Genomic DNA, 144179 nt, shown 5'->3' on the forward strand with positions numbered 1-144179 from the left:
ATCTCGCGAGAGGAACCCGGCGGAGCTGCTGGCAATAGCTCCGCCGGTCCTCTCCTGCCTCCCTCCCTGCCTGTGAGCCGGTGAGGGGAGGCTGAGAGCAGAGCCTGCCGATCTCCCCTGCCGGTCTCAATGCATAGGCGTGCCGCGGGGATTAGGGTGTGCCCAGGCACACCCGGCACACCCCGTGCGCACGCCTATGGTCTGGGTGAATTTAGTGGTTCTGAAACACAGAGACTGCCCCTGCAGCCTCAGCAATGCAAGAGCTGCCTTTTCTAAGAAAGGGCCGTGTTTGTCCTGCTGTCTAATGCCACCTCTAGTGGTTGTCACTGACAGCAGCTCCGGGGGTTCACTGGGTTCACTTCTACAGACTGCAGAACTGACGTTCACCATCTGCACGCTCTGCGTGGAAATGACAATCGCTACCCATAGAGGTGCTTTGACTCAATGCATTTTTACGAGGAGATGCTGATTGGCGCAGCGTGGCTGTTTGGCGTGCAATACGCACTAGCCTCCATGGAGGCAAGGCGATCGCAATGAAACCGGCGTGACAGAGGAATAAAAGCGGGTAAATCTTGTAGTCTTAATGTTGTAGTATTTATTGAAAGTCATTGCGTGTTACATCCAAATAATAAAGTATAGGACATTACAAAGCAATCATTTTAAAACAAATCGTCAGCACCAGCAAGCAAGTGTGTTGCAAGGGTTGTCCAGCACATACTACTCAACACGGTAAAAAATAAAAACCTATAGGATTTAATAAGATCCCATCTAACTATAGGGAGGTACACCGAGGAGGCTCTTCACGTTACTTAAAGGAAAATAGCATTGAAAACCTTATTTTAGTAGATGCATCCTACCCCCTCCCCCCCCCCCCCGCCCCTTCCCCCAAAGAACACATTCATGTATGTTTTCTGCATTTTTTTCTTTATGAGTATATGGAAATATAGTTTGAAAAAGATGCAGACCTTCAACAACTAGGGAGCTATTACTGCTCAGTCACTAAAATGTGTAAATGACTGGGGGAGAACTTGGCATTGATCCTGTAACGGACCGTTTCAGCATGAAAGGGGAAAAATCAGTTTAGGCGATAATCCCCTTTTCTGGATACAGGCACAGCTACTGCAGAACACCACACTCCCGATCTGGATACAAAATAACTCTCTGAACTGGAACAGCTGAACAAGAAAAGCATACAATCGGCTTACACTCTTGGCAGTCAGCTTACAATCCAATCCCCCCCAAGAACGAGACGACACTTCATTTTGAGGGTTAAGCAGGAACTCTAGACTGGGACACCCAGTCTGGCTTTTATTTCCAACTCACACATACAGGCCACACCCAGGGGGAGGCATAAAAGAACCAATGACATAGATGTTACCTCCCACACATCCCCTCCCCTTAGTGTGACACATAATCCCATTATGCATACAGAGTAAAATATACTTTTACACAACTTTCATAACTGTAAAACCATACATCACATTCACATAAAAATACATATCCACAATCAATCCATTCAGAGGAACAACATATTAAAAAATGGCATGAATCCGACCAGGGGTTTAAAAGTTACTAAAAGTATCTTTTGGGCCCTGGCTTGCAGCATGGCACAATCTGGCCCAAACAGAAGTAAAACATCCCCCACAATGCATCCCGGCTTCCTCCCTTCTGCCCTGGAGATAATTGGAGAAGTAATCCAATTATCTAGGACTAGAGTCAGACTCCATTAACCACATGGTTGCAAAAAGACAGTAAAAGACATAAAATTACATACTGATACATTTAACACATAAGACACACATTTCTACATATCCCCAGTTTAACTGAACACATAAATACCTACATAATATTTAAGACAGTATTACTGTGATATGTTACAAAGTCTTAAAGGGACATTAGTCCCAAAAGTCCCAATATGTCCATCGCTGATTTTAAAGGGCCAGTAGCAGCAATATAAATTATTACATGCCCAAATATAGTGTTTATAGAGCAATATGTCCATGGGCCGTAGTCGCAGGGCAGGAGGCTAGCAGCCAGGCCTCTCCAGTTCACAGTGGTGAAGCTGGTTTCGCCACATTTCTCCCCTTTGCCAATTAGACTAACAGGGTACCTGACTTTCTGCCGGTCAGTGCCCTGGTTAGTCCAGCAACCCACCCACGAAACAGAAATAACAGAGCAGCCCACCCACACTAACCGGTTACTATATCTGGGTGAGGAAGGATTTTGTCCAAGTTCTGGTGTTTCACCACTGCTGGGTGGGAGACGGGTAGGCTGCCTTGGTGGGTTGCTGAGGGGGCAGAGATCAGCGGTACTCTGTCCTGTTGCCAGCACTACCACGGGAGTAGTCTGGTGGGCGCCTGGTTGCTGGAGACTGGCTGTCTCCCCTTTAGGTGCACAGCTCGACTGCCGGAGGGGGAGACCGACTGTCTCCCCTTTGGATCCATCACACTGAGGCTGGGGAACAGGACCGACCGTCCCTATCCCTTGTGCTGTAAGTGCAGAGACTACGGTCCCATCTGCACAGTTGTGGGGCTTAACATCTCCCCTTGGTGGGTTAGGTTGCCGTGGGAGAGAGGGTGTAACAAGTTCCTCTCTCTGGATGGCAAACTGCCGCTGGGGAGAAAGGATGGCACCTTCTGCTCCCTGGGGTACACACTGCCGCTGGGGAGGAAGGACGACACCATCAGCTCCCTGAGGTACACACTGCCGCTGGGGAGGGAGGACGCTGCTCTCCTCTCCCTTCACCTCACACTGCCTTCCTGGCACATCACTTTGTTGCTGGGGGGCAGGAACAACAACCTCTGCCCCCTGTAACTCAGCCTGCCGCTGGGGAGGATGGACGACACCATCAGCTCCCGGAGACACACACTGCCGCTGGGGAGGAAGGACTGCACCTTCTGCTCCCTGGGGCACACACTGCCGCTGGGGAGGGAGGACGCTGCTCTCCTCTCCCTTCACTTCACACTGCCTTCTTGGCATATCACTTTGCTGCTGGGGGGCAGGAACAACAACCTCTGCCCCCTGTAACACAGCCTGCCGCTGGGGAGGAAGGACTGCACCTTCAGCTCCCTGGGTTACACACTGCCGCTGGGGAGGAAGGACGACACCTTCATCTCCCTGGGGTTGCTCACAGGACCAGTCTAGGAACTCTGCTACCTCGGGTACTGCTGGTTGCTGTTGGGCGGGAGGACCGGTTGTCTCTTCCCAGGCCTCATTGATGAGTCGCAGGTAATCCCCCTCCAGGTTCCATTCCTGGGTAACTAAATATCGTAGGTCTGCCTCGAGGTCAATAGCGCCAAAGAGACCCAGCATGTTCTCTCGGATGCCGTACAGGTCCCAAAAACGATAGTCGGTATCTTCCCCAAAGTCCTCGTCACCACTATTATCCCAAAATAGACCGGGGCCAGTGTAATCTCCGCCTTCTGGGAACTCATACTCTGCCATCCTGGGGACACACTGAGCCGCGTACCACTGTAGCGCCTGGTACGCGTCGTCGAGCGTCAGTTCTGCGTATACTAGAATCTCGAGTCTAGTCACCCACTTTTCTGTGGTCTGTTTTCTCAGGAGGAACATCCGCTCTGCCATTCTCGCCAGGATTCGCTGCCTTCTGTTGCGGCGCTGATCCCCTCGTGAATACTGTACTTCTATTATGGCTATGTCCCACAATTCGGCTCTGGCCCTCTGTCTGTACATCAACAGGTGTTCCTCTGGGACTACTGCAGACCCCAGGCGTACGTAACTGTACACTTTATCCTGAAGCTTCTCCTCCATTTTCTGAGTTCCTTTGTAGATAGGGTCGCTGTACGGATACTAGCGTTGCCCTCAATTTGTAATCCAGAAATAGTGTTGTCTGTAGCTGTCCCTCTGGTTGTAGGAACGATCCCGCCGCTTGCCACCAATTGTAACGGACCGTTTCACTTACAAGAGGATAAAACCCAGTTTAGGCGATAATCCCCTTTCCAGATGCACAGGCAGCTTACAATCCAATCCCCCCCAAGAACGAGACGACACTTCATTTTGAGGGTTAAGCAGGAACTCTAGACTGGGACACCCAGTCTGGCTTTTATTTCCAACTCACACATACAGGCCACACCCAGGGGGAGGCATAAAAGAACCAATGACATAGATGTTACCTCCCACACATCCCCTCCCCTTAGTGTGACACATAATCCCATTATGCATACAGAGTAAAATATACTTTTACACAACTTTCATAACTGTAAAACCATACATCACATTCACATAAAAATACATATCCACAATCAATCCATTCAGAGGAACAACATATTAAAAAATGGCATGAATCCGACCAGGGGTTTAAAAGTTACTAAAAGTATCTTTTGGGCCCTGGCTTGCAGCATGGCACAATCTGGCCCAAACAGAAGTAAAACATCCCCCACAATGCATCCCGGCTTCCTCCCTTCTGCCCTGGAGATAATTGGAGAAGTAATCCAATTATCTAGGACTAGAGTCAGACTCCATTAACCACATGGTTGCAAAAAGACAGTAAAAGACATAAAATTACATACTGATACATTTAACACATAAGACACACATTTCTACATATCCCCAGTTTAACTGAACACATAAATACCTACATAATATTTAAGACAGTATTACTGTGATATGTTACAAAGTCTTAAAGGGACATTAGTCCCAAAAGTCCCAATATGTCCATCGCTGATTTTAAAGGGCCAGTAGCAGCAATATAAATTATTACATGCCCAAATATAGTGTTTATAGAGCAATATGTCCATGGGCCGTAGTCGCAGGGCAGGAGGCTAGCAGCCAGGCCTCTCCAGTTCACAGTGGCGAAGCTGGTTTCGCCACAGATCCCTCCAGGTGGGGGTTACATTTTAACAATGAGATGTGAATATGTCACTATCTATCACTCTGCTGCATTTTGGTTTTTTACCTTGCAGATGTATTGCGAAGATGGTGAGGGAAGGGGTCTAAAACTGTGTTGGGATGGGATCCAAATGGTTTCCCATGGTATATATGTGGGTACACAGTGCTTGGGACAACTACCTCATATTTATCACACTCTGGGCATCTGCACTTCCTGAGAGCAATAGAAGACCATCGGACATTAGGAAGTCTAATGCAGTTATTTTGCAGAATACATTTTGTAATAAATTACAATACATTATATGAAGTATTGGGTACAGAGCTTATTTTTAAATTGGAAATAAAAAAAATTTAAAAAAGGATCTCTAGGCTAATGCCAAGTACATAGTTTTGGCCACTGTCAAGGATGATTAAGAACATCTGTATTTAAAGGGTCACTATAGTCACCTAAATTACTTTAGCTAAATAAAGCAGTTTTAGTGTATAGATCATTCCCCTGCAATTTCACTGCTCAATTCACTGCCATTTAGGAGTTAAATCACTTTGTTTCTGTTTATGCAGCCCTAGCCACACCTCCCCTGGCTATGATTGACAGAGTCTGCATGAAAAAAAAAAACTGGTTTCACTTTCAAACAGATGTAATTTACCTTAAATAATTGTATCTCAATCTCTAAATTGAACTTTAATCACATACAGGAGGCTCTCACAGGGTCTAGCAAGCTATTAAGATAGCAGGGGATAAGAAAATCTTAATTAAACAGAACTTGCAATAAAGAAAGCCTAAATGGGACTCTCTTTACAGGAAGTGTTTATGGAAGGCTGTGCAAGTCACATGCAGGGAGGTGTGACTAGGGTTCATAAACAAAGGGATTTAATTCCTAAATGGCAGAGGATTGAGCAGTGAGGCTGCAGGGGCATGATCTACACACCAAAACTGCTTCATTAAGCTAAAGTTGTTCAGGTGACTATAGTGTCCCTTTAACCTTACATTTGGTTACACAACATATAGATACATTTATTAGTAGATTCAGAGGTTAGCTTGACACATGGCGGAGTCTCCCCTAATTAGCATTTGATATAATTTTTGCTCCTCGACTGAATCTCTGTGGGCTGCAAGCTCGAGAGTAAATGAGCTTGTAGCAAATGTAGTAAGTAATGTGATAACATGACTACTCTGAGAAATGGATCGCTATGTAATATATAAATATATATAAATATACACTGCTAATGATTGCCAAGCATGACAACGCCAGTGGGTCTTTCCACATTAAAACTCGATCTGGAAAATCAACAACCCTTCTTGCGAGAAGCAAGCTGTCCTGACGTGTTCATATTAATTGATAGCAAGCGCCTCTGGCAGAGCAGAGGTTAAACTGGTTTGAAAAAATAAAAGTCTGATCCTGCATACACATACATTAATCATTCTCAGGATATCCCCAATGAGTCTCTTTAGAAAGAGAGATTTGCATTAAAAAGACATGTTTGGCCCCCACAATTTTCCCTTGGGATGTGAGGGTGGTATCTGCGAGTGTGGAGCCAATCCTGCAGCAAAAATATCATGAGGCTCTGCCATCTGCCTCCCACACACCAGCTCTTTCAGCAGGTTAAGTGCATCTGTGATATTGTGAGATTTAGGGCTATCCCTGGCAAACACAAATCCTCCTCCTCTCCTACCAATAATATCGGTTAAAAAACAATGCTCCAACCTACAGAAAAATGTGATTTCCTCATCATACTTGTCAAACACTGTTAATATATCAGTAGATCTATTTATGACTGTCCCTATCTCCCCATGCATTATTGATGTGTTTATAAGGTTTTCTCGATCCTGTGTCTAATACCTAGTTTTAGGGATCCATTTAAGTTTTTTATTGTTATTTATAAGGCTTCAGCATATACCTCGGTGTTGTACAAGCAATCGGTTTCATATGCAGGATTAAAAAGGTGACGAGAGCCTTATGAGACAGGCATTCAGAATCAGCTGCTGTGTGCTTGAAAGAGGTTTTCTAAATCAGAATATATTTACAACCGAGGGGAAAATAGTTTACATGATTTTTGCAAATCCTATATATACTATGTATGTAAGTAAACTGTATCACTTAGCAGGCTTTAAATAAAATGTGCTGAAAAAAATATTAATTTTGAAAAGGTAAAAAATTGTAAAGGGATGCAATATGCATGTTTAGCTCAAAGAAACAGTTTTGGTGTGTAGATCACGACCCTGTGGTGGCACTGCTCAATTATCTGCCATTTAGGAGTTAAATTACTGTTTGCATAGCCCTTATCACACCTACATGCATGTAAGTTGCTCAGCCTTCCTAAACACTTCCTGTAAAGACTCATCTAATGTTTAAACTTCTTTTTTTGTTTAATTCAGAATGTCTTATCTTCCGCTTTGCTAATAGTCTTATGGACCCTACAGGATTCTCCAGTGTGTGACTGAAGTTCAATTTACAGAACAGGAGATAATAACTTCTAAAGCAAGTTAACATCTGATTGAGTCACAGTCAGTCACCGTTTTTATTCGTGTAGGGTCAACTTTTCGGATCTGCTCTTCGATCATTTCTCAAGGATCGATAAGCAGATCCGAAACGTTGACACGACACGAATAAAAGCTGTGAATTATTTCAATTATCCAAGACCTACAAGTGCCCACTTTCTTCAGTTAACATTTGAATATATATCTGTTCCGGTGTGGTGCACCAAGGCATTAAAAATCCATTTGGATAGACTTCTTTTTATACAAAGAAACAGGATAAAAGTGAGTGCCCTCATTTTTTTTAATTTATATCTATATATATATGTGACTTCCACTAGAGTTGTTACTAGCAGTGTTAATTTTGTCGACTTACAATTTTAGTCAACTAAACTCTACTGGAGATTTAGTCGACTAAAACTATTCAGATGACTAAAATACGACTAAAACTAAAATGGATTTTTAGTCAAAAGACTACGACTAAAACTACAAAAAATGTGCCGCCAAAATTATCTCTGGTTACTAGGAAACAATGTAAACACTGCCTTTTCTCCGAAAAGGCAGTGATTACATTGAAAACCCTGCAGGGACATTCGATGTAGACTATAGTGTCCCTTTAGTTTAAACATTTAACTTTTTGTTGTTGAAAATCAAACTTTGTTAGTTTAAAAACACCCGAGCTTCTTTTTTAGCTGGCTCCTAGATTCAAATCAAATGTATCAAGCCATATGCTATACATTGTAGCAGTGTCTGTATGTATGAACCACTCTTGTACAGTACTGTGGTAATATTGGAGGTAACAGTGTGGGACAGATACAGCAACGTTTCGATCCCTTCCTACCAGCTTGATAAAGATCCCTGAAGGGGTCGAAACGTTGCTGTATTTGTCCTGTTTTCCCAATAAATCTGCTGATACATAAAGACCTTAACCCCTTCAGGACCGGCCTGTTTTTGCGATGTTTGTACGTTAAGGACCAGAGCAGTTTTAACACTTTTGTGGTGTTTGTGTTTAGCTGTAATTTTCCGCTCTCTCATTTACGGTTCCCATACAAGTTTTTTTCACGACAAGAAGGGCTTTCTTTACATACCAGTATTTATATTATGTCATATATTGTATTTAAAAAAAATAATAAAATATGGTGAAAAATAAAAAAAAAAACATGTTTTTGGACTTTTACTTGAAAAATCTTTTACTTATCTACAAAAGCTAATGAAAAAAAACTGCTAAATAGATTCAAAATTTTGTCCCGAGTTTAAAAACACCCAGTGTTTACGTGCTTTATTGCTTTTTTTTTTGCAAGTTATAGGCCTATAAATACAAGTAGGAAATTGCTGTTTCAATATATATATATATTTTAAATGTATCAATAGCGACATTGTTACACCGTTATCTGTCATAAATCCCCGAAACACACCTAACATGTACATATTTTTTAAAGTAGACAACCCAGGGTATTCAAAATGGGGTATGTCCAGTCTTTTTTAGTAGCCACCTAGTCACAAACACTGGCCAAAGTTAGCATTTATATTTGTTTGTGTGTTAAAAATGCAAAAAACGCTAACTTTGGCCGGTGTTTGTGACTAAGTGGCTACTAAAAAAGGCTGACCATACCCCATTTGCAATACCTTGGGTTGTCTTCTTTTGCAAATGGTATGCCATCATGGGGCTAATTCTCATTCCTTGGCTACCATACGCTCTCAAAGGCAACCTAACCAATCTGACAAATTTCAATAAAAAAAAAAAAAAAGTAAAATCAAGCCTTATATTTGACCCTGTAACTTTCACAAACACTATAAAACCTCTACATGTGGGGTACTGTTATACTCAGGAGACTTCGCTGAACACAAATATTAGTGTATCAGAACAGTAAAATATATCACAGCAATAATATCCTCAGTGAAAGAGCTGTTTGTGTGTGAAAAATGCAAAAAACTTCACTTTCACTGACAATATCATCGCTGTGATATGTTTTACTGTTTTGAAACACTAATATTTGTGTTCAGCGAAGTCTCCCGAGTAAAACAGTACCCCCATGTACAGGATTTAGGGTGTCATAGAAAGTTACAGGGTTAAACACAGTGCTAGCAAATTAAATTATCTGGACTTTTGGCCTGGGTTGGCAGGCAGGTCCCTCAAATTGCAATCATTAAAATTACTTAATTAGGTAAAAATATTACATAAATATGCACGTAGAATTTTAATATATATACATATTTATATATTTGACGTCTACGTGTATATTTATGAAATTATTTATGTAATTATGTATGTGGACATATGTATATTTCGTATTATTTTTATTTATTTATTTATACATAGATATATATATATATATCATTACATTCTAAGTGTATTTTGATATAAATATATATATATCAATATCAAAATACTGTTAGAATAAAATTGAATATATATATATAATTTTTTTTAATTATTAAAAATTATTTTTATTTTTTGTTATTTATTTTTATTAACATATTATTTGTATTTTATAATAATATATATATACCATATATATAGTTATTATATATATTGTATATATTCGTGTGTAATTTAAATATAAGTGTATTTTTATATTAATATACGTATATATAAATATAAAAATACACTTAGTGTGACATTATATATATGATATATATACATATATTATATATAGGTATATATAGATATAATACATGTATATATAGCATATATATATATATATACACATATTTTTTTTTTACACTGATTTTTTTTTTTTACACTTTATTTTATGATTTTACAGATGCAGGGAGACTGCCTGTCAGCACAGACAGTCCCCCTGCAGGCAGATACACAGACCCCTATTGCGGTCATGTGATCGAGTGATCACATGGCCGTGGGGTCCTGATCTGCCGAGGGGGGACTGCCCGGGCAGACAGGCAGTCCCCCTGGACCGGGAGGAGAGCTGATCGCCGCCGTGGGACCGACGGCGATCAGGTAAGTTGCCCAAAACCGTCAGCGGTCCAATCGCACGTTTTACCGCTGACGGTCCTGAACCGTCAGCGGTCCTTAAGGGGTTAAAAGAACACTTGAGTCACCTAAATTACTTTAGCTAAATAAAGCAGTTTTACTGTATAGATCATTCCCCTGCAATTTCACTGCTCAATTCACTGTCATTTAGGAGTTAAATCACTTTGTTTCTGTTTATGCAGCCCTAGCCACACCTCCCCTGGCTATGATTGACAGAGCCTGCATGGAAAAAAAAAACTGGTTTCACTTTCAAACAGATGTAATTTACCTTAAATAATTGTATCTCAATCTCTAAATTGAACTTTAATCACATACAGGAGGCTCTTGCAGGGTCTAGCAAGCTATTAACATAGCAGGGGATAAGAAAATCTTAATTAAACAAAACTTGCAATAAAGAAAGCCTAAATAGGGCTCTCTTTACAGGAAGTGTTTATGGAAGGCTGTGCAAGTCACATGCAGGGAGATGTGACTAGGGTTCATAAACAAAGGGATTTAACTCCTAAATGGCAGAGGATTGAGCAGTGAGGCTGCAGGGGCATGTTCTAAACACCAAAACTGCTTCATTAAGCTAAAGTTGTTCAGGTGACTATAGTGTCCCTTTAAGTGCCTGAATAACTTTGCAGTTATTAAATGAAAACTAGTCACAATACAAATATAATAACACAGCATAAAAGTGGAGAGAGTAGCTATATTACTCCAGTGATGATGGTGTAAAGATACATAATTGTATGTTGTAACACTTGTATTGTTTAAAGGTACACTATAGTGTAAGGAATACAAACTTGATGATCTCAGCCAATCCAATGCTTTGGGAGGCTATCACGCATGCGCAGCAAATCGCCGTGCTGAAGCACCAATCAACATCTCATCAACGCATCTCTATGAGGAAAGTTCAGAGCTTCCCTGCATACCGCTGCGCATCGTTTGAACATTATGCAGCACTGACCCAGGAAGCACTTCTAGTGGCCGTCTAAGTGACTGCCACTACAGGTGTCTCTAGGCAGCAATGTGAACATTGCCTTTTCCTAAAATGCCTGCAGGGTTGTTCTGGTGACTATAGTGTCTCGTTAACCAGACTAACAACATTTAGAATGATAAGCTTTGAGTAGATCCATCCTTTATAGAATTATGAGAATCAGAGAAAGAGATAAACTCGGGTGGGGGACAAAGAGAGAGTCTTTTCTAGAATAAAATTGCCTCTAATTCTAACTCTTCTTCTCTACCATTAGTAATGATCTCCCAGCCAATCCAGTGCCTCTTGGAGAAACATTGGGGCACTACGGCACATGCGTAGCAAACTCTGAACCAATAGAATGCCCCATAAAGAAACATTGGATCTGTGTTTCTAGATGAGAAGCGATCACATCCAGTGTGAGCAAGTGAAGAAGTGTCCTAATTAGTGATGTACCGAACTGCTCGCAGGCGAATAGTTCCTGGCGAAGATAGCATGTTCGCGTTCGCCACAGCGGGCGAACACATGCACGGTTCGATCCACCCCCTATTCGTCATCATTGAGTAAACTTTGACCCTGAGCCTCACGGTCAGCATACACATTCCAGCAAATTAGCAGCAGACCCTCCCTTCCAGACCCTCCCACCTCCTGTACAGCATCCATTTTAGATTCATTCTGAAGCTGCATTCTTAGATAGAGGAGGGAAAGTGTAGCTGCTGCTCATTTGATAGGGAAATGGATAGCTAGGCTAGGGTATTCAGTGTCCACTACTGTCCTGAAGGACTCATCTGATTTCTGCTGTAAGGACAGTACCCCAAAAAGCCCTTTTTCTGTGTAATGTAATTGCAGTTGCCTGCCTGCCTGCCAGCTTCTGTGTCAGGCTCACAGTGGATACTGTGCCCACTTGCCCAGTGCCACCACTCATATCTGGTGTCACAATAGCTTGCATTTAAAAACAAATTGTTTTTTTACTGTAATAGATTGTCTGCAAGCGTTAGTTGTCTGCAAGCGTCTGGGTGTCAGGCCTTCAGCGTGTACTCTGCCAACTTCTGCCAGTCCACTTTGCCACTCATATCTGGTGTCACAATAGCGTGCCTTTAAAAAGAAAAAAAGTTTTTCACTGTAAGCTTATTGCAGTCAGTGTCCTTCAAGCGGGTTTTAGGCCTTCAGCGTGTACTCTGCCAGTGTACTTTGCCACTCATATCTGGTTCTGGTGTCACAATAGCATGCCTTTAAAAAGAAAAACAGTTTTTCACTGTAAGCTAATAGCAGTCAGTGTCCTTCAAGCGGGTGTGTCAGGCCTTCAGCGTGTACTCTGCCAAACTCTGCAAGTGCACATTGCCACTCATATCTGGTGTCACAATAGCGTGCATTTAAAACCAAAAAACTTTTTTCACTGTTATAGATTGAATAGCAGTTAGTTGTCTTCAAGCGGGTGTGTCAGGCCTTCAGCGTGTACTCTGCCAACCTCTGCCAGTGTACTTTGCCACTCATATCTGGTGTCACAATAGCGTGCCTTTAAAAAGAAAAAAAGTTTTTCACTGTAAGCTAATAGCAGTCAGTGTCCTTCAAGCGGGTGTGTCAGGCCTTCAGCGTGTACTCTGCCAACCTCTGCAAGTCTACATTGCCACTCATATCTGTTGTCACAATAACGTGCATTTAAAACCAAAAAACTTTTTTCACTGTTATAGATTGAATAGCAGTTAGTTGTCTTCAAGCGGGTGTCAGGCCTACAGCGTGTACTCTGCCAACCTCTGCCAGTGCACATTGCCACTCATACCTGGTCTCACAGTAGCTTGCACGCATAGTACCACTAATCCAAAAATAAATGACAGGCAGAGGCCGTCGTGGTCGTGGTGCTGTGATTCCCTTTTGCCCTAGAATAATGCCCAATTTTCAGAGGCCACGTACCCTGAACTTGAAAAGTTCTGAGGACATAGTTGACTGGCTAACACAGGACACCCAATCTTCTACAGCTTCCGCTCGGAACCTTGTCCACCACCAGAATGCCATCATTGCAGAGCTCAGCAATGTGGCATTTTTTTGTGTGTCTGCCTCTGACAACAGCGATGCCATTTGCAACCTGTGCCAAAAGAAACTGAGTCGTGGGAAGTCCAACACCCACCTAGGTACAACTGCTTTGCGTAGGCACATGATCGCACATCACAAACGCCTATGGGATCAACACATGAGTACAAGCAGCATACAAACTCAAAGCCGTCATCCTCCTCCTGGTCCAGCATCTTCAGCCACGTCAACCACTGCTGTCCTCCTTGCCCCCTCTCAACCATCCGCCACTCAATCTCTCTCCTTGAGCAGTTCCCGCTCATCTGCCCACAGTCAGGTGTCTGTCAAGGACATGTTTGAGCATAAGAAGCCAATGTCAGAAAGTCACCCCCTTGCCCAGCGTCTGACAGCTGGCTTGTCTGAACTATTAGCCCGCCAGCATTTACCATACAAGCTGGTGGAGTCTGAGGCGTTCAAAAAATTTGTGGCTATTGGGATACCGCAGTGGAAGGTACCCGGACGAAATTGCACAAAAGGCAATCCCCAACCTGTACTCGATTGTGCAAAAGGAAGTAATGGCATGTCTGGCACACAGTGTTGGGGCAAGGGTCCATCTGACCACTGATACCTGGTCTGCAAAGCATGGTCAGGGCAGGTATATCACCTACACTGCGCATTGGGTAAACCTGCTGACGGCTGCCAAGCATGGAATGCGTGGCTCTGCAGAGGAGTTGGTGACACCGCCACGACTTGCAGGCAGGCCTGCTGCCACCTCCTCTACTCCTCCTACTCCATCCTCTTCCATAACATCCTCGACTGAGTCCTCTTCTGCTGCTGCGTCTTGCTCCACATCAACGGCACCCCCCCAGCTCCCAGGTACTATTCCACATCCCGGATACGGCAGTGTCACGCCGTCTTGGGTTTGACTTGCTTGAAAGCAAAGAGTCACACCGGACAAGCACTCATGTCCGCCCTGAACGCACAGGTGGAAAAGTGGCTGACTCCGCAGCAACTGGATATCGGCAAAGTGGTTTGTGACAACGGAACAAATTTGTTGGCGGCATTGAAGCTGGGCAAGTTGACACATGTGCCGTGCATGGCACATGTGTGTAATCTGATCGTACAACGCTTTGTGCATAAGTACACAGGCTTACAGGACGTCCTAAAGCAGGCCAGGAAGGTGTGTGGCCATTTCAGGCGTTCCTACACTGCCATGGCGCACTTTGCAGATATCCAGCTGCGAAACAACATGCCAGTGAGGCGCTTGATTTGCGACAGCCCGACACGTTGGAATTCAACACTCCTAATGTTCGACCGCCTGCTCCAACAAGAAAAAGCCGTTAATTAATATTTGTATGACCGGGGTGCTAGAACAGCCTCTGGGGAGCTGGGAATTTTTTTGCCACATTACTGGACGCTCATGCGCAATGCCTGTAGGCTCATGCGTCCTTTTGAGGAGGTGACAAACCTAGTCAGTCGCACCGAAGGCACCATCAGTGACATCATACCATTTGTTTTATTCCTGGAGCGTGCCCTGCGAAGAGTGCTGGATCAGGCCGTAGATGAGCGTGAAGAGGAAGAGGAAGAGTTGTGGTCACCATCACCACCAGAAACAGCCTTATCAGCATCGCTTGCTGGACCTGCGGCAACGCTGGAAGAGGATTGTGAGGAAGAGGAGTCAGAGGAGGAATGTGGCTTTGAGGAGGAGGAGGAAGACCAACCACAACAGGCATCCCAGGTTGCTCATTGTCACCTATCTGGTACCCGTGGTGTTGTACGTGGCTGGGGGGAAGAACATACCTTCATTGAGATCACTGAGGAGGAGGAACGGGAAATGAGTAGCTCGGCATCCAAACTTGTGCAAATTGGGTCTTTCATGCTGTCATGCCTGTTGAGGGACCCTCGTATAAAAAGGCTGAAGGAGAACGACCTGTACTGGGTGTCCACGCTACTAGACCCCCGGTATAAGCAAAAAGTGGCTGAAATGTTACCAAATTACAACAAGTCGGAAAGGATGCAGCATTTGCAAAATAAATTAAAAAGTATGCTTTACACAGCGTATAAGGGTGATGTCACAGCACAACGGGAATCTAACAGGGGAAGAGGTGAAAGTCATCCTCCTCCTCCCACGACCACGCTGGCAAGGACAGGACGCTTTAAAGACGTGTTGTTGATGGAGGACATGCAGAGCTTTTTAAGTCCTACGCATCGCCACAGCCCTTCGGGATCCACCCTCAGAGAACGACTCGACCGACAGGTAGCAGTCTACCTCGCCTTAACTGCAGATATCAACACTCTGAGGAGCGATGAACCCCTTGACTACTGGGTGTGCAGGCTTGACCTGTGGCCTGAGCTATCCCAATTTGCGATAGAACTTCTGGCCTGCCCCGCTTCAAGTGTCCTGTCAGAAAGGACCTTCAGTGCAGCAGGAGGTATTGTCACTGAGAAGAGAAGTCGCCTAGGTCAAAAAAGTCTAGATTACCTCACCTTTATTAAGATGAATGAGGGATGGATCCCGAAGGGACTGACACTGGGCGATACATTCGACTAAAAAAGGCCTGATGAGATGAGCTGCCTTGGGCTAAAAAGGTCCACACGCTGCTGTACTTTAGCTCTGAATGCCGGTTGACTTGCGTGACTTATCCGCCACCAACTAGGGTTCAAGCCGCAATGTTTTAGCGCACTTTCTGCCTGGGAAACAAACATCAATTTTTATGGCCGCTGCGGCTGCAACAATACCTAATTTTTCAGGCATGTGTACATGCCTAATTTTTCGGCCCTCTGGTGCTGCACTGTGGCTTCAAAAACCAAACCAAAAAAAAGGCACATAACAGGGATTAAACTGATAGGAATAGTACTACTTAACACACCACTCCTATGTGGTGGCACATTAGATTGCACGCGCAGTGCCCCAAATTTGAAGAAGGAGGACCGACCAAGCATCTTTTTCCATCTCCCGGTTCCTAAAATCGATGCCATATACACGTCCCCTGATAGGGCGCCAGCTCGTTATTCTCTTTTTCACTTCACTAGGGACACTTTACTGCACTATGGGCACTTAGACCCACTCTTTGTCTTGCACAGTGTTATTCCTAGCCAGCATCTGTGATGGGAAATCAGGCAGTCATCTAAACGTTTAGATTGAGCTTTAGCTTAGAACACCCTTGAAGGTGTTTAAGGAGATTAGTGCTAGTTTAGAGGATTCTTCTAAGACCTCTCTGAGTCTTTATAGCCCTTCTACCTATCCAGCATTTCTGGAAACTAGCTAAGAGAAAGGGTGACTGTGTGTCTGTGATACATTTAACTTTATATCACCTTATTGACACTTTATCACTCCGATCTCCATACTCTCTGCCTATACCCATCTATTTAGAGGGAATTTCCTTGCCCCTGCAAATATTATATAATAGGTAATAGTATTACCATTATTACACAATTAGCCACTATAGGGGAATGAGTATAGTATCCCTTTGTTATTTATAAATGATACAATAAAGACTTTTGTCCATTACTCAATTTACTTTAACAAAGGGTACTAACCACGGTATTAGGAAGCATTACTCTGCTTTCCCTTTCTCCCTCTATTATACACCTAAGCTCACTAGGATTTGTAGGTATCACTTTATTATAGTTGTCTAACCTTTTCCTATGCCAGTTTTAGATCTCCTTCTTGGGAGATTTTTTCTTTTTTCAGTTTATTAGCATACTTTCAGGGACCCTTGGTGTTGTACGTGGCTTGGTGGAGGAAGAGACCTTCAATGACATCAGTGAGGACAAGGAACGGACATGGCTAGCTTGGTATCCAACCTTGTGCAAATGGGGAGTTTGCGGTTGTGCAAATGGACTGTTTGCGGTGCTATAAACGGGGAGTTTGGTCTGTCACTGTGAAGCGGGCGTAACCCTTACACTACCTGATCGATACAAAATCATACAGTAGGTCCCCCCCTCATTATTTTTATGGCCCCCACCCACCGCTCACGGGTGGGGGCGGGCGGGAGGACAGTAGCCCCCCCCCCCATTGTGATTTATGGCCTCCACCCATCGCGCAGGGGTGGGGCCCGGGGGGGGGGGGGGGAGGACACTAGTTTCCCCCCCTTATCCTTATTTACTGAATATTCCCCTGTATAACAATGTTTGGCATTTAGTGAATACTCCCTATTCTGCTCTGTCAGTGTGTATCAGGGTCTCTGAGGACAGGTGTCAATCCATATCTGCCAAGTGACCCTGTGTAGGGGGAACAGTCCCTATTCTGCTCTGTGTCAGTGTGTATCAGGGATCCTTAGGACAGGTGTCAATCCATATCTGCCAAGGAACCCTATGTAGGGGGAACAGTCCCTATTCTGCTCTGTGTCAGTGTGTATCAGGGTCCCTGATATGGATTAAAACCAGACTGCATCAACTGTGTAATTTTCCATGGGAGTTTTGCCATGGATCCCCCTCCGGCATGCCACAGTCCAGGTGTTAGTCCCCTTGAAACAACTTTTCCATCACTATTGTGGCCAGAAAGAGTCCCTGTGGGTTTTAAAATCCGCCTGCCCATTGAAGTCTATGGCGGTTCGCGAACGTTTGCGGAAGTTGGAGCCCGGTAGCCCAGCTCTGTGCAGTGGGAGCCCGGTAGCCCAGCTCTGTGCAGTGGGAGCCCGGTAGCCCAGCTCTGTGCAGTGGGAGCCCGGTAGCCCAGCTCTGTGCAGTGGGAGCCCGGTAGCCCAGCTCTGTGCAGTGGGAGCCCGGTAGCCCAGCTCTGTGCAGTGGGAGCCCGGTAGCCCAGCTCTGTGCAGTGGGAGCCCGGTAGCCCAGCTCTGTGCAGTGGGTGCCCGGTAGCCCAGCTCTGTGCAGTGGGAGCCCGGTAGCCCAGCTCTGTGCAGTGGGAGCCCGGTAGCCCAGCTCTGTGCAGTGGGAGCCCGGCATGCACAGTGGGTGCCCGGTAGCCCAGCTCTGTGCAGTGGGAGCCCGGTAGCCCAGCTCTGTGCAGTGGGAGCCCGGTAGCCCAGCTCTGTGCAGTGGGAGCCCGGTAGCCCAGCTCTGTGCAGTGGGAGCCCGGTAGCCCAGCTCTGTGCAGTGGGAGCCCGGTAGCCCAGCTCTGTGCAGTGGGAGCCCGGTAGCCCAGCTCTGTGCAGTGGGAGCCCGGTAGCCCAGCTCTGTGCAGTGGGAGCCCGGTAGCCCAGCTCTGTGCAGTGGGAGCCCGGTAGCCCAGCTCTGTGCAGTGGGAGCCAGGTAGCCCAGCTCTGTGCAGTGGGAGCCAGGTAGCCCAGCTCTGTGCAGTGGGAGCCAGGTAGCCCAGCTCTGTGCAGTGGGAGCCAGGTAGCCCAGCTCTGTGCAGTGGGAGCCCGGTAGCCCAGCTCTGTGCAGTGGGAGCCCGGTAGCCCAGCTCTGTGCAGTGGGAGCCCGGTAGCCCAGCTCTGTGCAGTGGGAGCCCGGCAGCCCAGCTCTGTGCAGTGGGAGCCCGGCAGCCCAGCTCTGTGCAGTGGGAGCCCGGCAGCCCAGCTCTGTGCAGTGGGAGCCCGGCAGCCCAGCTCTGTGCAGTGGGAGCCCGGCAGCCCAGCTCTGTGCAGTGGGAGCCCGGCAGCCCAGCTCTGTGCAGTGGGAGCCAGGCAGCCCAGCTCTGTGCAGTGGGAACCCAGTAGCCCAGCTCTGTGCAGTGGGAACCCGGTAGCCCAGCTCTGTGCAGTGGGAACCCGGTAGCCCAGCTCTGTGCAGTGGGAACCCGGTAGCCCCGCTCTGTGCAGTGGGAACCCGGTAGCCCCGCTCTGTGCAGTGGGAACCCGGTAGCCCCGCTCTGTGCAGTGGGAGCCCGGTAGCCCAGCTCTGTGCAGTGGGAGCCCGGTAGCCCAGCTCTGTGCAGTGGGAGCCCGGTAGCCCAGCTCTGTGCAGTGGGAGCCAGGTAGCCCAGCTCTGTGCAGTGGGAGCCCGGTAGCCCAGCTCTGTGCAGTGGGAGCCCGGTAGCCCAGCTCTGTGCAGTGGGAGCCAGGTAGCCCAGCTCTGTGCAGTGGGAGCCAGGTAGCCCAGCTCTGTGCAGTGGGAGCCAGGTAGCCCAGCTCTTTGCAGTGGGAGCCAGGTAGCCCAGCTCTTTGCAGTGGGAGCCAGGTAGCCCATCTCTGTGCAGTGGGAGCCAGGTAGCCCAGCTCTGTGCAGTGGGAGCCAGGTAGCCCAGCTCTGTGCAGTGGGAGCCAGGTAGCCCAGCTCTGTGCAGTGGGAGCCAGGTAGCCCAGCTCTGTGCAGTGGGAGCCAGGTAGCCCAGCTCTGTGCAGTGGGAGCCAGGTAGCCCAGCTCTGTGCAGTGGGAGCCAGGTAGCCCAGCTCTGTGCAGTGGGAGCCCGGCATGCACAGTGGGTGCCCGGTAGCCCAGCGTTATGTAGTGGGAGCCTCCTTTAGATTTGAATTTCCCGCCCTCCCCTTCCTGTGCAGCTGGACCATGTGACCGGCCCCGTCACGTGACTGCGGTGGGCTCCCAGGCCTTTAGCCGTTACCAGCGTTCTAACAGGAGGAAACGGGACTGGCAGCGGGCGGGACCCCGGTAACGGGACTGGCAGCGGGCGACCCAGGTAACAGGACTGGCAGCGGGCGGGACACAGTGTAACACAATCCCAGGGGATACAATGTAACAGACAGCATCCCCGGGGTTCGGCAATACAGGAGGCAAGTTTTGCCAAAGCTGCCCCCCCCCCCCCGTGCTGGTCAGCTGGAGTGGGGGGGGGGGTGTGCTGGTCAGCTGGACTGTGTGGGGGGGGGTGTGCTGGTCAGCTGGAGTGTGGGGGGGGTGTGCTGGTCAGCTGGAGTGTGGGGGGGGTGTGCTGGTCAGCTGGAGTGTGGGGGGGGGTGTGCTGGTCAGCTGGAGTGTGGGGGGGGTGTGCTGGTCAGCTGGAGTGTGGGGGGGTGTGCTGGTCAGCTGGAGTGTGGGGGGGGGGTGTGCTGGTCAGCTGGAGTGTGGGGGGGGGGTGTGCTGGTCAGCTGGAGTGTGTGGGGGGGTGTGCTGGTCAGCTGGAGTGTGTGGGGGGGTGTGCTGGTCAGCTGGAGTGTGTGGGGGGGTGTGCTGGTCAGCTGGAGTGTGGGGGGGGGGGTGTGCTGGTCAGCTGGACTGTGTGGGGGGGTGTGCTGGTCAGCTGGACTGTGTGGGGGGGTGTGCTGGTCAGCTGGAGTGTGGGGGGGGTGTGCTGGTCAGCTGGAGTGTGGGGGGGGTGTGCTGGTCAGCTGGAGTGTGGGGGGGGGTGTGCTGGTCAGCTGGAGTGTGGGGGGGTGTGCTGGTCAGCTGGAGTGTGGGGGGGTGTGCTGGTCAGCTGGAGTGTGTGGGGGGGTGTGCTGGTCAGCTGGAGTGTGTGGGGGGGTGTGCTGGTCAGCTGGAGTGTGGGGGGGGGGGTGTGCTGGTCAGCTGGACTGTGTGGGGGGGTGTGCTGGTCAGCTGGAGTGTGGGGGGGGTGTGCTGGTCAGCTGGAGTGTGGGGGGGGGGTGCTGGTCAGCTGGAGTGTGGGGGGGTGTGCTGGTCAGCTGGAGTGTGGGGGGGGTGTGCTGGTCAGCTGGAGTGTGTGGGGGGGTGTGCTGGTCAGCTGGAGTGTGTGGGGGGGTGTGCTGGTCAGCTGGAGTGTGGGGGGGGGGGGGGTGTGCTGGTCAGCTGGACTGTGTGGGGGGGTGTGCTGGTCAGCTGGAGTGTGGGGGGGGTGTGCTGGTCAGCTGGAGTGTGGGGGGGGGGTGCTGGTCAGCTGGAGTGTGGGGGGGTGTGCTGGTCAGCTGGAGTGTGGGGGGGGTGTGCTGGTCAGCTGGAGTGTGGGGGGTGTGCTGGTCAGCTGGAGTGTGGGGGGTGTGCTGGTCAGCTGGAGTGTGGGGGGGGTGTGTGCTGGTCAGCTGGAGTGTGGGGGGGTGTGTGCTGGTCAGCTGGAGTGTGGGGGGGGGGTGTGTGCTGGTCAGCTGGAGTGTGGGGGGGGTGTGTGCTGGTCAGCTGGAGTGTGGGGGGGTGTGTGCTGGTCAGCTGGAGTGTGGGGGGGGGTGTGTGCTGGTCAGCTGGAGTGTGGGGGGGGGTGTGTGCTGGTCAGCTGGAGTGTGGGGGGGGTGTGTGCTGGTCAGCTGGAGTGTGGGGGGGTGTGTGTGCTGGTTAGCTGGAGTGTGGGGGGGTGTGTGTGCTGGTCAGCTGGAGTGTGGGGGGGTGTGTGCTGGTCAGCTGGAGTGTGGGGGGGTGTGTGTGCTGGTCAGCTGGAGTGTGGGGGGGTGTGTGCTGGTCAGCTGGAGTGTGGGGGGGGTGTGTGCTGGTCAGCTGGAGTGTGGGGGGGGTGTGTGCTGGTCAGCTGGAGTGTGGGGGGGGGGTGTGTGCTGGTCAGCTGGAGTGTGGGGGGGGGGGTGTGTGCTGGTCAGCTGGAGTGTGGGGGGTGTGTGCTGGTCAGCTGGAGTGTGGGGGTGTGTGTGCTGGTCAGCTGGAGTGTGGGGTTGTGTGTGCTGGTCAGCTGGAGTGTGGGGTTGTGTGTGCTGGTCAGCTGGAGTGTGTGGGGGGGTGTGTGCTGGTCAGCTGGAGTGTGGGGGTGTGTGTGCTGGTCAGCTGGAGTGTGGGGGGTGTGTGTGCTGGTCAGCTGGAGTGTGTGTGGGGGGGGTGTGCTGGTCAGCTGGAGTGTGTGTGGGGGGGGTGTGTGCTGGTCAGCTGGAGTGTGTGTGTGGGGGTGTGCTGGTCAGCTGGAGTATGTGTGTGGGGGTGTGCTGGTCAGCTGGAGTATGTGTGTGGGGGTGTGCTGGTCAGCTGGAGTATGTGTGTGGGGGTGTGCTGGTCAGCTGGAGTATGTGTGTGGGGGTGTGCTGGTCAGCTGGAGTATGTGTGTGGGGGTGTGCTGGTCAGCTGGAGTATGTGTGTGGGGGTGTGCTGGTCAGCTGGAGTATGTGTGTGGGGGTGTGCTGGTCAGCTGGAGTATGTGTGTGGGGGTGTGCTGGTCAGCTGGAGTATGTGTGTGGGGGTGTGCTGGTCAGCTGGAGTATGTGTGGAGGGGGTGTGCTGGCCAGCTGGAGTGTGGGGGTGGGGGGGTGCTGGCCAGCTGGAGTGTGGGGGTGGGGGGGTGCTGGCCAGCTGGAGTTGTGGGGGTGCGTGATCTTTGTTTAAGCTCCGCCCACTGCCAGAATTGAACAAAGTTCCATTTCAGTTGCTAAGCTAATTTACCCACAATCCATCAGGTGAAAAAAATCCCACCGTAGGGCAAACTGTAGACATCGTAAACGGAGGGGAACATAATGGCGGCGCCCAGGTATAAAGATCCAGCGCAAGGAAGACAAACTTTATAAATATAAACACAGGAAAATGGCAAAGAGGGTAGAGCAATCATTATGTACAACTGAAAGTAAAGGCTATGACAGAGCTCATTTAAAGGACCACTATAGGCACCCAGACCACTTCAGCTCAATGAAGTGGTCTGGGTGCCAGGTCCATCTAGGATTAACCCTGCAGCTGTAAACATAGCAGTTTCAGAGAAACTGCTATGTTTACATTAGGTTTAATCCAGCCTCTAGTGGCTGTCTCATTGACAGCCGCTAGAGGCGCTTCTCACTTTTCAGTGTGAAGACGCCAGCGTCCATAGGAAAGCATTGAGAATGCTTTCCTATGGACTGACTGTGCGCCCGGCTCATGCCGTGCAAGCGCATTCAGCCGATGACGGGGAAAGGAGGAGGAGAGTCCCCAGCGCTGAGGGAGCCCGGCGCTGAAAAAAAGGTAAGGGATTAACCCCTTCCTCACCCTAGAGCCCCCAGCGCTGAGGGAGCCTGGCGCTGAAAAAAAGGTAAGGGATTAACCCCTTCCTCACCCTAGAGCCCCCAGCGCTGAGGGAGCCCGGCGCTGAAAAAAAAGGTAAGGGATTAACCCCTTCCTCACCCTAGAGCCCCCAGCGCTGAGGGAGCCTGGCGCTGAAAAAAAAGGTAAGGGATTAACCCCTTCCTCACCCTAGAGCCCCCAGCGCTGAGGGAGCCCGGCGCTGAAAAAAAAGGTAAGGGATTAACCCCTTCCTCACCCTAGAGTCCCCAGCGCTGAGGGAGCCCAGCGCTGAAAAAAAGGTAAGGGATTAACCCCTTCCTCACCCTAGAGCCCGGCGGGAGGGGGACCTAGAGGGTGAGGGGACCCAAGGACCCTATAGTGCCAGGAAAACAAGTGTTTTCCTGGCACTATAGTGGTCCTTTAATGCATAAATTGTTTTTATTCTAAATTGATTCTTGTTTTGTTTTTTTTAGATTCAAGATGACCAGTGAATTAAATGTATGCAGTCACGTGAAGGTGGTGGTTCGAGTCCGTCCTGAAAATGAGAGAGAAAAACAAGGGAATTTCAACACCGTTGTCCAAGTGGTGGATAATCACATGTTGGTGTTTGACCCCAAAGTAGACGAGGTGAACTTTTTCCAAGGCCGACGTATTGCAAACAGAGATATCACCAAAAAGAAAAACAAGGATGTTAAATTTGTGTTTGATCGGGTTTTTGGTGAATACTCCACTCAGGATGAAGTATTTGAACATACGACCAAATTTGTTCTTGATGGTGTACTAAATGGATATAACTGCACAGGTAATGTATTGATGATTTATGAATCCTCCTTTCCTCTGACCCCTTCACTAAGTTTTCCCCTCGCTTGGTTTAAAAAAACAAACCAAATAAAAAAAAAAACATTCAACCAGTAAAATGATTGTTTTTTTGTGGGATAGGGGAGGAATTATAGAGCGACTGAAATATACGGTAATATGTTTGAGTGATGGACATCAAATGGATAAAGTACCAATATGACGTATTGCAACACTGTTTGTTTTCATGTAGCCGCAGTTAAGCCGTTTAGATTGTAAGTTCATTTTGATCAGGGTTCTCATTGTTTGTTGTTCTGTTTGCTATTTTGTGCGGTTGCTGTACTGATGTTCTTGAATCAATGTAAGTTGGGATTACTTGATTTTACATTTATATTTTGCCCTTTTATCTTATCAAAAACTCTTGAATTTTTAGAAGTGTTAGCTAGTAGTTATTTGTCTTGTTTAATGGAAATATCTAAAATAAGGAATATTAAAAAGCATCAATTGTGCATATGTGCCGACTGAAAGGGAATCTTTTGTTTGTTTGTTTGTTTTTATGAACTTTTGCATAATGCATCTACAGTTCAAAAGAACATTTGCTGGAGACTGGTTTATTATAGGGATCGACCGATATTGATTTTTTAGAGCCGATACTGATATTCTGTGAACTTTCAGGCCGATAGCCGATATAATTTGCCGATATTCTGTGCATTTACCATTTTGGAAAATAAAAACTATTTCTAAAGGTAAATGCACAAAATATACATGCCACGTGTAGTGGATGCAGTGTGTTTAGACAGGGGAGCTGTGTGTGTTTGTGTAGTGTGTGTAGTGGATGCAGTGTGTATTAGTGTAGTGTGTGTAGTGGATGCAGTGTGTATTAGTGTAGTGTGTGTGTGTGTGTGTGTGTGTAGTGGATGCAGTGTGGATTAGTGTAGTGTGTACATAATGAAAGCAGAGTGTTTGTGTAGCGTGTGGGTAGTGTGCTTAAAGTGAATGCTGTATATACTAAATGTGTAGTGTGTGTGTGTGTATAATGAATGCAGAGTGTGTGTATAGTGAATGTAGTGTGTTTATATAATGCAGAGTGTGTGTATAGTCAATGTAGTGTGTTTATATAATGCAGAGTGTGTGTATAGTCAATGTAGTGTGTTTATATAATGCAGAGTGTGTGTATAGTAAATGTAGTGTGTTTATATAATACAGAGTGTGTGTATAGTGAATGTAGTGTTTATATAATACAGAGTGTGTATATAATGCAGTGTGTTTGTGTAGTGTGCATTATATAAACACACTACACAAACACACTGCATTATATAAACACACTACACAAACACACACTGCATTATACAAACACACACTGCATTATATACACAGTGTGTTTGTATAGTGTGTGTATATCATGCAGTGTGTTTGTAGTGTGTGTGTGTGTGTGTATATAATGTAGTGTGTGTGTATATAATGCAGTGTGTTTGTATAGTGTGCATTATATAAACACACTGCATTATATATACACACACACACACTACATTATATACACAGTGTGTGTAGTGTATGTGTATATAATGGTGTGTGTGTGTGTGTGTGTGTGTGTGAGAGGGGGCATTTTTTATAAAATTTTTTTTTTTTTAATATTTAATTATCATTTATTTTTGTTGTCTCCCCCCCCCCCCCCCCCTGCTTGTAGCCTGGCCAGGGAGGGGGGATATAGCAGTCCCTGGTGGTCCAGTGATATGGGCTGAGCTGTGGGGGGGGGGGGCGGGCAGCAAGCGCTTACTCACCTCCCAGCAGCTCCTCCAGCTACCTGTGTAAATCTCGCGGCCAGCGTGCCGCGCGGAGCGTTGCCATGGTAACACATGGCAACGCTCTGACGGCCGCGGGTCTCGCAAGATTTACACAGGTAGCTGGAGGAGCTGCTGGGAGGTGAGTAAGCGATTGTTGCCCGCCCCCCCTCTCATGACCGCCGGGCTTGTAATGAGCCTGGCGGTCCTAGGAGGTATTAGCGGCAATATTGGTATCTGAATTGGCCGATACCGATATTGCCGAATATCGGCCGATTAGATCGGTAAAACCGATAATCGGTCGATCCCTAGTTTATTATACAAGTAATACCTTCTCTGCCTCACCAAAAAAACTTTAAAATAAAATGTCATATGTAATTTTGCTAGCAATACAATTAATCATTATTGACTACAATACTATTATCCAAATATTGCCATATCCTATCATCGACAATTGTGTTTTGTATAGCAAGGTCCCCATGGTGTAAGTTATAACATTCAATTGCAATATAATATGCACTAACGAGATACTATAGGCACCATAACCACTACAGCTGTAAAGCCTCAGCAGTGCAACCGCTGCCTTTTCTGAGAAAAGACTGTAAGACTGTGTTTACAGAGAGGGAAAAAAGTATTTGATCCCCTGCTGATTTTGAACGTTTGCTCACTGACAAAGAAATGATCAGTCTATAATTTTAATGGTAGGTGTATTTTAACAGTTAGAGACAGAATTAAAAAAAGTAATAATCCAGAAAAACGCATATCAAAAAACGTATGAATTGATTTGCATGTCAATGAGTGAAATAAGTAATTGGCTGCTTTGACTTAGTACTTGGTGGCAAAACCCTTGTTGGCAATCACAGAGGTCAGACGTTTCTTGTAGTTGGCCACCAGGTTTGCAAACATCTCAGGAGGGATTTTGTCCCACTCCTCTTTGCAGATCCTCTCCAAGTCATTAAGGTTTCGAGGCTGGCCTTTTGGCAACTCGAACCTTCAGCTCCCTCCACAGATTTTCTTTTTTTCCCTCACTGTATGTGACTGCCTTAATCCACCTCTAGTGGCTGTCATTCAGACGTCCACTATAGGGACTTCCTAAGTTCGGTCCTGCAAAGATTGCAGAACTGTAATTCAGGGTCTCCACACTTTGCATGGAGACACCTGAATGCTCCCCATTGACTCAGTGCATCTCTATAAGGAAATGATTAGCACAGCATGGTAGTAATCTAGCTTCCCAATGCGTCTCTATATTAGTAAGTTGTTTTTAGATGTATTCCCAGTGTTAAAAATGAACAATTAAGGGCATGCATGTTTTATTTGTTGGTATATCTACTAAATAGTGATTTAGTATTGCAGTATGTGTGTGTATATCTTTTTCTATAGGGTACTCTTATTTGTAAGGTTGGGGTTAAACTCTAGGTCATATACATGGGCATCAGTTTACTATATGACTAAAATGTTGCCTGTTTGTTCTGGTTAAATCTTGAGCCTCAATTAAAGCAACAGGACTTTGTAATTGCCATCACACCAATCAGCGATTAACCACACTTAAACAACACTCAAGATTTCAAGCTCCAATGTCTGGATTTGGTTGGTGATCATCTGGAAGTCCTGATGTGTTTGCTGGTGTTCTCTCAGAGCTCTTGTTCCCCGAGGACTTACTTTTGGCCAGCCTACACCAACTTGATGTTTCCAGTGAGGCTTGCAAAGCATCTGTTTATCAGAGATATTGTATTGTTAGTGGCTGGTGCAAATGAAAGATAAAGTGTCATGTCATCCTAATCCACACAGCAATGATGGCTTTTGACACGCCGTCTGATGCCTCCAGCGGCCGTGTGTTTTAAAAATATAGCATAGTCATTAAAATAGATCCTTCTGGTATTCTGTAATTTCAGAAGAAGAGTTGTCCCTTCCAAGTTTACTTTCTATTTAATTATTCTAGGTTTATTTACCTACCCCCCCACACACATTTTTTTTTTATATAAATCCATTATATGTATAAATGGTTACATAAAAAAACTGGAAATCTGCTCGTATGATCACAATGCTGCTTCCACTGATAAGAAGCGAGTTTGCACGGAGGTCCATATAGCAACGTACAATTCATGTGACTGCTGGGTTTGCCATGGAACACACTGGGGTATCTATTTGTTATAAATGCTCTGGCATTCAAAAAGTTGCATCAAATGGGGGGTCACTGATTACTAGGCCGATTCTCTTGTGTAACTTTATGATTATGAAAGCAGTACATGTGTGACTAATACATTTGTGCTCAAAAGTTTGCATACCCTTGGAGAACTGCTAATATATGTACCATTTTTAAAGAAAATTCGAGTGAGCAGGCAGTACACATTTCTTTTTATTTCTTCTGGGATTCATATTCATCTGTAGATCAAAACAGAATGGCACAATCATAAAACAAAATATGGCAACAAAGGAAAAAAATTAAATGACCCCTATTCAAACGTAATAGCTGTTTGAGGCCCCTAATTCTTGCAGGTGGTATAAGCTGCCCATTCGTAAAAATGCCTCTAGGTCATGCAGTATCTTTGGTTGTCTTACATGAACCGCACGTTTTGAGATCAACCCAGAGTGGCTCGATGATATTAAGGTCAGGAGACTGTGATGGCCACTCCAGAACCTTCACCTTTTTCTACTGTAACTACTGGAGGGTCAACTTGTCCTTGTACTTAGGGTCATTGTCAGGCTGGAAAGTCAAAGAGCGTCCCATGCGCACCCTTCATGCAGAAGAATGGAAATTGTCTGCCAGTATTTTCTGATAACATGCTGCATTCATCTTGCCATCAATTTTCACAAGATGCCCCGTGCCTTTAGAGCTCACACACCTCCAAAACATCAGTGAGCCACCACCATGCTTCACAGTGGGGATGGTAGTCTTTTCACTATAGGCCTTGTTGACCCCTCTCCAAACATAGCGCCTATCGTTGTGACCATACATCTCTATTTTTGTCTCGTCACTCCAAATTACAGTGTGCCAGAAGCTGTGAGGCTTGTCAAGGTGTTGTCAGGCATATTGTAGCCTGGCTTTTTGTGGCATTGGTGCAGTAAAGGCTTCTTTCTGGCAACTCGACCATGCAGCTCATTTTTGTTCAAGTATCATCACATTGTGCTCCTTGAAATAACCAAAATAGCATTTTTCCAGAAGAGCCTGTATTTCACCTGAGGTTACCTGTGGGATTTTTCTTTGTATCCCAAACAATCCTTCTGGCAGTTGTGACTGAAATCTTTCTTGGTCTACCTGTCCTTGGCTGACTCTTGGTATCAAGAGATCCTCAACTTTGCCACTTCTTAAGTGATTGAACAGTACTGACTAGCATTTTCAAGGCTTTGTATATCTTTTTATATCCTTTTCCATCTATATAAAGTTCCATCACGTTGTTATGGAGGCCTTTTGACAGTTATTTTCTGCTCAATGCATTCACGTGAGAGCTAACAAACTCATTGACTATGTTACACCGACAATAATTGCAATTTAAAAACGCCACAGGTGTGGAAAACTAACCTTTAATTGCCATTTTAATCTGTGCGTGTCTGTAACAAGGGCATACATTCAAGGTTATGTAAACTTTTGATCAGGTTGTTTAGGTGATTTCTGTTATCATTATGATTTAAAAAGGAGCCAAACTATGTGATGATAAATGGCTTAATATGATCACAAAAAAAGTGTGTGTGTGTGTGTGTGTGTGTGTGTGTATATATATATATATATATATATGTATTTTTTTTTTTTTTTTGCATGATCAGTCATATTTTCAAAATCCATGCTAAAATTTCACATTTTCTGCTAGGGTATGCAAACGGTATATCCATGCAAGGGCAAAAAGTTTTGTGTTTTCTGGATGCTGCCCATTTAATGGCCTAAATTTGTTTTATGCATCTAATTTGTCAGCTCTGGTTACCTGATACCATCTGGGTAACAGCATTGATCCTGTGTGAGATCAGCATGTACTTTTCATTTAAATAGTACATTCTACTCGCTTGCAGTTGCGAATCCCCTTCAAGTGATGTAATTACTTGCATGTATTGTGCATTAGTAATGTGGCTGACCATGATTTATTATCTTCAGCGGAACATGCCATGGGTAGTGTGTTTTCTGTTGTATAATAAATCAGAATGCCATTTATTTTTCAGTTCTTTAAAGGTATTATTGAAAGACATGGTTTGCAATTGGATTTGTTCCAAAATAATTCGTCTGTACAGTCCAGTACTACATGGCGTTTTGTGTGAAATGCCACATAGCTCTCTAAAAACCATTGGCACGACTCAGAATTGTTTTAGTCCTCGCATCTTCTCAAAGAAAATTGTGCTTTACTGTTCCTCTAAAATCTGTGAGCCAGTTTAGGCTCCTCACTGCTGGAGCTGTGTGGAAGTAACTGGGTGAAATCCAGAGGTTTAAATGTCCAATACTACAATTTAGATTTGGGACACAGTTACTTAAAGGAACACTATAGGGTCAGAACACACACGTATTCCTGACCCTACAGTGTTAAAAATACAATCTAGTCCCCCTAATATAGTAAAACTTTTCCTTTATTCCAGTGTTCTGTTGCTGGCTCTGCCCCTGACCTGCCTGCTTGGCTGACATCACCAGAAGTGATTCTCTCAGCCAATCACAATGCTTTCCCATAGGATTGGCTGAAACTGTCAAGGAGGCATATCAGGAGCTGAGCCAGCACAAGTCAAACACAGCCCTGGCCAATCAGCATCTGCTCATAGAGCTGATTTGAATCAATGCATTTCTATGATGAAAGTTCAGAGTCTCCATGCAGAGGGTGGTGACAGTGAATGTCAGTCACACTGTGCAGCACTGACCCAGGAAGTACCACCAGTAGCCATTTGAGGAGTGGTCAGTGGAGGTATCCCTGGGCTGTAATGTAAACACTGCATTTTCTCGGAAAAATAACTGTTTACTGCAAAAAGCTTTAAGGAAATGATTCTACTCACCAGAACAATTACAATAAGCTGTAGTTGTTCTGGGGACTATAGTGTCCCTTTAAATCTTTCATTTAGAAAGACTTTAGTAGCAAGGCTATAGACTTCTCTCTTTCAAATATAATTTGGATTGCTTTTACATCACAATACTGGACATGTATAAATAAACCAAAAACGAACATACTTGGGTACGTGGATATAAGTGTGAAATGAGTTGGAAAGATTGTGAAAGATACATTTTTCTATGTGTGTTAAGATATTCTGAAGTCACGATGTAGAATTAACCAAAAGACTTCCATTTCTCAGGATAGAGACACGAGTGCACATAATACTCCAAACAAAACCTGTATAGCACATTTGTAAATACATAATCCCTCCAGCCTCCTCAGAGAAGACCAAGCTCTGGAGATTAGCATTTGTAATTCTGGATAAGTTGTTTTAGCGTGTATGTACGTTTGGCTAAGCATGAGCTGCCTTCAGAGATCTGGATCAGTGATGGCTAGCATTGGCAGTGTGTTTAGAAAAATTACATTTTCCTTGAATGAGTATCATGAGAAATACCTTAATTATTATTTTTGGTCAGATTACTGCTTTTAGACTAATGCTTTTTTGCAACTCTACTTCTTTTTATTTTTTAAAATTCATCTTTCTTTTTTTTTTTTTTTTTTTTAAACATGATAAAAAGTAGGGACTATTTTTCTCATGCGGACTGTGATCTTTGGCCAATTTTGGTAATGGGCAAAGATTAAACAAATTTAAATTTCAGTTGCTAAGCTAAGTTACCCACAATCCATCAGTCAAAACACACAGAAGGGCAAATTGCAGTCCTCATGGACAGAGGAGAACGAATTGGAGGTGTCCAAGTATTAAAGGACAACTGTCACCTCAAACTCATTTTTAATTCATCTGAAAGTTTCTTTAGATGTCAGCAGAAACTAGAATAAAAAATAGCAAAAATGTTTAAACTTAATTTCATTGTTTAGTAAATAACCCCAATTATTTGTTATTTACGTGTGTGTGTGTGTATGTATATATTTATTTCCTTAAATGTATGGTGTTAGTTTTTCTGCAAAATGTTTGGCTCCATGGAATATTTATATTTTTATTAAAGGGACACTGTAGGCGCTTCAGCAAGTTGAAGTAGTCTGGGTGCTGTGACCCTTTTGCAGTTAGTGCTGCCATGTAAAACATTGCAGTTCCAGAGAACAGACAGCCACTAGAGGGCCTCCGGAATCCAAACTGACTTTTGGTCCATTATCTGACACTGGACGTCCTCACAGACCTTCAGCGTCCGATTTTCCCCCATAGTATAGTATTATATAATATAATGCTTTTCCATTGGGGAGGTCTAATGCGCGTAACTGATGTCGGCGGGGGAGGAGCATGGGCGGAGCCTGACCCAGCGCCAAGGAACATTGCCAAGGGGACATATAAATCCTATAGTGCCAGGAAAATGACTTTGTTTTCCTCACACTATAGGATCCCTTTAATTCAATGTTTATGTGCCAAAAATAAGTTCAACCCGTCATGCTGTAGATCTTATGGCGATGTTATGGAGCATTAGCTTAAAGGAACACTACAGGGTCAGGAAAACAAACATGCCCCTCCGTCCCCCCACTTTAAAAGATAATAAAACCTACCTTATTGCCTGTGGTGCATGGGCCCGTCGGCGTCCACCTCTGATCTTTCTCATTGCTGACATCATCAGAATGTATAAATTCAGCCAATCTAGTGCTTTTCCATAGGGAAAACATTGGATTTGCTGAAATCGGCAGGAAGGTGGGTAGGGGCGGGGCCAAACGCAGATGTGGCCAATCAGCACCTCCTCATAGAGATGCATTGAATCAATGCAGCTCTATGAGGAAAGTCCAGTGTCTCCATGCAGAGGGTCAGTTACACTGTGCAGCACTGCCTCAGGAAGCACCTCCAGTAGCCATCGGAGGAGTGGCCACTGGAGGTGTCCTTCGGAGGCAATGTTTACATTAAAATGCCTGCAGGGAATGATTATACTCACCAGAACAACTACATTAAGCTGTAACTATAATTCCCTTTAATGTCAATAATATAGATATCTTTATGTTATTACATTGGTGAATTTTATTTATGTAAACAATCTTAAAGGAACATGGTGTCAGGAATACAAACATTTAGGATACCGGCCCCACTCTGATTGCATGGGAAAGCTGTTTTTACTCACATGCTGTGGCTGGCCCCACCTCCATGGCTGAGATCAATCTTGATGATCTCAGCCAATCCGATGCTTTCCCATAGAAAATCATTGGGAGGCTACTGTGCATAGGCAACAAAATGCAGCGCTGTACCAATCAACTTTTAATAGAGATTCATTGAACCAATGCATCTCTCTGGGGACGTTCAGTGATTCCATGCAGAGGGGGGAGATTCTGAATGCTAGTTGACTAAGATGTACCTTTAGTGGCAGTCTGAGTGACTAGCACGAGAGGTGTTTCTAGACAGTTTTTGGGTTGTTTTTTTCCGAACAAGCTACTTTTACAGTCCTTAGCCTGCAGGAACAGGTTATAGACACCAGAACCACTACATTAAAGGGACATGATAGACACCCAGAGCGCTTCAGCTAATTGAAGTGGTCTGGGTGCAGTGTCCCATTACCCTTAACACGGAGCATGTAATATGCTAGGGTTAACTCCTCCTCTAGTGGCTTTCTCCCAAACAGCCTCTAAAGGGGCTTTCGGGTCTTAAGCCGACTTTTGGTGCCTAAATAACACGTTATGCATGAGGACTTTCAGCGTCACTGAAATCCACATAGGAAAGCACTGAACCGCTGGACCTAGGTAAGTGACAGAAGGGGTTTTTAACCCCTTCTGCAACACAAGTTTGTTTTCCTGGCACTGTAGTTTCCTTTGAAGCTGTAGTGGTTCTGGTGACAATAGTGTCCCTTGAAAAACACAACTTTCCACTTGCTGTGAAATCATATTTTATTTATTATTACAACATGGTTGTTGTTTGAACAATTAAGTAAATTAAAATGAAATTTCTATTAGAGGATTTATTGAGATTAACATTCATATATCCATTTATTTGTGAAACAAGTAAAGCTATTAATTCATATGATTTAAAATAATTGTAAGTGCATTTTTCGTGCACAATGCTTAATTTTATAAACAAATTTCTCTTTAAACAGTGTAAGCAAAATAATTACCGTTTTTTTAAATGTCAAGTACTAAAAATGACTGCTAAAATGTGGGCCGGAAATCTAAAGAATGGTAGAACGGTCCTAATCTGCATGTTTTTAGAGGTGCTTTTTTTCCTCTGCCATACATGTAGTTATGATATATTTGTTCAGATGAAAATTGATGAAATCTGTAAAGAGAATCGTCACTTTTTTTTTTTTCCTTTGCACATCTTTATTAATGTATAAAACTGCATTACCTTTGAAGTGGGCCATTCATTATTGTCTTGTTTGTAGTTCTGGCCTACGGAGCCACAGGAGCTGGGAAGACGCACACGATGCTTGGCACTGCTGGTCAGCCTGGAGTCATGTACCTTACAATGATGGATTTGTACAATCGGATTGAAATTGTGAAAGAAGAAAAGCTGTGTGATGTTGCTCTTTCCTACCTAGAGGTTTGTTACTCACAAAATCTCACGGTCTGTCTCTGAATCTGGTTTTGTTGAGTGTATGCATCTCTGTAGCTATATAACATATACCATTTTATAGGACGTACTGCCATTTCTTATAAGTGTGGGAGCACAAACCTTTTTACTTTTGTAACCCCTTTATTTGTACTTTAGTTATGACTTGGGCTATATCACAAATTGTGCCTGTCCCCTTTTGTGTGGGTCTGTATGTCGACCACATTTGACTGTTCAAGTTATGTCTTTGATGTCCAAAAAATGAGCCAGACAGAAATCTTCCCTTTATAATCGGGTCTTTTCTCCGTTCCTGTAAGAACAGCATGGATCCTCTTTATAGACATAATCCACAATAAAGCTTCCATTGGTATTTTACATCAAAATCTCTTCTTTACTATTCAATACATTTTCACTTGCGTTAGTTGAGTTTACATTTTTTTATTAGCACAAATGGCACTTTGTTACAGTGCTAAAGAAGAATGCAATACTTATCTAAAATCCTTCACAAGCTATTTTTCATTTTAAACTTTATTTTAATCTTTACTGATTAATTTTCAAAGATGTGTGTAATACGTCTGCTTCCATAAAGAATTACTGTGAACTCGTTACCGGATTTCTGAATCAATTTCCTCTGAAAGTGTACACTTTGTACATATGACGACTCTTCCATATCACTTTGTGTATGCTGGTATCAACTAATATACCAATGTATGTGGTGTCATTTAGATCACTTGTCTACCTTAATCTAATGCTGGGCTGAACACTGTCTTCTCCTTGTGTTCCAATATTCATATTTTCAGAGCAATAAGTATGTTCTGAAAATACTAAAGCAGGACTTCTAAACCTTGATTGTCACATTATTTTTCTCCCTAATAGGTGTACAATGAACAAATTCGTGATCTTCTGGCAAATTCTGGACCCTTAGCTGTACGAGAAGATGCTCAGAAAGGGGTTGTTGTGCAAGGATTAACACTGCATCAGGTAGGTTTACAAATCTTCTGGGTAATCCTCTAATTTTACAACCATCTAAAGCAGCAGCATAATTTGTCTACAAAACATCCCTGTTTCCATCAGTGTTCTATCCCATTTCCTAAAGTTCCACTCGCCTACTAGCCATTGGTAAATGTACCTACAGCTCTGGCAAGTTCACAATGTACCTCCACTGCCTGTGGATTTTTTTTTTTGTACTGTTTCAAATTAGCAGCTTATTACTAGATTTGCAGGTGATATGCCAGAAAAGACAGAGGATTGTAGAGTTCCATGCTTTCATTATAATATAAGTAGCTCTGGATTCTTAAACCCAGCTCCTCCTGTCCGTCCTCCCCGTCCCCCCAGTCACAGTGACCATGCGTGATGGCAAATGAGGTAGGCGTGCAGGAATACTAAAAACAATACAAATTTTAGTGATGTTGGGGGAATACTATAGCGTTAGAAAAATAAAACATGTATTCCTAATGCTATAGTGTAGTACTAACTGTTTGGGTTACCCCTATACACAAACCTGTTGGTTTGCCATGCTGATCTCCATCCTGCTAGCATGTCTCCCTTGCTGAGATCTTCAATCTTGATGATCTCAGCCAATCCACTGGGAATCATCGAGAGGTTACTGTGCATGCATGGCAAATAGCTGTGCTGCGCCAATCAGCATCTCCTCATAGACATGCACTGAATGAATGAGTCACTATGGGGGCATTCTGCGTCTCCATGCAGTGCGAGCGATTGCAGGACCTCATCCAGGAAGTCATTCTTGTCTGTCCAAACGACAGCTAGGAATTATTTTGAGAGGTTTTTAACTGTGTGATGTTTTGTGTAGTGACTGATTTTTAGACCAAGCTAATATCACCGTTTGTCATTTCCCAGCACCGGGACTGTTATTGTCTTTTGTATTGCAATTAGGATATATATGAAAATATCCTAAACTAGGTTTATCAAGGTGACAGATGTACTTGAATTGTCCTTTTACTTTTTCCCTCCTTGTGGAGATGAGATGTCCACATGTTATATATGAAATAAAATTCTACTGTTCCTATTTTATAGCTGATTTTGTCACAATATCACCATTTATAAATCTTCTATGTGAATTTTTAAAATTTGTTTTGCAGCCAAAGTCAGCGGAGGAAATCCTTCAGTTGCTGGATTATGGGAACAAAAATAGGAGTCAGCATCCAACAGATGTTAATGCATCCTCGTCACGATCACATGCTGTCTTACAGGTAAAAAAATTAAATAATTAAATATTGCTAATAATGTTACTGTTATGCCCTTAAAAGTAACTAGCTGTATTTGTAGACGAAGGCTACACCAATAAGATATCTTTTAAACATTTTTTGAATATCTTACTGATTAATTAGTTATGTGCAACACACTGCTTTTTTTGTCTAAAGCAGGGGTTCTCAACCCAGTCCTCAGGACCCCCTACCAGTCCAAGATTTGGGGATTACCTGGGTGTGTCTGAGGTGTTTAGAAAAAGGGGAAAAAAACACCTTAGACTCTAAGGTGTTTTTTTTGTTTTTTTTTTCTTTTTCTAAACACCTTAGACACACCCAGGTAATCCCTAAACCCTGGACTGGTAGGGGGTCCTTGAGGACAAGGTTGAGAACCCCTGGTCTAAAGTTTCACCTTCAGGGCTTTGCACCTGTTTAATGCTGCATTGAAGCTCCTAGTAATTAACTCTTATACTTTCAATATTCCGATAATTTAAAGGGACACTATAGTCACCAGATCAACTACAGCTTTATGTGGTTGTTCTGGTGTCTATGGCCTGTCCCTGCTGTCTTTTCAATGTAAACATTGCCTTTTCATTAAAAAAAGGCAGCGTTTACATTACTGCCTAGTAACACCTTTAGTGGCAGTCACCATAGAAACATGTTTTTACAGTAGTGCATCAATCTGGGTTTACTAACTACTCTATATGCTCACTTACATGTATTTAATTTCTTCAAGTGAAACCTTTTGTGTCTGGACCTAGTGTTCATGAGCGGGTCCTTAATGGAGCTTTCAGTAGGAATTTATGAAAGATGTACATATCTTACATGCCCCTGGACCACATTTAACACCATCATCCTTTGCAAGGAGTTTGTACCATGGCTCCTGCATGGAGTCTCCCTTTAATATTTTGATTTACTCTGCATATGTTTGAGGATGTTGTAAATGTCGGTAAAATGTATTAAATGTTGCCATATATTCTGTCCGTCTACCAGATTTACTTAAGGCAGCAAGACAAAACCGCAAGCATAAATCAAAATGTTCGGTTAGCCAAAATGTCTTTAATCGATTTGGCCGGTTCAGAACGAGCCAGTGCTACAAACGCCAAGGGTGCACGTTTGCGTGAAGGTACGAACATCAATCGCTCATTGTTGGCTCTTGGAAACGTCATCAATGCTCTAACAGATCCAAAGGTAAGTAGTATAAATGTTAACAATGTACTTGCCTATCTGTTGCAAGAAGTCAGTTTTTGACTCCTAAGCTAAAATATGGTCTCTCCCCCCAGCTATATTCCTCGATGAGCTGTCTAAGGATTCTGTACAAATGTATGTTTACTCGGTGGGGTTATGTAGTGGTTATAGTGCTGTGAAAGTCCCTTTCAAAAGTGTGTAGAGCCCTCTTTCCCAAGTTTTACACTTCTAAGGGGACTGATAGGTTAGCACAACTGATAATTTAAAGGGACACTAAAGTAGCCCAAATAACTAGGTTAGCACAACTGATAATTTAAAGGGACACTAAAGTAGCCCAAATAACGTTTGTTTAAAAAAGCAGTTTTAATGTACATATAATGGCCCTGCAGTCTCACTACACAATTCTCTGCTAATTAGGAGTTACATCACTTTGTTTATACAGCCCTAGCCACACCTCCCTGCATGTGACTTGCACAGCCCTCCTAAACACATCCTGTAAAGCGTCATCTAATGTTTACCCACTTCTTTATTGTAAATTCTGTTAAATTAGAATCTCTTATCTCTAGCTCTATTAATTGCTTGATAGATCCTCCTGTATGCGATTAAAGCTTAATTTACATACTAAGAGAGAATTTTTTTAAAGTAAAATAACAATGGAGAAACCATTTCAAACCATTTTTTTTTCATGCAGGCTGTGTCAGTCACAGCCAGGGAAGGTGTAACTAGGGCTGCCTGTACAGAAACACAAGTATTTTAACTCCTAAATGGCAGAGGATTGAGCAGTGAGACTTCAGGGGTGTGATCTAGACACCAAAGCTGCTTCATTAAGTTAAAGTTGTTTTGGTGCCTATATTGTCCCTTTAATCATAGGACACTCTTTGTATTTCCATTACCAGATCATGAAAAAGGCCAGGGAGACTTAGCTCCTACACTTTTTCTGCTGAAATGTAACATATTCCAGATCCTTAATAACAGTGGTCTCGGCAGGGTTTTTTTTTTTTCTTTTTTTCATCACATTTGTTATATTAAATTTGTCTAATATTCTTTGTGGATGTTGCTTCATATAATTATAAAGTCTACATAATTTCACCTAACTGTGGTTGTAACTTTTATAATAAACTTTCCCAGGTACTTGCCTGATGCATTAATAGCATTATTCAGTGGATTTGTGAAAGGTTCATTTGGAATAACACATTTTGAGGAGGTATCAGTCTGTGGGTCATATAACCGTTTATAAGAAATGGCTTCGCTGTAAACAATAACATATTGACAATGTGTTAACACTGCCAAATTGCTTGTACATGTAATCATTACAATGGTGTGTGTCTATGTATATATGTACGTACGTATGAATATATATATATATATATGTGTGTGTGTTTATATGTTTATTCCTAAATAAAAATGCCTGCATGTACTTTTTACAGTCCATGACAATCAATTCCACAATGTCTAGTGGCGTTGCACTATGCCATATTAACAGAGTCTATATTGATTTAGATGTGATTATCGGCGGCCTAGCACTATGCCATATGAACAGAGTCTACATTGATTTAGATGTGATTATTGGTGGCTTAGCACTATGCCATATGAACAGAGTCTACATTGATTTAGATGTGATTATTGGTGCCCTAGCACTATGCCATATGAACAGAATCTACATTGATTTAGATGGGATTATTGGCGGCCTAGCACTATGCCATATTAACAGAGTCTACATTGATTTAGATGGGATTATTGGCGGCTTAGCACTATGCCATATGAATAGAGTCTACATTGATTTAGATGTGATTATTGGCGCCCTAGCACTATGCCATATTAACAGTCTATATTGATTTAGATGTGATTATCGGCGGCCTAGCACTATGCCATATGAACAGAGTCTACATTTATTTAGATGTGATTATTGGCGCCCTAGCACTATGCCATATGAACAGAGTCTACATTGATTTAGATGTGATTATTGGCGCCCTAGCACTATGCCATATGAATAGAGTCTATATTGATTTAGATGCTATTATTGGCGCCCTAGCACTATGCCATATTAACAGTCTACATTGATTTAGATGTGATTATTGGCGCCCTAGCACTATGCCATATGAACAGTGTCTATATTGATTTTTTTTGATTGGGTAACTAAAATTATAGATCAGGGTGGTGCAGTAGACATTGCTTACCTAGATTTCAGTAAGGCTTTTGACACTGTTGCACATAGAAGGCTTATCAATAAACTACAATCTTTAAGTTTGGATTCCAATATTGTTGAATGGGTAAGGCAGTGGCTGAGTGACAGGCAACAGAGGGTTGTAGTCAATGGAGTATATTCGAAGCTTGGGCTTGTTACCAGTGGGGTACCTCAGGGATCTGTACTTGGACCCATTCTCTTTAATATTTTTATTAGTGATATTGCAGAAGGTCTTGATGGTAAGGTGCGTCTTTTTGCGGATGATACTAAGATATGTAACAGGGTTGATGTTCCAGGAGGGATAAGCCAAATGGAAAATGATTTAGGTAAACTAGAAAAATGGTCAGAGTTGTGGCAACTGACATTTAATGTGGATAAGTGCAAGATAATGCATCTTGGACGTCAAAACCCAAGGGCAGAGTACAGAATATTTGATAGAGTCCTAACCTCAACATCTGAGGAAAGGGATTTAGGGGTGATTATTTCTGATGACTTAAAGGTAGGCAGACAATGTAATAGAGCAGCAGGAAATGCTAGCAGAATGCTTGGTTGTATAGGGAGAGGTATTAGCAGTAGAAAGAGGGAAGTGCTCATGCCATTGTACAGAACACTGGTGAGACCTCACTTGGAGTACTGTACACAGTACTGGAGACCCTATCTTCAAAAGGATATTGATACCTTAGAGAGAGTTCAAAGAAGGGCTACTAAACTGGTTCATGGATTGCAGGATAAAACTTACCAGGAAAGGTTAAAGGATCTTAACATGTATAGCTTGGAGGAAAGACGAGACAGGGGGGATATGATAGAAACATTTAAATACATAAAGGGAATCAACACAGTAAAGGAGGAGACTATATTTAAACGAAGAAAAACTACCACAACAAGAGGACATAGTCTTAAATTAGAGGGACAAAGGTTTAAAAATATCAGGAAGTATTACTTTACTGAGAGGGTAGTGGATGCATGGAATAGCCTTCCAGCTGAAGTGGTAGAGGTTAACACAGTAAAGGAGTTTAAGCATGCGTGGGATAGGCATAAGGCTATCCTAACTATAAGATAAGCCCAGGGACTAATGAAAGTATTTAGAAAACTGGGCAGACTAGATGGGCCGAATGGTTCTTATTTGCCGTCACATTCTATGTTTCTATGTAGATGTGATTATTGGCGCCCTAGCACTATGCCATATTAACAGTCTACTAAAGTAAGTATTATCCACTTATAGATGGCTAAAGGGTTCCTGTTTAAATCTCTACACAAAAGTGTATTAAAAATGCTCTTTGATTACGTGTAGTTCACATAATTGCATTTTTATTTTGTTTTATTGCTTCTCGGGTAGCGATTAGACTGTACACCAGTAATATCATGTATTGCTAATATTTAACACAGGTTCTTAATAATATTGGATCCGCATTGCAATATGCAAATCTGGCTGTGCTTAATCTGAAATATTTTCAACTCGCGTGCCAGATGTTATTTAGTATAATGCTCAGTCAGGCTGGGAGCTGCCAAAGAGCAGGCAACACTGTGCTATGCTATACCATACAATTATCGATGCATGCAGAAGGAGACCGTAATTATTTCATTAAGTCTTCATAGATTTTTTTGTTTTGGAAACAGTAGCACTGTTTTACCTAATTGTTATACATTTATGATACTTTATCTACTTTTAAGCGTTTAGGCGGCTGTCTCGATTTATAATAATTATCTATCTTGTATTGATGATTCAAGTTGTTCATGTGTTTACGTCTTGTTTTATTATCACACCTGCTCTTTCAGATCAATGTTTATTGATGCTTTTAATCAACACTTGCATTTATGTCTTACTATAAGTTATATTAATAGTTGTGTATATACGCACAGGGTTTACAGGGAACCCTCTCACTATTAATGTTTCTACTACCGATGATCCGTGTTTTGCACAAATATATTCTGGGAGGTTATTTTGCTGCCCTGGATTTAGCCCGATTTTGTAGTCATGTCAGCAGTTGTGCAGTAGGCTTCATATTGTTACTGATACAATGTCGCAATGTTGTTTTACCCACTTTGTTGCCATTTTGTTTTTGTTTTTTTTAGTATAGTCAAAACAGAAAATATATAAATGAGAAAAGGGAAGTGTGTACACAAAACGCACGTCTCCAAATGCTTATCACAGGAAAGCATTGAATTCAAGACATGAGTTTTACTTGGTTGTTTCAAAGGAAGCGCCTGTAGTAACCATCTAGAGTTGATGCTCTAAGCCAATCCGTTGCTTTCCATTCATGAAAAAGGTATCTTTTTATGAATAGGGAGCTAGTGATTGGTTTAGAGCATGAGCTTATCGCTCTAAGCCAATCCGGGACATTCCTGCCTGGCAGCAGGCAGCGGTTCCTGAATTAGAATTCGAGAAAGTGGATGTGGACAGTTAAGGGAAGAAAGGCACTGGAGAGTCACCATAGGGGTTATTCCATTTGTGAAGGTAAGCAAGCACCAGGGGACTCCTGGCACCATAACTGCATTTTGATGAAGTTGTTATATTGCCAGAGTGTTTCTATAAGTCTATATTTTACTGCCTTTAGCAGCATGTAGCTTTTGAGTACTTGCACAGAACCAATTGTATTCTTCAGGCTCTGCCAATGCATTTTTGCACAATCTGCTTCTGATATGGTGGGCTCTGTTCAGTGCGCGCCATCCGGCTTACTAACTTGGCTTGTCTAGTATGTCTGCTACGCTGAGTAATTTTATAGCTGGCAATTCAATCTGCATGTTTCAGAAGCGTATAGCAAGTACAATCTCCTAGAGGGATTGATTTGAAATGATCTGTAAACAATATTTCTCTTGTGAGCGTTCCTTTCTGTGACTGCGGTTAGAATGCAATTTGCCTTTTTGGATGTCAAAGGGATTTCCCTTCAGTATTTGGCATAAACACAAATTTATATTTAAAACGTACCTTCCATTAAATGTGCTATTTCTCGTAGAGCATAAAGTCTTGCCTAAATATTGGGCTAACCAAATTCCCAGTAAATTTGCTACTGCAACCGTATACTGATATATATATATAGTTTTTATTGATTGCTTTTATACACTGGCATATACATAATCCTCTTTCATTTCTCCCAAGAGTAATGGTCGTTGTAAGCTCAGTCTTAGTGTTATTCACCAATATCACAATTGACGGAAATTCAAAGTGAATTTGAAAGCGGAGGCCAAAATAGCCAGTTTAGAAATATGTATTTATTTATTTACTAAATATTTTACCAGGAAGGATACATTGAGATTCCTCTCATTTTCAAGATTGTCCTGGGTCTCCAAGTCAATTAAATTTGAAATCCAGGCAATTCTCACTTAAGTGATTTAATAACCCTGCTAGTGATCAGGATTTGGTGTTAAAGCTGTTGGTGTAAGGGATATTTAAACCAGGGCTCGATAAATCTTAGGCGCCAGGTCGCCATTGCGACTAGAAATTTTGCCCTAGCACCTGGGATTTAAAGCCCTTTAGCTAACGGCAGGATGGGGGAACAATGGAGCCGGCCGGTCGCCCTGAGGAGCGTGGAGCCCTGGGGGAGTTTTGCTGTGGTCGGCTGGGGCAGTGTGCGAGGGAGCAGTGATCTTCAAGCGTCATTCCGGCCTCCGGCATCACTACAGAGGGCAGAGAGGACCCGCTTGAAGATCACAGCTCCCTCGCACAATGAGCGAGTAGCCCCACTGGACCCCAGGGAAAGTCCATTTAGCTCTCCCAAAGGTTGGCAGGCTGGGTGGATTCAAATTAAAATAGAAAATATGTGTGTGTGTGTGTCTCTCTCACTGTCGGTGTGTGTGTGTCTCTCTCACTGTCGGTGTGTGTGTGTCTCTCTCACTGTCGGTGTGTGTGTCTCTCTCTCACTGTCGGTGTGTGTGTGTCTCTCTCTCACTGTCGGTGTGTGTGTGTCTCTCTCTCACTGTCGGTGTGTGTGTGTCTCTCTCTCACTGTCGGTGTGTGTGTGTCTCTCTCTCACTGTCGGTGTGTGTGTGTCTCTCTCTCACTGTCGGTGTGTGTGTGTGTCTCTCTCTCACTGTCGGTGTGTGTGTGTGTCTCTCTCTCACTGTCGGTGTGTGTGTGTGTCTCTCTCTCACTGTCGGTGTGTGTCTCTCTCTCTCACTGTCGGTGTGTGTCTCTCTCTCTCACTGTCGGTGTGTGTCTCTCTCTCTCACTGTCGGTGTGTGTCTCTCTCTCTCACTGTCGGTGTGTGTCTCTCTCTCTCACTGTCGGTGTGTGTGTCTCTCTCTCACTGTCGGTGTGTGTGTCTCTCTCTCACTGTCGGTGTGTGTGTCTCTCTCTCACTGTCGGTGTGTGTGTCTCTCTCTCACTGTCGGTGTGTGTGTCTCTCTCTCACTGTCGGTGTGTGTGTCTCTCTCTCACTGTCGGTGTGTGTGTCTCTCTCTCACTGTCGGTGTGTGTGTCTCTCTCTCACTGTCGGTGTGTGTGTCTCTCTCTCACTGTCGGTGTGTGTGTCTCTCTCTCACTGTCGGTGTGTGTGTCTCTCTCTCACTGTCGGTGTGTGTGTGTCTCTCTCTCACTGTCGGTGTGTGTGTCTCTCTCTCACTGTCGGTGTGTGTGTCTCTCTCTCTCACTGTCGGTTTGTGTGTCTCTCTCTCTCACTGTCGGTTTGTGTGTCTCTCTCTCTCACTGTCGGTTTGTGTGTCTCTCTCTCTCACTGTCGGTGTGTGTGTCTCTCTCTCTCACTGTCGGTGTGTGTGTCTCTCTCTCACTGTCGGTGTGTGTGTGTCTCTCTCTCACTGTCGGTGTGTGTGTGTCTCTCTCTCACTGTCGGTGTGTGTGTGTCTCTCTCTCACTGTCGGTGTGTGTGTGTCTCTCTCTCACTGTCGGTGTGTGTGTGTCTCTCTCTCACTGTCGGTGTGTGTGTGTCTCTCTCTCACTGTCGGTGTGTGTGTGTCTCTCTCTCACTGTCGGTGTGTGTGTGTGTGTCTCTCTCTCACTGTCGGTGTGTGTGTGTGTGTGTCTCTCTCTCACTGTCGGTGTGTGTGTGTCTCTCTCTCACTGTCGGTGTGTGTGTGTCTCTCTCTCACTGTCGGTGTGTGTGTGTGTGTCTCTCTCTCACTGTCGGTGTGTGTGTGTGTGTCTCTCTCTCACTGTCGGTGTGTGTGTGTGTGTCTCTCACTCACTGTCGGTGTGTGTGTGTGTCTCTCTCTCACTGTCGGTGTGTGTGTGTGTCTCTCTCTCACTGTCGGTGTGTGTGTCTCTCTCTCACTGTCGGTGGGTGTGTGTGTCTCTCTCTCACTGTCGGTGTGTGTGTGTGTCTCTCTCTCACTGTCGGTGTGTGTGTGTGTCTCTCTCTCACTGTCGGTGTGTGTGTGTGTCTCTCTCTCTCACTGTCGGTGTGTGTGTGTGTCTCTCTCTCTCACTGTCGGTGTGTGTGTGTGTCTCTCTCTCTCACTGTCGGTGTGTGTGTGTGTCTCTCTCTCTCACTGTCGGTGTGTGTGTGTGTCTCTCTCTCTCACTGTCGGTGTGTGTGTGTGTCTCTCTCTCTCACTGTCGGTGTGTGTGTGTGTCTCTCTCTCTCACTGTCGGTGTGTGTGTGTGTGTCTCTCTCTCACTGTCGGTGTGTGTGTGTGTGTCTCTCTCTCACTGTCGGTGTGTGTGTGTGTCTCTCTCTCTCACTGTCGGTGTGTGTGTGTGTCTCTCTCTCACTGTCGGTGTGTGTGTGTGCGCGCGTCTGTCAGTGTGTTTCTCAGTGTTAGAGAGTGTGCCTTCTTGTGTCTGTTTAGGTACCTGCACCCCTCCGATCACAAGAGAGGTGTTTTTACTCACATTCTTTCCCACGCCATGCCAGTTTTCCACGGCTTGTCCTGCCTTTGTGGATGAGATCTTAAGATCTCCGCTAAACCAATGCTTTCCCATAGGAAAGCATTGGGAGGATATTGCGGATGTTTTTTTATATGTAACATTCAGCACTTCCATACAGAGCTTGGAGACGCTGAACAAAGGTACTGTGCATCACTGACCCAGGACTCTCTAGTGGCGTCTGAGGGACTGTCACTAGAGGTGTTTCTAGGCAGCAACGTAAAAGGCTACAGGGACAGGCTATAGGCCCCAGAACAACTACATTAAGCTGTAGAGGTTCTGGTGACTATAGTGTCCCTTTAAGAATTGTATATTTCTCGTAAGTTTAAACTTCGCTAGTTTAAAAAAAAAAACTGTCTCCTAGATTCCAAATACATTTGTCAAGCCCCGATTTAAATTATAGCTTTCATTACTCTCAGCTCTGCTAAAAATCCTTGGCATCATTACATTTGGCAATGCCAAGTGGAGTTGGACATGTATGTTGTTGTAGGGATGAAGCACTAAGCATGTTGGGGTAAGCATGTACAAGAGAAGAAAATATATTTTTGAAGGAGGAAGAACACTTTTTCTTCTTCTTCTTGTCTACTTGTCAAATACTATCTATCTCCAAGTTTGGAACATTGATTTTGAGTTCCTAGTACTCCCCTATAACAACCACCAGTACTGTATTCTGACCGATATATTCTCACTAATAAGCAAATTCCATTTTTCTTAGATCTCCAATTACTGCCAACTACCTTTTGGCAGTTCTATTTGTTTTCACAAACCCACATGCACTTATTCCACCTTTCAGGACCAATATAAAGCTATCTTCTTATTCTACTGCACAGTAAGTAAAACAGACTATTATTCATTGTAACTGGAACAATGGGTTCATGAGGACGCTACTCGAAGTAGCTTGCAATCTTGGGAGTTATTCACTAAATAGCAAGTTACCATACTATTGTAAAAGACAAAACAAAACAAAACCAGTTCAGCTGCTTTACAATTTTGTTATTATGGTTTCTATTTTTCCACCACCTGGTCGATTCTCAATTTATTGAATAATCTTGTTTAGTCAGGACATGTGATTTAGTTCCACAGAAATAAAATGTTTACTACAGGCACATATTTCGTATGAGCAAATTTAGTTCATATAAGGGTCTTCTTCCAGGCTGAAATAATGGCATCTCTGGAAACGATATAAATCACATTATTTAAATTCTTTCCCAAGAGTTGTCATTAATTCAGAGTTCCTTTAGAGATGGAGAAATCACAGGACCAGACATCACATGCTCCTAAACATTTTACTCTCAATCTACTCACGTAGTTCCTAGGTATATGTAAAAGGATTCAGACTCAGGGCAGTCGTATAGTGCACCCAGGCAGATTTACTCTGACTGCAATTCCTGTTGATTCTCTTTAGATTGACTTATCCACCAAGCTTGTAAAAGTATTTGTGGCTGTAATGTTTACCCACACATCATCATTTAGTTACATTTCCCTGTAATGCAACCTGTTAGATACTCGCAACCATTTACATACATTGACCCAGCCACACACACCACATTCACACCCTCACTGAATTATATAGAATTGAAAAGCCAGCCATTTTCACCTACCCCTAGCCACACTAATTCACAGCATATCCAAAATCCACCTTTCTGTTCACAAACTCTTCCCCCAGCTAGTCACCTACACTTACCAACCCTCTCAGTCACATCACTTCCTGCCTCAAACAAACTATACCTCTCCACAAACACATACAAATTCACCTACCCACCCATCAAATATTTTATATATATTTAGATCACGTACATGAGTTTTATACAGGCCCTCATACGCACATTACACACAAACTGCATATGCATACATTTGTAAGAAATCTGCACCTTTAGACTGGCTTAAAGGATCACTATAGTGTCAGGAAAACAAACTTGTTTTCCTGACACTATAGCATCCTTAGGACCCCCTCCCGCTGGGCTGAAGGGGTTAAAACCCCTTCAGCTACTTACTTTTATCCAGCGCCGTGCTCCCTTGGCGCTGGTGACCTCTCCTCCCCCGCCGACGTCCGCTGCCGTGTGAAGCAGAATGCGCATGCATGGCAAGAGCTGCGCGCGCATTCAAACGGTCCATTGGAAAGCACCCGCTGACTGACACCCGCTGACTGACACCCGCTGACTGACACCCGCTGACTGACACCCGCTGACTGACACCCGCTGACTGACACCCGCTGACTGACACCCGCTGACTGACACCCGCTGACTGACACCCGCTGACTGACACCCGCTGACTGACACCCGCTGACTGACACCCGCTCGTGGACACCCGCTCGTGGACACCCGCTCGTGGACACCCGCTCGTGGACACCCGCTCGTGGACACCCGCTCGTGGACACCCGCTCGTGGACACCCGCTCGTGGACACCCGCTCGTGGACACCCGCTCGTGGACACCCGCTCGTGGACACCCGCTCGTGGACACCCGCATTTACTGACACCCGCATTTACTGACACCCACATTTACTGACACCCACATTTACTGACACCCACATTTACTGACACCCACATTTACTGACACCCACATTTACTGACACCCACATTTACTGACACCCACATTTACTGACACCCACATTTACTGACACCCACATTTACTGACACCCACATTTACTGACACCCACTCGTGGGCAGCCACATTTACTGACACCCACTCGTGGGCAGCCACATTTACTGACACCCACTCGTGGGCAGCCACATTTACTGACACCCACTCGTGGGCAGCCACATTTACTGACACCCACTCGTGGGCAGCCACATTTACTGACACCCACTCGTGGGCAGCCACATTTACTGACACTCATTGACTGGCACACACTCACTGACACTCATTGACTGGCACACACTCACTGACACTCATTGACTGGCACACACTCACTGACACTCATTGACTGGCACACACTCACTGACACTCATTGACTGGCACACACTCACTGACACTCATTGACTGGCACACACTCACTGACACTCATTGACTGGCACACACTCACTGACACTCATTGACTGGCACACACTCACTGACACGCACACACTCACTGATACTGTCAAACTTACACACCTAATCTCACACACTCACAAGTTATTATTCATGTTAGATTTAGTCCCCACAGCCTCCCTACTTATGGGGAAGCTGGAGTGGATCCTTTCCTTGAGGTGTGGCTGCTGTGATCCTGTAATCTTCAAGCTCTACTCACTCTGCCCCCTCGCGCACTGATTAGTAATGCTGGAAAGACGTCCTGTCCCGGCTCCTGGTATTACAGCAGGCTACATAAGGGAGCAGAGCTCGAATATTACAGCTCCCTCACCAGCTGGCTGCTTCCATACCTTCATTCCATACCTCCCTAAGCTAGCTGGACGCCTATATACGGAATGTGCTGACAGACACCTAGGTGCCAGACCAAATTTCCTAGTCACCTTGGCGACCTGAGCCCTGGGTTAAACATTACTAGGGAACATATTTACATAAACGGTTGAGGACTGTTACCTATAATGACTTCTAAAAGGAGTGGTGTGCATAAAAAGATAATGGAAAGGGAAGAACAATGTATTCATAAAGGATACTAAAACTTCCTGCATCGAAATATCAGTAACTCTTGGCTCACCCCTCGGCTTGGCTCACCAGTGACCAGCAGGGCCTAAACCACCTGCTCTAAAGCCTAACCCTCAAGCTTTACAATAAATTGATCAACACTTTCTATACATTGTGATTGTGCAGAGATGTTTTCATATAACGCATGCATTGTGATTGCGCAGAGATGTTTTCATATAACGCATGCATTGCGATTGTGCAGAGATGTTTTCATATAACGCATGCATTGCGATTGTGCAGAGATGTTTTCATATAACGCATGCATTGTGATTGCGCAGAGATGTTTTTATATAACGCATACTTTGTGTTGCTGTAGTCTCCAGTTTATTGTGATCGTGAAAGTGCTTGATAACTTGGAAAGAATTGCAGTCACGCATGTAATTCATTATTAAGTGTCCCCCAAGGAGAGGCCTCCGCTTCTGAATATAATTCATCAACTCCCTTACAATGTGGCAATTAAAGAATGTGTCATATTTCTATCTCACTAGTCACTGTTTTATACACTTTTTATGAAGTAATAATCTTTTACAACTTCCTTACTTATTATTAAGCTCATGTTTAAAGAGCTGGACGCCTAAAACTGAAATGGCAAGAGTTTGAGTAATTCTTCTGCATGGAGTAAATTATATGGCAAAATATCCAAGGTTACTCTCTGAATGTTTTTAAGAATCAAAACAAGGGGGCGTGGCTACGACTTGAATGGCCCCAGTCGCAGATTAGGTGAGCTCCTACGGTGACAGCGATAATTAGCGTGATTCCACACAAAAATAATATGCGGGAAGCTTACCCGGCACAATACCACCGGTACCAACGTGATGACAAGTAAAGCACCTCAGAAAATGAGGCTGAAACCCACTGCCATACAAGTTTCGGCCCTGTCTCCGCCAAGCACGCAACCACAAGATAGCGACAGGACGACACTCTCACCAGCCTGGAGCTCAGGACATGACGATGTAACCTCCATCTCTCTAAGAACTGCAGTTCCATCGGCAGAGAACAACATTAAAACACTATTAGAAGACCTCGAAACTATGCTGCGGGCTGGTTTCCAGAAGCTAGCCAGTGATATATAAATAAGCCTCCAAGCTATTGGAGAGCATACAGCCACCTAAAGGGCAAAGCCGAAGAAATTATAGAGACCCATAATACCTTGGCAGACGAATATACTGAATTTACAGCACATAGGATGGCTAAACTAAAAAAATTCCAGCTGCAGTACCGCGAGACCCCATAGTGAAAGTTCACTTCTATGGAGCTAAGGAAAAGATTATGCAAGCAGCACGAAATCCCAGCCGGCTGACAGGCAAGTTTGCAGGAGTTCAACTATTTGCGGATCTGTCTCCAGCTACGTTGGCAAAAAAGAGAGCCTTTGGCCCGATCACAAGAGCCTTGAGAGCTGCTCAAATTCCCTACAAGTGGGGGATCCCAACTTGCCTCATAATACACAAAAATGGAATGGACAGAACAGCATCATCACCCGAAGAAAGCCCCAAGCTACTTGCCCAGTGGAACATACACTTATCACGGTAGTAACTTACCGCAAGTGGTCCAGTGGCATCACTGCCACGTCTCACCGGAGACTGGCAGAAGGTCAATGTGGCAAAATAAAAACAAAAGGAACACTGCTAACTTGCTCACACTACCCATATAAATGGGTTAATGTCTTTAGGATGCGGTATGACCGTCCTGATACTTTCCCAGGAGAGGTATCAATGCTGATATATCATGCTGTCAATTGTGCTCACCTTCTCCTGTGGACAATCCATGATTATGAGAATGATATACAAGGATGCAATATCTGCTGGGGGGGGGGGGGGATGCTGTGGGGGGGAGGGAGACAGAGAATAACCAGCAACAACAACAAAAAAAGACCAATTACAATTAAAAGAAAGAAAGAAAAAAGGTTGAGTTTGCCTTGAAAGCATGGGCAGGTTCATTATCCTGACGTAACTTACTCAGAGGTACTCTCCAGATCCCAGTTCCCTTCCCCATAATATGTTGGCTGTCACCGGCGGGCTCGCCGTGTATCTGACCTTGTTTTATTGATTTATCAACCCATAGTTAAAACCCCCACAGGCTCTTTAACGAGCCGGTGTGGTGCACCTAGAAACACCGGAACTGTAATTTACTGTCCTCAGCCAGACAGACCCTACTGCTGTCTGGATCTCTCTGGCAAGTGTATATAGTTCATGATTTGTTAAATGAGATAGAGATATATATATATATATATATCTATCTATTTATAATTTTTTTTGTTTTTTTTATGTTGGTACATGATACAGCAAGGGTGCAGAAAACCTCTGTGATGAGGTAGAGGATACTGTATGCAACACAGGTCGGGCTCTTTTCGCCTCTCTTCTTAGGTTTGCATGGCATGGGCGGGTCGATGTGGGGAGCGAAGACTGGGTTGAAGCAAACACACATTGCTCTGCAATTTCTCCTCAAGTTAAAACATGGGTTTAAAAATATTCTCCATTAATGTTAAAGGCCTCAATTCTCCACATAAACGGAGGCTTGCTTTAAAGAAAGCCAAGCAATCCCAAGCCCAAATTATATTTTTCCAAGAATCTCATTTCACAAGGAATGGCAGACCTAAATGTAACTCTACCTCCTTTCCGGTAGATTGCCACTCTCTTGTTTCTCAAAAAAGAAAAGAGGAGTCTCCATACTTGTAAGCATGACATAGCTTTCTCGCATGTAGATAAAAAATGGCAGATTTCTTATACTACAATGCCATATTAATATTGCACCATACACTCTGGTCAATATATATGGACCACACTCAGATCAATCCAGTTTTCTCGACCATATCGTTCAAAGAGTGGATAAATGGAGGTTTGGCGAAGTGATAATGGGAGAGGACACAAACTTTATTCTGGATCACCAATTGGATAACTCGTCCAAACTGGGGGTTGCGGGCTCCACGACACCGCATAGGCAACATGTCTTTAAGCAGACAACTCGTACTCCCGGATACCGTTTCTTGATCCATGGCTCACTCATCACTAGGGTAGACAGCGAAATAGGTTTGATATCGTGGTCTGACCGTGCACTGATGACTTTGACACTGGTAGACCAATATCCCTCAAAAGGTAAATGCTCTTGGAGGCTAAATGAACATCTTCTGATGGATCCACAGATCCGTAACGATATTATCTAAGAGCTACATCGATACTTCCAAAACAATAAGGCGCAGGACACTGGCATAGCCTCAGTGTGGTTAACTCATAAAGCCTTCACCAGAGGCGCATTTATTAAACACGCAAACCAAGCCAAAGCCAGGTGGTTGAATACATACTTAAACCTCACAAAACTACTCACTGAAGCTTCTTTGTTAAATAAATCATCCCCCTCTACACAATGCTTACATAATTGGAAATAGCCAAAACCAACTTTCTGCTACTTAGGCTCAAACAATGATATTTTGAGCAGGGCAACAGGGCAAGGGTGCTTTTGGCCTCCCATTTGAAGAAAAAGACTTTGGATACCAGAATAGCATACATTAACTCATCACAGTGCCAAAAGATTATGAATCCCGACAACATAGTTCAAGAATTTGCTAACTACTACGGCTCTCTGTACAACCTAGACGAAGTTGATTTTACAAATGTTCCCTCAAAACAACATATTGACTCCTTTTTGGAGGCAGTCGAGCTTCCCTGTTTGCCCGATTCCGCATTATCGGAACTGTTCGCACCTATTACTAACTTAGACATACTTAAACATATTAAAGCTTTACCAATAGCCAAAAGTCCAGGACCGGATGGTTTATCAGCCATATATTATAAGACATTCCTAAACCAACTGGCCTCGTATCTTACTACGCTTTTTAATGACCGTTTCACTAACGGAACTCTCCCAACCGACATTCTCTGGGCTACCTTTCCCAAACGGGGTAGAAAAGTAACTATATGTGCCAATTTTAGACCAATCTCTCTCCTAAATACTGACACAAAACTCTACGCAAAAATTTTAGCAGACAGGGTGGCTCCATATCTAACCTCACTGATATATTCTAACCAATCTGGCTTTATTAGAGATTGCAAAGGATCGGATAGTTCAAGACACCTACTGAACGTAATTCATTATCTTGATAATACTGCCTCGGAGGGCCATCTAGTCCCGCTGGACGCGGAGAAGGCCTTCGATATGCTACATTGGCAATATATGAGGGAGGTATTGACAAGGTTTGGTTTCCCAGTGGCCTTCATAGAGGCAATCGTGGCTCTATACTCCTGCCCCATGGCTTGTGTCTCCAATACAGGATTTGTTTCCGCCCCCTTTCCCATAACCAACGGAACCAGGCAGGGTTGCACATTATCCCCCCTGTTCATCCTTAGGTTAGAGCTGCTGGCTCAACTTAAACGAGAAAACCCCAAGATCCATGGCGTGACAATAGGCGAACATAATCACAAACTTTACTTGTTGGCTGATGACATAATACTAACACTCACCGAGCCATGTAGATCCGTACCGGCTCTTTTATCTTCTAGAGAAATTTGGATATCGTATTAAAAAAACTAAATACCAGTAAATTCCAAGCCCTCCCAATCAACATACCCCACCATAAGAGAAAACCTCCAGCGGAGCTTTCAATTTGACTGGAGAGAGGAACATGTGGTCTAAACATGTGGCATAATCATATGAGAATATTCCATTCACTAAGGCAGGAGCTGGAGACTTGGAGGGATGTGAAGCTCTCATGGGCAGGGCGAATAAATGTTGTTAAGATTATGTCACTGATTATTGTACCTATTCTGGATGCTACCCATTTAGGTACTTTAAAAGCTATTGTCTAAAAGGGCAAAAGGTTTTTTTTTTTTTTAACTGGATAGACATGGAACGGCAACAAATGCCAGGCGAAAAGCTGATAGCACACATGTGGACTCCCTCACCACTCTGAATCACACACCTATCATGGTTTTCCACCACAATAGCATTGCTCTCTGCATGGAATGCTCTGTTTCAAACTCTGAATAAAATCCCTAAATATCAAAAATCAAGCCACATTGTGGCACTGTCCGCAGTCTCTCCATGCCTCTCCCTAAAACAATAAGAATATGGTATTTCCAAGTTGTCAATTCTTATCAGGTGGCTCTGGGATACCATTTGCGGTCCGCAAATGACCTATGACTTGCCCTCCAAATTCACATTTCTATACCTACAAATTAAGTGTCCTTATGGACCACGTAGATTACACTATAACAAATGAAACATGAGAGGTGACAGGAATCAATAACTTAATAGCCACAAGCTGGGACAAACCTTTAAAACCCAAACTCTTGTCTCTTTGCTACAAATCGCATTTTAAAAGCCCAGACCTAACTCAACCAAAATGTATAGCTCAATGTGAAAGAGAAACTGGGGATACAATTTTGATGGGCCAATAGAATAGAAGACTGAACGCCCTCAGGGGCATGACTAGATGTTTCTCCCACCTAGAGACCCACAGAAAACTGATATACTGTTGGTATTTAACCCCGGGTAGACTCACACACCTATACAAACGTGCCAAACACCTGTTGGAGGTTTGGCAAGGACAAAGGCACCATATTCTAGACTTTTCTCAGTTTTGCTATTTTTAATTAAATTTGCCATTTAGTGTATAACCCTTTATTTCTTTGTTGAGTTTAATTAATTGACTTCATTTTTCCCAAGTACAGATTGCATTAGTAAAGTACTAGAGTGTAATTATTTAGTTTAAAGGGACAACTATAGTCACCCAGACCACGTCAGCTCAATGAAGTGGTCTGGGTGCCAGGTCCCTTAGGTTTTTTTACCCTTCAGATGCAAACATAGCAGTTTCAGAGAAACTGCTATGTTTACATTTGGGGTTAAGCCAGCCTCTAGTGGCTGTCTTCTGGACAGCCACTAGAGGTGCATCTGCGACGCTGAAGGCATATTATTCCTCCATCGCGCAGAGGGTCCATACGAAAGCATTGAGAAATGCTTTCCCATGGACACTTTGAATGCGCACACGGCACTTGCCGCGCATGCGCATTCGGCTCCGCTGACGTCGGCGGGGGAGGAGAGGTCACCAGCGCCGAGGGAGCCCGGCGCTGGAATAAGGTAAGCTGCTGAAAGGGGGTTTTAACCCCTTCAGCGCCACGGGAGGGGGACCCTGAGGGTGGGGGCACCCTCAAGGCACTATAGTGTCAGGAAAACTGCTTTGTTTTCCCGACAGTATAGTGATCCTTTAAATGATTGTTACATTTGCATTTGTTACTTAGTATGAAGTATGTTTGTATGTTCTTCACAAATGATATCTTCAGGCAGTCCTCCCTGAGAAGTCCAGTGGATCAAAAGCAGTAGGAGGTGCAAATTATGTATATTCAAATGATCCAGCGACTTTGCACGCTAATCTGTCCTTTTTCCCTGGGACAGTAAGATGGTTCAGGCAGTAGTAACAGCAGGATCCAGACTAGTGTTAATTTTGGCAGCAAATTTCAATTTAGTTTTAGTCAGTCTTTTGACTAAAAAGCCATTTTAGTTTGTCGTACTTTAGTCATCGGAATAGTTTGTTTTAGCCGACAGAATTTACACTGATCCAGACCTGTGTGAGCCATGTATCCAATGAATGGTTTCCAGGGGATAGAACCAGCCATAAAGCTCCTAAAGCCATATTTTTGTTCATTTTGTATTTGTATTCCTGTGTATTTATGTTTTTGTGTTTTTATTTTATACACTATGGAGTGTTTTTTTTTATTTTTCTTAAAGATTTGAAGAATTACAGTTGTATACAGTACAGGTGGTGGTGTCATCCAGAGCTATGTATCACCTGTTCTATATTGGGATGTTTTATTGTATCCCACCCTTAGTTGCGATACATTGTATCACCCCTCATTCCTTAGTAGTTTCTTTTTATATGGGTTTTTAATGGGTTATACCCAAGGTGGTGGTGGTATTTAATTTTTTTTTTTTTTTTTTTACATATTATACTATTTGTTATTTAGCAACAATAATCACATGTTTGTTCAGATTAAATTAGCGTTGTGAAAACTTCTCAGGCAGTTTGGTAATCATAAATCTGCCTTGGGGAGCAGTGATGCAACATTGCTACTCTTGAAGGCTTTTAAGTTGACCACTGCCATTGTTCTACAAACATAAACAATATGTGTGTCTTGTTCTCCTGCAAATATGAATTCTTTCTTGTTCCCAAATAGCTTGTAATTAAATAAGTACCCGGTAGAGGATAGTCTCAATTTGCTTTTGTGGTATAATAATAAGCACAGTATGACGTTTGGAGAATATAGTACTCACATCTGTTTACCACTACTGGTTGACCATACTCTCTCCCCATTTTTTTTGTTATAAAAAAAAAACCCTGAAATTTGCAGTTATATCTATAGTATGACACAATTTAAAAAAAAAAAAAGTTGCTTGTGTATTTTATTAGAAATATATCTGTCTATATATTATTTCTCTTGATTCTATATCAGTGAAATATAAAAATATATATATATATTTTTATGTCTGGATCAGTAAAGAAGAGTGACATAATTAAAGGGACACTATAGGGTCAGGGACGTGTATACCTTACCCTATAGTGTTTAAAACACATTTAAGGTTCCTTGCCCCTCTTCACCCACCTTAAATAGGGTTAGAACTTACCTTTTTATTCCAGCGCTGCGTGGGTCCTTGGCTGAGATCATCAGAATTGACTGCACCAATCCGCATATTGAATCAATGCAGCTCTATGGGGAAAGTTCCCTTTAAGTATGTGACTGGATCCAACAGCAATATGTATGCACCCTAGTCAGGCATTGTTTTAAGTGATCTAATTCAGCAGTAATTGGCATTAAACTTCTCAACGTTAGCTATTCATTACCGGTTAGCTTCAAGTAAAACCATTTCATAAAGCCACATATTATATATGTCCTTTCTCATACATATAAAATATATATTTTGTTACTTTAGGAGTTAAAAATGAAATGCTCCCTAGTGCTGATGCTGCCTCCATTTTGGCAAGTTGTTAGACTGTGGGGGCTTGATCGATACACCAAAAACTCTCCAGAAGCTAAAGTTGTTTTAATATTGCTTAGTATCCCGTTACATTTTTTTGATGTAGAGGTACTCTTCATTCACTTTCAGTTTAGAGTGACTTCTAACTGCAGCAATTTGTAAAATTCAGTGCAGCTATAAGACAAACCCAATGAGCTCTCAGTTGGACAAAATTCTCTCTTCTGGCTGCTTATATGATATTTATTCAAGCTGTGAATATTTTATATATATATATATATATATTTTATTGTGTCCCCACACACGATTCTGAATTCTCTCTCCTACTTACAGAACAAGTTGGGATGTGATGCTGTGCATACGCAATCAGTGGCACGGCTAGCCACTGCACACAGCACACTTCACAAAACTGGGACATGGAATGTTTTTGAATTATTGGCACCTACGTTGTGGCTACTATCATTTTTTGGAGCAGATCCAGTCATTCTAATGATACGTTGGGAAATATAGTACTTATCCCATAAATTCTTGACAGGCAGGGTTTTAATAAGGTTGTACCCCATAGACCAGAATGAGGCCCTCCTGAAAAAAATCCCCATGAAGCCATATAGCTAACTAAACATGTTCCCTACAGCAAATGAGAGCATCCCTAGGAGCTAGGAAGTGACTGGTGAAAGGCCACGAATGAAAATCCTTTTCAGACCTGGCTGGTAATGCATGGTTTTTGTGTCGTTGTTTATTAATGTGCGAAGTGATCCTGTCATCTACAAAATGGGAAAATGGCAAGTTTAATATCAGGTAAGTTGATACGTTTCTCAAACTCTTGTAATAAGTTATTGAGATATACAGCGGATTTGTAGTTTTATTTTTATAAAGGACCACCTGCTGATTAATCTAAGATTTAGCTACCAAGGAAACAATTCGTTCTGAAATCGTAAATTACTTCTCTCTAAAATGACATCTTCCTGTTGTAATTTCAGGTTATCTAAGGCAACGTGTGAAACTTGTTGTTGTTCACTGTTTTTCAGTACAGTATAGGTTGTACAGACAACCCTTTTATTATTTTATATTTATTAACGCAGCATTGTCATTGTCTGAGGCCTTTGCCTAATTTATGTCGTCGCTGGTGGTCCAGTAGCCAGAGGGGGAGGGGGAGCAGGGAAAGGTGAGATTTACTGCCATCTTTTTCCGGACATTCCTTTTCAGCTCCTAGTGTTTCAGCTCCAGAAGCCGATGTCCGTTCTGTATGTTTGCATGTGTGAGAATACAGCATTGAGATCTGGAGAGAATTAATGCCCTTGTAAGCTGCAGTTTCTGTGTCACAGTTACCCACAGTTGTAAAATATATGGAGATGACAGACCTGACAGAAGTGTCATTAGACAAGGTTCATTTTGTGAGATTTCTACTTGGGCTCTTCCAACTTGCCCTCCAGGAATGAAATTGAGAGACTCCCTGGTTATCCAGTAATAAGGAGTCCCTCCGCAATCCCTTACCCATGACTGTTCTATTCACAGTCCCCCTTTGTATGTTCTGACAGATGCTAGCCATTGTGATCACCTTGTGCTCAGGCAGCAAAATTGCCAATGCACTTTATCAAGATCAGGCTGTTTTTTCCCTTGTCTTAAAGGGACACTATGGTCACAAGAACAACTACAACTAATTGTATTTGTTCTGGTGAGTAGAATCATTACCTTTGGGCTTTTTCCAGTAAACACTGTTTGTTTCAGAGAAAATGCAGTGTTTACATTACAGCCTAGTAATAACTTCACTGGCCACTGCTCAAATGGCTACTAGAGGTGCTTCCTGGGGCAGTGCTGCACAGTGTGACTGACATTCAGTGTCTCCGCCCTCTGCATAGAGAAGCATTGATTCTATGTATTTCTATGAGGAGATTGGCCAACACAGTGTTTGGCTTGTGCTAGTTCTGCCCCTGATCTGCCTCCTTGACAGTCTCAGCCAATCCTATGGCTGGAATAAAAGTAAGATTTTACTATATTTAGGAGGCATGGGGGGCAATTTTTTTTTTTTTTTTTTTTTTTTTTATAAACACTATAGGGTACTGAATATATGTTTGTGTTCCTTTAAATTCCATCTCCTGTTTTGGACTACAGTCACACTGTCTTGGGGATGTTCTATGTCCCTCTGATCTTTTAAGGTCTGTCCTTTCACATTCACCTCAGATTTGTATCTTTGGTTTGGTAATTGAGTAATAAGGGATATCCGATAATTGGTTCTCCTGTAAATGTGTAAATATTGGGGTCCTATAAGGTTTATTAGAGTTTTGGAGTGTTACTTTTAAAAGCAGGAATTAACATGTTAACAGTTTAGGGGGTGGCGATTGTTCTGTTTTGCGTTTCCCTAATCATTGGGCGATGTATGTTTATTTTATTCTCTGTTCACAGGCTGGATTAACACATACAAATAGAAAACAGTATAAAACATTTGTTTATTTTTCCTTTTCCAGGCAGCATAATTCATGTATTACATATTTGTAATTCATTAGTGAGAAAGCTCTGTTTAGAATTACATTAATAAAGAACATATTACAGGCGAGCAGTAATAGAAACATCATCATCTTTTTTTTTTTCTTCTTTCTAAATGTTTGTTTTGTATGCACATACCTAGTTAGTAGCGCTTTAAATAAAATCTGTGTCAATATATATTGTGTCATGGAGAAAACCATGTAAATCCTCCATATGACACACCATAGCTTTCCTTGATTCTTTACCTGGTCAGAGTATCTCTGATATGAACTATAAGGGCGCAGTAATATGGCTAAATAATCCGCTCCCGATGACGTACAAAGCAGATGCAACAAAAATGGCGTCTGCTTAAATGATAACTGCAAGCACTCAGATGAAGTTAGTGCAAATTAAATGGCATGTCTGGTTTCTCAGTAGTATGGTAATGCCAACACTGATTCTCAAACACACCTAGAGATGTGTTGACTAAACTAAAATTATGGCAAACTGAAAGAATAAGTTAATAGCCAAGCTATTGCTGATATTTGCTTATTTCCTTTTTTTGGCAATGGCCAACTTATTGATCTCCCCCCCCCCCCCCCCCCCTCTGCCCTAAATTTTGCAGTTTGCTTTTCAACCTGCTACAATTTACAATTGAATTATTAACTTCCAATTTTGTCAGTGGGTCTAAATAGTGATAAACCACAGATCTTCTTACTAAAAGAATATGTATGTATTGTTTTTTTTATATTTAGACAAAGAAGCAGCATATCCCATACCGAAATAGCAAACTTACCCGTCTGCTGAAGGATTCATTGGGAGGAAATTGTCGCACAATCATGATTGCAGCTGTTAGTCCATCATCCTTGTCCTATGAAGATACCTACAATACTCTGAAATATGCCAACCGGGCCAAAGACATCAAATCGGCAGTAAGTAAAATTGGGAGCACTGCTTTTCAACAAAGATGACCAGAAATGTGATTTTGGTTTTGTTTATTCAGATTCATTAAGATGTTGCTTTCTTTTATTCGAATAAGAGAAAATTTATGTTTTTATACTAAAAGTTTGATAAATGGGTAGTTGCTTGGTGAGGGCGGATGCTCTTATGTTATAAACATAATTTTAATTAGTGGAAAATTACAGGATTGACGTTGTCCAAATACGCCTTTGCATTTTTTCCTTTGCTTGTAATAATTATTTCAAACTTAACTTTTTACCAGAGGGTTAATTGCTTTATTTTATAGGATGTGTTCCACTTTCCTAGTCATTCTAGTGGGGGATATTGGGTTCTTTATATTCCCTTCCTTTTATCATCCCTTTGTAGTATCTCACTGAACGCATGTACCTAAAGTATGTGTTTACATAGCTGCCTGTGTCCAGTTTAACCTTGCTATCAGACTCTTGTACTGAAAGAAAACACAAATATTTTTCCTGTTATCCATTCACTCTAGTTTCCTATAAAGAGAGTAGTTGTAGTTTGGCCAAATAACCGCAGAATTGAGTTTTCAGGTTAAAAATAAAATTGCAACTTGGCAGAATTGGATTTTTTTTCCCCAACTCCTCTTATTTTGGTCTCTATATATTTCATTTAAAAAATGCCTTCTAGTAATTAATTTTTTTTCTTTATTTTTTTAATATCCCATTGTGTGTTTTAGAGACTGTGAACTTAAATCAGTCTCTTTTATTAAATTAAAATGTTTTGAATATACAATTGTCAGGATTCCGGGCCATTGTGAAGGTGGGCAGTGCTATTTGGCTCGGTCCAGATTTTCTCTTAAGCCACTATTGCTCCATCAGTCTTGGGACTGCCCTCTTCCTGTCCATAAACCGAGAGGGTGAACACCCTGAGACGCTGAATTGTCAATGTCAATTGGCATCTTAGGCATTGCTGTGGGGGTAGGATGACCACCTCTTTTGGAAAAAAAATACCGGCCATGCTAATTTGCATAATTAATTATACATGCATGATATGACAGGACACGATGTACATAAAAGAACGAGAACATTTGGAAGCAGAAAATGTCCTAAATCACGAATAAAATACTTAAAATGTGTGTACTTTGTCTGACTGTGCGTATGTGATGAGTGTATGTGTGTATATAGCAGTGTGTAGTTGTCTAAATTTGTATATAAAAACACACACGACTGTTACATACACACACATGCAGACTGCTGAATACATACACACACATGCAGACTGCTGAATACATACACACACACGCAGACTGCTGAATACATACACACACACGCAGACTGCTGAATACATACACACACACGCAGACTGCTGAATACATACACACACACACGCAGACTGCTGAGTACATACACACACACGCAGACTGCTGAGTACATACACACACACGCAGACTGCTGAATACATACACACACACGCAGACTGCTGAATACATACACACACACACGCAGACTGCTGAGTACATACACACACACGCAGACTGCTGAGTACATACACACACACGCAGACTGCTGAGTACATACACACACACGCAGACTGCTGAGTACATACACACACACGCAGACTGCTGAGTACATACACACACACGCAGACTGCTGAGTACATACACACACACGCAGACTGCTGAGTACATACACGCAGACTGCTGAGTACATACACGCAGACTGCTGAGTACATACACGCAGACTGCTGAGTACATACACGCAGACTGCTGAGTACATACACGCAGACTGCTGAGTACATACACGCAGACTGCTGAGTACATACACGCAGACTGCTGAGTACATACACGCAGACTGCTGAGTACATACACGCAGACTGCTGAGTACATACACGCAGACTGCTGAGTACATACACGCAGACTGCTGAGTACATACACGCAGACTGCTGAGTACATACACGCAGACTGCTGAGTACATACATACACACACACGCAGACTGCTGAGTACATACACACACACGCAGACTGCTGAGTACATACACACACACGCAGACTGCTGAGTACATACACACACACGCAGACTGCTGAGTACATACACACACACGCAGACTGCTGAGTACATACACACACACGCAGACTGCTGAGTACATACACACACACGCAGACTGCTGAGTACATACACACACACGCAGACTGCTGAGTACATACACACACACACACAGACTGCTGAGTACATACACACACACACGCAGACTGCTGAGTACATACACACACACACACACGCAGACTGCTGAGTACATACACACACACACACACACACGCAGACTGCTGAGTACATACACACACACACACGCAGACTGCTGAGTACATACACACACACACGCAGACTGCTGAGTACATACACACACACACACGCAGACTGCTGAGTACATACACACACACACACGCAGACTGCTGAGTACATACACACACACACACGCAGACTGCTGAGTACATACACACACACACACGCAGACTGCTGAGTACATCCACACACACGCAGACTGCTGAGTACATACATCCACACACACGCAGACTGCTGAGTACATACATCCACACACACGCAGACTGCTGAGTACATACATCCACACACACGCAGACTGCTGAGTACATACATCCACACACACGCAGACTGCTGAGTACATACATCCACACACACGCAGACTGCTGAATACATACATCCACACACACACACGCAGACTGCTGAATACATACATCCACACACACACACGCAGACTGCTGAATACATACATCCACACACACACACACGCAGACTGCTGAATACATACACACACACACACACACACGCAGACTGCTGAATATATAATACACACACACACGCAGACTGCTGAATATATAATACACACACGTACCTGCTCGCAGGACTCTGGTCCTGCTGCAAATCTTCCACATGCTTGTCCTGTAGCTCCTGCTGCTCCCACTCCTCCCATGTGCACCATATTAGTGGAGAGGGCAGGGACATGCAGTGACATCCCATCTCCGCCCTCTCCACACAGCTCTAGCTCCAACGAGTTTTCTTGCACGGCCTTAGAGCACTGCACACCCTAATGGCCAATGCCGATATTGCAGCACATGCTCATCATAGAAAAGTACCGGCATACATATTGTCGGTAATTTTGCTATAACTGCACCGGCCACAGAGCATCAAATAGCGGCCAGGTGGCAACCCTATTAAAGTGTGGGGCTTTGGAGGCTGACATTCCAGATCTCTACAGTTAGTGGAAAGGAGAGAGATGATCTAAGCAGCACGTTGTTCATGAGGATATACCTACAGCGGAAAGGATATGTCTTGACCCACCTCTCTGTTAGGGTAAGGGTTATCAATTTTGCTTTGGGCTTAAGCCACAGGTGGTTCTGGGACCCTGCAATGCCCCTGCTGAGAGAGGTACAAGGCTGTGCTTCAAATTGAGTAATCAGAACCATAGATCTGATTTTGAGGTTACTTTGTTTTCTTTTCTTTGCTTTCAATCTGTGAACTGGCAATGTACTCTGCAATTATACTACTGACTGAGAATCATGAGTGTTATCCTAGATGAAGGGCAAAGAATTATCTCTTCTTATCATAGTTTGATCACTGGGTGGCATTTCAAAGCTCTGCCTGCTTTGTATTTTACTCCATCTTTGTAGGAACATCAGCCTGTGTATTGCAATAACCCAAGACAAGTGATGATTGTTTTAATTATGAAAGGTTAAAAAAGGTTTGCTTTTTCTAATTAACAGGTAAAGAGTAACGTTGTAAGTTTGGACAGTCACATTAGTCAATATGCCAAGATCTGTGAGGAACAAAAGAAAGAGGTACGATAACAATCATGTCAAAATCTTTCTCTTTTATATTATGCTATTATTTACTTTAGGGAATGTACAATGTGGCAAAATAGTTTTGTTTATTGGGGAGGGCGTTTTTGTTTTTTAATAATGGAGATGTTATAGCTTCATAACTGACAATAACAATACAATCTCTCTAGATATTGTGTTATGACATGTTTTAACAACAAGTTAAATCCAGTGAATGGAAACAATAGTAACACTAAGTTCCAGGGTTCTCTATCGGCAGTACACCAGTTTGTATCCAAGTGAAATCAAAGACTTGTGTATGCCTCTGGTCCAATTCAGGCATTGATTAATATAAAGTGAAGAACTAAACAAAACCTAGTCAATTGGATTCCTAAACCTATTTGGTAATAAAATGTGTTTACAGTGCATAGCTTACAGTCTCTGTCTGTCTAGAATAAATCTTGCTAGTCAGGAAGTGTTAACTGTAAAGGAAAACCTTCACTTTTCTGGAAATAACACCATAGAATAAAACAATAAAAATCACTTGGTCTGTGTATATAGTACTGTAACTTTCCCCAATAGTACAGATCTATAGAACATGTTAGCAATTTATAAATGCCAGTAATAATATGTAACATTTCTCCATGTGGAAGTCTGTTTTCCTTTATATTAAAGTGAAACTGTCATGAGAGATATAAGTTTACAGTTTTGATGTTATACAATTTGTAAAATATTAATAAAGCACTTATTATGACTGTGTTATAATTCCACTGAAAGTTGTACCCAGCCTGACACTTATAGATACTGGGCGGAGCTACCGCAATCTAGAAGTTTAAATCCCCGCCAGCCGCCAGTGATCGCTGAGGGATATTTGCTTCATCTATGGAGGATCTGCCCAAGAGGATAGTATTGAAGATGTTCATAGCAATACTAGGGTACTCTTTTTGTATAGAAAAGACAGGGAAGGCAAAGAAACGTGGAGGGGTGGCCCTGTATATGAAGGATAACATAAAATCTAGCCTAATAAAAGTTAGCGAGGTGAACATAGAGTCTGCTTGGGTTACGTTCGAATTTGGTAATCACACAGTAACTCATGTAGGTGTGATTTATAGGCCCCCAGGACAAATAGAAGAGCTAGATAATCTACTAGTTGAGGGAATAGCTAAAATGACAATGAAGGGGGAAGTTATCATCATGGGTGACTTTAATCTTCCTGATGTGAATTGGAAAACCAAAATAGCTGCTTGTGCCAGGAGCACACACATTCTAAACTCCCTATTGGGATTGTCTCTAAAACAAGTCGTTGAGGAGCCAACTCGTAAGGAGGCCATACTAGATTTAGTGTTAACAAATGGAGATTTGGTATCAGATATTACTGTAGGTAAAAGTTTAGGATCCAGTGATCATCAGTCAGTGTGGTTTAATATAAAAACCGAGTCACCACACAAAAACAAACGTTTTAGACTTTATAAAAACAGACTTTATAAAATTAGAATATATGTAAAGGAGTCATTATCAGACTGGAGCAATCTAAATGGAGTCCAAGAGAAATGGGATTATTTAAAAGTTGAACTGCTAAAGGCAACAGAAAATTGCATTAGGCTTTTCAGTAAAATGTGTCCAAAATAGTAAAATAAAAAAAATTAGCATTTAGTAATTATATAAAAAAAAAAAAAAAAGTGAGAAAGATACAGATCTATAAGATTAGGCAGAAAGGGGCTAAGCAAATTGTAAGAGCTTCCAAATCGCACACAAGAGAAAACAGCACAGTCCATAAAAAAAGGACAACATTTTTTTAAATACATAAATGAGAAAAGGAAAGTAAAACAAGGATTAGTTAGATTAAAAACAAAAGAAGGAAGGTATGTAGAAGAGGATAAAGGTCTAGCTGACTGCCTCAATGAATATTTTGTTCAGTATTTATAGATGAAAATGAAGGAAATTGACCTCAGTTAGGAAAAAGGATAAATTAGTCATTTATTACACGTGAGTTTACAAAGGAAGAGGTTCTATTTCAACTGTCAAAAGTAAAGACAAATAAGTCAATGGGACCTGATGGAATAAACCCAAAGCTATTAAAAGAGCTTAGGGGTGTACTAGCAAAACCATTACCAGATTTATTTAACCAATCATTGATAACAGGAGTAGTCCCAGAAGATTGGAAGTTAGTTAATGTTGTGCCTATTCACAAGAAAGGTAGTAGGAAGGTGGGAGGCTATATTTAAAAGAAGAAAAACTACCACAACAAGAGGACATAGTTTTAAATTAGAGGGGCAAAGGTTTCAAAATAATATCAGGAAGTATTACTTTACTGAGAGGGTAGTGGATGCATGGAATAGCCTTCCAGCTGAAGTGGTAGACGTTAACACAGTGAGGGAGTTTAAGCATGCGTGGGATAGGCATAAGGCTATCCTAACTATAAGATAAGGCCAGGGACTAATGAAAGTATTTAGAAAACCGGGCAGACTAGATGGCGGAATGGTTCTTATATGCCGTCACATTCTATGTTCCCCCAACAACGGCAATGTCACAGTCGCGAGTCTTTGCAAATTCTGCAGAGTCACCAGACGGTGACAGTGCCGCTTAAAGTGTTTCTTCTCTTAAAGAGACACTCCAGGCACCAGCACAACTTAATCTAAATGGCTTCTGAATTTTCAGATTCAGGAAGTGCGGAGTGCTGCCCGGCAGGGAAGACACTGATTGGCTGAGAGCAGTCAGCTTTAGAAAGGCTCTGATTGGGATTGAAATGTTCCCTTTGTTTCCAAAAAACAATTCGGCATTTGGATTTAATCCTTTGCTTTCAATTCTTTACACTTGTTTTAAGACACACCTCTCCTGCACACAGACTTGCTTCCCATAACCTGTTAAAGGTCTCCAGCACTTTATGGTTTGTAAATAAAATATATCTGTTCTCTCTCTCCATTCTCAGATTGCTACAAATCATTCTGTCTTTCTCTCCACACTTCTACGGTTGCTCTCACACAGGGTGTGCCCCTCCTTTCACTTTGTGGGCATTGCTTTACCTTAGGGGAAACACCCTGATGGGCGGTTCCTGGTAACAGACTTGCAGAGCACAGCCTTCTAATTGAGCAGAGAGAGAGAGAGAGAGAGAGAATTTTTTTTTTTTTTTTAAATCTCTAATTTCAGAGAAATCGAGACATTTGCTAGCACAATATGTAAATGAAATGTGATTCTCTATCATTTAAAGGGACTCTCCAGTGCCAGGAAATCAAACCCTGCAGTGCCCCTCTCCCTCCCACCCCCTTCCCATGTAGCTGAAGGGATTAAAACCCCTTCAGTCACTTACCTGAATCCAGAACCAATGTCCCTCAGCGCTGGGTCAGGCTCTGCCAACGCTCCTCCCCGCCATCAGCCGGCGGTGGAGACTTAATGCGCAATCGCGATCGCATTAGGATTTCCCCATAGAAATGCATTATTTATTGCTGTACTATGGGGTTTCCGGTGACACTAGAAGTCCTCAAGCATAGCGTGAGGACTTCAGCTTCGTTTAGACGACCAAAAGTCGTCTAGGCTCCCAGAAGTCCCTCTATTGCCTGTCTTATAGACTGCCACTAAAGGAGGACTTAACATTGCAAGGTAATTACCACTTTAAGTGACATGGGACATTGCAACCAGATCACTCCAATGAGCTGCCTACAGTGATTTTCCTCCACGTATGATACGCAATGAAGATAAAACTGATGGAGAGGAAATATATAGGAAATTCGTTATAAGATAGAGGTAAATGCAGCAATGTGGAAACATCAAGGGCAATCATGGTTCCTCTTTAATATTAAAATGGGTCTGAAATTAGCTACTCTAATTATTTTGTGTTTTGTCTTAAAAAAATACAATTTTCCCCTTCAAATGTCAGATTAAACCTTCACTTCACAGGTTCACATCAAGCTTATCAGTATAGCTCTTGTGAGGGGGCTTTAGACCCTAAATATCAACATTCCTTCCTATCTTGTACACAGTTATTATCTGCACATATAAAAAATCGCTATGACTACTTGTGAGAAGAAATAAAGGGGTCTAAAAACAAAAGGCTACATCAGCTTACATCAGCTGTGATTTGTGAATATTTCCCTATACATGTTCTCTAGACAACAAGGTTACTATAAATGTTTCAAAGAAACAGTGTAACACTGTCCATATCTGTGCAGATGCATGCTTTAGAATGACCTCGCTGAAGATGTACACTGACCTCTTCAGTTTACGCTCAGCCAGTCCGCAATGAGGTCAGTCTGTCAACAGCCGAGAGTCGCTCTCTGCCCCGGCAGTAATAGACCCTTGTTTTTACATGTAATTTTTTAAAGAGATTTGTTGTGAAAAAGATAGCTTTGTACTGAAAGTTGGAGATTCGGTGTCTAACACTCTGCAATATTTTTAGTACCTGTTACAATTACAGGTTTGAATCTCGGTAGTGTCAACTCTACCCTTCATGCCTATGAGAGTATTATAATTATTATATCATTGGCATTCATATAACACAAACATATTGCACAGTGCACATTACAATTTTAATGAGAGGATATAGCAGTTAACAAAAGCAAACTAATCAGTGTTAGGCAAGGTTATATGGGAAACTGTACAAAAGAGCTTGCAATCTAGAGAATTGGCAGAATAATTATGATATCAGTATCTCCATAATACACTTTAAAACTAATGAAAGCTAGATGTAACCTACCTTGATAATATACTGTTTTTTTATTAAGAAGGTCAAAGGTATAATTTGTACTCCTCTAAAAATCAACCAGTCATTCACAAATTTGTGAATAACCAGGTCTGCTCAGGCAAGTTAAATAACGTATTACATAATGTACGTTTTTTCTCTTATTTTAATATTTTATACAATTTTTTAGATTGCAATGCTAAAAGAAAAACTAAAGGCCTACGAAGAGCAAAAAATGCTTGTTTCTGATCAACCGAATGGGTTACGTCAATCAAGTCAAGAACAGACTGAAATTAAAAGGTAATGTTTGCTATATGAAGAAAAATATGATTTTCTTTTATTTTTATATATATATATATATATATATATATTGCACTTACACTTCTCAGGAGCTAAAATTAACCTCCCACTTCAACGTTTGAGCGGAATGATCTCTGCCTAAGAATATACTGTAGTCTTGTGTATCCAATAATAATTGTTTGTGTTGGAGCCCAGCAGTAGCTCCTAGGGCCCCGTTTTCCAATTGGTGTTCCGCCAAAATTTAACAAAAATGGCGTTGCCATCAGGTTTACGCACCTACTGATCATCAGTGTACTCCAAGGAACAGTTTGCATGTACCATGACAATAGATCCTGTCATAGAATAATAATTTGCAAAACAAAATGGCCGCGGGTGACGAGGGAGCACTCTCCCCGGCATATAACTCCCTTGCGCGTACCGCAGTAATGTCGGAGACAGAATATGACATAACTCCGGCATCACTAAGAGGCGCGCGAGGGAGCTGAGCAGGCACTGACCCCGGGGACTGCACGTCCAGCACAGCTGCCCCACTGGACCTCAAGGACATAGAGACTCCATGCCAGCACTCCCAAAGGTAGGGAGGCTGGATGGAGTAAAATTAAAAAAATAAAAATAAATAGCAAATTAAAATTAAAAAGTGTGCTGTTTTTTTTTGTAACTGGGGGGTAAGGGGAAGGGGTTCTCGATGTTGATACACTATGTCAAAAGGTTCCACAGGAAAAATTAATTGGGAACCCCTGCCCTAGGGTGAAGCGTGGACTGGTCTGGTACCCACTCTAGGGTACGTAGGTTACACAAATCATGGAATAGAGCAATTCCAGATTGCTTAATTTTAAGCGTGTAGTGGTTTATATCCCCATCAAGAATATAAGGATCAGGAAGCAGCAGTAGTAAAAAAGTACTTTATTAGTAAAAACAATAAAAGTATAAAATAATGTAAAAACAGTGTTCAATAGTACACCAATGCATTTCTCCATAAAGTGGACTATTTCAAAGTATATTGAAAAGTGTATAGCCTGTCAGGTAAAGTTTATAGTATTATGTTATAGTTTGGATTAATGTAGCAAAAGGAAGCAAATGCCATCCTAGTCTTGATGGAATAAGATTCAGTGATCTGAAAGTATTATATGAATCAGTTGAAAATAATCAGAGCTCTACTATATGTTCTGCGTGATTGTGAATAGGGCATGGGCCGGCAGCCTGCTATGACCAGTAAACTGGCTAGTCCAGTATGTGGTCTTTGAAGGTTGGGGATTTCATGTGTTTCCTGACAGTCAGGTGTAGTTTGAAGAAGTCCTGAAAATGAGAAGGTGATGAGGCTTCGCCTGCTGAGTTATGACAGGCAGGAATGTTAACACAAACTGGGTAAACCGATGGTTAGGTGCTAGCCAGGTAAAATCTCGGAACTATCCTAGTTGTTGTTAAAATAAGGAACATTAATGATATAGCATGTCCTTGCCATAAGTTTCCCATAGTGTTAGCAGCTGCTACTCTTAGGTAGCCTCAAAGGGAGCTGCAGTGTCAATAAATTACAGTCTCGGGGGACCACATGTCTCTACACAATATTTATTTATTTATTTATTTATTTATAAAATATTTTACCAGGAAAGATACATTGAGATTTCTCTCGTTTTCAAGTATGTCCTGGGTCCACAAATCATTGCATTGTTACAGTTAGTGTACAATAAAATACAAAATTAATATACAATATATACAACATTTAACATAGAACAGGTAGGAAAAATATAATCAACCATGACAGGTACATTCTGTTTTGAGGTATGTAGAGAAGGATCTCTTAAAGGACTTTAAACTTAGGGAAGATTTTAATTTGTGCGGGAGGTCGTTCCACAAATGCGGTGCTCTGTAGGAGAAGGAGGATCGGGCTGCTTTCTTTTTATATTGAGGTAGACTAAGTAAAGTGTTGGTACTGGATCGGAGGTTGTAGGAAGTGGGAACAGCCGGGGAAAGCATTGCGTTCAGGTAGGGTGGGAGTTTCCCAGAAAAGCTCTTAAACACAAGGCTAGAAAGATGAAGGGTGCGTCTGGATTCCAGCGACAGCCAGTTTAGTTCTTTTAGCATGTCACAATGGTGGGTCCTGTAATTACATTGTAGCACAAATCGGCAGAACGAGTTATACAATGTGTTGAGTTTATTAATGTGGGATTGCGATGCAGATGCATATACTACATCCCCATAATCAATGACTGGCATCAGCATTTGCTGTACAATCTTTTCCTTTACTGAAGGGCTTAGGCAGGATTTGTTTCTGTACAGGGCACCTAGTTTTGGATAAAGTTTAGATGCAAGCTTTTCTATGTGCAGGCCAAAAGATAGATTGGGGTCTAACATCATACCCAAGTATTTGAAAGAGTGGACTGCGGTCAGTGTGCCATTTGAAATTGTTTTGATGGATAGGTGAGAATTGTGTAATTTGTGTAATTTAGGTACTGTTCCAAAGATCATTGTGACAGTTTTGTCAGTGTTCAGGAACAGTTTGTTTTTTGCGATCCACTTTTCTACCTCTGTAAACTGGTCTTGGAGCACAGCCTCAAGCTGCGGTAGATCGGAATTGCTTGCATAGATTACTGTGTCATCTGCGTACATGTGTACATTTGAGGATTTGCAGACATTAGGCAGATCATTTATAAATAATGAAAATAGTAGGGGGCCGAGAATGGAACCTTGGGGAACACCACACGTGACTGGGAGAGGGAGGGAGTCGCTGTCAGAAATGGACACATATTGCGAGCGTTCCGATACATACGATCGAAACCAGTTTAGCGAATGATCACCAATACCTGAGTTTTTGAGTTTGTGCAGTAGAATGTCGTGGTCTACTGTGTCAAAGGCCTTAGCAAAATCAAGGAAAATAGCTCCAGTTAGGTCTCCTTGTTCCATGCCAGTTTGGATGTCATTGCAAACTTTTAAGAGGGCAGTTGTAGTGGAGTGATTCTGGCGAAAGCCCGATTGATCAGGGGTCAGATAGTTTGATTGTTGGTAATACTCACATAGTTGCGTATGGACACATTTTTCTAAGATTTTTGACAATACCGGGAGCAATGATATAGGGCGATAGTTAGAAACCAAGGTAGTGTCACCACTTTTATGGATAGGCACTACTCTTGCAGTCTTCCAAAGTTTGGGTAAGTATCCAGACACCAAGGATTCATTAATTAGAGTTGCGACGGGTTTAGCAATTGCCGGTGCACTGAGCTTCAACAGCATTGCTGGGATTTGGTCAGGTCCGGACTGGTTTTTCATTTTTAGATTATTAAGATGTTTTTCAACGACACTAACAGGTACAGGTCTAAAAGTGAACTTGTCTATATTGGGCGTTTGCAAATTTAGTGAGACCTGATCCACATTTGTAGTTTCAGGATGTGTGCCATTCATTAGCTTGGCAATCAGGGCAGTAGAGCATCCAACAAAATAATTGTTAAAGGCATTTGCTACATCTAAGGGAAGTTTCAGGGTTTGGTTATCCACTTTGACAGTGGAGGGTTGGGAGTGGATTGGGGGAGTTTGTAGTTTATTTATGACTTTCCAAAAGTTTCTAGGGTTTGAGATGTTATTGTTCAGATTGTCATAGAAATATTGGGCTTTGGCCAATTTTGTTTGTTTTGTGCATATATTTCGCCATTGTCTATATGCACAGTGATCATTCATAGAGCCAGTACGCTTAAACTTTGACCACAAAGAATCCCGAAACTGGTACATTTGGATGAGGTCAGCTGTGATCCAGTTCATATGTGCTCCTTTTACTCTCACCTTACGCAGCGGGGCATGCAGATTCCAAATTTGTAGGAGTTCAGACTGAAAGAATTCAACAGCACAGTCTAGATCTGGGATAATGTTTAATCTGTGCCATGGGAGGTTCTTGATGTCTTTTAAAAAGGATTCAAGATTAAATTTTTTGAAGGACCTTGTTATTTTAACCTTGGGAGCGGATTTAATAGCCTTAATTTTGCGCACACAGTACACTAAACAGTGATCACTGAAAGTGTTTGGGAGAACACCGGCCTCCTGGATTCTATCAGGAGAAGTAGAGAGAATCCAATCTAGCAGGGTATGGTTAAGGCTTTTAATGTTTATGCGAGTTGGGGAGGAGATTAATTGTGTTAGCTGCAAAGTCTTAAAAAGCGTGCACGAACTATTATTTTTAGGATTCAGCCAATCAATATTAAAATCTCCAAAGACCAACAGTTCACTTTTAGGGTTTTGAGCAATGGTTTCACTAAGGAGATGGGCTATGTCAGAAAGAGTATGCACAGGGGAGCTAGGTGGGCGGTAGATTCCTGCAACAATGATTGATTTACTGCATGGGATCTCAATTGTGCCAGAGAGGAAATCAAAGGTTGCAGGAGGATTAAGCTTTTGTAAAGGGGTAAACTTTATGGAATTGTCAACATAAATAACAATGCCTCCTCCTCTCTTTGCTCTGTCATTTCTAAAACATGAATACCCCTGTATTGCAATGGCGGTGTCTGGTATTTTAGTTGTTAGCCAAGATTCTGAGAGCACAATGATTTTTGGTTTGTAATGGGAACACCAGGCTTGCAGTGCATCCAGTTTAGGGAGTAAACTACGGATGTTGCAGTGCACAAAAGAGAGGCCTTTTTTAGTGGGGAGATTAGGACTAGAATTAGCTGGGGGACCAGGGTTAGACTCCACATCATTTGCAAGGGCGAGTAACATAAGGAATAGGAATTTGGACATAATTTTTGTTTGGGCACATAGTGAATGGGATACTTTATAATTTTGTGAGGTGGGGGTAGGAGGGCTATTTTTTAGAACTCTCCACCAGCACTCAGCAGATAAGTTACAGGAACAGAGCATGCCATGGTGTATGATAATTTGTTTTCCAGTTTGAGGTGTGTGCTTATGCTGGTAGTGGTGTGAACAAAATTGAATTGAAAAAAGGGTTATTAAGAATATCTGTATGGTTATATTTGGATTCATGTTAGTGGTATGAGGTGTGTAGTTGAAAATGAAAAACAGAAATTGTGAAAAACAAAAATTAAACAAAAAGTATATAGTATTAGTGTGTGAGATATCTATTTGTAGGGAGAGAGGGTATGTGTTCTATAGGGTTAAGAGATTGGAAGGGTGTGATGATCAGTGTTTGCACCTGTCAATATGGCCTTGAAATATAACTGTAAAGCCAGTGATGCCCAAGCATCCGTCCAAATGACTGGGGAATGGTTTGTCAACAGGAGAATGAACATGGTGGTCTGTTCCAAATAAGTAACTCATGTCACTTGGCTAAATTGACCCTGGCTGGGAGATCGAATTAGACTATACTGTTGATCTCAGAAGACATGAGAAGAGGCAGAGTAGCCTTGAGTAGATACGTGACCCTGAGGGATTATGTGCATGACAAATATTTTTGAAGCCATGAGGAACAGAGGGCCTCTGCGTGAACAGGAGCCTTTATTTAGGAGCCTGTCTAAGTCTACCCAAATTTTTGTCAGGGATACTGGAACACTTTAAAGTGGAGTCTAGTTGTATGTTAAAACTAGACTAGTTGGGGCCTATCTTCTTGCTGGACATTGGGACCCCTTACTTGGAAAACAAGTATGTGTTTAATGCTCAGGGGCATATTGTTACCCATCTCTACCTACCTAATCGTCCTGGAATTATCACCAAGCATCTTATGATGTTGAGGAGGAGCTAATAGATGATTCTGCAAAACATAAGTTAATTGGCTTCTAAAGTGAGCCTAGAAAAAAAAAATTCCCTATAATTCCTCTAATCGTTCTGAAACCTGTGACCTACTGCAAAGGGAAAAGACACGTAAGTAAAAGTATCTGAAATAAGAAAATCTGCACATTATTATTCTACTATAGGATAGTACTGGTCTCTGTGTTGAGGATGGAAGTTGGCCTCTCTGGAACGTATTCATTATTGGGCCTAGACTTATGGACCAATCCAATGCCCTAAAGCCAGTACCGCAGTCACTAGTTGTGGGTATGGGACTTAACGTATGTAATAAATAAGTCAGGGAACCCACATACCTCGTATAGTATAGAAATACATAAGGAGCGTAATGAGAAACACCTGTAGATGCAATAACTAGATTGTAACGTATGTATGACCAGGCCAGGAGTGTTATTGACATAGGGAGAAATTATGTTCTTACTGTAAAAAAAAATTCCTGTTCAACATAATTCCATTGAGGGTGAGGTAACTGTAGATGACCTAAATGATAAGCATACCCATAACGTTTATAACTGACTAAAGAATAACTGAACAATAAGGTAAGTAAGGGTATTGGTATATAACAACTAGATTTATTATGCTGGACCGCTCCTTTACCCTAAAGCCAGTTCCTCTGTCCCTAACAAATCTTTAGTATTTAACGTAATATGGAAGTTCTGGATGAAATAGATACATTGTACGTATTTATGTGGTCGTGGATAAGCTTTAGTTTATTACAACAAAACCATTCTGATTTGTAACAATTTACCTTATAAATATCGGAATTCCACGTAAAATAAATTGATATGGCATAAATTCCTATGTGCAATAAAATAACGGTTGATTTTGCTGTATGTTGTGAACCAAATTGCTGGTGGATAAGTGTAGTAACTTGAATTAGAATGCTAGGTTCTAAAGTGTATGTATACGTATATAGACAATTTTGGTAGTGTGACGTATGAATGTAGGCTGAATTATTGCTTGGTTGAAGGATGAATTATGATTTGGACTTGTTATCCTATAGATATTACGCATGTATGTATGGCGGCCACATGAGGGCCTGATTACGTTGCAAAATTAGCCGAATGAGGGCTGAACATAGATACCCAATAAATATGACATGTGGACGAAACGTGTGCCCAAATGCTTACCAACAGAGGGCTGTATGGGGTTGAATGAAATGATTGCAGTACATATATTCGTATATCAAAAAAAAAAATAATACATCATACATATACATAATTATGTACTATATGATGGTTGAATAAATAATGAGATACAACCTGTTTCTCTCGGGAACAAGTCACGGCCCGGGGGTGTTTGGCTGAGCCCGGGTGATGATGTTTATGGTTGGAAGAAGCCTAAATCGTGGTTGTATGGATGTATGTATATGGTATTGCAAGTCCCTAAACATTTTGTCAGTGAATTCTTATATGTATTCAGACGACTGACAATTCACTAAGAACACAAACCTATCATGAACGGAGACGGTTGTAGCTGGATTTCCCTCCTCAGTTACTGTGGAATAACTCACCAAATCACATCACATCAAATATCCCATATGCAGCATTTCAAAGGGAACTCTTTCTCCAGTCAGACCAGACCAGGAGCAACTTCTAATGGAACTCTTTCTCCAGTCAGACCAGACCAGGAACAACTTCTAATGGAACTCTTTCTCCAGTCAGACCAGACCAGGAGCAACTTCTAATGGAACTCTTTCTCCTGTCAAACCAGACCAGGAGCAACTTCTAATGGAACTCTTTCTCCAGTCAGACCAGACCAGGAGCAACTTCTAATGGAACTCTTTCTCCAGTCAGACCAGACCAGGAACAACTTCTAATGGAACTCTTTCTCCAGTCAGACCAGACCAGGAACAACTTCTAATGAAACTCTTTCTCCAGTCAGACCAGACCAGGAACAACTTCTAATGGAACTCTTTCTCCAGTCAGACCAGACCAGGAACAACTTCTAATGGAACTCTTTCTCCAGTCAAACCAGACCAGGAACAACTTCTAATGGAACTCTTTCTCCAGTCAGACCAGACCAGGAACAACTTCTAATGGAACTCTTTCTCCAGTCAGACCAGACCAGGAACAACTTCTAATGGAACTCTTTCTCCAGTCAGACCAGACCAGGAACAACGTCTAATGGAAACCATGTTCTGTGTGTGTTATATTTGTAACCTTCTAACAAGGATTGTATTGTTTGACAATGTCTAGCTAAAAACACTATAGACTTTTAAGTGTTAAGAACAAACTGTGCCCATTGTGCAGCCTTTTTCATTATTTGCTGCCAGTTGTGATCTTTGTGTAATCTGTTCTTGTAAACTGTTAATGCAGTTCCTGGTGTAGCTATAACTAAAGACTTGGCGTTGCCATCAGGTTTACGCACTTACTGAACATCAGTGTACTCAATGGAACGGTTTGCATGTACTATGACAATAGATCCCGTCATAGAATAAAATGGAGCTTATTTTGTTCCAAATAAAGTTACACATGAACTGCAATGCCATTGGTATGAATGATTACAAATTGGATGCTGGTGCAATAAGCCTCTGACGCAGTCTTTTAATTTTCGTTACAATTGTATCTATTAAACATTTAGAAGAACTGCATCACCATTAACGTAATAAGGATTGCACTGAGAATTAGCTTACTCTCTCCAACTTTTCATTAAAACACACTGTTGTGCGTTTGCTTAGCAGCACAGCTGGGCTTTGAGCTGTTTATATGCATCTCTTGGCTTCAGACAAACACAGTTAGTGGGCTTTTCACTCCAATTGTGAAATCTCTGCACATAAACCAAACTGCCTTTTGTTTTATAAACAATAAATATATATATATATACACCTTTGATGTGTATTTGAATGTCACCTGACATTCTACCTTTTGAATGGAAGCTTCTAGCATATTCTGATGGCTCCCATTACATTAACTGCTTAATCACATTGAGTTAAGCAAACCCCCATTATGTCATACTAGCTGTGACATGTGGAGGGGTTAATAAACCTTGCCTATGTATTATCCTTTAGAATCCCCCATGAAAGAGAAAATATGAGACATTTGGTCTGTCCATTAAAGCGTCTGTTCCTTTGACACTCAGTTGTTTGCTTTGTGTGTTTGTCTTCCTGATGATCAATAAACCTTCTGTCTGTCCATCAGCAGCTATACTTAATTTGTGTGTATTGTTCAAGGCTCTACCCTGATGGCACTTACTGCTGTGTTCCTACCCCCTTGTGTACAAACACTTACGTACTCCTATTGCCCTGTCAGCCCCACTCTCTTGATTTTTCAAAAAATCAGACATCTGTAACTTCGGGAGGAATATACCACAACAGCTGGAGAGTCTCACGGCTTTCTACTTGGGTGGACTCATAACATTGTGCTAATAATTAAAAGGAGACAATCTCACACCTGTTGCCCACTGGCAAAAATTGTTTTACATATAAGTTTGCTTAATATAGGTACCTTGTTTCACTGGTTAACTCCATGTATCTGACAATTTCTCTTGGCTTGTGACATTTGCATTACATTAGGTGATGTTTAATGCAGGTGGTAAAAAGAAACACATGAATGAAATCTCTCTTGTGGAACCTTTGTTTAGTATTTTGTGTTATATTTCTCTAGATATCAAGAAGGCCTCAAGTCAATTTTCAAAAACCGAGAGGACATAAGAGCAGATTATCTTAACCAAGAAATGCGCTCGAAAGAAAATGAGCTTAAAACTTTCTACCAACGGCAGCATCTCGAACAAATTCAAATGATTTCCTCCCAAGAGAAGGTGGTGAAGGTGAGTTATTTAGACGGTAATGTCACTAGATGAATCTGACTATTCAGCATGCCAAGTTATGCAGCTTCCGTAAAACCCAAAATGTCAAAAGGCTTACCTAGATTAATTGCCATATGGTATTTAATTCTAGTATATCTTATCCTCCGTCTGATTCCTTTTTATTTATTATCTTTTTATCTAACCGGGGTAATTAGCATGTGTTTTGTCCCTTGAAATATTGCAGTGTCGATACTCGTATCTTCTTCTGAAGATGACGGTTCCTTATTCTCTCACTGCAGTAAAGGCATTGTAGGCTGCGTAAAAATGTGCAACGTTCATCTTCTGTTATATTCCATAAATTTTCGGGATGTACTACTATTGCTGATACCAGTTACTTTAAGTTCTAATCTATAATCTGTTTCAGGCAACTGGTAAGAGAGATCACCGACTAGAGGTGCTCAAAAATCAAAGTGTACTCATTCAGAAGAAAAAGGAGGAGGAGATAAAGCGCTTTGAAGAAAATACGAACTGGCTTCATCGCATTGAAAACGAAATGCGCTTGTTAGGGCACGAAAACAAGATGCCAGAGGTAGGAGCCATAGCGGAGCTACTTTGTCCTTGCTTCTGGCTTGGTGATATATTTAATTTGTATTTTTTTCCACTTGTAACTTGGTAAAAAGGAAGAGGAGGGAGATGTCTAGTGATGCGAGTGAGTAGCTAATTTGCAATGCTTTCTGACTTAGCTGTGAGGCGAAGGTATCTAGGAATACAACATATAAAATTTGGTAATTATTATAAAAAAATGACACTGAATGCTGAGCTGGCAAATATGGAGGAAAGATCCTTCAGGCAACTCTTGCCACTGTAACAGCGCATGCATTATCACACCGTGCTTAGCATGCTTCTAGAAGCACAGCATTATGGGCCACATCCTCTATTTCAACACTCCTGTTACAATTTAATCTATTGCAAGCAATTTCGCTACGCACAATGTAGATATTAAATGAAACGATTTACCTGAAGCTGACAGTGTTCTTTATTTATTTTTTCTTCATGGCAAATCCTTTAGAGGGGAACTGTTACTTCCTTTTTAATAATCAGTTTACAAGAGGTCTGAAATATACAAGCATACATCATGGCGCTGGCTTCTCCATATTGGCTCCTTGTCAATCATTGTTATAGATTTTGCCCTATTTTGATACTGAACATGGACTGTGAACCGATGTTTGTGTTTTCCTTCTCATTTCCATGGGGTGAGCTTGCTGTGCCTTGACAGAAATGGCTTGTGATGACACTTGCTAAATGTTTTTATATACATTTTAAAAGAATACAGAACTTCAAATTAAAAAAGAAAAACGGTTATCACAACTTATAAGTGATTTTCCAATGGTACATTTCCACTATAATTTCACTAGACACAGGACGTTCATTTTCTGTTTTATTTCTCTTATCTTTGTTGTGTGCAGTTTGCTTGGTCATGCTTGTCGATGTGACTGCAAATTGCTAAGCAAATTCTCTTCCCTGTCTACAGAAAGAAAATCTGTCAACTTTGACGTGTAAATAGGGCAACAATTACTTCCTTTTTTATACTTTGTATTTACATTTTATGCTCTGTGGCTTGAGGAACATAGATTTCTTGTTACAGTAATTTTTTTTTTATTTTTTTTTGCGATTTCTATTTTTGTTAATTTCCAATGCTACTCAGTCTTCACAGATTTCAGTTGTTAATATTTCATAAGCCTCTCTTGCAAAGTAGCCATGATCCTTTTCCATAAATAGCTCCTGTGACATTTTCATTAATAATTTAGCTGTACCAGTAGTTAATTTTAAAGGCCTAGAAGTAGTTGACTATTTTATAATCTCTCGCTGATCTGCGTGTGGAAGAAAAGAACACAGCCTGTATCTGTATGCAAATACTTATCCCATTATTCACTGTTTCGTCTATTTATTTTTGCAGGAGCTGGGCAGGGATTTGCAATGCTGCCACTTAAAGTTAGAGGTAAAGGATTTAAAAGCACAGATTGAACACATGACTCGACTCATGACCCTCCATGAACGAGAAAACAGATATAATGAAAAGTAGGTGTATATTATAATTTTGTTTCACTTTCTGAATTTTCTGTGCACTTTCACTATTTTATTAATTCTTCAAAATAAATGTTCTATATAGATATGCGGTATGTAGATGACATTTTTCTAAAGAAATGTAAAAATTATTTTCTTAAATTTTGTGAGGAAGTATAGAAGTTTTAGAATAATTTTTTTTATACTGACGAGTGGGGATTTACATTATTATTATTTTGATGATATATAGATCGCCGTCAAATTCCGCAGCGCTTTACAATGGATGGACGAACAGACATGTAGTTGTAACCAGACAAGTTGGACACACAGGAACAGAGGGGTTGAGGGCCCTGCTCAATGAGCTTACATGCTAGAGGGAGTGGGTTAAAATGACACAAAAGGTAAGGATAGTATTAGACTAGTGACAGTTGCAGAAGAGGATTCAGTTGGGAGCTATTAACAGTTTAATTGATACGCTTTTATGAAGATGTGGGTTTTTAACGATTTTTTGAACGAGTGGATACTGGGTGAGCATCTAACAGAGGAGGGAAGCGAGTTCCACAGGAACGGTGCAGCCCTCGAGAAATCTTGAAGGCGAGCATCAGAGGTGGGAGTACGGACAGAAGATAGACGTAATTCTTCAGCAGATCGTAAGGTCCTAGACGGGACATACTTGTGTATAAGGGAGGATAGATAGGTGGGAGCAGCATTATGTAGAGATTTGAAAGCAAGAACCAGAATTTTAAATTGAGCTCTATATTTTATAGGAAGCCAATGTAGGGACTGACAGAAGGGTGAGGCATGGGAGGTGCGGGCGGACAGGAAGATGAGCCTCGCCGACGCATTCATTATGGACTGTTACGGCGCAAGTTGGGAGCACGTAAGACCACTGAGAAGCGGATTACAGTAGTCAAGGCGAGAAAGGAAAGTGGAATGGACCAACACCTTAGTCGCATCTGGCGTTAAGTAGGGGTGGATGCGCGCAATGTTTTTGAGATGGAAATGACAGGATTTGGCGATAGATTGAACATGAGGCTTGAAGGAGAGGTCGGAGTCAAAGAGAACACCTAGGCAGCGAGCCTGCGTGGTGGAGCTGATGGTAGCACTGTTGACTTGGAGGGAGACAGACACAGGAGTAACAACACTTGAGGGAGGAAAGACCAGAATTTCAGTTTTGGTCAATTTTAGTTTAAGGAAGTGGGCAGCCATCCAGTCAGAAACAGCAGAGAGGCAGTCAGAGACACTAGTCAAGAGGGACGGGGAGAGATCAGGAGAGGACAGGTAGATTTGCGTGTCATCCGCATAGAAATGATATTGGAAGCCAAAGGAGCTAATGAGTTTACCAAGGGAGGCAGTAGAGATGGAGAACAGTAGGGGACCAAGGACTGAACCTTGGGGGACACCAACAGAGAGGAGTTGGGGAGAAGAAGCAGAGCCAGAGAAAAAAACACTGAAAGAGCGCTGGGAGAGGTAGGAGGAGCACCAGGAGAGAGCAATATCTTGTAGACCGATATTGCGGAGGATGAGAAGAAGCTGTTGATGATCAACAGTGTCAAAAGCCGCAGACAGGTCAAGGAGAATTAGGATAGAGTAGTGACCACGAGATTTTGCAGTGAGTAGATCATTGGATACTTTGGTCTTGAGTGCTTAGCGGGAAAAACCAGACTGAAGACATTAAAAGAACACTGTAGGGTCAGGAGCACAAATGTGTATTTCTGACCCTATAGTGTTAAAACCTGCCCCCTTAAAAGAATAAGAAAATGTACCCTATTTCCAGTGCCGCGCGAGTCCCCCAGTGCTTGCCCGCTCTGATCCACCTCCTTGGGACATGGATCTCAGCCAATCCAATGCTTTCCCATAGGAGATCATAGCTGGGGTGGAGCCAAACGCCGGCCTGGCCAATCAGCATCTCCTTTATAGAGATGCATTGAACCAATGCAGAGTGTTGGGACGCTGAACATCAGTGCTACACATTGTGCAGCACTGACCCAGGAATCCTCTTTAGTGGCCATCTGATGAGTGGCCACTAGAGATGTCCATAGGGAGCAACTATATATACTCTGAAAAGGCAGTGTTTACATTAAAATGCCTGCAGGGAATGATTATACTCACCACAACCACTACATCAAACTGTAGTTGTTCTGGTGACTATGGTGTTCCTTTAAGCCCTGTTTGGAGTCAAAAGGATATGCATTTTTAGATTTAAGAAGTGAGATAAAAACAAAAACATTTTGTAAAAATTTGTTTTATAAAGTATAGATAGCTGCCACCATAAGTTGTGATTGAGAGGTGTCAAAAAGCCGATTCCTGAGAATTACATTAAATTGTAGTGAAAAGGAAATGGCAACAAGCTAGGAAGAACTTTTACTCTAGACCAGGGGTAGGCAACCTTCGGCTCTACAGATGTTGTGGACTACATCTCCCTTGATGCTTTGCCAGCAATATGGCTGTAAAAGCATTATGGGAGATGTAGTCCAAAACATCTGTAGAGCCGAAGGTTGCCTACCCCTGCTCTAGACTGTAAGCTCGTTTAAACAGGGTCCTAACTACCTATTGTTCCTGTTACATTTTGTTATTGTCGTATTTGGTAAATTCCCCTCTTATTGTAAAGCGCTGCGGAATAAACTGGCGCTATATAAATACCAAAAATAATAATAAAATGTGACACATTTTCTCTTGATAGGGGAGAATTAATCAAATATAAAAAAAAACAAAGGGACCAGAAATATATATTTTTTTTTTTTCGTGACTATAATGGCAAAGTCACAAAATAAAAAAATATTATTTGCAAATATCTCCCTATTACTTAAGAATCCTTTATTAAAATAACATTTTACATCATAACCCTTCAATTATTTATATGGGAGCTATAATGTTAAAGTAAATCTTGTTAATAGCTTTTTAATGTACTCCCACCCAAAAATATTTTTAAATCATGGTAAAGGATTTGTTTTGGATGTGGGAGCTACTCGTGTAAGAAAACAGGTAGTTCTAAAAGATATATCAAATACTTCCAATCTGTGAAAGGGAATACAAGATATACCGGTAATAGATTTAAGACATTATCAACTTTCAACACAAGTGATATAATTTATTTGCTAATTTGTCACTGTTTATCATGGAGGTAGGACTTCAGGACGTCTTGGTACTTATATAAAAAAGGGACACAAAAAAATATCCAAAATGGATTTGAAAACCACAGTGTTTCTTTACACTATAAAATGATCCATAAAAAAGATCCAAAAGGATCAAAATATTTAGCAATAAAAAAAAAAGTTTTCCGATATTGGAGAGGTGAGGAATTCCAAATAATTCTGCATCAGAAAGAATTGGGTTGGATTTTCTAAAATTAGCACGTTATTATTTATTGGTCTTAACAATGATTTTGACTTTGCCATTTTTTATGAATTGCTATTTTATATATACTTTTTGTAGAAAGATCTGTTGGTGGTTTATAATAATGAGGCGTGGGGATGAAAATGGAACACAGTATTGACATACAACATACCTTTACTATACTAATACAACATACGGCATACAGTTACTATACTAATACAACATACGGCATACAGTTACTATACTAATACAACATACGGCATACATTTACTATACTAATACAACATACGGCATACCTTTACTATACTAATACAACATACGGCATACAGTTACTATACTAATACAACATACGGCATACAGTTACTATACTAATACAACATACGGCATACAGTTACTATGCTAATACAACATACGGCATACAGTTACTATACTAATACAACATACGGCATACATTTACTATACTAATACAACATACGGCATACCTTTACTATACTAATACAACATACGGCATACAGTTACTATACTGATACAACATACGGCATACCTTTACTATACTGATACAACATACGGCATACATTTACTATACTAATACAACATATGGCATACCTTTACTATACTAATACAACATACGGCATACCTTTATTATACTAATACAACATACGGCATACATTTACTATACTAATACAACATACGGCATACATTTACTATACTAATACAACATACGGCATACATTTACTATACTAATACAACATACGGCATACATTTACTATACTAATACAACATACGGCATACCTTCACTATACTAATACAACATATGGCATACCTTTTCTATACTAATACAACATACGGCATACATTTACTATACTAATACAACATATGGCATACCTTTACTATACTAATACAACATATGGCATACATTTACTATACTAATACAACATACGGCATACATTTACTATACTAATACAACATACGGCATACAGTTACTATACTAATACAACATACGGCATACCTTTACTATACTAATACAACATACGGCATACATTTACTATACTAATACAACATATGGCATACCTTTACTATACTAATACAACATACGGCATACCTTTATTATACTAATACAACATACGGCATACATTTACTATACTAATACAACATACGGCATACCTTTATTATACTAATACAACATACGGCATACAGTTACTATACTAATACAACATACGGCATACATTTACTATACTAATACAACATACGGCATACAGTTACTATACTAATACAACATACGGCATACAGTTACTATACTAATACAACATACGGCATACCTTTACTATACTAATACAACATACGGCATACAGTTACTATACTAATACAACATACGGCATACAGTTACTATACTAATACAACATACGGCATACAGTTACTATACTAATACAACATACGGCATACAGTTACTATACTAATACAACATACGGCATACAGTTACTATACTAATACAACATACGGCATACATTTACTATACTAATACAACATACGGCATACATTTACTATACTAATACAACATACGGCATACAGTTACTATACTAATACAACATACGGCATACAGTTACTATACTAATACAACATACGGCATACAGTTACTATACTAATACAACATACGGCATACAGTTACTATACTAATACAACATACGGCATACAGTTACTATACTAATACAACATACGGCATACATTTACTATACTAATACAACATACGGCATACATTTACTATACTAATACAACATACGGCATACATTTACTATACTAAGAACTCGGTTTCTACAGCTCACTGATATTTTACCGTTTCCCTCAAGGCTAGCCATTTTTTATACATGTCTTGTTTTTTTTAAATGTTTTTGCACCATCAATGTAATCAAATAAGTCATTAAAAAAAAAAAAAACAGTAACTTTGTATTTTTCTTTCTCTTTCTTTTTTAGGCTTTTAAATGCTTTATTGCCGAATTTCAGAAAACAATATTTACTGTTAAAACAGGAGGGGCTTGCAAATATTGCTGTAGAGACAGATTTTGTTGAAATTGAGCACCTTGTCAGCCGAGAGAAAGCCGTTGTATGGGCAGACCAGAGTATTCTTGAAGATCCTAACAAGCTTGACGGTCCCGAGTTAGCCTCAATTGTATCATTCCCACATCTGATAAGCAATCAAACAACTCCATGCCGTAAGATACATTTTTTTTTGATTCACCATTGTGATTGCTTGTTGGAGTATATTGTAGGGCAAGTTATTCATAAAAAGCCCCACGTTGTTTTGAGAGTCTGGCTATTCATTCTAAGCTCTCTCTCATTGAACTCCATGGATATACAGCTCAAAGACGTTTAGCTTTTTAATTTTTGACTTTTAAAAGCTAGTAGCTTCTTCTGTTTAGATATAGTCTGGTCTTACAGGAGAGACTAGATGCAAAATAATAATGTATAATCTGCACAGGACATCCATAAGAGACAAGGCAGACATGCTACTGATTGGACAGGAATTCACTAATCGTGTAAAATGTAAGACAATGGGGAGTGTAAAAAGGACATCCACAAAGATACTTTATAGTTTTACAGTGCAACTAATTATATTATACAAGAAAAAGTATAAAGAAAGTAGATATATTATTTTTGTATATTGTTTATATGTCTGTTCCAACAAATAAACTTGATCATCTGTAATATTTTGCATTTTAGTTAAAGGGCTACTCCACGCTGCATGACCAGTTCGGTGATTTGAAGTGGTCCTGGTGCCTAAGTCCGTATGTGCAGCATTTCACTGTGAAACACTGTCTATATCCAGTTCAAACCCGTGGTTGCCAGCGTTTTACTCCAACTCTGCCTGCATATTCCTTTGCACAGAACTGCATTCATTGGTTAAGAGCGTTCAGCTAATGCTCTCAGCCAATGAATGATCGCCAGAATTGACTTACGGCTTCTGCAGATTAGCAGAATCTATATATCATAAACCTGCCTACATTGGAGACCCAGTGCTCTGAGACCAGGTACGAGGACACACCAATGTAAAACAATCTCCCCCAGGGTACTCCTGGCATTATAACAGCAATAATGGGCTCTAGTAGTTATGATGGTTGGAGTAACACTTTGAACATGTCTGCCTTCATGTTTTTATTAATTTATGTTTTATCAGAGTTCAGTAAAGCTCATAGTGTTCCCAAGCTTGTAAGATTGTCTCTAGTTACAAAGTTATTTGTTTTTGTTTTTGTGTTGGTAATGACTGACAATTTTACTTTATTCATACTTTTCTTCCGTTGTGTGTTTGTTTTAGGAGGAGAGAAATGCGCACAGCAATTGCAGTTAGAAGGCAGAAAAGCACAAACTGAAAGCACTAGGACAGTTGTCAAAGCAACTATTGCAGAGAAAAGTAAGATGTTTTCTGAATCCTACATTTCCTTGTTACCTCTGTAGCATTCTGTCTGCTGTTGTCTTGTACAGGCATTCTGTAAGAGAGAGCAGCCACAAGTAGAAAAACTAAAATGAATGAATCTGCTAGGCAGGTTACCAGACACTTTCCTGTGTTAGATGTTGCCTTTCTGAGTAATTTTATTATTTTATTTTATTTATTGTTAATGAAAGAACTTGCATCAGCTGATGACATTCGCAAAATCGTGTGTGTGTGTGTGTGTGTATATATATATATATGTATATATATATGTGTATATATATATGTATATATATATATATATATATATATGTATATATATGTATATATATATATATATATATATATAATAAAAAAACAGCTCTACCTTTAACCCCTTAACCCCTTAATGACACAACTTCTGGAATAAAAGGGAATCATGACGGAATATATCCGTCGTCTGTCCTTAAGGGGTTAAGGACCAAACTTCTGGAATAAAAGGGAATCATGACATGTCACACATGTCATGTGTCCTTAAGGGGTTAAAAATAAACGGATGTTCAGACCTTTGGGTCATTGTAGAGGTTGCAACATTTCCAAAATTAACATTTAGAGATGGGCATTTGTTTCTATTATTTGCTTATTGTTTTAACGCACTGCAAGATATTTAGATTGTGTGTCCTTCGGTTATATTTTATAGTCAGCTATGTGTACCTTTATCAAGTTATGACGCACAATCTTTAAGAACACACCAAGCACCATAACCACTATAGCACATGAAAGTGGTTATGGTTCTAGGAGTGCCCTAGTGATTCCCCCCTCTCATTGTAAGTAGTCAAGCTCCTTGAAAATGTTTTGACTTTTTATGTGCAGTCTGATGAGCGCTGCTCCCGGTCTCTCTGACAGCCGATAAGTCCTCTGCCTCGACTAAGTCTGACTGTGAATTAACAGGAGCTCCAAGCTGGAGGTTCTGTCTCTCCACACAGGAAGAGAAGTGGCTGGAAGCAGCACAAATGGACTTCAGACAAGAAGTAAAACCGGTTTGACTACTTATATTGGGGATGCCAGGGAACTCTTTGCACTATAACAACAGTAGTACTGCACTGATAATGGTGCTTAGAGTGTTTCAATAATTTGTTGTTATCGAACATCCCGGGTTGGCCGAGTGTTTCAATCGTCCATGTCCCTTCTACTTGCTTCATTAAATCCCATGACATATAAATATTCTGTGAGTGTTAGTTCCAGGTATAACTGTCTCAGTCGGCATATAGTGATATATGTATAATAAGAGTTAGTGATACAATACAGGATATAGAATCCTCATTCCAAGAAATCTGTGTAAATATACAAACCAATAAAAGTAACCGTGCCTCGATGTCTCATTCCAGTAAAAACTCTGAAACCCTTTATCTCCGCTGCTTGTCTAAGCCAACGTTTTGCCCCATGATGTTCTTGGTTCCCTCAGTTATCCATTGAAAGATGCTGCATGTCTGCGAAGGAATTTCTTACAAAGTGCCATCTGTTCACAGCAATGTGGTGGTTAAATAATTTTACATTATAAAAATATGTTTGGGAAAAAATGAAAGCCATGTAAACCATCGTTTTCTTTGGGCCCTCTCATTGTAGGTGTAGTTGATTACCTGTCTTGTGAACTGAGCTAAAGTTTTAAGAAAAATGTCAACATAAATAGAAGTTTTACATGAGTTATGAACTAAGTGGTTCGGAAAGTTTCAGATAATTATTTATTTATTTTTAAGGCTAGAATTCTAAATCCCTCCATCCCCACAACCTCCCCCCTTCTTTGAATTTCATAGGAAAGGACCAACATAAAGATTTATTTAGATCCAGTCGCACATTTTGGTGCAATGACTCCTATTTCATAATCTGTTCAAGATGTTGGAACGGAAGCAGGGCTTTTCACGAAAATTACAAAACGCTGACCACCTGTTAAACAGTGGTCATTATTCCATATTTAAAGATTCATATTTTATATCCTGCATAACTGCATGGATTTGGCTTGTCAACAAGCCCAGCAAGCTTAGTTTCTGAGCCACTTTCTCACTATCGTTTCAGTCCCTGGCTAGCTGCAAACACAGCTCCTATAATGAATGGACTCCCTCATGGCTGGGTTCAGTTTTTTTATAAAATGTAATTGGTAGGAACATATCCTGCTTGATTATTTCAATATATAACTGCGTTTTATTGATGGCAAGCTTATATCATTAAGGACAATTTGCAAGGCCTACAATGTCGATATGCTCAATTAAAGGGATTTAAGGCTTTCACTTTATGGGGAATCAAAGTAGAAGGTTAATTAACCAATGGACATTGAGCAAATCAGATACCCTTAAACAAATTCGGTCTTGGCAAAGCGAGATATAAGCGATGGCTTAATTTAAAATGTACAATTACCCTAGTAAAGAAAAATTAGAAAATATCCAAGTTACATGATCAAAAAATAAACCCCGCTACGGTATACTGTATGTAGCCTGTAAATAAAATGCATCTCTTGGTTTCCATTTCCATGCTCTAAGGATGCTTAAAGGGGCCCCTTATTGAAAAACACTTCTTGCTTAAAGGGACCCCTTATTGAAAAACTGATATTGACATTTCAATCCACATTTATTTTCTATTTTTTTTATTTTCAGTTTCCGTTTCAGTTGTAAAGATGTTATTTATAGCTGATTTTCTTCGCTCACGAATGCAAAGCTTCCACTCGTTATTTGTGATGCCTGTCCCATGGTGAATTGCATGTTGCCCCTCACATAAGGCATTAATAGACCGCTTGTGCCCATGAGACATTTTCACATAGTGGCTGTCAGTGTTGCAGCTATTCAAATGTGGCTGAGGCTAGTTTGAAATTTAAGTATTTACATAAAATTATCAAATATATTAACAAAACATTATTCTTTCCTTTTTTTTTTTGTTAGTGGCGGTTACTTTTTAGTCCTCTACTTAACAAGACAATGCTAAATTGTTGCCAACCAATGCACCTTATCATCAAATTAAGTGTGCGTGTCTGTGTGTGTGTGTATGTATGTATGTATGTATATATATATATAATGTGTGTGTGTGTGTGTGTATATATATATATGTGTGTGTGTGTGTATATATATATATATATATATATATATATATATATATATATATATATATATATATATATATATATACACACACACTGTTGTAATCCAAATGCTTAATTCAAACCCCATTTAAAATCAGGTTTGGTGTCAAAATGTGCCAACTTTCAGCTGTTTGCAGTGAAGAAACCAAAGCAATTGAAATAGCGTAAAACAACAAATGCCTTAGTGGCTTCCCCAAATTCAACTGAAAATGCAATTTAAAATAACTTCTCCAGTCTCATAATTATTCAACCCCCTTTAGTAGAGCACCGTTCTGCTGTTATGATCTGCTGCAAATGAGATGCATAGCCAGACACCAGCTTCTGGCAGTGTTACTGAGAAATCTGGGGTTATTCTTTTGTTTGCATGCTGCAACTGCCTTCTTCAAATCCCACCAGATATTTTCAATAGGTTAAAGTCAGGTGACTGTGATGGCCGCTGTAGAATGCAACCAAGCATCAGTGGAATTTGAGGTATGCTTTAGATCATTGTCTTGTTGGACGGTGACTCCCAAGCTTCAGCTTCATCACAGACGGAATGATGTTTTCTCATAGGATTTCATGATTAACCCATCTTGCCTTCCAGACTCTGCTGGTTTCCAGTGCCAGAGGATGCTAAGCCGAGCCACCACCATGTTTAACTGTAGGTAGTGTTCTTTTCAACATATGCTTGATTCAACTTCCTCCAGACATACCACCAATGCATTTGGCAAATGTTTTTTGTTTCACAACTCCACAGAACAGAATCCTAATTTTTTGTGGCTTATTTATATGATTTTGGGCACATTGTGGACCATTCTTTTGACTTAGCCATATTTCTAACATGCAGTCAAACATGATACTCCACAAACCCCTTGGGTATTTTAAGAGTTCCAGCTCAAGCAATGAAGCCCTTGATTAGTTGCTTCCGGTGTACTTGAGACAACACCTTTTTTTTTTATATTTGTGCTGTTGTGAGGGATTCTATTCAGGGGGTTGAATAATTTTGAGACTGGAGAAGTCATTATACGAGAATATGGGGAGACCACTTGAAGCATTCTTTGTGCTGAGCTATTTCAATTGCTTTTGTTTGATCTGTCCATTGCAAACAGCTGAAAGTCTGTAAATGTTGACAGTAATGTATTTTATTTGACGTTGCATTCCAATATGTATCTGAAGTTATGCGAGTTGCTTGTTCTGTTTTGTTTTTGTCTTCTCTGGCAGTGTATCCTTGGTTTGTTGTTAGTGCAAAGGAAGCAGAAGAAAATAATTCAAAATTGAATTGAAGCTTTAGATCACTTGATGAAGCTTGAATCCATCTAGAATTCATATGACTGTCAGTGACCAGAGAAGGCACAGATGAGCATAAACTAATGGCTTTTTGTTGCAGAATACAAATGTCCTAGAGCAGTACATGTAACTAAGCAAGTCCAATTGTTATCACACATTATAGAGTGGCTATTTTCATATATAAAACCGGTCCTAAAGCTGAACTGTCACTAGTTTTACTTACTTTTTCTCCATCGCCAGGCTGGTGTCTCTATATAATATTTCATGTAGAAATTCACTTGCTCTATTCTGGAAATGAGTGCTTCCATCTTGGCTCCCTTTCTGTCTTTTAAAGTTTGCCCATTGCTTCTGTCAATCGGCATAGATTGAGGAGGAGAACATAAACCTATGTTTCCCCTCCTCTGGTGCAATGTGGGCCCTGGATGTGCCTGAACTGGGTTATGATGGCACTAAACCTTTAATGAAGATGTAAAAGAAAATGAATCATCACAAGTCATAGGTCAATTTCAGGGTTTTAATTACTAGTTTAATTTATAAAGGATTGATGGGTTACCGTTTAACTATAACATAACTGCTATACTTGATACATTAATTTGTATGAGAGAAGATCAAAAAGGGTAGTGGACCTGCTGCCCGCATGCTTAATATATCAATGACGGTTTACTAATAAATAGTTAAGCTTAATTAGATGGTTACGTGTTGGGTTTCTATGCAAAGTGTTTTTCAGTCCGACATACTGATGGGGAAATGTGCTTACTTGTACATAATAAAGCACTTTATCCTTAAAACACAACGTTTTTTCCCCCGCACTCTGAAGTGGAGTTTTACTTTACATGTGCCGTTCGGTAATTTTTGCATGTTCGTTGCATTTTAAGAAGTTCCTGTTTAATGCGTTACATACATTTTAAATTTTTGGTCCTGCACTGTAAAAACTGTGGAATCTACTGAAAGCATAGTATTAATACACATTAATACATTTAAGCTTTAAGCTTAAAATTCTTTGAAAACCAGAGGGCATATATAGTGTTCTACTTTGTCCTGCATTGAAGAGTTTGTAGATTCCTTGATTGTAGATTGGTTCTAGGGTTTAGGGGGTCCAAACTGTTTAATGCATTATTACATTAAAAGATGAATTCAAACTTCTTCTAACGCTTCAGCAGAGCAGGAAGAGGCTCATGCAATCAAAAACTGACCAAATGGTGGTTTCTTATTCCATAAACTCCTAACCAGCAGTTTACAGATATGTTGCATGTCCTCTTATGTCAGATGAGTGGGCTGTACAGTGATCTGAAAGCAGCCGTACTATGACATCTGTCAGCCTATTCACAGCCTTATTTATGTGAACTTTTTGCAGCAATTTCCAATCCTGACAATCCTGCATGTGTTCAGCGCAGCTAGTGCTCTCCATAGAGTTGTGGATGTGGGCACAGGAAGCATATACGGCATTAACAATTTTAATTAGAAATGCCACTCCCCATTGAGATGCAACAGGTGGGTAAGGTAAGAATCCCAGGCAGATATAATGCTTGTCCTGCTGACAGAGCCAAGATCAAACATTAACTAGTTTTTTTTTCAATATTGGCAGCTCTAGATTGGACACACTGACCTCATATTTAGTTTGTGCAGGGCTTTTCCTTTCAAGGTCCATTCTGCCATTGTAGGACGTGCATATCCCATAATCCTCTGCAATCCATCAAGGATTTATATGGTTTTGAATGTGTAGCCATAGATCATTTCATTTAAGAGAAGATCTGAATGAAACTACTACTATTCATTTGCAGTGTTCTTTCTAATTTTGACACGAAGACACTAATGTGTCATGCTCGTATGCCGTTTCTATACAAGCTGCCCAGAAAGAACCGAGAAATGGCATACACACTGAGTGGACGTATACCTTTCTCCTGTAACGCAGTGAGATGGGTTTATAGGTGCCGCTGTTTTATGAAAATCACAGCACTATACAGACAGGATGACAAGAGAAAAATGTTAAAAAATAAAAAATCAGCAAACCGTTCTTTACACCGTAATGTAGACATGTCACATAAACATTGATTGAAGGTCTTCTTAATGTAAATGTTTTTTGTGTGTTTCAAAGGGGAGATCAAAAATTGCAGTTTGTAAATTTTAAAGTCTGAAATAAATTCATCCTTGACATTTCCTAAATATTGGGTATGCATGTAGGAGTAAAAATAAAAGATTGGCCAGTTTCCCTCTGTTGTGGGTTTCTTTAGTTTTTTTAAATATTCTTTTCCATAGACCGTTATAATTTCTGTATCATGTTCTCTCTGACAGTGTGAACAAATGTATTTATGGATGTAATATTATTATTTTGTTCCACAAATATAGGTTACCACAGAGACTGTGAGTTTACCGGTCACCCACACAGCTCCTTACTGACATTATAGACAGGGTAGTCATAGTTACTAAAGGCGGATCTAGTACCCACCGCCTTGCTGTTGTAAAAATCCACTGCACACATGAGTAATACTTGCCATGTGATGGTTGGGGATAAATGGCCTTTGCTACTAAATTTTTATTGTTGACATATATTACATTTTATATTTAGTTCAAGAGTTAAAAAAATGTATCTACTGTTTCAGTAATTTCACTGAATTTCTGTTGAGTTCTCTGGCCTTACAATTGTATCGTGAGTTTTCCAAATATACAGATTTGAGAGTTAGAATGCATTGCTTTGGTGTATGGTGTAGACTACACACACTCTCCAAGCACCCACTTCCCCTGCTTTTTCTGTATGCTCTGATCTTGGTGATGTTCTGCTGCTGTGTTTTCATTTTCGTTAGTGGAGTTCCAGACTGCAAAACTTAAGTGTTCCGGGGGTAACCCTTTAACTTGCCTTTAGTCCAACTCAAGTTGGTGAAGTGCATCTCTATGGGGAGTATTCAGTGTCTCCATGCAGATCATGGAGATGCTGAATGTCGGTCCTGCAATGATTGCAGGACCACCACAAGGATGCCCATTAGTGGCTTAAGTGGCTAGTCAGTAATGTAAACACCATCAGGGTGAATCTAATCAAAAGTTCACCACAGTCCAGCCAGCACTAGAACTGACACAAGGACTAACCCTAAAATAATTAAGATATTTGGTTAAACTGTTCTCCCAGAGGCATAAAAAAATTAAAGAGACACTGTAGTCACCAGAACCACTTCAGCTTAATGTAGTTGTTATGATGTCCATTGCCTGTCCCTGCAGGCTTTTTAATGTAAACACTGCCTATTCGGATTGCTGCCTTGTAACACCTCTAGTGACAGTCACTCAGACAGCCACAAGAGGTGCTTCCTATCTCAGTGCTGCACAGTTTGCAGAATCTCCATTCAGCTTCTCCACGCTCTGCATGCAGACACTGAACATTCCCCATAGAGTTCATTGATTCAATGCATCTCTATGAGGAGATGCTCATTGGTGTCGCGTGGCGTTTTACCGTGCATGCGTGATAGCTTCCCAATGCTTTTTCTAAGGAGACAAAGCATGGTCAGAGCCAGCCACAACAGACTCGCACAGCTAGGTTTCTAAACACACCCTTTTAGCCAGAGGTAAGGGGATCCATGGGCCTCAGCTATTATTTTAGAACTATGATGTCAGGAATGCACGTTTGTATTCCTGACACTATAGTGTTCTGTTAATAAAGCTGTTGAGTAGAGAGCCACACCCTTGTTCCAAGTTCCCTCTTTATCATAACATGAATGGGTGATGGCATGTATGGAATAGTTTTAGTTGCAAGGGAACCATATTAATACGTTTTTCTTTTATGTGTCGAACATCTAACTTTTACTATTTTACTACGCCTTCCCTATAAAATAAAAAACCCGATGCTGGTAAAGCAGGAAGAGTCTCCAGTGGCTGACATGCAGCCACAAGAGGCAGTCTTAACCCTGCTCCATGACCACTTTAACCCCTTAAGGACACATGACGTGTGACATGTCATGATTCCCTTTTATTCCAGAAGTTTGGTCCTTAAGGGGTTAACAAGCTGGAGAGATTCTGGTACTTTGGGTGTCCTTCTTCAAAACCTTAATTACCTGGCTTGCTTTCCCATGCACACAACATGGCACCCTGTAGTGGACAGAGCATCTGCTTGGAGTTATAGGATGTCACACATTCTCTTTCTACATGAATGCATGTCGTGGTTTTAGAGCTGCAAGTCTTGTAGTCTTTACTGTTATTCCTGTGATAGAGCCGCAAAGTTCAAGAAGTTGAAATTAATATAGATCTGAATAACTGTTCGTGTATACATTTACTAGCAATTTAACGAACACGATCTATAAATTCAATTTTATTATCTTTAAGAACTGTAAATTTAAATTCTGCAAATAAACATGACTTGACGTTACTTTAAACATGTGACAGATTCACATTGTCAATCTCGCAAATGTGTGTGTCTGGGTTATGTTATCTCAGTCTTTGGCTGCCAAGTATTCAGTAGCTGTAATTTGGCAATCCTACATACATTTGCAAAACCTTTACGTTTGTGATTTAACTTTTTTTTTTCTAAATAAAATGCTTTGCAATACATTATGGTAAGGGACGGGTTTCAAGCACACATGTAAATTCACAGTAAAACACGTTTCACACGTTGGGTATTGTTAGAGCTCTTTGCTGTACTGTTGGGTCTGTTTTTGATAATATCCTTGTAGCGTTCCCTGAAATATTGCCTGTTAACTGAATGCAAGACTAGTTTTTTGTCTTGCCTATGTCCATTTCAGTATACCTGCCTAAGGGATTTTTTTTCTTTTATATTTTTCATTTTTGCAGCAAATTTATGCCAAAACTCATATTTTATGATCTTAACTTTGCGGTGTTGCCAATTACTAAAGTGTTCCATCCCGAGCATAGACACTGTAACTCTGCTTGGTATTTCCTAAATGGCACTTTGTTTTCACAGGCTCAAAACAATCCCTTTTTAATTGCATAAACATAAACCTTCTAGCGTTGCAGCAGAGAGCAGAGAGCAGTGCAATGTGCTGCTTTCCCTTGTTGCTCTGAGAGTAATGGTAAAATGGGTTCTGGGTTGTAGCTAGAGCAGAACTCATTGTTAGATTTGTGTTAAGACACCTTTCTATGTTGTAAAGCTTGAACATATCACCCGTATATTGCATTGTTTGTCACATAAGGCAACCTTTAACTGTTACTGATGAGAAAAAGGCTTCCCCGTATAAGATTTATACATTGGGTCTGGTTCTTGAAGTAAACAAAACTGACACAATAGTTTGTAGTAGTTTGTAATCGTTTTTTGTTTTTCTATCTAGCTTTAACTAATGACCTGCCCTCAGAGTTTGAAAAAACCCTCCCCCTTCAACCGTCAGACAATGTTATTCCACCTAAAAAGACCAGGAGAAAGTTAATGCCATCACCATTGTGTCAGGAAAATGTTGACTCTCGCTTTTCGAAGAAGAATCAGCACGACGATTCAGTCCTTGGTGATCTAGCTCCTATTGTGTACACTCCAGAAAGTTGTAATAGGACCATAAATCTTCCCAAGGAAGGAGCAAACGTTCCATGCTTGCAAGAAAAGAACCTAAACCTAACACATTTCACCACCAAAGACCAAGTGATCCCGACAAAGCAAGTGGCAAAAGTCTCATGTTTACAAGAAAAGGGGGAAAATGCCACCAGTTTTATGGCCCATGACAAGGGAAAGCAGAACTTTGGTTTTACCTTCCGCATGACAACGGGGGTTGAAAAAGCCGATATGAACTCAACAGTAATTCTCTCTGAAGACAACAATGACATTAATTGTGATTTGCAAAGGTACTTTATTTTGTTCTTATTATTAAAGTAACATTTGTGTTGGTATTTCTGTATCTGCTCCTTAGTGCTGAATGGGTAAGTTTCTTTTCCCTAAAAGTGTATTTTGGTATTAAGTTATATTATTTATATTTTTCTGTTAATCATACGAATACCACTTACAAATAAAGTTACTATTTTCTACTTATGTTATTATAATAACATATGATTATAGTACTAGTAGGTGCTGTTCCCCATGCACACACTTTGTATATAGATGATTCCCGATAATTTCACTTGTTTTTCCCATAGATAATCCTCAATCATAGACTGAGGAAAGCCATGGTTCTTAATGGAGTTGTATAGTACAAAATAAACTGTGGAGTTTTCAGACCAGAAGAGGGTCACAAGGTTAATCCAAGAAGATATGACTACCATTCTGAGGTCAAGAAGGACATTTTTCCTAGTTTGTTGCAAACTTGGAAGTGCTTCAAACTGGGTTTTGCCTTCTATTGGATCAACAGCATAAAACAGATGTGAGGAAGGTTGAACCTGATGGATGCAAGTCTCTTTTTAGCCTATGCAACCAAGTTAGGAGTATGATAATCCTGTTCTAGGAGTAACTCCTGGCCAAACCATTGAACCCTTAACTGGTTGAACTTCCATTCTTCATATGGATGTTGGACCACAATGCAAGGCATGGCCATCGGCTAAACAGACGCCAGCTCATGCAGCATGTCATTGTCCTCAATGACTAGATGGCTTTCTACAGAAAATGCAGAGTGAAACTTTCATATTATCTTATCAGTAGTGGAGAGGCCTTGCTTTGGACGCCAGCAGAGAACCTTGGGATGTCAATCAAAAATACAGCGGGGACTCTTTGTCACCTTGTAGAATACTTGCTACAATAAGATATTCATGAATGAGCTATACCAGATGTTCCTCGAAGCAAACCAATAGCCCAGGTTTTGTCAGCATCCTCACTGGAACATAATTTAAGGACTGAGTTGGGTGGCACTGATCTACACTCCTGCCAGGTTCACCAACTGTAAATAAATGCATTGCTCAGTAAATCCTCCTAACAACCAATAGCTGTCTATGCCATAGTGACCTTAAAGATTGAATTCCAAAATGGCTCACAGAGTTACTTTACTGACTCTACTGTAATGTTTTGTTTTTTTTAATGCAAGAGCACATAGTGTATAGTAGACTTGTACAAAAATCTGTTTCAGCGGGTTCAAATTAATCACGTCTGTTAATCTATGCCCAAGCTGGTGAGTTTAAGACTCCACAGGTTAATGCTGAACAATTTGATTAGTTTGGGTGTAGATTGACAGGAGTTTCTGCACAATTCTAATGGGTAGCCTTAGTTCCTTAAAGTTGTGACCTTTAACGAATGCACTTGTTTTGCTTTTATTCAGGGCAGTTTTTTTTTTGTTTACGGTAGTTTTTTGTAGAATCTGTGTTCAGACTCTTTCACATCTATAGCGTAGTAAAGGAGCACTTACACCAGGCCCCATTTCTCTCATTACAGGACTGCACTTCCGTCATTGCAGAGTAAAAATCTTGGAAAACTAAACGAGAAGCCGTCCTATATGGCAATGACTTCAGCCGCTGAAAGAAAAAGAAAGCTATTAAGGTAAGACTGTAAATCTCATACCCTCGAATCTCACTGCTGGAATGAATTAGAGATTACGGCTTAGATTGACATTTTTATAGCAATCTCTTAACATCCTATAAATAACCCAAATCTACCGTATATTACCAAACTACTGATTTGCTTTTCAAAGGCTTGCGTTGATTATCAGTTTAACTTGGGGAAATATTTTTTTAAAGGGAATTTTTTTTTAGTGCAATAAAAATAAAGCTAAAAAAAATTCCACATAAAATCATGAATGCTTTAGCAGGCTGTGCAATGTCCCCTTCCACCTCAATTAAAAAAAAAAAAAAAAAAAAAAAATGAAAAATGTTTTAACTGTGCGATACCACTAAAAGTGAGCTCCGTTTGGTCTAGTCAGGTGATTTAATACCTGTGTCTGAGTGTAGCTTCCCAGTGGTGATCTCTCCGCTTTGAACACAAAAGAAAATGAAACACCCTGTAAGCATTCAGCGAGGTGGAGGAAGCACATATCTCAAAGCAAAATACACAGCTACAATTTGCCACTGTTCAAAATGAAAATTCTTTACTGTAACATTACATACAAGTGACGGCAGGGGTTAATGTCCTAGCTCTCTACCTTAATGCTTTTCAAGGTTGAAAGCACTTAACCATAGGTCATTGTCAAACAGTAGCAGAGGGCTGCTGGAGAAGAATAAAGTCAGAGGTTATGCCAGAATATTTTTTTCCCATGGGTATTGGGGTGCTTGTTGCCATGGTCACACTGTGATTAAGGGTGCCAGGATGGGCAAACCAGGGGGTGACACAGCTGTAGATCTACTTCTTTTCCATTGAACCATTTTTCGGGGCAGCCCGCGTAGCGATTCAGCCACTATAGGTAGCAACGCACACATTGCAAATGTCACTACAGTTCAGGTAGTATGTTTGTTTATTTCAGCAGACATATCCAGTGCTATATAAGTTAACAATCCCAAAATAAATCCATCCAGATACGTTAATAGTTACATGTATAAGAACATATTGGGATAGAAACTGTAAAATCACCATGGTGCATAATGAAAACATTACTTATGAGCATTGTTTGAAAATTGCCTACTTTTAGTAGTATTATTTGGGTGGGTGCGAACCTGTGTGCGTGTGTTTATTCATCCTTGTAAATACGATTTATATTTGTTCGGCAGCAGGCAGAATGAGTTCTAGAAATATTTACACATTGCAGATATATCTCATTATCTATGGATACTTCTCACAGTCTAAAGCTTCTTTTCTTCATTCTTTGGCCGACATGCATGCTAGACTCATTTAAAATGTGGTTATAACTATAGAATTTCAGATGTGTGATCAAGAAAGATAAATCTATAGTTCTTTATAACAATTGTAGTTTGTCAGTTAATTTGTATTTTAAAGGGAAAATATTTTACAGCAATAATTTATTGTAAGCATCAGCATCATGTACACGTTCATAACGGTCTTCCTTTTACTGGCAAAAGCCTATTAAAACCACCGGCAAGACATTCCGTCTAACCCACATATTCTTACAGTCTTGCAGGAAATAGCGCAATAAAAGAGGATAACCCACTCCTACCCACTGCCAAACGGGTAAAGCAGGATATCCCCTTTGAGTGTAAAGCCTTGAGAGTTCGGAAACTAGAAGGTGAGTTCTAAATGAAAATAATGATGTATGTACATTTATTTTTACTCATTTGTAATGTTGGATACAAAGTAGGCTTTAAAGGTTATTCTTTTTTTTTTTTTGGGGGGGGGGGGGAGTTTAATACATCCTTTTATGTTTTCTTCTGGCAAATATTGTAAACCGTTTTTCTCTGTAATATTAACATTCCTCCTATTACCAGAAATTGTCACTAGTTTCGTGATATATATTGCAGTTGTTAGTAAAGTTTATTTTTTTGTTTGTTTTTTTGTACAGGGGGTCTAAAAAACAAGGACAGTGGTGCACAACGACGGCTGCCGCGCAGTATTTCAGACGGAAACCTGCCGTTTGGTGCTAAAAAGAAACCTTTCTCTTTTCTGGGATCAACTTATGCCTTTCGCCAAAACGCAAAGAAAAAATAAAGTTGATATCCTCCCAATATGTGATCTATACTTTTTAAGATACATCTGCAAACCATGCATTTGCTCCATGTAGTTTCAGATCATTTAGAAGAACACCGTGGACAGCATTTATAAAGTCAAGGAAAGTAAACGAAGAAATGAGAAAGAATTGCTAAAATTGTTCCAGTTCCTAATGTCCTGCAGTTTGGAATATTGTTTACAGCAGTGCTGTACTTTGGCTATTGTATTTCCATATTACAGACTGGCTTACGTTTCTGGCACTACAGCTGTTGTGGTTTTGGTCTAGCATGATGCTTAGTTAATACCTTCTGTATCGTAGTGATGCATAACCCAGGGGTCGCTTGAGTACAGGGTCAGTCAAACATTGTACCCAACCGCATTTATTAATATTTGAGGTGCAAACTATCAGATATTTATTTAAATCCTGGCATGTCAGTGCTCCAAATATGACTCCAATAACATGGGATAAAATGGAGTATTGTTTCTTTAAATCCGTGTTAGCCTGTAGGTAGCCCTCCTGCTCCAACTACACCTGTCAGCCCGCCGGAGGACTGCATGTTGGCATATTATGTCCTAAAGCAATATCGTTTGCCAGTCTGCATCCATTTGCAGTTATGCCATGTGTACCCAATGTTTGCGCACTCCTTAATATTCCTGCCAGTTCATGTGGGGCTTCATTGGAATAGTGAGCTTTCTATTTTTATTAATGGGTTTTAAGTAAAGGGAAGATGCCTTTATGTTTCCTATATTCTGAGTATATCTCAAGGCTTGGTAGTACCTTTAGTTAATACTACGCCAACCCCCTTGTCCGTATTGCAAACACTGGGAGCCATGTTTGCTATGAGCTGGAGCAACACGAAAGCTGTCTTTGTGACCGTCCATTACTTGAATAAGATACAGAAACCTGCCTCGATGCAAACATTTCGTGGAATCATTGACTTAAATTCTTTCAGAAGCACCAAACACGTTAATTCTTGTATCAAGAAGTGTACTGTTAGCAGATATTTTACCATGATGGCATTAAAGCCAAAATCATAGCACCCAATCCTGGTGTACTTGAGATTTTAATCATTTTTGTTCTAGTTTGTTTTTCTTGAAATCCTGAGTTTTGTGTGTTTTAGTTTTAGTTGAGTGCATTTTTCTTTCCATTCACTGAAATTGCATTGTTTCTTTAGACACAGACTACTCATTCAATCTTTTATTGGCAGACAGGACTTCCCCACACATTGCGGTAAGGCAGAAAGCATTAGCTGAGCAGCTGCAGACCCAAGCACCAAGTTTATAAAAAAAAATCTACAACTTTAAGAGTTTCCTGTAAGCTATGGTTTCTCCTAATGGTTTCTGTGAATGATCATTATGAATGATATTTTATTTTTACATTGTAAATATTTGTTTCCTGTGTTATTAATATTTTTCATGTGTCTGTAAATGTATAAAGTTAAATGTACTGTAAATATTGTCTAATAGTTTGAAATGTGTTTTTTTAAAAATTATTTTTTTAGTCCTGATTAAAATATATTATTTTGCTTTCTTTAGTTTCCATTTTTGCTCTCAATGGGTCTATAATACGATGCACTTATTTTTTTTTTTGTTGTTAAAGGAACATGTATTCCTGTCACTATACCTGTAATTCTATTTAGACTGCGGTTTGCCATTCTGTGGGATTCATTTTACTGATGGATCATGGGTAAATTGGCTTAGCATCTGAACCATAAACCTTGCTTAAAGGGTACGTCCAGAAGTGTAACTTAACCTCTGGCTGTGGCAGTAGTGTACTTATTATCATTTATTGAAATGCCGCCATCTTCCCCAGCGCTTTGCAATTATAGAAAGGTGATATTGGCGGTAAAGAAACCCAAACAAGCTTACAATCTATGAGGATGAGAGGTAGGCAGGTGTATTATTATTATGTTATTTATATAGCGCCATCAAATTCCACAGCGCTTTACAATGGGTGGACGAACAGACATGTAGTTGTAACCAGACAAGTTGGACACACAGGAACAGAGGGGTTGAGGGCCCTGCTCAATGAGCTTACATGCTAGAGGGAGTGGGGTAAAATTACACAAAAAGGTAAGGATAGTATTAGACTAGTGACAGTTGCAGAAGAGGAATCAGTCAGGAGACTGGGTGAGCATCTAACGGAGGAGGGAAGCGAGTTCCACAGGAACGGTGCAGCCCTCGAGAAATCTTGAAGGCGAGCATCAGAGGTGGGAGTACGGACAGAAGATAGACGTAAGTCTTCAGCAGATCGTAAGGGCCTAGACGGGACATACTTGTGTATAAGGGAGGATAGATAGGTGGGAGCAGCATTATGTAGCGATTTGAAAGCAAGAACCAGAATTTTAAATTGAGCTCTATATTTTATAGGAAGCCAATGTAGGGACTGACAGAAGGGTGAGGCATGGGAGGTGCGGGCGGACAGGAAGATGAACCTCGCTGACGCATTCATTATGGACTGTAACTGCGCAAGTTGGGAGCACGTTAGACCACTGAGAAGCGGATTACAGTAGTCAAGGCGAGAAAGGACAGTGGAATGGACCAACACCTTAGTCGCATCTGGCGTGTATCATTACTGATAAGGTGGTCTTCGTGGGGTTCTAGGTTTCCCAGTTACCATTGCTCTAACCAGCTGTTGCTCTCAGCCACTGATTGGCGATAGCCAGGGAGCATCGATACCCAGGTCAGGGAGCAAACCATTGTCAGGGACTGGGCCAGGTTATAGTGGTTATGAGGATTGGAGTAACCCTTTAAAACATGTTCCCAGTTATACGCTAGCCACCAACGGTGCTTGGCTAACTTGATTTGTAACAGGAATACATTTTTGCCTCTATTTTTAGAGCAATGTTCTTTTTAAATTACCATTCTTTTTTTTGAAATATGGTTCTATGACAATTTACTGAATTATGGAATAGAAAATTCCTTAAAAACAAACCATTTCTGATATAAAAAAATAGCTTTTATTGAACATTTGGTTATCTCTCTAAAAGAGCATTGAACAAGTTTTATTTAATACCAGTTAACTTGATTTCATGGTATCCTAGATTTAATTTGGACCTGCAGATGATTCAAGTTTTTTTGCTGCACCGCAAGAGCTCATTATGAATTAATTACATCCCTTCGAGCAAATGTAAGCTGCTGCAAGACCTTTATTGTTTGTGGGATTAAAAAAAATATTATATAGAGTATAACCAAATTTTCCACTCGAATCACTTTGGAAAACAACCTTAAGAATTAATAAGACTAATAACTGCTTTCATAGCATTTGCAAATTTAGTTGCCCAGTTCCAGGGAGGGCTGGCAAAGAATAGCTTTATTTGTGTCATACTCATTTAACACATGCAATATATGGATTTGACAGATGGGGGCTGCTTTGGTTGTGAGGTGTTACATCATATATCCATGTAAACTCCATTCATATGACCTGTGCAGTGTGACAGAGTATTTACAGAGATCTCTGTAAACCTATGAGACACAGACTGTTTATCATGACTCATTTGCCACCAATGATGTCAATCAGCGTGTACAATGAATGTCATGAGTGCTCTCTCATTTCAAACTGCGGTTATTTGTAAACTCCCCTGGGATCATCATACATACCCCCACAGGGGAATTCACAAAGATTTATGACTTAAGTTTTATTTTTTTTTTAAAACTAAAAATTGAAAAGTGAATTTCAATTTTATGATCAAAATAGCTTATGTGAAAATCTAGCTGACTTATTTTTTTTTCTGTTCTAAAAAAAAATCACCTTTCATTTGAAGTTCATTTTAAATTCTCATTATAGTGAATAATCCTAATAGTCTGTCATCTTGGTTAACCTTGTGCCACTGGGAATATCCCCAGTGGGTGACGCAGACCTGGAGCTTATTGAGATTGTGGTCTACAAAGTTTTGTGCGAATAAAGACTGTGTACAAAAACCTGCCTGCTGCCTCATTCCTGTCAACATCCCAATGCATTTCCTGCTGTTAAAGTTTGAAGAATAAAGGTGTGAGGCTGCAGCCGACAGTCAAAGTATGCTGTTGACCAGTCCATTTCTGTTCCTTGTCTAAAAATGCTTTGGACCCATTATGTATCTGCTCGGTAACGCATGTACTTCCTTTTCCAGCCCTACATATATTACTTATTGCTGCTGGAACAAACCATAAGTTGTTGAGTGCACAATTTGCTTACACAATTTAAGTAGTGTTTTAAAAAAACTAATCTTCTAAAATGTATGTCAATACAGCACAGTCGAAATAGAACTCTGCTAGTCGACTGTCAGTTCACCGTTTAGTATACAATCCAAAGGTCACTACTCCAGACAAATTCTCCTTGACCTCTCTGCTGCCTTTGACACCGTTGATCATGCTCTCCTTCTTCAAACTCTTCAATCACTCGGTCTCTGTGACTTTGTCCTCTTGTGGTTTTCCTCTTATCTCTCCCAACGCTCATTCAGTGTCTCCTTTTCCAAGGATACCTCCTACCCTCGTCCTGTCTCGGCTGGAGCTCCCCAAGGCTCACTTGGTCCCCTTCTATTTTCTCTGTGTACTGCCTCTATTGGCATACTTATTACCTCATTTGGATTCCACTACCACCTGTATGCTGATGACACTCAGATATACCTCTCCCCTGCCGTCTTGCAACGTGTCACTGCTTGTCTTTCTTCCATCTCTGACTGGATGTCCTTGCGCTTTCTGAAACTCAATCTCTCTAAATCTGAACTCCTTGTCTTTCCTCCGCCTAATACTGATCCTCCTCTCTCACTCTCCCTTCAAGTCAGTGATATCCACATAAGCCCATCCTTGCAAGCACGCTGTCTTGGCGTCATACTTGACTCTGGCCTCACCTTTGAGCCTCACATCCAGTTTGTTGCGAAATCCTGTAGATACCAACTTAAAACCATAGCCCGCATCCGCCCCTTTCTTACGCATGATGCTACCAAGGAGCTTGTCCATGCTCTAGTAATTTCCTGCATGGATTATTGTAACCCTCTCCTGATTGGTCTCCCCAAAAGCTGTATTGCCCAGCTACAATCTGTAATGAACGCTGCCACCAGACTTATTTTCCTCTCTAGTCGGTCCTCTCACACCTCACCCCTCTGCCAGTCCCTTACATTGGCTCCCTGTATCCTATAGGAGTAAATTCAATGTGCGAACCCATACCTATAAAGCACTGAACAACTCTAGCCCCTCTTATATCTCTTCACAGATCAAAAGGTATGCCCCTCCTCGTTCCCTCCACTCTGCCCGTGACCACCTCCCGACCACTGCTCGCACCCGTACGGCTAACTCGCGCTTGCAGAACTTCTCGCAGGCTGCTCCTTTCCTATAAAATAGCCTGCCTACCCCCATCAGACTCTCCCCTAGTCTTCAATTCTTTAAGAAGTGTCTTAAAACCCATCTCTTTAGGAAAGCTTATGGCCTCCCAGAGTAACCTCTACCTTACATACCTGTCTCTTGCTTCTTCTATAGGACAGCACTCTATTCTCTCCTCCAGCTCTGCTTCACTCCCACCTTATTTGATTTATATTTCCTGTCCTAACGTGTATTATACCCCACCTCCTATAGACTGTAAGCTCGTTTGAGCAGGGTCCACTTCAACCTATTGTTCCTGTAAGTTTTCTTGTAGTTGTCCTATTTATAGTTACATCCCCCATCTCATAATATTGTAAAGCTCTATGGAATCTGTTGGCGCTATATAAATGGCAATAATAATAATCTCAGTCTGTGAATGGGTTTACATGCAATCTGAGGCCTGTCTAGCTAATATCAGAGGGTTGCGTTTTGGTTCCTGTAGAGAACAGTGCCAACTGCATTTTAAAACGAAATGAAATAGCGGGGGGGATTTATGTGTGCAGATACTTATTCAAATTAATTCCATAAGATATATACTATAATACTGAGTCCAGTACCCTACTATGCCCCATAGGGTCAACAATCAGCCAATAAAAAAAAAAAAGCTCCACAGCACGGTTACGTATCTTGTAAATCAGAACATGTTCATGTCACATGCCCAGTAAATCTCCAGGAATTAATAATGTAATATTTGAAAACTGTAATACAAGCTGGTGAATGTCCCTTGTGGGTTTAAAGTTTCAATCGCTGCACATTTTGAAACCGCCAACATATTTTTGAGGTTAAAAAGCCAGGATCTGTGTGTTTTGCACAATTTATTTCAAATCACTACTCACAATACCTTGCGATGAGCTTTAGGGATTTAAAGCTCTGATTTCTAGTTCTGTAGCATGAATGTACATGTAAACGGTAAGAAAAACAGCTGATTTGACATCTCTACGCATCACTGCTTTGCAAACGAGGGCCTAGTGGGAACTTTTCAAGTCTATTGTACTCTGCAGCCCTGCCACTTGCCCTAAATAAGCCGGCAAGATCCTTGTAATGTAGCATGCATTTTAAAGTCTAAGTATTTCCTAAGGAAATACAATAAACGACTATAATACCCAACAATGGTCGTGGCTGCTCAATAACAAGATTTATATTAATGAATAGATGGCCAGACTAATGTATTAGACATAAGCAGAGATTATTTATCCCCTTCAGGACGAAGTCAATCGTACACGTTCTGATCAAAACCAACTGGAATTTGTGCTGTCTGTTCAACCGTAATTCACCTCTTTCGTATTAATTGCACCCACACTTATTATATATCGTTTTGTTCAGGAGAAACAGGGCTTTCATTTCCCGTGAACTATTCATATATGAAAAATAATTTATTATGAATAAAGTAAAATAACTGTGAGAAATTAAGATTAAAAAAAAATAAAAAAAAAAAATACGTAGTTCTGCCTGACACTTTAGATGTAAATGTCATAATACTGTTGGCTTCTACTGCAATAAAATGCACATATTTGTATTCAGCATTAACCGGTTTTACGGTGTTTTGGAAAGTTAAAGGGTCAAATATAGCACATTCCATTTTTCAGTTTCTTCATTGAAATTTGCCAGATTAGTAATGTTACATTTGAGACCGTGTGATAGCCCAGGAATGAGAATTACCCCATGATTGCACACCCTTTGCAAATGTAGACAGCCAAAGGTATTGCAAGTGGGGTATGTCCAGTCTATTTTAGTAGCCACGTAGTCGCAAACACATATCCAACATAAATATCTCCGCTGCAGAATCCTTGTAGCTGAGGAAGTAATCAAATATCCAAGGCACAATCCCCCCAGTAACTGGACGACACACAGTTCTGGGAGTCAACAGATTTTTATTCAGCCACAGCTGGCTTTTATGCAACTCCCCATGCAAGGGGTTTCTTAAATCATATTCCAGGGGCATTTCCCTGATGGACCTGAGAGGGGACAAGTAAGCATTTCACAAACGCCTCCTCTGTGCATGAGAAATAATTGCGTAAGAACAACCATTTAATTACATTATCTCTCAGATACAGAAAATATACAATACTTACAACCATCATAAAACACATTTTAATATTTCAGAACCCCACGAAAGTCACATCACCGAATATAGCAGGGTTTTGAGCGCCCACTTTGTCAAAATATCACTCATCCATTTGGTGGTTCGGGAATGCCATCCGAGTGAAGTTTTGACCACTCGGCCACGTGGTGAAGCCCTAAAATAGTTCCAGAGAAATGTAGGCTTCGACCAATCTTCTTTCGAGGGTTCTCATACGAATGCTGACGAAGGCTCCCCCTGGCTGCTAACATACGAATGTTCCCCCTGTTCGGTAGTTTAGGTCTCCTGAACGCCGTTCTCCTACTGGTTTGGGAAGTTGGATGGGCAGCGGTATCAGTTTACCGGGTGTACGCAGAGAAGAGTAGCCAAAATTAGTTCCAGGTCGTTGACGACCATATACCGCTGCCCACGTTCGAGATTCAAGATGGCCACCGTTTGTTTGCACACGTGCGTTCGATAATACGAATGGCACACAGGGGAAACACTTTCTATAGCAAGCAATTTGCGGTTAAATGATGCGAACCCAGGGACCACACAGATGGGGTTCGGTAAATGAATGAGGGGTACGGACAGCCGAACAAAGGGAATGAAAAAGTGTATTACAACGTTTGTTCTGCTACACTGCTCCCCCTTAACCACAAGCCAGCATACACAGTCTGATCCGGCTTGTGGATGTCCAGGGAGCACTCACGGATCACTTTTCCAGTTCAGTTTGTCAGGATAACCCGTAGGCATTACCATTCTGTTTCCCGGGGCGGTAGTGGATAGTAAAGTCATACGGCTGTAACACCAAACTGAACTGGAAAAGTGATCCATGAGTGCTCCCCAGACATCCACAAGCCGATCCATTAAGGATCAGACTGTGTATGCCGGCTGGTGGTTAAGGGGGAGCAGTGTAGCAGAATGAACATTGTAATACCCCTTTTCATTCCCTTTGTGCGGCTGTCCGTACCCCTGAAACTAATTTCAACTACTCTACTCCACGAACACCCGGTAAACTGGGACCACTGCCCACCCAACCTCCCGAACCGGTCGAAGCCTAAATTTCTCTGGAACTGTTTTGGGCATGGGACCATGCGTGCGGTCGGTCAAATTATAACTTCCAGGAAATTCCTGAACCGATCTCAGTGATTTTTGGATATGTTGGTCACCCAGATCAGGGCTATCAAGGGGTGTAACATTTGTGGGGATTTTGTGTGTTTAACCCCTTAAGGACACATGACATGTGTGAGATGTCATGATTCCCTTTTATTCCAGAAGTTTGGTCCTTAAGGGGTTAAAGGTATTTTAGGGGGTTTTGTAAAAATTTATGTTTTCGGTGCCTGGAGATAATGGAGTTTAATACAGTGCTACATTGCAGGATAAAACTTACCAGGAAAGGTTAAAGGATCTTAACATGTATAGCTTGGAGGAAAGAGGGGGATATGATAGAAACATTTAAATACATAAAGGGATCAACACAGTAAAGGAGGAGACTATATTTAAAAGAAGACAAACTACCACAACAAGAGGACATAGTCTTAAATTAGAGGGACAAAGGTTTAAAAATAATATCAGGAAGTATTACTTTACTGAGAGGGTAGTGGATGCATGGAATAGCTTTCCAGCTGAAGTGGTAGAGGTTAACACGGTAAAGGAGTTTAAGCATGCGTGGGATAGGCATAAGGCTATCCTAACTATAAGATAATGCCAGGGACTAATGAAAGTATTTAGAAAATTGGGCAGACTAGATGGGCCGAATGGTTCTTATCTGCCGTCACATTCTATGTTTCTAGGTTTCTATGTGCTGACTCAATTATCTCCCAGACACAGGGGAGGGATTTACCTATTTTGTATGGGAGTGTCCTGGACCTAGGAGCCAATGTAATTGTGTGTATGTTTTTACTGTAGGCTACTCTCAGGTCCAGGGGGGAGTAGCCCTTGCATGGGGACCTGCATATAAGGCCAGTTCTGGCTGCCAATAAAGGTATTCCAGCTTGTACTCCCAGAACTATGTGTCGTCTGGTTACTGGGAGAGGAAAGGGCTATTCTTTAATCACTGTTCCGGTGTGGAGGATTCAACGGGGAAAGTCCTTGTAAGGACTAGAGCTCCCAGGACTGAGTGTCGTCCAGTGCCTGGGGTGTCTAGACCGAATTCCCCATTCGGCTTTAGGAGGAAGAGGTTCCATGACCTCAGTCAAGCCACGTTGACTGTGGGCAAGAATGCTGAGGTTTATCCCCTGTTCCAGCTAGGAAGCGGTCCTTGGCAGAGGTACCCAGACAGGGGTACAGGGAGCTCCGTTACACCCGTAATTTCTGTTTTTTGCATTATTTTGTGAAGTTACAGTACTAAATAAGAGCCATAACCGATTCAGCTTTTAAAGCGTGAATTCTCAAAGGTTCTCAATTCACAGAAAACTAGGAGACTCCCTTCCCTTCTTCGTTAGACGCTCCCAACTAATATCCTTACCTTTTGGGTCACCTTACCCCACTCCCTCTTGTACCAAGTGTAGTGGTAATAAACGTTTTTCTGCCTTTTTGACACATGAGATTTTGCTTTATATATATATATATATATATTTTTTTGTTTTAATTCTTTATTTTTGTTGTGCGGGTGAGTACAGAGCATTGTCATGCGCCACAACAGCGTTCATTTACATAAAGAGACATATAGGTTAAACAGTGGCATGATAAACTTGCACAATTTTTCTTTTTTTGTAAAACATGTTAAGCTAAGCAGTTTTGTTTAAACGATAGCAATCTATTTGATATCAGGTTAGCTCTAAAATGATTATTACAAGGCTAGGCATACAGGTTTACGCTATAGGGATGCTAATAAGAAAACAGGCTTATACGAGTCGAGAACATATTGAGGGTTGAGCAGGCTCATACTATTAATGCCATCTCAAGAGGCAAGCAGGCTGATACAATCAGTGAGATATTGAGAGTTAAACAGGCTTGTGCTAGGCGGCACACCGGTCAAATGAGTTGGTAGATGATTGCCTAAATACAGGTTAGCCCGCTAGGGTCACAGTGTGTCTACTCAGGGAACCGTTAACACTATATGTGTGCTATAAGAGTAGCTGTTAACAAGGCAGCTCTCACGTGTAAATGTCGCTAAACAAGCCACCTACAAACACAAGGGGAGATGAGATGTCCCGGTTATAATATTTAAGCTTTCCACAAGTTATATACAGTTGGCAGCAAGCTACAGGCTATGCGTTGGGGGGATATTCCCCTGGGATTAATTATGGGCTAGGGGCATACTGTCAGCGTTAAAGTTAAAGGAACACTAAAGTCGCCTAAATTACTTTAGCTAAATAAAGCAGGTTTAGTGTATAGATCATTCCCCTGCAATTTCACTGCTCAATTCACTGCCATTTAGGAGTTAAATCACTTTGTTTCTGTTTATGCAGCCCTAGTCACACCTCCCCTGGCTATGATTGACAGAGCCTGCATGAAAAAAATAACTGGTTTCACTTTCAAACAGATGTAATTTACCTTAAATAATTGTATCTCAATCTCTAAATCGAACTTTGATCACATACAGGAGGCTCTTGCAGGGTCTAGCAAGCTATTAACATAGCAGGGGATAAGAAAATCTTAATTAAACAGAACTTGCAATAAAGAAAGCCTAAATAGGGCTCTCTTTACAGGAAGTGTTTATGGAAGGCTGTGCAAGTCACATGCAGGGAGGTGTGACTAGGGTTCATAAACAAAGGGATTTAACTCCTAAATGTCAGAGGATTGAGCAGTGAGGATGCAGGGGCATGTTCTATACACCAAAACTGCTTCATTAAGCTAAAGTTGTTTAGGTGACTATAGTGTCCCTTTAAGCATAACCCAAGCACTAAGTGAGTGAAACATATGTGAGTGTGGTAGCAGGTTAAGAGTATTCAGCAGGTAATATGCCTAGCTAAGCGTGGTCGGAGTCATTGTCGATAGTAACAAAGTGTAGGCAAGCTGCCTGGCAGATTGTGGGGTGAGTGTAGTGAAGCAATAACAATGATATTTAGGCATTAAGCTTGCTGTTCAGGTCGGGTAGGCCCCGACCCTTCGTTACCATCAGGGTAGCAAAGGAGGTCCAAGGAGGTCTAGTTAGCAGGTAAAACAATATATGCTAGGCTTATTGACTACATTGCCATATTTGGCATTAATATCTTAAGATGCAAGTGAATTAAGCTAACCAGGAGAAGTACAACAGGAGGAGTTCAACAGTCCACTGGTACCTGCTTCACTCTGCTAAGGCTGAGGTGAGTAAGGCTGGTACTTGAGTAGTCGGGTGAGGAGCACCTCAGTGAGTGATTTAGGTACTTTGCAAAACAAAAACAAAAAGAAAAAGAAACAGAGTCCTCGGCAGTCCAGTGGTGCTCACGACCACCTTGTAGGAAGGAGCAACAGGTATCCCTGCGAAATGACAGGTAGGTATGGGATACATGCAGCCAGTCCGCCTTAGGCCCTCAACCTACTGCTTTATATTTTTTAATTCTTAAATATATTCGGGCAGTATAACACTTATTATAAATTGTCTATGTCGTCTGAGTACAGCAATACCCCCTGTGTACCTTTGCCAAATATATGCCAATGCTGAAGGACAAATATGATGCCCATCCATTTTTTTTTTTTTTTAAACTTTGAATTTCGATGCTGGGCTCCTGTCTCATTTGAGAAGCATCTCTGCAGCTCAGATATCCTGTAAGTCTACTCGGCACGGAACATCATAAGCTTTATTCATTTTTCAAACAAGAACTTAACTATATAATACTCCTTAGGGTTCGTTTATTTTTACTTAAGTTCTGGATGTTGGGCATTTAATGTATCCTGACAATATGGTTCCCAAATGACCCAGGTTTGTCATGGGATTTTTCCATATTTGCATTTTGTGGATGAAGTTCTTTTGAGAATTAGGCAGGGATGTATGCAGCACCTTTGCCAATCTCATTATAGTTGGCATCTGGGGGAAGATCATAGATGATTGCACAGTATATTTCTTCAGCTGGTTCCCTGTGCCATCCATATTGGGACTGTTCCATAAATTATGGGATTCTTGGTGGGTATGATACAACTTAAATCCTGTAATAAAGGGCCATATTTCATATACAGGTGATACTGGAAAAATTTGAATATCGTGCAAAAGTTCATTTATTTCAGTAATGCAATGTAAAAGGGGAGATAGACGCATTACATGCAAAGCAAGATAGTTCAAGCCGTGATTTGTCATAAGTGCGATGATTATGGCTTACAGCTCATGAAAACAATTTTTCTCCTTTTTTTTTTCCATTTTATGCCTAGCTACATTAATACTAAGCTACACAATTTTCCACTAACTACCACCCACCCCTATTAACTAAATAACAAAAATAAAAAGTAATAAAATAATAACCCCTAAGGTTAAAAAACGTGAAATTGAAAACAAAAACAGAACACGGTAAACTCCTGTGATCTGTACTATGACTATACACCGCATTTCACAAGGCAGGGAAATGGTTATTTATGGCACAAGGGGCTAAAATGTGAGTTTGCTACTTTTAGTTTCACAGGGACACAAAGTATCTGATCCATCTCTTTTGGATCAGATACCCTCAAAGCACTGTGACTGGCTGTATTTGCTGTTGATGGTCTGCTTTAGAAGCAGATGCACCCAACAACAACCCCACAATCACCAGTGCTAGTTGTAGCACATGATGGAATTATTCTGCAATAGATGCCCACCCCATAAGGCCCTATGACGGAATAATTCCGTCATGTGCTAAAATTTGCACTGGTGATCATGGAATTAATGTTCTTGGGTGCATTTGCTTCTGAGGCAGACCAGCAACAGCAAAAACTGATGTTTTAGGAAAAAAAAAAATGGGTCGCAAGAGTATACTGAGAACAGGCAGCAGCTGAAATAGCCTGCCCTTCGGTGGATCCCCGCTCAGATCTCAAGCTGTTTTTTGCTCATCTTGTGCCATTACAGAGAGAACATCTCTGAAACATATCACACAGGTCCCACCCATACGGGCAGTCCAGATCCAAAATGCCAGCAAGTTCTCTCTGCACAAGAGATTCAGCAACCCCAGACGATCGTTTCAGCCTTGTTAGGCATCATCAGTGAGGCATAGCTGATATCTTCCTAGGCACCGTGAGCATACTCTTGCGACCCAATTTTTTACTGATGTTTTAACACATGTGATTGCTGTAACAGCCAGTCACAGTGCTTTGAGGACAACTGATCCAAAAGAGATGGACCAACACTAGGAGATAAGAAATAGGGACATATGTAGGCAGAGCTAAAGGGGTATTATTTACCCCACTAGTGAGACAAAAAATGGGTAGTCTTGTTCGGAAAGGGGGTGGGCAGCCCAGAAAAGGGGAGTATTATTGAGTAATTCCATTATTTCTTTTCCCCCCCATGTATAAGGGAGCTCAACAATCTAAAATGGGCAAGGGATACTCTAATGTTCTAAATACCTATGTGTTATTCACACAGACAGGGATTATTTCTTCCACTTCTTTTAACTCTTCAGAGTGAACGCTAGAGTGTTTCTGCCTTCCCCCTTCCCAATGAGCTGTACTTCAATAAACAAGTAGTTTGATTCTGTCATTTAATGTCCAATGGCTTATTCTCAGACTCCAAGACTGCCTTGAACAGAAAGAGGTGAATCATTTGACCTATGGTTAGCCTCAAACTCTTTCTTGTTTCAAATATGTATACATTTATTAGTTTCATAACTAAAGCATTGAAATAAATAAAATGGTTCTTCTATCGTCTAAAAAAGAATTAATCAAAGATCTGTCTGGTTAAGCCACATTCCGTTCAATTAGTCTAAAGGCTATTTTCAGAGAAATCAATTGAAATGCCCAATGCACCTTAAGTTGAACACAAGGTCACTTTGAAATTATCTATAGATATTGCCAGACAATAAAAAGCATATATTAAATGTGTGTCTCCATTCACACCAAATCCTTTGGTTACTATATCGGAATTTTAATTACCCAGTAGATCTTATTAGGAGAATCATTTCCATCAGAATCGGATGAAATTGAGCCAATCGATGATTCTGCAGAAAAATCTAAATCCGAGCCATTTACTTCAGGATTTCTGGTCAACTATAGTTAAAAACTGCCTGTGGGGGTCACTATGACACCCACATTAGTACAAGGGAGGCCACAAGTGGGGTCATGTCTGCCAAACAGCAAGCAGCCAGTGACGTCTTCCTGTTCTTGACTAGCGACCACACAGCTGTTGCTGCCCAGTCGCTAATAACGAACATCCCATCGCATGGGGGCAATTGGGAGGTTTAAAACCAATGTGTACCAATGTGGGGCTCATATTGACCTGCAAAGGCTTTTATATATCCCCAAACTATTCAACCTGGAGACTGGCTAGCAAGCACTGGCCAGATGCCACATGCTTAGCCCTCGGCCGCAGAGTTGTCGTTTTTTAGCGGTTAGGTTTCCACAACCAAGTTTTGGATGAGCTGAGCTGATACATTGCCAAACTTTGGAGGTCTCAAATGAAATTTCCGATCTGGAAAATATTGTTCAGAAGAACTGAAAAATCTTGCTGTTCACAAGTCTAGTTCTTATTACGTGGTTAAAATTGCCTATAGTTGTCTGTTTGGCTGTATTTTTGTATATATATATATATATATTTATATATTTATTTTATATCATGTTATTACATAAATCCAAGTAAACCTCTGTATTCTAAAGCATGCCATACATATTATAAAGAGCGATTTTATTTGGAAAAAAAGAAACACCCTTTTTTTGCTTGTTTTACAAAATTATAAAAGAAACAAAAACCAATTGTTTGAAAAAACAATCTATTTTTTTCTCTTTGATTAGCTCGCAGTCTGAACTAGTAAGAACAAAAATAAAGCAAGTATACCAAAATCAGTATAATAGACTACATAATATACTTTGTAAAAGTAGTAGTAGTGTTTTACTTATTTTATGTATTCCAATAATATATCTCTATCCTGCTCAGCAGGTAATGTATCCGGACTAGCATATCCTAGCCTGCTCAACACCTAATGTAACCTTTTCCGATTGCCTTGCATACTGCTAGTATACCCTATACTGCTCAGCTTGTAATCTAATATTTTCTGCATGGCTGAACTGACTTTTGCCTTTCATTTTTGAATAAAACTCCTATTTTGAACTTGAAATGATTCCTGATTCCTGCTACCCATTAATCATTAATACAAGATAGCAAAAGCGAAAACGTTATGACTAGTGATGTCGCGAACATAAAATTTTCGGTTCGCGAACGGCGAACGCGAACTTCTGCAAATGTTCGCGAACGGGCGAACTGGGTGAACCGCCATAGACTTCAATAGGCAGGCGAATTTTAAAACCCACAGGGACTCTTTCTGGCCACAATAGTGATGGAAAAGTTGTTTCAAGGGGACTAACACCTGGACTGTGGCATGCCGGAGGGGGATCCATGGCAAAACTCCCATGGAAAATTACACAGTTGATGCAGAGTCTGCTTTTAATCCATAAAGGGCATAAATCACCTAACATTCCTAAGTTGTTTGGAATAACGTGCTTTAAAACATCAGGTATGATGTTGTATCGATCAGGTAGTGTAAGGGTTACGCCCGCTTCACAGTGACAGACCAAACTCCCCGTTTAACGCATCGCAAACAACCGCAAACAGTCCATTTGCACAACCGCAAACTCCCCATTTGGGGTTGGATACCAAGCTAGCCATGTCCCGTTCCTTGTCCTCACTGATGTCATTGAAAGTCTCTTCCCCCACCCAGCCACGTACAACACCAAGGGTCCCCAAAAGGTGACAACAAGCCCCCTGTATTTTTTTTTTTAAATGTACACTACTGTTACACCAGATATGAGTTGCACTGGTGTGACACGGTGCCCTGGCAGGCCCTGAAACGCACACGTGTGAAGGAAACTGACTGCTATTATTTCACAGTCAAATTTCTAGTTTTTTTTTTTTTAATGTACACTACTGTTACACCAGTGATTGGCCCACGTCATGCCCAAAACATTTGTGTGTGGGGGTGCTGGAATGACGTGGGCCAATGGGAGCCTGAATCAACTTTTGGCTCCCACTGCCCCTTTAAGAGCGAGCTCGTGACTCGAGCTGTGCTCCTAGTGCCAGGCGGGCCACGTGACCGATCACTGCGGTCAATGCACGCGGCTAAGTCAGAAGAGGAGATCAAGCCGCATGCGGCTCGTGTGGAGGCAGGAGTGATCCAGCCACGCGCGGCTCAAGCTTAGGAGCCAGGTCGGTCCCAGGATAAGGTAAATACAGCCACAACCACTTATCCCAATCACACACCTTTCCTAACGTCCTATCCCATTAAAAGCATATTACCGGGTATTTAATAAAACAGATAGACCCCCTACTTCATCCAGGTTACCGATCGATGGTTCGATATTCTGAGCCCTCTCTGATTTACTGTACACGACTATTCGATATTCCCACAAATTTTATATAGCATTTTATGTTTGTTTGAGACCACCTTAAAAATATTGGATATCGCTAAAAATCATGATCACTATATACTTTCTCTACAAACCTCTAACACAAACCAAACTACTCATCCATTCGCTATACCACTTTATCCCACCTAGAACTAGTGCCCTGTTAAAATACTTGACTCTTACTTACCCACACTCAGTCATGCCACACACATTTCACCACTACTCTCACTGAATCCCTCTGACTACGGCTAAATTAATCTTCTACATCAGAACACTACTCCTAAGATTGGGTTGTATCCATGTCTCGGGTCTTTCATTTAGAATAGGGGCAGCTTCGGTCTCCTTCAACACTGACACTCCAGTGCATATTATTAAAACATTGGGCAGATGGAAATCCTCAGTCTACAACCGATATATTCCTCATCCCGAAAAAGAAATGAGGAAAGCTTTTAAAAGTTTGGCTTTGTAAATTTGATGCAATAAGTGTGTTTTTCTTTAATACCTTTTCACCCTCTTTGCATGAACCCTATTTACATATATTACTAATATGTTTCTGAACATATATATTATATTATTCACTCACTCACTCTCTGGGCCGGCCTAAGACAGCATGCTGCCTAGGTCCAACGATAAATGACTATGGGGGATGTATAATAAACACAGGTTACTGGCTATGGGAGGGATAATGTATAATAAACACATGTTACTGGCTATGGGAGGATAATGTATAATAAACACAGGTTACTGGCTATGGGGGATAATGTATAATAAACACAGGTTACTGGTTGTGGGGGGATAATGTATAATAAACACAGGTTACAGGCTATGGGGGATATAATGTATAATAAGCACAGGTTACTGGCTATGGGGGATAATGTATAATAAACACAGGTTACTGGCTATGGTGGGATAATGTATAATAAACACAGGTTACTGGCTATGGGGGATAATGTATAATAAACACAGGTTACTGGCTATGGGGGGAGATAACATATAATATGCACAGGTTACTGGCTATGGGGGGATAATGTATAATAAACACAGGTTACTGGCTACGGGGGATAATGTATAATAAACACAGGTTACTGGCTATGGTGGGATAATGTATAATAAACACAGGTTACTGGCTATGGGGGATAATGTATAAGAAACACAGGTCACTGGCTATGGGGGGGGGGGAAATGTATAATAAACACAGGTTACTGGCTATGGGGGATAATGTATAATAAACACAGGTTACTGGCTATGGAGGATAATGTATAATAAACACAAACACAAAAAAATAATAATAATACAAAAAAAAGAATGCAGCTTCAGAATTAATCTAAATTGTATGCTGTCTAGGAGGTTGGATGGTCTGGGAGGGAGGGTCTGCTGCTGATTGGCTGGAATGTGTCTGCTGACTGTGAGGTACAGGGTCAAAGCTTACTCAATGATGACGAATAGGGGGTGGACCGAACATCGCATATGTTCGGCGTCCGTGGCGAACGCGAACAACCTATGTTCGCCAGGAACTATTCGCCAGCGAACCGTTCGGGATATCACTAGTTATGACAAACCATTCTAAAACAAATTTTTGGATAAACTTTTTATATTATTTTTTTTTTAAATATTAAAATATCATAAAAAGATATTATATATAAAAAAAATCTATCAATGTATAAAACTATTTTTTTTAAATTACAAAATTAAAATATTTTTCATAATTACTTTTAAAAGTTTACCTAAAAATATTACATCGAGCTTAGATATATAATAATATAATTTTGGAAACTTAGAACTGGTATTTCAAAAATCCCTGATATTGTGTAGCCATTAGACCAGGCAATATTGAACCTTTTTTGCATCTCAGCACAGTCATATACCTCATTTCAGCCGGCATTTTGGCTGCCTGGATTGCTTTCCTGAATTTATTTCCGTACCGAGATCTAAACAAGCCGAGCAAAAAAAAATCAGCCAATGTGGTTTGAAGGAAGCAATATTTTTCCCCTACACATATCTAGTATGCTTTATCCTTCTGATTGGCCTGGTTTACTCTATCTTGCTCAACAGCTGGATCGTCATGGGACAGTCTCTGAAACGCCAGCAATTGTAGTTTTTTTTTTTTTTTTTTAAGTATGTATCAATGGATACTTTTTTTTTTTTAAGTATGTATCAATGGAATATGTTGCAATCATCTTAAATATTCTATTCTATTCAGTTTAGAGACTATATGCCACCTCTCCATTGGCCAAGTAAAATAATAGTAAGAGTGGCTCTACTGGAACACAACAAGTAAATAACCACCTGCTTATGAAAGTCCTGTGTTTATCTCGTTTCGGTTTTCCTCATGCAGAAATAGTGGAAATCTGACTCCGTTATTTCAAGAGCTGGAGGTTATGTGAGACCTGTGCGCAAAGTTTCTGTCAAAGCTTCTTACGCTACGATATTACTAAAGTAAAGCAGAGCAACGGAACCCAAAGAGGCTACAAGATTCTAAAATAAATCACAATATGTCCTAGTTACTTGTAACCTTCATACTGTTAAGATTTTATATCTGGACAAACACATAGACACCTGTGAACCCACAATGCGCTTTGTGAACATTATTTCCTATGATGCTTTGCCCAGCATTGATCAGATTCTTTAGCTCTCGGATTACAATTGGCATAACTCATTTTTAGCTCGAGAGAATCTATGAGTGAGTGTAGTACTTCATGAACGTGTGACTCCTGCATTTTGACACCCTTGTTAATGTGTATGGCAGTTGCCGGGCCTTCCCGTGCTCTAAGATATTGAACTTGCCCATAGAAGTATGAGAATTAAATACAAACTCACAACAATAAAGCCCTGCGCTCAAACTCCCACTACTCCCAGGCAGCAACAATGGCTGCCGTTTTCATCTGCCAAAATACATAGAACATAAGCTTACGCATAAGAACCAACTATCAGGATTTTTCCACTAGTGAGAAATCAAGAAGAATTTCAAATTTAATGTCAGATCAGCCAAACTGGAAAGTCAGCTTAGCTACTCTGGCATTAAATTTCAGATTTCAATTAAAATTCCCACTTTAATAAAAACCCTGTTTGTAATAAAATGGTGTTATTAATAAATAATGGAAACTCTGTTGTAATGACCTCCCATGGTATACTTACCCGATACCCAAGTGGATACGAGATAAGTGTACCCGTGCATCTCTTATCTGATGTTTTCCATATGTTATGTGCAATATTATTTTTGTAACTATATTTTCAAAGTGAACCTGTGCCTTTATTTGAATACGGGAAACAAGGCGGACAAGGTACAGACAATATGACAGTTGCACGCAGAATATGTGAGGCACAGATGACAAGGACTGCAAGAGACAACTTGATTCATGGGTTTATTTACTATATTGTGAATTTTGCCAAGTCAAAATTGGAAAAGCAAAATGCAGGCAAAAAAGTGCTAATTTGGATTTTGTTTAACAACTAAAGTCATGATTTAGTATATTTGGGTAAACTTTTAAAATTATCTTTTTTTTTCATAATATTAAAATATTTAAAATATATATATATATATCATATATAAAAATATACCATAATATCAAAATCATTTTCATAAAATTAATTATTTTTATATAATTATTTAAAAAAATGTAAATAAAAGTTGATTAGCGTATCTAACAATATTAAATCGAGGCCTATTGTAGTCACAGGTTGGCTATTCCATTTTTCCTTTTGGATTTGCTACAATTCAGAGTTCGGTGAATAATCCTGTAAGTGTAACACACTGTCAGAAAGAAAACTCATGTATTTAACATATCAGGGTTATAAAAATAATTCCAGTTACTTTTTTTGGTGGCAAACCCTGTACAAAAATGGTACATGTGGAGTGAATACGCCAAATATATGCGTTAAAAAAAGTTTGACGTATTACCAAAACTGTGGCTTACACTGTGTCCGTAATGGCAAATCCTGACACGTGGGAGTTACATTTCCCATGATGCTTCCCTAACCTTTCAAAAATGTAATTCAGAAACACCTGGGGTGCCTCGAATAGCCATCACCGTGCTACGAAATGATCGATACTGAGTAAGAGGAAAAGGAAAAAAAAAAATCTAATCCTATCAGCGGTTTCTGAGAAAGCTATTCTTTCACAGTGGAATAAAGATATCGAGCCAAATTTAGATATGTTAATAATCAGATTTTTATTCCACTTTAAGCTGGACTAAGTAGAAACAGCTAGGCATTAAGGAAAATTATTTCATATCTGAAAATTCATTTTGAGCCGTATTAATTCATTGACACGGGGGGCAACAGGGTTTTATATTTTTAAAGATCTGTTATATTATCTGGCTTCTATTAGGTGCTTTTAAAAATAAGCCTTTTATATACTTTAACAGTTTTAGAAAACAACATTCGGAGTGCTGTGTCTGCAATTGCCTAATTAAATTAATCTCTATTGTTAAAAGGGCACTTGATTCTTTATTTTTTAATTGGTATTTATTTCAAAGTGTTTTCTCTGGAAGGATACATTGAGAGTTCCATTGTTTCCAGGTATGTTGGGCTATGCAAACAATCTTGTTACAAAATTACACATTTTAGAAAAGAAAAAAAAAGATTATCCAGCTACTTTTGAGTTTCCCTGAGCAACTGAAAGCAGTATTATTGTGAAGTGGAAAAGTCTAGGAGCAATAGAAACTCACAAAATGGGACCAGAATAAATTCAAATCTCTTTAGTTTAGAAACTAAACCTCAGAGGGCATATGATAACATTATACAAATATATCCGGGGATAATACAAACCATTGTGTGGAAATCTATTTACAAACAGGGCAATACATAGGACACAATGTCACATGTTTAGACTGGAAGAAAGGAGATTTAGTCTGAGGCAAAGGAAAGGTTTTTTTTTACAGTAAGAACAATAAGGATATGGAATCTCTTCCTGAAGAAGTGGTTTTATCAGGGGTAGGAAACTTACGGGTTAAGTGCAGTTGAGAGAGAGAGGAGCGAGGGAGGAGCACACTTTACTTAACTGTCTAATCCTATAAGTAAAGTAGCACGCAAACCTATTGGCTGAAAGATTAGTTTGGGAAGTGGCCACAGGAGGGTGAAGAAAAGATTGGAATGTATCAAAGAGATGCCAGGGATTGTGGGAGCATGAACTATTAAGAGAGGAAAAGTATGAATGTTTAGCAAGGGTGAGAGCAGCGGTATATAAAAGCAAGATGAATGTATAATAGAGAAACTTTGCCACGGTGCTAGACTTCCATCTGCAGCATTACACTGAATGGAAGCATCTCTGCAGGTAGCGGGTCAAGTTAGTGTGCTACGCTAGAAGCGTGTCCTTCTTGTCTAGGTGAAGGTCGCATTATATGAGGAGATAGCAAGAGGGGGAACCAGTGTCTGGTTCCTAGACATGTCACCCAACTATGACCTCACTCTAAAAAGGACTATAATCACCCCATTTACCACTGCAGCCCATGCCTCCCAGCTCAGTGCTCTTTCCAGTGGCCCAAAAGTCATCACAGGCCAGCGGGAAACTCATCAAGGCACGACACTCCTGAACAGGAGCAACCTCCAAACCCTCTGGAACTCCTGATTGGATTGTGGAGTTGTGGCAGTCCATTAATACTTTGTCAAGGGCACTCTCGATAATACAGTTACCTATCAGAGTGCTATTTTGAGGGGTGATAGAGGAGGTGTTGAAGCATCTAATGATTCCGAGGACTTGAGGGAACGCCATGTACCAAGGAAAGTATAGTTCTCCTTGGGACCTACTGTTGAAGATCTAGGTATAAAAGTGTGCCATTCACGCAATGCAGACAGTTCTACTTCACCCTGCACTAAGTTTCGGCTAGTGCTTGGGTGACCCTCCTATACAAGCTATAACAACTGAGCTATACACTCTTAGCTATAACCACTGAGGAAAAGGGAGTCATTGGTGCTGAGAGTTGCTGGAAGTTAAGAGATTTCAGGTTCCTCTTAAGTTGATGGGGATTAGGCTACACATGTTAGGTGAGAGGGCTCTCAAGAAGAAATGATAGGAGGTGGTAATCTGAGAAAGGAAATGGAGTGTTACAGAGATTGAAGACTGTAAATGCATCTGAGAAAATAAGATTGAGGGTGTTTCCAACTACATTTGAGAATTAGCCCACTGTGATAGTCCAAGGGAGGAAGTAATTGGAAGTAAAAGACGTTTTGAGGCTACTGAGGTCAAGGGTGGATTAATGGGAATATTGAAATCACCAAGAATTAGGGATGAAATATTACTTTAAAATTAGGGAATCTAGGCAGCATAATAGTCAAGGAAGACGGGACATGGGGATGGGGGGGGGGGGGAGGGGGGGGGGGGGGGAGAGATAAATAACAGCAAGGTTTGCAGAGATTGGTTTGAATAGGCAAATTGAGTGAATTTTAAATGAGAAAAAAGAGAGGGAAGAGATGGGGTCAGTAGAAGTTTGAAGGACTAGTGGGGTGAAAGCAGAAATCCTACACCACCACCTTTACTATCAGAATATCTTGGGTTGTGAATAAAGTGAAGACCACCAAAGGATACTAGTAGTAGGGAGAGAGCCATGTTTCGGTTAAAGCAGGGGTGCCCAAAAGGTAGATCCCCAGATGTTCTAGAACTGCAACTCCCAATTTACTTTGCATGCCTTTAGAATGCCCAAGTTTCATGGAAGCTGTAGTTTTAAAACATATGGGGATATACCTTGTGGGCACCCCGAGTTAAAGCAAGTGCGTTTAGGGAACGTGAGATTAATAAGTCATGGATAGAAGACAATATAGTGATGTTGCACACAGAGCGTGCATTCGAGAGGGCTGTGCGGAAGGAAGAATTAAAGGGAGAACTACATGGGATGATATAGGATTGGTGGGGTTTCTGGTGTTAGCACAAGGTAGGTTAGTGGAGGAGGGATTTGGAGAGACATCACCAGCTGCCAAGAGCAGACAGATAGCAAGGAAGATCAGGTTGAAGCAAGATTTAAATGTTTGAAGTGAGAGCTTATATATTAAGGATTTAGAAGAAGTTGGTGTTGAAAGGTTGAGAGGTATGAGTGCAAGTGCATTGGATGAACCGAGTGAGGAAGGATGAAAAGAGGGCGCACTGAAGATGGAGAGATTTTAGCCATGAGTGAGGGTGAAAAATAGAAGGTAGAACATTGTTAATAGAATTGGGAGTTTCAATTATAGAGAAGGAGATTAAACTGGCAATTAAATCCATAGGAGAGATTGGAGGGGTGAAGGGTTAAAATGTATGTAGTGTGAGAATTGAGCAGCTAGGGAGAGATTGATAGACATAATTGGTGTGTTTGGAAAATTAGGTAACTTGTACTATCTATAAATGTAGTGAGTACCCTCGGGAGGGTGGGGGGAAAAACATAGAATGTGACGGCAGATAAGAACCATTCGGCCCATCTAGTCTGCCCAATTTTCTAAATACTTCAATTAGTCCCTGGCCTTATCTCATAGCTATGATAGCCTTATACATTTCATATAGAAATGCTACCTCTGTGTAAGGCATTGCTGCAAGGCTTGGTAGCTGTGAGTCATAGGAGCAACTTATGAATGCTGTTGTTTGGGTCACAGGCTCTGCATAAGGCGGTAGCTGCAAGGCTTGGTAGCTGTAGATAAGTGGTATTCCCTAGCCACACTTATCTTCAGTGATGCCACTTTGTTCTTATGATGTCATTGACCAAGCCTAGAAATACCCAGCACAGCTGTGGTTTTAGCCAGTCTATACTTGAGTTTTACAAAGCAGAAACACATACATGCAGATTTCAGAGTGACAGAGTTACAAACATGGCATGTAAAAGGAATGTTACATCTATGTCCAAAATAGATGAGTAGACAATAGCAAATAATAGCAAATTGGGAAAAATTTTAAAGTATAACTTTGTTGGTTTAAAAAGCTGAAATTCTTTTTCTTTCGTTTTTTTTTTTTTTTTACTAAACAGAGCTTTGCCATGTGTTAAAGGCCTCACTTACAAAATATAGGTAAAATGTTCCAATTCTGCTACAGTCACAACTTATTTTTTGCTTAAATGTTGCTATTCAGATTTTATATCACTACGATGTGCACTACCCAACAAAAGTGCAATTACTTGTCAATTGTCACTTCTCGTTCGTTGCATGAGGATGTCCAGCATCTTCAAATCCCCATCGGAAAGTAGTGATTCAATGCTTTCCTATGGGGAAGTACTTAGAGTGCATGGTGCTCGCTGCCCATGTGCATTAGGTTCCCTCATCACCATGGCTTAGGAGGAGAAGGAGGAGACATTGTCAATGCTGAGGGATCTCATTCTGCTCCTAAACCATGGTGATGTGGGAACCTAATGCACATGTGCAGCGAGCACCATACGTGCTTAGTACTTCCCCATAGGAAAGCATTGAATCACTACTTTCCAATGGGGATTTGCAGATGCTGGACATCCTCATGCAAATAAGGACATCTAATGTAATTTCATGGAGGTAAACTGTGTGAGAAGCCAGGAAGTGCCTCTAGTGAACATCTGGAAGAGAGGCATTAGAACTTGTCTTAAAGGAACACTATACACAAACATGTATTCCTGATCCAATAGTGTTAAAAACACCATTTAGCCCCCCTGGCTACCCCTCTTGCCTCCCTAAATATAGTAAATTCTTACTTGTATTCAAGTCTGCAGCTGCTGCCTCTGCCCCTGATCTGCCTGCTTGGCACAATGCTTTCCCATTGGATTGGCTGAGACTGTCAAGGAGGCAGATCAGGGGCAGAGCCAGCACAAGCCAGGCACAGCCCTGGTCAATCAATGCATCTCTATGAGAAAAGTTCAATGTCTCCATGCAAAGGGTGGAAACAGTGAATGTCAGTTAAACTATGCAGCACTGCCTCAGGAAGCACCTCTAGCAGCCATCTGAGGAGTGGCCAGTGGAGTTATTCCCTGGGCTGTAATGTAAACACTGCATTTTCTCTGAAAAGACAGCGTTTACTGCAAAAGGCCTGAAGGGAATGATTCTACTCACCAGAACAAATACAATAAGCTGTAGTTGTTCTGGTGACTATAGTGTCCCTTTAACTCTGAAATTTAAACAGTGCAGTTTTTCTGAAACGGCAATGTTTTTTATTGCAGGGCTATGGAGACAGGAGCCTCCCACCGATGAAGTGGCCTGGATGTCTATAGTGTCCTTTTAAATGTCGCCATTTGGTTTCAGATCATTGCAATGTGTAATTTTGTGAATAAACTCTAAAATGTCTAGGATATTCAAGGATACATTTGATTAAAATTTGATTCCACGCCTGCTATATTAACCCTAAACCTTCCTGTATTAATCCTTCGCCCACTGCAATAAAATCCGGCAACCACATCTATAGCCCCACACTGCACTCTATATTTAACTACATTTATGGTGCATTCAAGTGTTACTTTCACAAATTGTATCATTGAAAGTGTTATTTTCCTCTCAGCATTATAGAGGACTAGGAGCTAGCAATGAAATGGTGCCATAATTAGACCTGAGACTTTACAGGACCCTACTCGGGTCTCAAACCGCTGTCGGCCCCCACCTGAGATGCTCCTCGTTAAAATGTAAGCTATTAAGGAGATTTATTTAGAGCAAGATTAGATTCTTTATAATAATTTTTTTTCATTTTTATATCACACAAATATAGGTTATTATAATATTCAGAATTCAAGCTGAAATTTGGTGATATGATATGATTTATTGAACTCGGAGTTTAAAATTGAACTTAGGGCATTTAATAGGGCTGGTTATATGAGGGGCCTCAGTCAATATGTGCAGGGGAAACAAAAATGTATCCTTAGGCCAACACACCTAGTCTTTGTGCCAAATAGCAATTTAAGGTAAATTTCAAAAGATAGGTAAAAATAATTCACCAATTCATCAATTCAATTGGTTATTTTAACTTTAGATTTGAAATTTACCGAAAAATCTGATTGATAGTTTGAGCTGAAGTATATATTAAGAGAACATCGGTGATCACTATGATATTATCTTATATATATATATATATATTTAATTCTTAAATGTTTAACATATTTTTACATATTATTTGCTCTTTCTTATTTGAGCTTTTATTATAAATCTAAAGTACACTGTGCTACAAATCAAAAGCACAGGAAAAAAACACCATGCCCTTCATGAGATGTTTTTATTGATAATTTCATAGTTTGCAAATAATAGAAGCCTCAATAACTATACAACATAAAATCTTTTTTCACCTTCGGCATAAAATATTTGTGGATTAACTTTGTGTGAAAAACATTGTTTTCTTCTTTTCAAAAAATATATTATCGTTTTTGATTTCGCCAAGGCTAAAGCTATAGAATTTTATTAAAATGTAGAAAAGATGTTTACACAGACATTTTCAATAAGCTTTGAAAAATAAAATTCCTTAAGTGAATGAAATATTGAAAGGAATATAAACATTATAAATGACGCAGAATAAATTATATATATTTTTTCTTAAGTATAAAATATTTGTGAATTTATTTAGTGCGACAAACGATGCATTAGTCATTTTTAATAAATATATATTTTTATGATTTGTAATCTCACCAAGTATAAAGCTGTAGAATTGACAAAAATGTACAAAGGTGTTTGTTACACACAGGCACTAGCCTTCATAAAATGAAGTATTTAAATGAATAAATGACTTCAGTGTAGTGTTTGCCTTTGAATGTACAAGTTTGTATGTACTGTTGATGTTTGAATGCAGGGGTGTATTTGTATGTCATGTTGCAGTTTGAGTGCTGAGATTTTTTACAGTAAGAGCAATAAGGATATGGAATTCATTGCCGGAAGAGGTGGTCTTGTCAGAGTCTATACAGATGTTTAAACAGCAATTGGATAAATACTTGCAAAAACATAACATACAGGGATACAATTTCTAATTAGTGGGGTAATAGCTGCGTGATCCAAGGAGACATCTGACTGCTATTTTGGGGTCAAGAAGGAATTTTTTCCTAGTTTGTTGCAAAATTGGAAGCGCTTCAGACTGGGTTTTTTGCCTTCTTTTGGATCAACAGCAAAAACATATGTGAGGAAGGCTGAACTTGATGGACGCAAGTCTCTTTTCAGCTATGTAACTATGTAACTATGTATGCATATATACATATACATTGCCACACACACTGATACACATACACACACATACTGACACACAAGCAGATACACAGAAATGCAGATACACATACTGACACACATACAGATACAAATATGTAGATACACAGACACACTGACACACACACACACACACACATACAGACACACACACACATACAGATACACAGATGTACAAATACACACACTGACTCACATACAGATATACAGAAATTACACTGATACACATGCAGATACACATACACACACTAATACACATACAAATATGCATACACACAGATACACAAACATATAAACACACTGACACACATGCAGATACATAGACACACACAATGACACACATGCACATACACAGACACACACACAGATACACACAATGAGACTCATACAGATACAAAAACTCACACACATACAGCTACACAAACACACACAGATACATAGGGGCACACATTGACACACAGATACACATACAGACACACGAATAGATACACAAACACACAGCTACACTGAAACACATACAGATACAAAATCTCACACACATACTGATACAAAAACACACACAGGTACATAGGGGCACACATTGACACACAGTTATACATACAGACACACAGATAGACACACAGACACACATATAACTACACTGACACACATACAGAGGCACAGATAGACACACATGCAAAATGTACACATTTTAAGCCACCCTCCTGTTTCCTACCTTTTTGGGCGCAGGAGGGTAGCTTCCCTGGAGCCCAGTTGACTGGTTGAGGGTATTCAAGGTCAGAGGCACACCCCCTCGTCTCTGCATTCCCACACGTGGCTCTGTGTTACCCGTGAGGAAGTGAGCCGATGGACCCCTTGAGCGTGCGGGCCCTGGTGCAGACGAGTTCCTCCGCTGGTAAAAACTGTAAAAAAACCCCTAACTTTAGAAGATATAACTATATGTTTTAACTTGAATGTATCTTGCTGTAAATAGGTCCTTCTTTACAATGTATTGGATGCAGTACACTCACCATAGAGTTGTCACAACAAGCTCTAAATATCAAGCACATTTTATTGCTTCTTAAAAATGCCTGCTGGAGAAAAATCTTGTGGAGAATTTAAAACCAAAACGCTTTGCCCTGGAGGCACCGTGGTTTCAATGATTGGGTCTTACAATAATAGCATTCTGTTAGCTTTCAGATCCCTGAAGTGTATAGCCTTAGATCTGGCTCTTGGCTGTTTGGTAACATGCTTACTGTTTGCTCTATATTAAAACATTGAGAATACCGCTATTAAAAAAAACATAAAACATTTTCAGTTAAGCAAGTGCAACTTTGATATTATATAGGGAGACATCCTAATACTCCTCTGTTCGTACCTCATGTGATTCTCAGGCATGCTAATCCCAATCCTAAACTAGGATTTTCAACAACATCTTTTCTTAGGGTTAGGAGATCAAGGACTGTTTCAGGAAATTGTGAGCTGGTCAGCTTTGCATAAAGAACCATTCTCATCCCATAGTAAATTCATCTCAGCCAGGGTTATTCTCTATTATTTGCTATTCACCCCAGACAAAATCCCGTCGAAATGTCCAAATTCCAACTGGAACAGAAATTTTCATAATTACAAAAAGGATGCTACTGTCCACTCTAATGAGGGTATTAATGCCAAAATGGTTGGTGGATGTGCCATTGTCCACCCAACAAAAGCTAGGGACAATTGCATTCCACCCAGGTGGCTAGATGTCCCCAAGGCCCTAGCCACCCGCCAGATAAAAGTTTTTACTTACTCCCTCACCATAAAAATGATTTTAAAAAAATACAATTTCATACTTACCCTAAAAGGTCTTCTTTTTAAAAAAATCTTCTTTTCTTCAGCCCCACAAAAGGACAAAAATATATATATATATATATATCCTGATGAAACTATTAAAGATAAAAAAGATCTAATAATAAAAACAGCACACCAAACAATTAAAGGACCACTATAGGCACCCAGACCACTTCAGCTTAATGAAGTGGTCTGGGTGCCAGGTCCATCTAGGATTAACTCTTTTTTGCTGTAAACATAGCAGTTTCAGAGAAACTGCTATGTTTACAAATTGGTTAATCCAGCCTCTAGTGGCTGTCTCATTGACAGCCGCAAAAGGCGCTTCCGCGCTTTTAACTGTGATTTTCACAGTGAGAAGACGCCAGCGTCCATAGGAAAGCATTGAGAATGCTTTCCTATGGACTGGCTGAATGCACGCGCGGCTCTTGCCGCGCATGCGCGTTCAGCCGATGACGCCCAAAGGAGGAGGAGAGTCCCCAGCGCCGAGGGAGCCCGGCACTGGAGAAAGGTGAGTTTAACCCCCTTCCTCTCCATTCAGCCCGGCGGGAGTGGGACCCTGAGGGTGGAAGCACCCTCAGGGCACTATAGTGTCAGGAAAACAAATTTGTTTTCCTGGCACTATAGTGGTCCTTTAAATCTAAATAGAGTCCTGTATAGGCACCAACTGATATTTCAAGATGGATAAAAGGCTTTATAAAGGATTTTCCACAATTTGAAATGTCAGCAGTGCGCTCTGATTGGTTGGCTTGTAAGCCAGCCAATTGGAATGCTCTGATAGGCAAAGCTTGTCTCCCACGAGACTTGCGTGGGAGCATTCTCGTTACTAAGCAGCAATAGCTGCCCAGTCCCTAGTGTTTAGTGACATACCCACAGCATGATAGGTGGGGGCAGAAAGGAGGTATCACACCTTCCTTATACTAATATGGTGGTCCTTTTGACTCCCATAGTCTTTTTTTTTTTTTTAAACAAGGCAGCTGGTTAGCAAGTACTGACCAGCCGGCACAGAGCTTAACCCTCACACTGCAAACCATTTTTTTCAGATTGCACACTGGCGGCTAGCACTGCCAGTTCATGTGGGCTGTAGTCAGGTGTAAGTGTTCCTTTAAATAATTAGTCGGAAATAGGAATTTACTCCAATAAATGGATTTTTTTAACCCATGAAATTTCTGTGCCATTTACAGAATAGCAAATGTCGTTGCAGTTTTCTCAGGTTTCCAATGGAGCGTGTATGCTCCAGTTAGAACAATTTAGTAATGGGCTATAAATTAGGAGGGAGCTCGGCAGTTCCTTGACCACCAGTAGATAATACTTGGCGAGATCCCTTGCACAGACTGTCTGCAGTTTCACTTGCCTGCTCACTAACAGCAAGAAACAAACACGGCCATGACTAGGAGAGATAGAACAAGGACTATCAGGTTCACTCTCCTTTAGCTTTTATTATGCATGACTGACTCTGGCTAAAGAGCATTCGATACGTGACAAAGCAAGCATAGTTTGGGATCATGGGACAGCATATCTTCATGCAGCTTTGTCAGGCCCCAGAGGGCCTTATTCACTATCACTAATCAGTTTACTGGCCACCGGAGCGAGATTGTAGGCCAACACTGCAACTGAATTGATCATTTCTGTTAAAGGGACTCTATAGTGACCAGAACAACTGCAGCTTAATGTACAATATACAGCTTAATATAGTTGTACTGGTGAGCATAATCAGTCTATGCAGGTTTTTGGCAGTAAACACTGTCTTTTTAGAGAAAATGCAGTGTTTATATCACAGCCTAGGGGTACCTCCACTGGCCACACCTCAGGTGGCTGCTAGAGGTGCTACCCGGGGCAGTGCTGCACAGTGACTGAAATTCAGTGTCTCCACCCTCTGCATGAAGGCTCTGAAATTTCCACATAGAGAGGCACTGACTCAATGCATCACTATGAGGAGATGCTGATTGTTACAGAGCAGCGTTTTGACGCGCATGAGCAAGAGCCTCCCAATTCTTTCCTATGAGAAAGCAGGGGATTGGCTAAGATCATAAATACACATCTATAGTGTTCCTTTAATTTATTTGCAACTTGGTTGCCAATATACTGTAAGCTTTTATTATTTGTTTTATTATAGGCAAAAATAAATATTTAATAACATTCTCCATCCTTGCTATATTCATTATTGTTGTTTTGGTATAGGTTTTGAATTTTGGCTGTCGATTTCCAGTAGTTGTTTAGAGAATAACAGCCCCAAGCTGTTAAGTGAATAAACCCCTTTATACAATTAAAATTCATTGACTGAGAGCATCAGCTGATTGTTGTCACCCGATGAATGCCCCTATGTACAGAACTGCATAGAATTGACATTAGCCAGCTCACGTTTCAGACTGGCTAAAGATGCTGACAGACAGACGTGATGTCACACCTCTGGAAGCAAAGGGGTTAAACTCAGTATGCGCAGTATTTCCTAGTGAAACACGGCACATACAGACCCCGTGAAACATGTCCATGTCACTGAAGTGGTCATGGTGCTTGGAATAAACTCTTTTTTTGTTGTAATAAACCCTTCAGTCCTATTTGCATGGCAAGAAATGAATAGTTTGTGTTGTAAAAAACATGTATTTGTTATGATTAGTTTCGTTGTGTCTGTCTCCTCTCTGTGTTGATTGCTGAAGTTAATGGGTTAATGTGCTGAAAGGCTGAGCAATGTATCACTATAGACATGCTGAACCCCTCAGACATGCTTAATCTGATCTAACATGATTTCTGACTTCACCCATTGGCTATGCTTTGAGCCGTCGGCTCATGTGAACCCTAAAACCTGCATATTGCCCTGGCTTCTATGAGTCTGGCCTCTTTACAGGGTGTGTTGTTCTCCAAATATCGATACGAATAGATTTATGGTGTTGAACTGGGCATTGGCTCAGGGGTTGAGCAGATGAGGTGAACTGGAGAGACTCAAATTCTGGGGGTAAAGGTTAGCTCCCCACCATCTTTAAATTTCACCAGCCATCACTAGTGTATACATCGGGCAGCAGCCATCTAGAGGGATGCTCTAAATAGGCACATGTTTATACATGAAAATACAATGGTGGCACAACGGTGATACAACTCTAGAAGAATGAGGTTAAGATGGAAACTTTACAAGCGGTTCCTCCTTCAGCAAGGGCAATTGGATGTCTGGTAATGTTAAAAAAACTCACAAAACAGGAAAGTGTAGACTTTTTTTTTCTATCACAATAAGCGTAGACGATTCAATATTTTTTGGTTTGTAAATAGTTAATGTGTAAATAGTAAACTCTAGTGAATGCACGGGGTCTCTGCTCAGAACTAGGCACTTTTAACATTTCCCCATAGGAATGAATGGGACCCTTTCACAGTACAGCCGTTAGAGCTTCCATACACTTCCTTTCAACCAATATTAATTCTAACATTACTCATGCAATACATACGAAGAGCACCTCACATTGCTTTAAATGCAGGCCCATGGTTGGTGTAAATATATACATATATCTAATAGCATTTAGAACCATGTTACAGATCACTACACAGGCATTGATTGACATTGTCTGACTGAGTGTAATGGGAGCTCGAGTGGCAGTAGTTTCATATCTTTGTACTGTATTACTGCCATCCTAACCTATTAGATTGAAGAGATATTGAAAGCAGACACAAGGAAAATTACATTTTGACATTTTTTCCAGTTACTTACAATTCTTATATTCATAGGCGTGCGCACGGGGTGTGCCTGTTGTGCCTGGGCACACCCTAATCCCTGCGGCACGCGCTATGTATTGAGACCGGCAGGGGAGATCTCAGGATCTCCCCTCTCGGCTCATGCAGAGTCGGCACTATCCGAGCGCCGGCTCTGCTCTAAGCCTCCCTCCCCACCGACCCACAGGCAGTGAGGGAGGCAGGAGAGGACCCGGGGAGCTCTTGCCAGCAGCCCTCTAGCAAGATCTGAGCGTTGCCGCGGCAACGCTCAGATCTCGCGATAGTGAACTCTAGCCCCGCAGGCTAGAGTTCACTCTCCATTGGACCACCAGGGAAGGCAGAAGCAGAAATGACCCCCCCCCAGGCATAATGTAAGAAGGGAGGGGGGATATTAAGCAATCTGCCCCACCTCCACTGGACCACCAGGGAAGGCAGCAGCAGCAAGGTCCCCCCTCCCTACGTAAGGTAAGAAGGGAGGGGGGATATTTACTAAATGGCCCCCACACAATACACACAATCCCCCAAACATACAGCACACACACACAGCACCCACATACAGCACACAAACAGCACCCCCACACACAGCATCTACACACACAGCACCCTCACACATACAGCACACACACAGCACCCTCACACATACACACTAACAGCACCCTCACACACACATCACCCTTACACACACACACACTAACAGCACCCTCACACACACACACATCACCCTCACATATACACACTAACAGCACCCTTACACACACACACAGCACCATTACACACACATACAGCGCCCTTACACACACAGCGCCCTTACACATACAGCACCCTTACACACACATCGCCCTCACACACACACATCGCCTTCACACACACACAGCGTCTACACACACAGCAGTATATGTGTGTGTATGTGTGTGTGTGTGTATGTATATATATGTATATATATATATATATATATGTATATATATATATATATATATATACGCGGCGTGTGTGTTTGTGCTTTAGGGTACACACCCTTATACAATAGGCTGCACACGCCTATGCTTATATTTTGTCTGGCAAACTAGGATAGTATCAGCAGCTCAGTTTAAAACCTGGAGGAAAGACGAGACGGGGGGGATATGATAGAAACATTTAAATACATAAAGGGAATCACACAGTAAAGGAGGAGACTATATTTAAAAGAAGAAAAACTACCACAACAAGAGGACATAGTCTTAAATTAGAGGGGCAAAGGTTTAAAAATAATATCAGGAAGTATTACTTTACTGAGAGGGTAGTGGATGCATGGAATAGCCTTCCAGCTGAAGTGGTAGAGGTTAACACAGTAAAGGAGTTTAAGCATGCGTGGGATAGGCATAAGGCTATCCTAACTATAAGATAGGGCCAGGGACTAATGAAAGTATTTAGAAAATTGAGCAGACTAGATGGGTCGAATGGTTCTGATCTGCCGTCACATTCTATGTTTCAGTCCAGGCCAGCATTTCATGTAAAAAATGCACCTCTCCGTTCAGTCTTGCTAATGGAGTGTATTTTTTTTTAATCAGATTGCCCAACCAGGTTTCTATTACTGTCATCAGATTACAGGTATTAACTGTCAGTCACTACACGTTAACACTCGATAGCTTTATCATGTTTAAGATAAGCCCTGTCTCATTTCTCTCATTGCTATCAGAATTTACTTTGTGTCTTATTATTAACAAAAGCCACATGGTAGAAATAAAAAAAAAAATTAAAAAAATGACAAATGCTTGTGTTTCTATAACCTGTTACCAAACATGTTCTCATTTATTGTAAGGAGAAATCATTATTTAAAATTGTGCGTAATCATAAAAGTGCAATAATCATTTATGCAGTTTGAATTTTTGTAATTAAAGTTTTTTTTTATTGAGGTATTTGCACAAAAGAAAGAGTACACAGTGTTACCAAGATCAAACAACATGTGTGAAATCTTATAAAGAGGTAACATCAGTTATATTTCATTTTATGAATATTATGAAGTAGATCCACAGAATAATAACAGAAGTTATTAAACAGAAATATTCGTAGTTTGTCATATATTAGATCATACTAGCATATGAAAACCACTAAAACTATGCTGAATTGGTCATAAAACCAAACAAAAACACACAGAAAAGTAAAAAATATTCTCTGTGCAAAGCCTTTCGAAGAGTCAGGGCCGGCGCAACAATAAGGTGGCACAGGCAGCCACCTTAGAGTGCACTGACCCAGGGGCCCCAGGATTCAGCACTGCACAGCGCTCCTCCCAGCCAGTCACTCCTGTGTAGCATGGTCAAGCCACAGACCGCTGTAGAGAAGCTTCTGAATCCCATAGTCGGTCTGACAGAAAGTACTCACCAAGACCGCCAAACTGCTTCCTGTCAGACAGGGAGGGGGAACAAGAGCTCCTCTATTGCGGCCCGTGGCTCAGCCATGTTACAGGTGAGATGGGAGTTGGGGGGAAGTTGGAAAGCACACAAATGTAGAGGCGGAGGGTAGGGGTCTAATAGACAAAGAGGGGCTGGTGTAACCAAAAATACACAGTGGCGCTGTGGGGGGGGGGCATTCATAGAGGCTTATGGGGTACAAACAGACACAGATGGGCTGGGGGAGCACAAATAGACACAGAGGAGCTGGGGGGAGAAAAATACAAGGTGCTGAGGGGAAGAGACACACAGAGGGGTTGGGAAAGGGGGAGAGAGACACACAGAGGAGATGGGGGATGGCAAAGAGACACAGATGGACTGGGGAAGGGACAAAATAGACTATGGGCTTAGGAATAGGCAAAAGAGACAAATATGGGCTAAGGGGGGTAAAAGACACACAGATGGGCTGAGGGGCACAATGAAACAGAGGGACTGGGGGAGAAAGAGACAATGTGCAGGGGAAAGAGACACAGGGAGATTAGGAAGGGGAAAAAGAGACACACAGAACAGGTAGAAAGAGATAAACAGAAGTGTTGTGGGGACAAAAAGAGACATTGGGGTGGGGAAGAAAAATACAAGGTTCTGGGGGGAAAAGACAAACAGAGGGGCTGGGAAGGGGAAAACTAAACACACACAGGTGGCAGGGGGGAGAAAGAGACATACAGAGGGACTGGGGGGAGTAAAATACATAGAAGGAATGAGGAAATGGAGAAATAGATACCACAAAGGGGGGAAGAAGCACGCAGAGAGGCTGGGGAAGGATAGAAAGGCACACACAAATGAGCTGGGACAAAGATACACACAAAGTGGCTGAGTGAAGTAAGAGACAAACAAATGAGCTGGGGGAGAAAGATACACACAAAGGGGCTGAGTGAAATAAGAGGCACAAACGAGTTGGGGGAGAAAGAGACACATGAGGGGGCTGGGGAACTGAGTTACCCTAAGTGGGTTCTGAGCGCGTTTCACGTTTATCCTAACATTTCTTCGACAGTTTTTCTGATGGAAATGATTTGGAGCTTACTGATGACAAAGTTTTGGTTCTTTTTTGAAAGTCTGAATTGGTCATATTTATATTAAGCAGAGCTGCATAATGCAATCACTAGGCATACATAAAAAAAAAAATATTTAGCAAGAAAAACTGTGAAAAATGACTACAACATGACTGATGCTGGTCAGGAAAGGCTTAATGTCAACCAACACCCAGTTTTGGAAAGCTGGTGCAATGAAACGGAATCAAGAGACAGCAAAACTGCAGCCGCAGTTCGCTGTAGGGTAGACTGAGAGAATAGGTGATCTTGTTTCGGGCCCCACATTCCTCAAGTACCCATAGTCTATTGGGCCAATACCACACAACACCCAAGTCAATAATCCCAGAATGACTCAGAGAATCCTCAGTAAGGGAAGGACTTTGAGACCAGTTGGTAGAGCAAGAGGACTCCTCTGGATACTGGCGGTTGAGGCCATCTGTACAGATGGAGGCAGCAGCCAGTGTGGCTTCTTGGTCAGCTTCTTGGGGCCCTGAGAGCTTGTCCAGGGGTGAGCACACAGCTTGGCTAGGATCTCCTAGAAACAGGCACAAAGTTGGTCAAATTTGATCAGCTAGGCCAGACTGAAATCTAGTGGAATCTAAAGTTCACTCTGTAAATGATTGTCTGCCACTTTGTAACAGTGAAATGGCATCTTTATGTTGCAGGCCCAATGTCACAGTAGGTGCTTCAAGTAGGCTGGTGGTGGTGGCGGCTGGATAACCCCCACTGGTCCAAAGCTCTATGCCATTGAAAGCAGCTCTGCTTCAACTTGCGAATTGGCCAACACCTCCACCAGAATGGGTGCCTCGGCTGAGATCCAGAATAAGGACATCAAGTAAAGTATCTCAGCATTTCAAATAACCAGGGGTTCCAATTGGAGCAGAATATTGGCTATTAGTCATGCTACGCTCCTTCATACTCGGCTCAACTGACTTACGTTTATTCCTACTGTCAGGCTTCGCCTCTCACCATTGATGTATTTCAACAGCACACGTGTACACTCTTAATTAGTCCTTGCTAAATATTTATTGACGGCTGATTTTTATTTACATATCTCCCAAACATTTATCTTTGTAACCAGATAAAGCCTTTTGGCAGGATAATTGGAGCACCAGCCTTGGGTCCCTGCAGCTCTGAGAACCCCAGTTCATTGTTTCAGAAGGTGTTTTCCAGTGATGACTACATTTTGGAATTTGCTTATAGTACTGTACTTGACATTTTTGTGTCCATTTAACCCTTAACATGATGGTGACTTGTACCCAAATCAAAACAAAATTCAGCTCATTTAGTCCTTCTCTCATCAAGAAACACATTGCCTTTTCCAGTCCACTCTAGACCGGCATGTACACAGATTACAACTCCAAACTGACTAATATTATTTTCAAAAAGTAATAAATCGATGTAAATTTATTTGAGATCGTTAGAGGCTGAAGAAGTTACATTTACCTAAATAATGCAAAATTTGTTAGAACAGTGACAATAACTCTCTGCCATGGGGTTAATGATAGTGGCTAGTTGTGATCACATTAACCCCTTAAGGACACATGACGTGTGTGACATGTCATGATTCCCTTTTATTCCAGAAGTTTGGTCCTTAAGGGGTTAAAGTTTAAACTACAAACTCTGCTTTCATTGCTATTCCTGACTTAGGGTTATCAGTGTCCAATCCTTGCCAGCAAAATTTGGCCCAGGCAGGTCCAAAGATAGATTGTCTTCGTTTGTAGAAATATAAATACAATGACTCATTGAAGAATATTTCAAGTTCTTTCACAACAGACTTTGGTATTTGCTGTTGAACTCATCCAAACAACATTTATTTACGCTCTCCGTTATTTAGATTTGGTCATCATTGGCAAGAAGATCACAGTTTATTATTTCTCTATTGCTTTGTTGGTGAATAAGATGTATGCCGACATTTTATAATATACTAATTATACTAGTTCATTCTGAAGGACTCATCTTGTCCCTGGTGGGTAACAATGGTTTATAGTTTAATATTTTGATTATTTATTTCCATTAATGTTTGAAGATATTTGTCATGGTTTCAAAATATTGTTTTAGATGTTTAAATTCCATCCTCGCTTCAATTACTATAAGATGGGCTTTGATTAGGCAAAACACGTCTTCGATCTATTCATTCTTTATATAAATCATGTCAAACAGGATTTAAATGTATCTTTTTCTATTATGCTGTTTCTCAGGATAGGAAAATCTTAAAGAAACATTCTAAGGTGATAGAAAATATATTTATTTTTAACCTTCAGGTGTTACCTTAATTTTTAATTTTTTTATTTCAGCCCCTCTCCTTTAGAAATGAAAAAGATAAAAAACAACAACAAAATAAACCTTTTTTTAAGAAAGCAATTAAAATCAAGAAAGTGATGAGGACCTTCCGTTTTCAAAGACCATAAGGAGGAAGTGACTTTAGTGGCTGTCAGTCTGAGTGTTCTTTGACAAATATAAACATTGCTATTTACCAATAAACATTTTACATTGCCAGAGAAATGGGGCAGGGTCTATGCATCAAAACTGCTATATTAAGATATTCCTTTACGTTTTCTGATCGGGTAGCATCAACCACTTATCTGGAAAGTGTGGGGCACGTACTACTTCATTTAAATTAAACTGAAATGCTGTGACTACCAGACAAATTTCCTTACGTATCTCCTATGTTGGACTGGCTTAAGAGAACGTTGACCCCTGTTTTATCTATACCTTTGCTAGAACTATCTATGATTAAAAGTAGCAATACTAAAAACAGGGTGGCTTTAAAGGATTACTCGATAAGTGCTTCATGGGTGAGGTGTATCCCATAATAATGACAGTTTATCCCCAGCCTGTCAATCACACAGCCAGGGGCATTTTTCCCTGCTTCCGTTATCTCCGATTCTATGTAAGTGTGCCTGCCACCCCTCCTGCATACCTCAGACCTCAGACCAGTGTCCAGACCTCAGATCACGATGCTGCTTATGCATGCACATGAGCCAAAGCTCCCACACAGAGGTATAGGTGTGTGCACAGAGTAAGCCCTTCAGAGGTCTTTCAATGAGAAGCGTCTGATGGACTATTTCCTCGTCATGAGACTTAAAGTCTCCTCAGGAGAAAAAGGGGAGGGCTTGCAAAGGTAGCAGTTCATAAGAAATTGTAAGATATACCCCAAAGGATATGCCTGCATGTATTCATTGGGGGTGTATCTACTAAATAGCGATTTCATTTTTTCTTATTATTTGGGCAGTTGAGTGTTCCGTTAAGCTTCAAAAGCGTATAGGGTCATTGGGTGGTTTATGTGTTCCCTGAATGATAAAATACATTCAAGATTCAATCGCTAATCTCCAAATCAAGGCTACATTTAGACTAAAATAGTTGATCTGAATCTTTTTTTAATTTAATTTAATTTAATTTTCTGAATTTACAGCTTGTCTACACAGGCCTACATTTTGCAGTTCAGATTTCATTTTGCTACAATTTAGAGTTTAGTAAATACCATAGTATCTTGTGACAATGAATATTATTTAAAAGAATAGGCTGTTACAGCATGGTTTGATATGTATTCATAGTGCATCTCAATAAGGCAAACACATGTAATAAAATAAAATGCTCAATGACATTAAAATATTTTTCCTTGGGGGCGGGGCCGGGCCGCCTAGCCGAGCGGTCGCAGGGAACAACAGCTCCCGCATAACAAGCTCCATCTACACTAAAAATCGGGATTTCAACGGAATTCAGCGACTAACCCCGACCAGCAGTGTATGCAAGCTACCGGAGCCGGGGTGAGGCTTGCTCCTGGAGTTCCAGTCCCCCGGAGGTGGGTTCACCGCAGCACCAAGCGAGACCCAACCTGGCGGTGAGTGAAGTGGACGGCCGCCACTTCGCAATCCTGCCCAACGGTGCCTGACGTGCACATAGCGCATCGGACGACCCGGTCCTGTTCCCCCCCCCCACCGGGCCGGGGGGGTGATCCCGGTCCATGCCCCAAACTTGATCACGGAGGCACTACTCGACCATCATGCAGGCCCCAGACCCACAGCCAAGATGGCGGAGGCCACGTGTGCGGGGACCGATCTGCAGATCCTGAGGCAGATGGCGGATGGGAACTGACTGCAAACGGGTTGGGACCCACACAGTACAGCAGCACCCGAACCCGGAGACACATCAGCAGCAAGACCCGGCACATCGCTCAACCCATATGGACGGAACCACCCATGGGACCGATCGCCCTTCTTCTGGGCTGGGTGCTCACCTAGAGGAACTCCTCTGCAGCCTGCCATACTCCCTGGGAGAAGAACCCAGGGCCCACGATCCTGCTGAAGGGATCAATGGCGAAAGGGCACGAGCGCTTGTTAAGGACTCAGGCTGAAGGCTGGTAGCCCATGGTAGCGGTACCACCACAACGTTGGGAAATCCTAAACCCGAGAGCCGGAACCACGAAACGCTTACCCAGGTTTTGGGCCACAAACCCTCGCCACTGCCAACAGGTAAAAGCCTGTGGACTGCTTTGAACTGTCTGATTGCCTGGCTGCACACAATCCAGGGCTCAGCGGGCAGGGCCCGTACACAACAGGGCACAGCAGGCATTCTCCTCTGGGCAACATGCAGAAACAGACGGGACTTAACTCATCTATGTAATTATCATGCATACTGTGTTTTCTGCCTAAACGAACCAACATATGTCTTTTCACTGTGTTCAGTCATGCATGCAAACCCCTTAGCCCGTACTAAACAGTGATATCTTGAATTCTGCTTACTGCTGTCACTAGACTAACTGTGTTTGTGTTAATAAGGTAAACTCACAACCCACATACCTCCTAGTGCTTAATACCACCATGAGTTACCATAACACTAGGCTAATCGGGCTGCAACCTTAACGCTACACAACCGGTGAGAGCCAAATATGGGAGGGCTACCTGCCTGTTAATATGCAGCTGATGCCTATCTACGCTATCAATCCCAGTCCGGCTGCATATGCTACCATTAACTGACACACCAAAACTTAGCAAAATGAGGCACTAAATCGTGTATTGTATACTGCACAGACGTTCCTGTTATCTGTTCGCGCTACTGAACAACGTATCCATATAGCCTGTTAAGCCCAGTTAGACCACCAAGTACACCCTCTTGGCATACCTGACAACCAGTGCGAACACGAGGCTTAATACCGCTGAGCCAATTTAAATCGCCCCTCTCTTGGCCTCCATAGAATAGCCATAGAATCATGTTACTCACTCTGAGGTTGCTACACAAAATAATTTCTGACAGAAAGCTTTTACTCGTTGTATGACATCTCTATCTAGCCTGTTTAAAACTCGACTCCTTTAAGCGACACACAAATTATAAAAATAAGGCATTATTATCCTGGAAATGTAACTAACAATGTTTTAACCCCAAGCTGTACGTTCTCTATGCATTTCCCCTTCTTTATTCTGTATCCCACACATGTGCCTTAATAAAAGAAAGATTTACAAAAAAAAAATAAAAAATATTTTTCCTTAAATTTTCAGATATGTGTCACGTTGATGTGCCACACAGGGAACATCTCACATATTGAAACACTGACTTACCAGATAGTGTAGCTATCATGTCTTATCCAACCCCCAGCCCAGGGCTCTGCCAACATTGTACAGTCCTATGACTACTTCTCATTGTAATGAGGAGATAGACTTTGATTGTTTCACAGTAGCTGGAAGGCTGTACATTGTTCTCTGTCATCCTCGGTGCCAAAAAATGTCTGTATGTACTTCACACATGTCATGTGGTTCCTTGTTTGCCATAAATTATTCTGCCCTTTTCCCTTACTGATATGCCAGGAGAGCTTGTACTCTCTTTCCCTAGCCCCTTGCCCATCATATGTGTAACAGGATGGGGACAAAAAGAAATAAATTCTACAGAAAATTGCTGTTGCTGCCCGTGAGGGTG

General features: G+C 41.4%; 1 protein-coding gene across 1 annotated transcript; it reads left to right on the forward strand.

The window, feature by feature from the left end:
* Nucleotides 1-19747: 19747 nt before the first annotated feature.
* Nucleotides 19748-102823, forward strand: KIF18A (kinesin family member 18A). Its single transcript, XM_063438579.1, has 18 exons — nt 19748-19816; nt 23460-23788; nt 33958-34115; nt 35001-35105; nt 36227-36337; nt 37325-37522; nt 60322-60498; nt 64263-64337; nt 69182-69291; nt 78618-78780; nt 79184-79348; nt 80717-80838; nt 86128-86366; nt 87467-87562; nt 97217-97718; nt 99229-99333; nt 100854-100966; nt 101240-102823. Exons 2-18 carry the CDS (start codon nt 23467-23469, stop codon nt 101383-101385), a joined length of 2907 nt encoding a protein of 968 aa, XP_063294649.1. The 5' UTR covers nt 19748-19816; nt 23460-23466; the 3' UTR covers nt 101386-102823.
* The last annotated feature ends 41356 nt before the right edge of the window (nt 102824-144179 follow it).

This window comes from Pelobates fuscus, chromosome 12 (assembly GCF_036172605.1).
Source record: "Pelobates fuscus isolate aPelFus1 chromosome 12, aPelFus1.pri, whole genome shotgun sequence".
Classification (NCBI taxonomy): domain Eukaryota; kingdom Metazoa; phylum Chordata; class Amphibia; order Anura; family Pelobatidae; genus Pelobates; species Pelobates fuscus.

Bases quoted from the DNA above. Each gene is read 5' to 3' on its own strand.
- KIF18A (XM_063438579.1), top strand. From the start codon at position 23,467: ATGACCAGTGAATTAAATGTATGCAGTCACGTGAAGGTGGTGGTTCGA. The intron at 36,338-37,324 runs GTAAAAAAATTA...TCCGTCTACCAG, and splicing joins GATCACATGCTGTCTTACAG to ATTTACTTAAGGCAGCAAGA. The intron at 100,967-101,239 runs GTGAGTTCTAAA...TTTTTTGTACAG, and splicing joins GAGAGTTCGGAAACTAGAAG to GGGGTCTAAAAAACAAGGAC.